This window comes from Ziziphus jujuba, chromosome 3, assembly GCF_031755915.1.
Source record: "Ziziphus jujuba cultivar Dongzao chromosome 3, ASM3175591v1".
Taxonomy (NCBI): domain Eukaryota; kingdom Viridiplantae; phylum Streptophyta; class Magnoliopsida; order Rosales; family Rhamnaceae; genus Ziziphus; species Ziziphus jujuba.
In genome coordinates, this window is record NC_083381.1 from 4,978,380 (window position 1) to 5,082,895 (window position 104,516).

Consider the following 104,516-nt stretch of genomic DNA (forward strand, 5'->3'; position numbering starts at 1 on the left):
CTGTGGGAATTTCGAGTTGACCAGGGTACCGTGGCGAAGTGCACGATGCCACGAGTTCGTAGACTGGTAGCACGTCGAAAACGGAGCTACGGTTTGAAAGTTATGGACGAAACAAGTTGCGGACCAAACTGTCCAAGGGGTGCCGGAGTTGACTTTTTGTTTATGGGGAATTAAGCTTTGACTCATGCATGGTTGTGAAGTGCTCGTCGATACGAGTTCACAGACTAGCGGCACGCTCAAAACGGACATCCGGTTAAAAAGTTATGGACGTTTGAAGTTTACCGGATACCGTATTATTTTAATGTTTTTGGGTCGGTGAACAGTGAAATGCCACGTGTCAGCTTCTGATTGATCCACGTGGCATGAACAGTGTCACACAGGGTTTTTATTTGTTAAAACACTCGGGGAAGAGAGAGAAGAGAGAGAGGAGAGAGAAAGAGAGAGAGGAGAGAGAGAGAGAGTCACCGGCCGCCGGTCATTTTCACGTTTTCCGGCCTAGATACTGTACACGCGCCGGCCATCCAGATTGCCCACCTCATTTCCGGCAAAACCTCCAAATTTCACGGCGAACGGCCGCCGGACGCGCCCGGATCGGACGTCCGAAGTTTGGCGGCGATTTTTCCCCCTCCACCGCCGGCCACCGCGAATCGGCACTATTCCGGCCGATATACAGTACACGTGCCGTACACCCATCATCCTCTCCTCAAGTCCGGCCTACCCACCAAAAATCACGGCCATCGGACCACCGACGCGCCGGGATCGGAGCGTTTTCCGGCGAGGGGTCGGAAATCTTCAAACGGTGATTTCTCCGCCGTCCGACCTCCGTTTTGCTCACCGCCGGTCCTGTTGGATTGCTCTCCTCACGATCTACAAGACTGCAAAATTTCACAGCTAACGGCCACCGTACGCGCCGCTGCCGGCGACGGTTGCCGGTGACCGTGGCGGCCCGCCGGAAATTACTGTTCCGGCGAGTACCCGAAATTCCGGCCAGCTCCAGTCCGCTGTGTTCGACCTCCTGAACCTGAATCCGGCATCCGTTTCCGCCAATTTGCGACGGTTTGGGAGAATTGCGAAGCCGAAACCCGAAAAGCTTCCCGACGAAATTCAAACCCCGTCGGGTACGATCATCGAAAATTAAGACCGGATCTGTGATTAGCATCACTCGAGCTTCGATTCGGTATATAACTCGTAAATTCTAGATATCGTTTGTGTTTTGACCCCCCGGGTACCGGGTATTTTTTACCCGAATAAAATATTAATTTATTTAACTGTCTGTGAAATTTGTTCTAGGAGCACCGGTGAGTCGTAGAATTGATCCCGTAGTGGATCGTGGGTTAATTGCGTGCTCCAGGTGAGTGACCCACCTTCAAATTAATTTTGGGAATTTAATTGGTGAATATATAATGTGTGATTTAAATATTTGGAATTTAATTTCTATGTGCCAAATATTTATTTGATTTATTGTGGAATTATTTGTGAATTTATCGGATTTAAGAAAATGTGTATTTGACCAATTTATGCCATGTGAAATTATTTTATGGTTTTGAGGATTTTGAAATTGGTGTGGTTTTAATGGTAAATTGGGCACGATTTGATTTTCAAATATTTCAAGGAAAATATTGGGTTATGTTGGTGATTTCAATTTTTATAAAATATGCCATGAAATATTATGAGATTTGATTATGATATTTCGAGAAATTATTTATGCTATTGGGAAAATGTGGATATTTGAATTGATGGATTTGGGAGTTGGTGGATTTGAAAATCATGGAATTTATGGCATTGATTATAAAGAAATTGTGGAGAATTTCCCGGTTCAAGCGGATGGATTATGCCCGCTATGCTTATAAAAAATGTGAAATTTGTTTTATGATTTAAATTTATGGATTTTATGATTTTTAGATGCACCGTGCACGTACTGGTGTTCTGATTATGTGATATGATATATGTGATATGGATATTGTGCACACGGATATGATTAGCGTGCAGGTGGGTGTGAGTAGCGCGTAGGTGATATTATGAGGGTGTCCTGTGGATGCCATCGGAGAGGGTGGCCACCCCCCTTTGGCCGGGACACCAGGTTAGCAGCGGCGCTGTGGGACGCCACGCGACCGTATGCCGGTTTCTCTCTATAACCTCCTGTCTGGCAGTACCTCGGGACGCTGGGTACTCTGGCGCCACTGGTATATAGTGGGTGCATCAAATGATTTTCAGAACTGTGTTTTAAAAATAAAATGTTTGGAAACTGTATTGGAATTAAAAATATAATTATTACTGTTCGGATATTTATTTGATGTCTTGGTTTTCAAGGAATATGAATAAAGGGTTTTGGGAAAATGTTTTAAAAGGGGAACCTTTCCAACTGAGAGAATTGTAAGGGTTTTGAGAGAAATTATTATTTCCAAATAATTATTATTTATACTTATTACTGTGATATTATATGGTATAGTAGTAGGGTCGCTCACTGAGATGATTAGCATCTCAAACTCTTAAATTCCGTTCCTCTAGGTTCCAGGTTGTCGGTGTTCATTCGGAGCGGACTTGATCTTCATCGCTGTTTTACTTCGTGAAATACCCTGTTCTTCTTTATTGCAGTTGTATTATTTCTTTCATTCTTGTTGTATTCATTATGCACTGGATTACTGTATTTATTTTGAAGTGCTGAAATTTGTGGAACCAATTTGTAGTATTGTGGGAGGAATAAGGGGATATTTTTGAAGTGTGTTTTCAGTGCAGGTAAATTTATGGTAAGTAAATCCCTTAGGGGAGGTGCTGCCGGATTTTCCGTTGGAAGGTTCGGTGGTATTTCCCTGGGATCAGAGCTTGTCTAGGGTTCCGGGGAGGAATTCTGGACGGGACCTGACATCATAGGTCCTACAATAACCCACAACTGGTCTAGTTGGTCAAATTTGGTTAAAATTTTAAAATTTGAAGCATTTATTGGAATGGGGTGTTACAAATATAAACTATCATAATCAAAATTAAGCTCAAACTCATCCTATATTTCGATACCAACACTTAAAGTCAAGAAAATAAGCAAAAATTCAATCTCAACATTGTATAGGGTGTAGCAAAACACTATTAAGCAAAAGAATGATACATTTTGGTAAACACAAATTAGAAACTCAATCAAAGATTTTATAAGATCTAAATGCAAACTAGAAAAATAAAAAATTATGCAAATATGGTGACTATATGCAGCAAACACACTACTAATGCAAGCCTAGACTTCTTTTTTTTTTATGCTTTTCAAGACAACAAAGTGCTGTAAAAAAAATTAAACCTAACAAAACAAGATTCAAACCACCCAACACAAATATTGCAACTAAGCTGAACCTAGACCACTGATTAAGCAAACAAAAATCAAAAGCCTATGCATTTTAGAAACTAGTTTGCGGCCAAGACTCCAAATCAAACAAAAATTGAAATTTTTGACAACCTAACTTCTTTGAATATGCAGCAGCACTAACAAGATTTAGATACAAATCAAAACTCTAAACTAAACTCAAATATTCATGCAAACCTAAGATTGAAATACAAACACACTATAGTTTGCAGAAACAACTTGAAATACAAGAAAATTTGCAACTTTGATCTCCAAACACATATAAGGTGTGACAAGTATGAACTATGCAAGGGAAAATTTAATTTTTACAAAAACAAATATGCAAACCTAATTCTATATGAAGCTAAACAACAATTCTGCAACTAGAATGATAAAATTCCAAAATTTTGTTCAAATTTCTAGCAATTATTATGATAAATAACTAAATTGAAAACTCAATCAATCAAATTCAAAATATGCAGCAACTAAATTTAAATATGAAGAATTGAAACTAAAAACAACAAATTTCCAAACTCACTCGGAATTGAAGCTCAATATCCAAAATCATAAACCAAAAACCGAAATCCTTTGACTTCACAAACTTTGAATGGCAAAGAGAGAAGAAATTATGAAAATTGAAAACTTTTAGCTTGTTGATCAATGTAGTGGATGGCAATAGAGTTATATAAAGCAAATTTGGAAACTAAAATATTAACCTAACTACTCTCTTAATCCTAATGTGAGATCCCACATCGGTTGGAAAGGGGAACGAAACACTCCATATAAGTGGGTGTGGATACTTTTTCCTTGAGAGGCCTTTTAAAACCTTGAGGGCTGGGTTGTAAGAGGATTCCCCAGGCCCAAAGAAGACAATATCTCATTCGAATGGTTTGGGCTATCATAGATGGTATTAGAGCCGAACCCGGATTGGTGTGCCAGCGAGGACGCTGGGCTCCAAGGGGGGAAGATTGTGAGATCCCACATGGGTTGGAAAGGGGAATGAAACACTCTATATAAGTGGGTGTGGATACCTTTTCCTTGAGAGGCCTTTTAAAACCTTAAGAGCTGGGTTGTAAGAGGATTCTCCAGCCCCAAAGAGGACAATATCTCATAAGGGTGGTCTGGGCTGTCACACCTAAGATGACTAATGAACGAAACACTCCATATAAATGGGTGTGGATACCTTTCCCTTAAGAGGCCTTTTAAAAATTTGAAGGCTGGGTTATAAGAGGATTCCCCAGGCCCAAAGAGGACAATATCTCATGTGGGTGGTCTGGGCTGTCACACCTAAGATGACTAATGATGCAAAAACAAAAATTAAAAATATTAAAAATACCCCCCCCCCCCCAAAAAAAAAAAAACCTAATATTTTTTATAGTAATATCAAATTAAAATAAAAATTTTGCAACAAAATTTCCAAGTCCAAATTCCACAATACCAAACCAAAAATAACTTAAAGCCTAAAATTTAGGGGGGGGGGGGGGGGAATTAGGTGCAGAACTAATTATGCTTTAAAATAAAGAAAATGATTTTATTTATCTTTTTTTTAGAAGAAAGAGTGAATTTAGCAACACTAGAAAAATTAATGGAGAAAAATTTCAACACCAATTTTTCAAGCCCACCCAAAAATAAGAAGAGAAGGAGAAAATTGAAAATAAAAATTCAAAAGAAAGCAAAGTAACCTACTAGAAAAAATTAGAATCAACTTTCAAACAAGGTGATCAAGCTAATTTGAGAAATAAACCCTAACATGCAATCTAATTCAATTTCAAGGCAAGAAAAGAGAAAATAGCTAATGTAATAATTGAATCCAAGACAAAATAATAAAAAGCATGTAACTTTCTTGGCAACGATGCCAAAAACTTGTTGTAATATTTTCATTTGCAAGTATACTAATAATTAAAATGGCTAGGGAGTCAAATATCAAACTCACAGGGAAGTCAGATTGAGTTAATTTGCCTTTTTGTTGTTTAGATTCAATGTTATATTAGATTGATCATTGTTGTAAGAACCAATTAAATATCACCTAAAAATCAAACAAAACAAATATCATTAAAAACTAAATCAAAGAGAATGAAAAAGTACCAATTGAATAGTATAACTGAAAGCTATGCTTATGAAAAAAATCAAAAATACTAGGTAAATAAAAAATACAAAGATGTAAGAAGTGAAGAGATTAAAAAAACATTGTAAACTGTCGGAGGTTTTGCTATAACTCTCGCCCTAATTCTGCTTCAATACCCTTCATCTTCTTCTAGACTTCTTAAACATCAATTAAACTTCTTCAATAGTGAGGAATGCTGAAAATGGTGTAAGAAAGAGAAAAAATGGTGGCTGGTTGGCTTATGCTTCCCTTGGGATGAGAAATATGTGTGTGTGTGTGTGAAATAAACTTCTCAAAGAAGCCACGAAAGAAGGAGTTTAAGCATTAAGCTTTAGGAATATAAATATATGTATATATATATATATACACACACATATATATATATATATTACTAAAACTTTTAACATACAGCTTAGGGTTTTCCGACACTTGACAAGTTGTTTCCTGATATAGAAAACTCCCAAAAGTGGTCATTTTCCTCGGTTTAGAGTGATGATTTATGTCAGATAGCATTCTAAAAGAGGGGGATATACAAGGTTGAAAATAAAGGTGAGTTTGGAAAAAATTTAATGGTTTGAAATGGAAGGTTTTTTTAAATGTGCCCAGTGAGGGACGTTTGTTAAGAGGGAGAGAGGAAAAAAAAAAAAAAAAAAGCAGTAACAATAGTTGTATAGAAAAATACCCCTACAAGTAAACCTTACAGGCCCGATGCAACTTGATTTTAACGTAAAATATATAACCCTTTAAATAAAGCTAGGATTTCTTCCCTTCTCCTAACTTAATCAATAATAAAAATAAAATAATCTCTAATGATATCTTCAGCTCCTACAAATTCGAAAGGCCAACAAATATCCTAAAAATAAATAATTACAAAAAAATAAAATATGATAATATCCTTTACTTGGCTACCAAGAAACTATGTTGCTAAGCTTTAAACCTTAATTATGGCCTGTTTGGTAAAAGGAAAAATAATTGAAGGAAACTGATTCTTGAGAATTAGTTTCTTGGCATTCAATTTCCCTGATAATGATTTTCTTGGAATTTTTTTTATATTGTTTGGTTAACTATATAAATTCTAATACAATCCTTATTTTTTTCCTTTAACATTGTTTGGATAATACGAGAAAAACAAGAAGGAAAATAATATAAATTATTAAAATACCCTCATAGTTATGTATATATAAATCATATTATTCTTCTTATTGTAATTATATTTTAAAGTATATAATTTCTTTCAACTAAAATATATAAATAATATTTTTATAATTAATCTTAATTACAACCCATAATATGACACCTCATAAATTATATTTCAAAATAAAAAATAATAACAAAATACCCTAATATCAAAAAAAATATATATATATATATATATATATTGCTGTAAATTATATGATGCCAACAATATGAATAATTAAAATAAAGTAAAAATTATAAAATAAAATGAATCCATGATTAAATCATTAAAGCATATACAAATTTGACGCAAAAAAAAAAAATATATATATATATATATATATGAGTCAACTTAATCAATCTTATAAATTAAAATTGTCTAAGCTATTGAATTTTAAAAATAAGAAAAAAAAAACATAAGACATTAATAGCCTATGGAGTTGCCAATATTTGGGCAATCATATCGAAACGCAGCTTTTCTGAACAAGTTAAGAACATGTTGACATAAGATGGATCCTTTATAATAACTCTTATTGCATCCAATTTCTGTTGAAGAGTTAATTCTTCCATAATATGTACAATTGTAGCCACCTTTGCTAAAGGATTTGAATCTTGGTTGAAAGACATAGTAACAACTTTAATATAATCTTTTGAGATTTCTTGAAAAGGCCTTTTCACTTACACTTGAAGACATCTCTTGAGAGGATTATGCTTTGTCTTTTGCATATATATCAACTAATGAATTATAGTGCACAAAAGGTTTTACAAACAAACATTTCACTGCCGGATGAGACTACAATGTATAAATCAAAAGAAAATCAAAAATTAATACATAAAATTTTAAACTATTAAATAAATAAAAATAATAATGAAATTAACTTTTACCATTTGCCATTGATCAAACACAGCTTTCTCACAAACTACCCATTTGTTTGTGTCACACCAAATAAATCCACTACCTTGTGTTAACATCTCATGAATAGCCATACATTGTGTCTTGAGAGTTTTGACACGTGTTCTGATATATGGGTCTGCCTTAATTTGATAATCTGACAATTTTGTATTCAGCATTTTTTCAAGCTCAATAAGATAACCATTCTTAAATCCAGCGTCAGCTTTCCATTTCCCATTTAAACTTAACTCAACCAAGCACTCCACAAGTGTAGCATCCTGATGAGCATTCCAAGCGAAATAGGTCTTGGCCCTTTTAGATCGCATACATGAATTGGGAGTTGAACCATTTGCATCCATCCTAAATAAATACAAATATGACAAAAAATATTTAAATATAGAATCAAAAAAATAATATCATTTAAAATACTATATGTTGCTAATAAGTAATACATAGCAAATGTTTCAAACATAAGGTAAATATATGCTAGTAAGTCATGCCCCGCCACTCATTCCACATTTATGTTGCTAAATTTGTCCTAAATGTTTGACTTGAATATGATGCATCTATAAATTTGATACTCTCACCTTATTTTGTACCCACTCTCTTTCTAAATCATCTAATTGAGACTCATAAGGATCAACTGACATCTCTTGCCTAATAAAATTATGTAAAAGAGCACAAGCCATAATAATCCTATTTTGAGTCTTCACTGGATAAAAACTCAGGCTTTTAAGAATTTTCCAATGCATCTTCAATAACCCAAAGCATCTTTCAATGACATTTCGAGCACTTGAATGCTTCATGTCAAAAAATTCCTCCTTGGCGGTAGGTTGATAACCATCTTTCCAATCATTTAGATGGTATCTTTGTCCTCTATATAGAGCAAGAAATCCTTCACTATTTGGATATCCAGCATCAACAAGATAATAATAACCTATAAAAAATATCTAAATTCTATTAGCAAAACAATATATATATATATATATATATTCGAAGTACTATTAAATATTTTACTAAAGAAATATACGATGTGGGACTTTTAAACCATTTCTCCTACTAATTGCTTCTCTAAGTATCTTAGAATTTCCAGCGGAACCTTCCCAGCCTAGTTGTATATATATGAATTCCATGTCATGAGAGCACACTCCAAGGACATTTGTAGCAATTTCACTTTTGCTAGTACAATACCTAGCTTTGTCGACATCAGACACATGTATTTTGATATATGTTTCTACAAGTAAAAAAACAAAATAGCTTAAATATGCTTTTTCCTTCATAATTTAATAAATAATAATAATAATAATAAGTTAATGAATGTATACCTTGAACCACTTCCATTTGTTGTCAGTTGAGTTTTTAGTCACTGCTTCAGGTTTTTCAAGTAATTGTTTGTGTAGTCGTATGATGTCATCTAATATACTATTAAAGTGTCTACTAATTGTCTCACCCGAATGCGTAAATCTATTTTTTATTCCTCTATTTTTGCCATGATTAGCAAGTATGTATAAAAACATTGCAACAATCTCATCTACACTTACATTTTTAGTATCACGAATCTTTCTAGTTGTTCTAAGCATATAAAATAATTTTGAAAAGTATGTCTATCCATGTGAAGCTGCTCTTTACATGCCAAATCATCCTCGTCCACCATTTTATATAAATTGTTAACACGAGAAGGATGCCATAACGAGGATGATTGCCTAAAATGCTTAATATTATAGGTTTCAAGTAGTACAATCATAATATTACAAAGTATTATAATAAGTTCAAATAAAAATCTAAGACCCTCTACCATTAAATTTTTTTTTTTTCACTTCATTGCCATCAATCTTGTCATGTTTAAAATGTACTATCATAACACAAAAAATATGTTTAGTTGTACATATAATTCTAGCAAAGATAAGAAAATAAAAATAAAACAAATAAGAAAAAAAAGAAGAAAAATAAAAACCAAACGTAAAAGATCATGCCTACATGCCATTCAATAACCAATAAAAAATTATTCTTTATTTATTTATTTATTTGGAAAGTGGGAAAGGAAAAGGGATGGAGGAGATGGATTCACGCTGGAATCTTCTTCAGCTCCGTTTAATGATTAATACAATTTTTTTTTTTTTTCATTTTGTTCAGAGAGAGGGGAAGAGAAGGGAGCGAAAGAGTGGGGGTTCACATTAAATATCAACTAACTGTACATACTTCTTCTTTCTATCACGAATATATTAAATTTTCTTTTTTTTTTTTTTTTTTTTTTAGAGAGCAGGGAAAATGGGAAGGAGGCGGAAGAGTGGGGAAAAAGGAGGGAATGCTGTTTACGATCTTCTACCATGGACATATTATTTGCTATGATCACTGACAGTGATATTGAGTCTAATAGTATCATCATTATATAAAAAATATTAAAATATAAAAAAATAATTAATTTACCTCAAAGTGATGCTGAGTATACCAGCGATATTGAGTCTAACGAAATCTATTTGCAGTGATGAAGATGAAAAAGAAAGAAAAACAATGGTAGGTTTTCTTTTTTTTTAAAAAAAAAAAAGAACGACAGATTTAAAAGAAGAAAATAAGACGTACAAGTAATTATACAAATTTATGCATTAAAATTAAAGGATAAAATTGTATTTAAAAAAATACATAAAATCAAATTCCCAGAGAATTTTAGAATCACAACTCTTTGGAAGAATCCACTTTTCATCTCAGTTTCCCATATTGTGAGATTTATTTGCTTCTGGTGCCAACAAATTCTTTTTTTGAAAAACTATCCAAACAAAAAAAAAATTCACTTTTTTAGAGAATTTTAAATTCTCACTAACTTTATCATTACCCAAACACCCCATTAGGGTTTGGGTTTTGAAAGGGTAATTAAATGAATTTGGGCTTGAACTTTTAGAATGCATATATTGAGCCTACAACCTCCTAAATTATGCAAGACAAAAGGCTAGACCCATTGGATCCTTCTATTAAGACATCAATCAAATATAGCAACTTCAAATGAATATTGGCATTGATTCCTTCATTATTTGGTGTAAAATTTTATAAAAATGTTTCTCAATGCCTTAAAAAGTTTCACCAAAAAGAATCACTATAAAATTTCACTTGTAGGTTAAGATATGATCAAAATAGTAACTATTGCGTAGAAAGTCAGCATCTCCATATAGTAAAATACAGTAGAGATTAAATCTTCAAATTTTCAAAATAAATAACTAAGCTTCTGAAAATTATGTCTTAGAAAGAAAATTAGCAACTTATGTCAGGACCCGTCCGGAATTCCTTCCCCGGAACCCTAGACAAGCCCTGATCCCAGGGAAACCCTACCGGACCCTCCAATGGAAAATCCGACAGAACCTCCCCTAAGGGTAGGACTAACCAAAAATTTACCTGCACTGAAAACACACTTCTATAAAAGTCCCCTTATTCCTCCCACAAACTACAAATTAGTTCCACAAATTGCAGCACTTCAAAATAAAACAACAGCAGCAACCCAGTGCATAAAGAATAACTACACGTCCAATACAGTATACAGAGTATTATACAACAAATGTGGAATTTATAAAAATAACAGATAAAGAATAATACAAGATGGAGAGGAAAAGGGAAGAAAAACTTTTAAACCTTCGGCAACGAACTGAGACGTTGGGCTCGCCCCGGATAATCAACGTCTCCAACCTGGACCTAGGGGAACGGAATTTAAGAGTGTGAGATGCTAATCATCTCAGTGAGTGACCCTATCTACTATACAATATAATACCACGGTAATAAGTAGATAAATAATAATAAATTGGAAATAATAATTTCTCTCAAAACCCTTACAATTCTCTCAGTTGGAAAAGTTCCCCTTTTAAAACCTTTTCACAAAACCCTTTATTCATATTCCCTGAAAACCAAGACATCAAATAATTACCAGAAACAGTAATAATAAATTTTAATTCCAATACAGCTTTAAAACATTTTATTTTTAAAATACAGTTCTGAAAATCAGTTGATGCACCCACTATATACCAGTGGCGCCAACAGTACCCAGCGTCCCGAGGTACCTCCAGACAGGAGGTTATAGAAAGAAACCGGCATACGGTCGCGTGGCGTCCCACTGCGCCGCTGCTAACCTGGTGTCCCGGCCATGGGGGGTGGCCTACCCTCATCCGATGGCAACCACAGGACAACCTCATAATATCAACCGTGCGCTACTCATACCCACCTGTGCGCTAATCACAACCGCGCGCTACTCACACCCACCTGCGCGCTAATCACAACCGTGTGCACACTAACCACATCACATATAAACAGAACACCAGTACGTGCACGGTGCATCTAAAAATCATAAAATCCACAAATTTAAATTATATAACAAATTCCACATTTTTGCATAAACACAGCGGGTATAGTCCATCCGCTTGAACCGGGAGATTCTCCACAATTTCTTTATAATCAATACCATAAATTCCATGATTTTCAAATCCACCAACTCCCAAATCCACCAATTCAAATATCCACATTTTTCCAAGCATAAATAATTTCTCGAAATATCATAATCAAATCTCATAATATTCCATGGGCATATTTTATAAAAATTGAAATCACCAACATAACCAGATATTTTCCTTAAAATATTTGAAAATCAAATCGTGCCCAATTTACCATTAAAACCACACCAATTTCAAAATCCTCAAAACCACAAAATAATTTCACATGGCATAAATTTGTAAAATGCGCATTTTCTTAAATCCAATAAATTCATAAATAATTCCACAATAAATCCAATAAATATTTGGCACATAGAAATTAAATTCCAAATATTTAAATCACACATAATATATTCACTAATTAAATTCCCAAAATTAATTTGAAGGTGGGTCACTCACCTGGAGCACGCAATTAACCCATGATCCACCACGGGATCAATTTCACGACTCACCAGTGCTCCTAGAACAAAATTCACAGACAGTCAAATAAATTAATATTTTATTCGGGTAAATAATACCCGGTACCCGGGGGGTCAAACACAAACTTTAACCAAAATGGTCGAATAATATACCGAATCAAAGCTCGTGGAATGAGGATTACCAATCCGGTCTCCATCGACCCCAATTCCGCCGGAGGTGGCCGAAATTTGGTCGGGAAGCTTCGGCCGATTTTGATCTTGAGGGATCTTTCAAACGGTGGGGATTTTGGGCAATCTAACCTCGGAAATGGACTCAGAGGGGTCGAAAATAGTGGGATAGAGGTATGGGATGGGCTGGGTTGCTCGGAAACGGCGAGAATCGCCGGAAAAATTTCACCTCGCCGCCGTGACTTCGTCGGCCCGATCTGGACGCGTCCGGCGGCGGCTGGTCGGGAAATTTGGTGGCCGAGGTCGCGAGGTGGTGGGCTTGGACGGTGGCTGGTGCGTGTACAGTATGGGTGGTCGGAAAAAGTGTAGCAAGGAGAGAGAGAGGGACGGCCGGTGGGAGAAAAAAAACAACTGTGCGTGTTTTGGTGCTCGGGGAAGAAGAAGGAAAAAAAAGGAAAAAAGAAAAGAAGAAGAAAAAAAAAAAAGAAAAGAAATGGTGTTTTCCCACGTGGGAAAAAGAAAAGAAAAAGAAAAAGAAAAAGAAAAAAGAAATAGAAATAAAATAAAAATGATTAAATAATATTAATAATAATATTATTATTTAAAATAATAATAAAACAATTTGATTTTTACACATGGTTGACATGTGGCATTTCACCATGGTGACACATGGTCACCTTCATTAAGTCACACGTGGCACATCGTTACGCATGTAAAAATAATAATAAAATAATACAGTATTTGAAAAACTTTACAGATCCATAACTTTCAAACCACATGTCCAAATCGGACGTGCCGCTAGTCTACGGACTCGTATCGACGAGCACTTCACAACCATGCATGAGTCAAAGCTCAACCTTGCATGAATAAAAAGTCAACTCCGGCACCCCTTGGACAGTTTGGACCTCAACTTGTTTTGCTCATAACTTTCCAACCGTAGCTCCGTTTTCAACGTGCTACCAGTCTACGAACTCATGCCAATGTGTACTTCGTAATAGTACCTCAGTCAACTTAGAATTCCAACCGGATCAAAAAGTCAACTTTTGACCCCTTCGGTCAACGGTCAACGGTCAACCTCGGTCAACGTGCAAAAATTTCCGACATGGTTCGGGATGGGGTGTTACAACTTAGCTCCATTAATGCTCTATAAAATGTAGCTCTCCATATTTGTTCTAAAAAGAATCCAAAATAGTCTCAAACTAGCAATTTTTAGTCTTTTTACCTAAATATAGTAAAATAATGAAATCAACATATAATTATTCTAATTAAGCACAAATTATTAAGAAAATAGCAAATATTGAGCATTAATAAGTTCTATAAAGTAGTAATATGAAACACTTCATCACTTTACTTTTGAACCATCACTGTTCCATATTTAGGTGATGTGAGATTGAACATTAGATCGCTTTTACCAATAAATAGCCTACTAGTGCCCTACATCCACCCTCACATATTTTGGTAGTCTAACACTGATTCACCCACAATGGTCATCACAATCCACCTCTTTAGGGCCCAACATCCTCACTAGCACACTTCTAACTAGATATAGCCTCTAATACTATCTGTAACGCCTCATTCCCTCTAGCTTCCCACAATCTTGCTCCATTAATATTGTCCCCAATTTAACCACTGTACTTCAGATGATCGTGGAATTTTTATTCAAACTTTCTAGGAAGATCTTAGGATTATTTCCATTGGAGCATGCTTAATCCAAAGTTTTCTCGACCCCTAAAGCCAATCGCTTTTAAAAGACCTCCACTATTAAGAGAGTGATTATATTTACTTTTGAACTATCACCATTCCACACCTGACTAATATGAGATTGGACATTATATAGCATTTGTCAGTAAGGTAGTCTACCAGTGCCCTACATCCACTCACACTTATGCTAACAGCTTCATATTGATCCACCCACACTGATCGTCAAATTTTCACCTTTGAGTGTATACATATTGTTACACGTGGGACACTACAAGAGAAAACTAATTAGTGATGTTCCTTTTATCATCAATTTTAAGCAAATTGTCATAGAATATATAATTAGGAACATATGCTTAAAAATATCACTTCTTTAAGACATAACTTAACATAAATCACATTATTATTGAAAAAAAGGAAAAAAAAAAAACTTAACATAAATCACATATATTTAGTCACATCCTTTTAAAGGTGTTATTAAAATGTATTTTAGTTACACTTGCTTGTATTGTCAATAAACTACTTTTATATATGGAAAATAAGGGTAACATTTCATTTGAATGTCACTAATGAATTGGGAATATTAAATGAACTTTTTATAATTGTAAAATAATCCATGACATCCATAATAACCTAAATACTTTATTTAAAATTTAATTAAAGAAATAAATAAATAGTCTTTCGTATTTGTGATATCATTTTAATTGTGACATTAGTTATGAGTGACACTAAATATTTTGAAAGAATATATATTAAATATCATACCTATTTAACTAAAAACAAGTAAGGTAGGTGATATATGTTAGCAAATTAATAAATAAAAACTAAGTTAGAAGTTCTGCTTTGGGGGGAAAAAAGTTTAGGATTATACTTAAAACTTCCGCTTTTTATTATTTTAAAAATTTTATTGGATACATTTTAGTTTCTTTTGATTTTTTTTATTGTTTTAAGTCGGCGTAAAAATAAAGTTTTATATATATATATATATATTGTATACAAAGAGAGAACATCAATTAAAGTTGTTAGTTACCGTTCAAAAAAAAAAATTTTAAATTGTTAGTTTTTTCCCCTAAAATTCTTTCCTATTTAAATTAAATAATATGGTAAAATTTTAACTATTAGATATGTATGCATGATATATCATGATTTGATTGACACATAAAATAAATGAAATCCCCTATTTTCGGGTCCATTTTGATTGAAATGGAAGGGAGGTTGATTGGGAGGGATTTTTTTTTTTTTTTCCGCTTTTTTATTAGATTTAGAGGGAAAAAAAAAATTCCCAAATTTCGCAGGAAGCTCTCTCTTATAGCCTTGGTTTTTTTTTTTTTTTTGGCCTTTTTATTGTCTTGATTTCTAATGTTATTTATTGGCGGTTACTATTAAAGTTTGATGGATTTACATTGGCTAAAAAGGGGATTTTTTTTTTTTTTTTTTTGGTTTGTTACTTGCATGTTTTTTAAGAGCAATAAGAGATGGAATCAATAGTAGAGATTATTTTTGTGGAATTGGTGTTGTTGTTTGGGATTCTTTGAATTGAGAAATCAAAGAAAAAGGCTATTAGATTGGGTTTTTTTTTTTTTGCTCTCTATCGGAACTATTGCAGATATAGGGGGGGGGGGGGGGGGGGGGGGGGGGGGGAGGGGAACTTGATTTTGCAGAATAGGATCTTTTATATGTAGATAATTTTATCATTCATTTTTTAGTATATTATTTTTATGTTTTTCGTTTTCACCACTTCAATTTTAAAAGAGAAATAATTTTTCAATAAATAATGAGATAAGTACAAATAAAAATTTAGCACTAGATTAAATTCATAAAAAAATAATAAATATTATTATAATTAAAATTCGAAATTCACAAATGGATAATGACATTATTTATTTTAATTAATTTAACTAAACACACACACACACACACACACACACACACACACACAAAAAAAGTGATTTAAATCAATGTTTTAAAATGTCAAAGCGTTTTGCGTGGCGTTTTACTACTTATGATGCCAGGTGTAAGCCCCAGCGCAATGAGTCATAAGCCTTTTTTTGAAATTGTAAAAGTTGTTTAATTTTTTATTTAAAAAATATAAGATTATATTTAAAAGCTAAACGTAAAGAAGAATTTATTTCCATGTTAATCACTAATGCAGGTGAAGAAAAATATTTTTCTGGTTCATAAGTCTTTAATGACAAATTTCTAATGGCATCAACATTGGAATATCTACATCTTCAAGCCAAGAACTGTTTTGTGGAAGGAATGGACTTTCTTTTTCCGCAATCCATTCATCATTTGAGTTAATTTCCCACAGCAATATGGGATCAACATTTTTTGTTTTGTTTTGAAACTTCTTTCTCTCAGTCTAGTGTTGCACCTCAAGTACACCAAATAAAAATGTGCCTTTTTTTTTGTTTTTTTTTTTTTTTTTTCTGTAGAGGGTCTTTGATCATTTATAAGAAAGAATGACAAAAAGTTTAAAACAAGAGGAAGTAGCTAGGGCTCTCATTTTCCCATGAACGGTTTAAAGTTTAACACAAGAGGAAGTAGCTAGGGCTCTCATTTTCCCAAGAACGGTTTAAAGTTTAACACAAGAGGAAGTAGCTAGGGCTCTCATTTTCCCAAGAACGGTTTTGCAGTCCTCCCTTTGAATAAATACAGCGATCAGCTATATTCTATGTAAAATGATGTTCTAGATTCAAGAAAGCTCATTTTGTTTAAAGGTCAGTTGAGGGCTTTTTATTAAAAGAGAAAACCATGTTTGAAGATTAAAGGTATCTCACGTATGATTCCCAAATGGGAAAGAGAGGAAAGTCCATGGAAAAGCTCCATGCCTACTAGATTAAACAAAGGAAGACCAAGAGAACCAAGCTAGATGCTCGGTCTATTTAAAGAGGCGCTATTCTCATCCAAGGGGAACAACTTTATTCATATCCCCATATCTGCTCCTTCTCCAATCTTCCCTAATTTATTAGCTGAATTTAATAGGTTTTTGACTCCAAATGACCAAAATTCGTTCTTGTTTACATCCTTTTTCCAAACATTCAAGCCATAGACACCATAAATACTCTTTCTCTAGTCATCTAGATGCTATGCAAAACTTGTCATGGTTTTCGCTCTCACTTTCTTTGCTTTATTATGAGCTTCCACTTTCTTATTATTAAGATCTATATTATAAAAATACTCTGTATTTAGTTGTTCGGATTGCAGGATTGCTGTTTGTTGCATCTGTGACCGGGTACACCATGAAGATGATTCATAAGATATTTTGAGTGTTCTAACTTAGCTCACGCAAAAGAACCAGGGGGATATCCAAGCTAAGATTGAAAAAAGTTGTGTTTTACATACTGGGCCCTTATCGGATTAGCAGCTACATAAGCCTTATTCAACCAGTGTTTTTAACAAAATCACAATATCAGAAACATATCCATAGCCATCATCATGCCATCACTTCTAACTCTGACCTTTGTTGACGAAACTAAATCCAAATGTCAGACCAATCTGTCTCCAGGCAGTGATCAACTCTGTAGCCACAGAACAACCTATCTATCTCTTAAAGTGATCAATTTAGGGCCACAAGACAAGCTTGTCTCTGGTCCTTATATTAGTCGGGCTAAGTTTAGAGATCAAAAGCCATTTCATAAATCATTATCATATCCATAAAAATCCATATGTCACATGTCTCCATCATATATAAAAGGTTCAAAACAGTTTTCAAGAAGGCTGATGCACTTTTCCAAAGTCAGTTTAGAAATCACTTTTCATAAAACAGTTCATCTGCTATGCTCAAATGCATGTACATGCATGATACTATATGCATATATAAATCCTATGCCTTTATATACATCTAAAATACAAATGAATAATCATTTCCAAAATGATAATGACAAATAAATGCAAACTGCAAATCAAAAAGTGTATATCAAAAACCACAATCAAACATATTCACATACAATACCAAATGTCATTCTCCTGAATGCATGAATGCAATACATATAACCATATACATATATTCTGAAAAATAACAGGCTTTAGAAAAGTCTTACTCACAGTATATTCCTAGCAACCTTAATCCAACTACAGTTTGGCGTTCCGTTCTCATTCAAATGCTTTTTTTTTTCTTTTTTTTTTCTCTTTTTTTGGTCTTTAGCCAAAAACCACAACTTAATTAATATCCAAACCAAGAATTTAAATCAATCTATTCAACAATCTCAATCACCGTCAAACAAAATCATCAGCCACTATTACAAAACTAATCTCTTCAATTCACCAAGTCCACAATTTAAACCAACAATTCCAGCTCATCAACATATTCCGTTAAGTTCCACATTATCCAATAATTTATCTCATCATCAAGTACCAAATAGTAAAACCACATAACGCCTAAGTTCAAAATAAGCTCATGCTCAAGAACTAATTATCAAAATCCGATTACAAAACATAACAAAATTAATTTATAAATCCATTTGTCTTCCAAATAACAAGAAAACTATTTCTTAACCTCAAATTTCATTTCGAAAGGTCTTCCAATAATTTAAGAAATCACCTTAACCTTATTAAAAATAAAATAATTTCAAATTCCAAAAGTCTTTCAAGTAATTTAAGGAAATCAACACTTAACCTCAAGATATATTAAGGATGTGTTTGGTATGATGTATTAGGGGGTATTAGGGTGGATTGTGTTAGGTAATACCATGTTTAGTAGACCATCCGGTTGATGGTTTTTGTATTTTTTTTTCTCACTCTCATCTTAAATTTTTTCCTTCTTTCTATCTGTCAATTACAAGGAAAAAGCAAAACTAGGCTTGATTTGACTTCTTCCAACCTCTACAATCAATTACAAGTAAGTCTTCTCAATTTTTCTTTCTTTCTTTATGGTTGACTGCTGATTTGCTAATCTGTGTGTTTGCTTGTTTTTGTTTTCATGTTTGTATGTTTCTTTTCCTTTCATGGCCGACTGGGTTGCAACCAATGTTTTTTTTATTTTTTTATTTATTTCATAACTATGAAAATTAAGCTTTTTCTTTCATATCTATACTTGAAGATATAGTAGCATCTGGATTTTAATGTGATAATGGATCTTTCAAACCTAAAACAATGGTCCGTGTTGAGAAGGTTTTGGAAGCACGATTTCCTAATTCGGGGATAAAAGTTAATCCTCATATCAATCCAAGATTGAGACATTGGAAAAAACAATATGGAATTGTTTTTGACATGCTTAATACAAGTGAATTTGCGTGGGATGATGTGCTCAAATTAGTTGAGGTGGATAGCGATGAGGCATGGGATAATTATATTAAGATTTAGCTTAAGGCTATAGATAAATTTATTTGATATAATATTTAGAGTATAACAATGTAATTAAATTTAGTTTCTTATGTTGTAGCATAACAAGAATGCTAAAGGATGGAGAGGAAAACAATTCCCTATATTTGATAGATTGGCCAATATCTTTAGAAAAGATAGAGCAACTTGAGGGCAACTGAAACTCCCATTGATATGGTTGAAAAGGTAAATAGAGAAGATGATGACATAAATGCTATTGACATGGAAGAGAGCTCTTCTACTTCAGTGTAAAATAGGTCAACTGCTACTTTAACCCATAAAAGAAAAAAGAGAACAAATTGTAACTATGCAGAGGACGTTCTATTGGCTTCATTTCAGCAAATGTTTGACAAATCCATTGATCAATTGAAGGTGATAGCAAATACCCTCTTGAAAGGTCATGAAAATCGATCTAATATTTCAAATGAATTAAAAGATATGGGATTATCTATTGAGGATCAACCGGATGTGTTTGGTATTATAGTACAGAAACTTCATTATCTTACTATGTTTAGGTCCACTCATGGTCCAGTTAGGTAGATGTTTGTGAGGAGGTTACTTAGCCAATTGAGAGGAGGTTCATTAAGCTTGGATGACTAATTTTGTTGTATTACTTTGTAGTTGTATTCTATGAACTTTATTTAGTTGTTGTTTAGATTGTGTGAACCTTATTTGTAACACCCCGTCCCGAACCATGTCGGAATTTTTGCACGTTGATCGAGGTTGACTGTTGACCGTTGACCGAAGGGATCAAAAGTTGACTTTTTGATCCGGTTGGAATTCTAGGTTGACTGAGGTACCGTTACGAAGTACACGTTGGCACAAGTTCTTAGACTGGTAGCACGTTGAAAACGGAGCTACGGTTTGAAAGTTATTAGCAAAACAAGTTGAGGTCCAAACTGTCCAAGGGTTGCCGGAGTTGAATTTTTATTCATGCAAGGTTGAGCATTGACTCATGCATGGTTGTGAAGTGCTCGTCGATACGAGTCCGTAGACTAGCGGCACGTCCGATTTGGACATGTGGTTTGAAAGTTATGGACCTGTAGAGTTTTTCAAACACCGTATTATTTTAATATTATTTTTAAACGCGTAACGATGTGCCACGTGTGACTCAATGAAGGTGGCCATGTGTCAACATGGTGAAATGCCACATGTCAACCATGTTTAAAATCAAATTATTTTTATTATTATTTTAAATAATAATATTTTTATTTAATTAATTTGAATTTATTTGTTTTATTTTCCCTTTTCTTTTTCTTTTTCTTTTTCTTTTTCTTTTCTTTTCCCCACGTGGGAAAACACCATTTCTTTTTCTTTTTTTTCCTTTTTTTTTCCTTCCCTTCTTCCCCGAGCCCGTGAGACAAAATGCAGAAAATTTTTTCTCCCTTTCTCTCTCCTTTGACTCTCTCCCTCTCTCTGTTTGACCGGCGTTTCGCCGGATTTCAGTCGCCGGAATGCTACACGCGCCTGCCACCGGTGTATCCCGCCACCTCACGACCTCGGCCACCAAATTTCCCGGCCAGCAGCCGCCGGATGCGCCCAGATCGGGCCGGCGAAGTCGCGGCGGCGAGGTGAAATTTTTCAGGCGATTCTCGCCGTTTCCGACCAACCCAGCCCGTCCCATACCCCTATCCCACTATTTTTGACCCCTCTGAGTCCATTTCCGGGGTTATATTGCCCACAATCCCCACCGTTTGAAAGATCCCTCAAGATCAAAATCGGCCGAAGCTTCCCGGCCAAATTCCGGCCACCTCCGGCGGAATTGGGGTCGATGGAGACCGGATTTGTGATCCTCGTCCCACAAGCTTCGATTCGGTATATCATTCGCCTATTTTGGTTAAAGTTTGTGTTTGACCCCCCGGTACCGGGTATTATTTATCCGATTAAAATATTAATTTATTTGACTGTCTGTGAATTTTGTTCTAGGAGCACCGGTGAGTCGTAGAATTGATCCCGTAGTGGATCGTGGGTTAATTGCGTGCTCCAGGTGAGTGACCCGCCTTTAAAAATATTTTTGGGGTAATTAATTGTATTTATGTGGTATTAATTTGATATCTGTAATTTGTGCTCATGTGGTGTATTTTAAATATAATCGGGAAAAATATTATTTTATATATATATTTACCCATTGGTAATAAATGGAAATTTTGGGGTCATTAAGAAATTCCCGATTATTATTTTATTGTGATTAAATGGTATTTATTACACGTGAGCAAATATTTTCAGTAATTAATTGCGTCTGGATTTTATATCATTTTTGGGCAATCAATTATATTTAATTGGTATTTAAATTATGCTCATGTGGTACAAATTGGTTATGGTTTTATTGTGGTTTAATTTATTATGCATGAGCAAGGTGTATTTCGGTAGTATTTGTACGTGGTTTTCAGTATTAATTTTCCGGGCATAATTGGGTTAAATATTTTATGAAAATATTGGTTTAAATTTTATAAATTATGCTCGCGGTATTTTTATGGTTGCATCTCGTAATTCGAGAAAATTGTGGTTTGTTGGTTATCAATGTTTCGTACCGGGTTATTGAATAAAAATATGTGGGATGGTAAGTGTGAGAATTTAATGTATTTCCCACGATGGTTTTTGGAAAAACGGTACGGTTGGTTAATATTGTTTATTTTTAGACGCACTCATACAGTATTGGTGTTCTGGTATATGGTATATGGACACGTGGTAGCGCGCGGTTATTATGTGGTTTAGCGCGTGGTTATTACTTCACCCGTGAGTTGCCATTGGACCGTGGGCAGGCAAAGTTATTGTTGTGCACAGCCGCCCCCCTCCTTGGCCGGGTTGATGGTTTTAGCAGCGGTACTGTCGGGACGTCGAAGTGACCGTTGCAGGTTTCTCTCTTTAACCCCCCGCCAGTCGGTGCTCAGGATGCTGGGTATCGGAGGGCATCACCGGTATATGGTGTGGTGCGTCGGTGTAAATTGCAATTAATGTTTTAAACCCCAAAGGTGTTATAAAATTATTTATTATAATTTATTGCAGTTTATTTATATTTGGGGTATTTATTTGTTTATTTATTGTTTATTAATTTGTTTGGTTCCTTGGTTTTTGGGAAGTACGTACAAGGGTTTTGTGAAAATGTTTTAAAAGGGAAACTTTTCCAACTGAGAGAATTGTAAGGGTTTTGAGAGAAATTATTATTTTCCCATTTAATTATTATCTATCTACTATATTACCGTGGTATTATATTGTATAGTAGATAGGGTCACTCACTGAGATGATTAGCATCTCACACTCTTAACTTCTGTTCCCCTAGGTCCAGGTTGGAGACGTTGATTGTCCGAGGCGAGCCCAACGTCTCAATTCGTTTGCCGAAAGTTCAAGAAGTTTTTCTTCCCTTTTTCCTCTCCATCTTGTATTATTTCTTTATCTGTCATTTTATAAATTCCACAGTTATCTGTTTAATGCTCTGTATACTGTATTGGACGTGTAGTTTTTATTTATGCACTGGGTTGCTACTGTTGTTTTATTTTGAAGTGTTGAAATTTGTGGAATCAATTTGTAGTATTGTGGGAGGAATAAGGGGATGAATTTTTGAAGTATGTTTTCAGTGCAGGTAGTTTGTGGTTAGTCTATCCCTTAGGGGAGGTTCTGCCGGATTTTCCGTTGGAGGGTCCGGTAGGGTTTCCCTGGGATCAGGGCTTGTCTAGGGTTCCGGGAAAAGAATTCTGGACGGGTCCTGACATATTTGTTAGAGCGTTTTCGATTTTGGTATTGACTATGTTAACTTTTATTTGATTATATGTGATTTTGTGTTATGATCCAATTCATATGTTTGAAAAATTATGTAGAATATTATTATGTTGTGTTGTTATAACTATATATATATATATATATATTAAATTGATTTATATTGTAACATATAATTTTATTTTTTCTATATTTATAGATTGCATATGGCACATGGAACTGTTTATGTTGTTTTTAAAGGTTGAAGGACAGGAATTTATCACTCACGGCCTGAATGTCAAGAATAAGTTAATGGATTCAAAGGAAATATATATAAATCATATTCTTTACTTGAAGAAGCTCAGAACGAATATATATTATACCTTCAACATCAAACAGAGACTCCTTCAAACATATGCTTAAATGAGAATGATCAATCCACCCAATTTATGAAAATACTTCGAGTGGATGGAAAATATTTCTTATTGGGTGCATTGTAGGAGCAATAGTCATGAATATAGTTTCAAAAATATTAAACTAATGATTTGTTGTTTGATATGTAATATGTATTGGATATATTAGTTATTAAATATGAGGAACACCTTTTGTGTTTATTTAATTACCAATTCAGTAATTTTTTATTTTTTTAAAGTTTTATTTTATTTTTTCTAAAATAGAAATAATATGGAAAGAGAAATATAAGATATTTTTGTAACGTTTATTTTTTTAATAGCAATAATTTAAGAAATAATAAATAATAAAAAATAATACAGTACAATACCAAGACATACCAAACATTATATTATTTTATACAATCCAGCACCAAACATAGCATAAGTATGATATAGTACATTTCAATACAATCCAATACAATACAATACAACTCATACCAATATAATCCAATACTACATACCAAACGAATCCTAAGTTCCCAATATCTTCCAATATTCATTAAATTCAACCTTTTAGAACACATTAATTCATTATATTTCAAATAGTGTCCCAAAAATTTAGAAATTTAACTTAACATTGATATATATATATATATATATAAGAGAATTCAACTCCTTTACAAATTTGACAAACCCAAAACCATATAAACAAATCCTTTTAATATTATCAAAAACCGTTTGCCAACTTAACCCCAAATTCAATTCCATTTCCAATAATTCCAAAATAAAAAACTTAGCCTCAAAATATTTGTTTTCAATAATTTAAAATTTATATAAAATATATTAATTCCAATAATTAAAACAACCTTAACCTCATAATATACATAAATAAATTAAGTTCAAATTTCATAAATATGCTTAACCTCAAAAGTAGTAAATCCAGGTCCATATACAAAATAAAATTAAATTAAAAGTTACAAAACCACTTCTTCCTAAATTCCAATCAAGATTAGACTTAACAATTTATTTGTATATATACTTCCAAAAATTTAGAACATTCATATTTAACCTCAACTTTTAATGGAAACAAGACCCCTTTGTAAACCAAGTAAATTCCATTGAATCCAAAAATTAAACTTTGAGAAATTCCAACATAAATCTCAACCTCAAAACTTACATGCATGTAAGAATCCAAACTTTATAAATGAAAATTAACTCTTAAATCTTTAAAAAAAAAAAAAATCCAATCATCATTTCATTTAACAAACCTGAAAACCTTACTCATCAACAAAACCAAGTTTTCAACATTCCACTTTATATCCAAAAAAAAACCAGTTAAAAACCATTCTCAATAATTAACCATCAATCTTAAAAATCCACTTACAAAATTAACGAGCCAAAATAAAAGATCATCAGCATCAAACCCACAGCACCAATGAATTTTAACCACCAAAATTCAATGCAAACTCCAACAATAATAACAAATCAAATTTCCAACTCCAATCATATCAAAAATCGATAAATTAACCTCTAAAATTTCAAGATCTTAATATCCAAGTCATGCATATGAAAATCAAAGCACCAAACCATTTCGAAAATCCCAAAATCTAATATGAAAACAACATGCAAGGCCAAATTAATAAGGATCCAAGTACAACTCATCATGCAACAACAAAGTCTCAAGAATCCATTATCATTAACTTGATCTCTAAAGATCCTTGACATGCAACACCAAAATTCATTTTAAAACTCAAATTCCAATAATAAGGATTAAAACCAAGTTAAAATTCAAGACAAATATAAGAAAATTTTGATAAGAAATTTAGATCAAGCTCTTAGGTTGAAGGCATGGAAAGATCCGAGCCAAAATTTTCAACCCGAAACCGAAAAGATTAAGGAAAAAAAAAAAAAAAGAAACCCAAGATTTAAATACCCAACACTTTTGTGAATTCCCAAACAAAGATCCAAATAAATTGAAAGAAAACCTTAAAATTATTGGAGAATTAAGGGATGCTCTTGGTTTCGCAGGGAAGAACACCTAAAGAAACTTTGTTAAAAAAAGAAAGAAAAAAAAAAGATATTGTTACCCACGATTTAAAACACAAGTAGGAGAAAAGAAAATAAAATCTTAGAGAGAGAGCGTTTTTGTATTGTAGAAAAAGAAGAAAATGGAAGAAAACAAAAATCAAGAGTGGGGAGGAGCTCTCTCTCTCTCACCACCCCCCCCCCTCTCTCTCCTCCTCCTCCTCCTCCTCCTCCTCCCTCCTCTTCTTCTCCCTCTCCCTCTCCCTTTCTTGGGTGGAGCAGGAAAAAATAGGAAAAATGATCCCAAGGTGATAGTGGTGGCCTTTTATAGATTACCTGCATGAAGGACAAAAATATAATTTTCTTTAAAAAAATTTGAAGGTTAAGGTCCAAAATACTCCTGAAATTATGAATGAAAAAGAGGATTATGAACCAAAATCAGTTCAGAAGTATAGATGCAGCAGTGATTGGCCAAAATAGAAAGATACAATTCAAGTATAACTTAATTCCCTTACTGAATGTGAAGTTTCTGGACTTGTATTACAAACATCCAAAAATATTAAACCCGTAGATAGGATTTAATTCAAAAGTAAAATGCAAGAAATGAAATTGTGAGATACAAAGCTAGACTTGTAGCTCAAAGTTTCTCACAAGGATCTAGTACCAATTATGAGAAAACATATTCTCATGTGGTAGATGCGATGACACTCAGATATTTAATTAGCTTAGCAGCATCTGAAAGCCTAGATATGCGCATATCATGGATATCATAACTGCATAGTTTTATAGACCACTCAATAGTGATATTTACATGAGAATCCCTAAACAATTTAAAATGCGAGAATCAAAATTCTAGGAGACACATTCTATTAAGTTACAAAGATCTATGTATGGATTGAAACAATATGAACATATGTGGTATAATCATCTTAATGAATATCTTTAAAAAAAAAAAAGATATGTGAATGATCCTAGTTGTCCATGTGTTTTTATTAAGAAGTCTGAATATGGATTCATTATTATTGCTGTTTATGTAGATAATTTAAATATCATTGGAAGTCGTGATGAACTTTTAAAAGCAATGACATACTTAATAAAGAATTCAAGATGAAAAATCTTGGTAGGATAAAATTTTGTCTCAGATTACAGATCGAGCACTTATTAGATAGGATATTAATCCACTAATTAACTTACACAGAAAAGGTTCTTAAACAATTTAGTAATGATAAATCTTATCCATTGAGTACTCCAATGGTTGTTAGGTCATTTGATATGATGAAAGATCATTTTCATCCACGAGAAGTTAATGAAAAGATTTTAGGTCCTGAAGTATCATATTTAAGTGTTATAAAAGCAATAATATGTCTTGCAAATAACAATTGACCTGGTATCACCTTTTCTGTTAATTTATTAGCAAGATATAGTTTGTCACCTACATGATGATATTGGAATAGTGTGAAACAATTTTTTTGTCATCTTCAAAGAACAGTTGAGATAGGCTTATCTTATCCCAAAAGATCGAAAATAGTATTTATTGATTTTGTAAGTACAGGATCTTTGTCCGATCCACATGAGGTCATTTCTAAACTGGATAATTATTTTTGTATAATGATAGAGCAATCTCATGGCATTCAACAAGGCAAACATCAGTGACTACTTCTCATAGTCATGCTGAACTTAGCACTCAATGAAGCAAGTAGAGGATATGTATGGCTAAGGTCTATAATTCAATATATTAAAGGGACGTGTGAGTTATCTATTAATAAAAGACCAACTATTATATAAGGATAATCATGTATGTATTACTCAAGCGAAAAAAGGCTACATCACAAGTGACTGAATCAAACATTTTCCCTAGAAACTTTTCTTCCCACGTGAGCTTGTTAAAAGTAAAGTCATTAACATTCATCTTATTCGTTTAAGTGATAATCTTCCAGATTATTCATAAAAGCACTTCCAACTTTAACAACACTAAATAGAAATACGTCAATTATTATATTTGAAGAAAAGATGTGGCTTTTCTTTTTTCTTTTTTTTTCCCCTTATCATATTTTTATCCCACAGGATTTTCCTCATAAGGTTTTTAATTATGCACTATTAATATGTATGTTTAACTATCCAATAAGGAGGGTTATAATATTACCAATATCATGAAAATATTAAATATGAATGTTTTACTTCTTGAGATAAGATAGTTATTTCTCGAAACAAGGGAGTGTTATAATATAGATAGTTTTCTAATTATCTCTTATTTATCTTAGTTATTTATCTCCGTTTTATTGTAATTATCTATGTAAGAGTTTAAAATAAGACCCTCCTCCACCATTGTGAATCACACTGGAGAATAGAATCTCTCTCTTATTTATTCTTTCTCTTTTCTTCATTCTCTATTCACATATTCTTTTTTATATTTTATAACATACAAAAATTATTCTCATTTTTAATAAAATGATAAAAGGGTATTATTATTTATAAAATAACAAAAACATTTTAATAATGTAAGTTGAAAAACCCAATTTAAAAACTCACATTCTATTCCAAACATCCCATAAATTTTTTAATTATTATTGTTATTGTTTTGAGTAAGAAGTGTATCAAGGGATTTATTATTAGGCGGTTTAATATATAGGACAAATCTTATAATGACTTTTATAATGACTTTTATATATATACTCTTATTATTAGGCCCTTTTTTTTTTTCTTTGTTTTTTGGCAGTTATATATGGCTGTTTTCTTTTTCTAGCTCTTTTATTAATTTAGCAGGATAGGTAGTTTTCTGTTTTTTTTTTTTTTTTCATGAAATATTTTTTTCTGTCCTGTTGGAGTTGGACTATTTGATATATATATATATATATATATATTTTCCTGTACCTTGTTAGCCTAAGCTTTTGCTTTTCTAAGAAATAAGGGGATTTCCTACGAAAACATTGTCCCCATGATTTGGAGTCTGAAATTTTGGTTTTCTAAAGATAGAATTAGGGATAGAGGGTGGTATGATTAACGCATGAGGGATTTAGTTTCTCGCACATTGAAGGAACTTTTCTCAGTCATGGTGTCATTAACTATTCTGAGGACTGGAATTTGGGACCTTTCTCCGCCGACATATCAAAATACAACAATATTAACAATTAAAAAAATGAAAGATTACTCCCATTCTCATCTATGATTGTTGTCTTTATATCTTTGATCAATAACTTGGAAAGTTAGTCTTCCTTCCATTGAAGCTTTTTTCTCTCCTGTTGGAGTTAGACTTAATACCTTATTGGCTATTTTGTTTTACCCTCCTCTCTTGTAATGCTTGCTTGTCCCTTAAAATGTTGCATTCTTTAATTTGTATGTATGTATTCCACATGGATAGCCCTTAGGCAAGTATGAACCTATATTTTAATGTTTGACCAATATGGCATTCTCTTTTGATTACAAGATGGGCCGCCAAATGCATTGCAAGTCTTACTCACTAAGTTTTGAGCTGCAGAAATATCCTACTAGTATAAGATTTTTCTGGTTTTTGCATTGGACTCTAAGCTGTCTTGCCCTGTAGCTGTGCGGTCGTTTCTATTTTATTGATAAGATAGAATCAAGTTGGCCAAAATTATTTTATGTTTTAATAATTGGTTAAGATAAGGTGATAAATATTGATACTTGGTACTGGTAGGATATATTGTGACAAAAGATTTAGGACATTGGTTTGCTTCATAGCCTATGTATTTTCAGAGTAATTATTATGCATTCTCTTTGGGCGTCTTAGAGAGAAATGTTAGTTTTTTTGGCAACCTTCCCGGCTAAGAATGTTTCCGAGAAATGTTAGCCTTTTTGGCAACCTTCCCGCAACCTTCCCGGTTAAGAATGTTTCCTCAAATAGGAAAAACAGATCATTCTGTTTTATTGATTGTTTGAAATGTTATATATATATATATATATATTGATTGGATTCTTGATATCTACATATTTTGTTTCATATGTATAAGGATATATGTATTAAATAATCTGCTTGTTTCATATTTGCATATACGATATAATAATTTATTTTTAATCCATGTTAGATTTATATATGATATGATTGTAATTAAATACAATTCTACTCATGGTTTCTTGCTTAAATTTTTTTTTTCTTCATTTAAATACATATATATGAATTAATATAATATATTTTCTTTATGCTTTTTTTTTCTTAATTGGTATGTATATATATATATATATTATGTACTTTAGAATCCTATCACATTTATTTTTTAATTAATACTTATCCCATTTATTATTTTACGTGATTTTACATTGATTCTTTTATTGAAATTTGTTATTATTATTATTTAAATGCAGCTCATATTTATATATATATATATATATATATATATTAATTTTGTACTTAATATACTTGGTCTGCTTATATGTTTATTAAATTACACAGATTTAATAATTATTGTATTTCTTCTTATATATTTTTATTGCTTTCAAATTGACCATGAATATGTTTCTTTTTATTATGATTGTATTTATGAATATTATATAATACCATAATATATATTTGTTGGAAACAGAATTTTTTATTCATGTACATTGATTTAAAGTTGGGTGAGTTAATATTTGCTTACTTTGTAATTGCATTATTATGCATTTGTGATTAAACTGCTTTAATGACTACAAATGAGCATAATATCGGAGTGTATATGTTATTTAAGTTTGCTATTAATTTTTAGGTTTTTACAATCATATTATTAATGTTATATATATTTATATAAATTTTAATTTTTTATAATGATTGCATCTTGATATGCTATATATACTTTTAATATCTTATCAGTGCAGTATGTTGTAAATATCTATCCTTTGTTAAGATTATTCAATTAATATTTTCGATGATATGTAGCAATACATGAGTAAGATAGTTAAAATTGCATAAATTACCAAATTATCTTTTATCTTCTACTTGTTCTATGGCACATATAGATTTGTTATATATATATATATATAGAAGTTATGGAATTTTCGAATATTGTTCTTAATCATATTACTGATGGATATGTTCTAAAGTAATATATATGATTTTTTCTTTTTTCTTTTTTTGTTTTTGCATGAACTTCTTTACATGTATAAAACAACTACCATTTTATCCATGCAATATTATATATTAAATTTTATGAGTTTTAATATTATGAGTGATATATATTTTTTTATGGTAGTGCTTATGATGTCGAATATTTTGAAATTAGAATTTATTACACTTCATATCTCTGAAAATAATTACTTATCTTGAACCCTTGATGTTGAAATATATTTGGATGCTATGGGTCTTGAGAATACAATTAAGGAAGAAAACACCGCATCCCCGCAAGATCGAACAAAAGTTATGAGTTTCCTTCACCATCATTTAGATAAAGAATTGAAAAGTGAATATTTCGATGTTAAGGATCCAAATGTCCTATGGAATAATTTGAAAGGGAAATTTGACCATCAAAATATTGTAATTTTACCATAAGCTCGCTGTGAATGGATAAATTTAAGATTACAAGATTTTAAATCTGTTGTTGAATATAATTTTATTATTTACTCCTGCAGTATGAATATATAGAATGAAGTTTTAACAAATATGCTAAACTAATATCATTATTCTTGTTGCTGAATGGAAAAATGAATTGTTGATGAAAAGTTAACAATCTCACCCAACTAGATCAACTAGGTTCCCTGAAGTGAATGCAACCTCATCCCATAATGGAGAATGTGGGTGAGGTAAAGGTGGTGGGCATGGCCGAAGAAGAAGGAATTCTCATAGTTCTGGCGGTTATAATTATCCTTCAAATTTTATGAAAAATGATACTTTCTTATACGAACCTAGGATGACCTGCTCTTAAATTTGTATTATATTAGTCTGGATCTCATTATGTTCAAGTTCTAATGGTCACCTCAACCCCTAACTAACCTATGATTAGAACCTTGGTATATCAAAGACGCCATAATAGGTGATGGAAGTCCTATTGATAAGTCAAACTAAAACACTCACTCTCTAATGGTGTTTTAGGTGTTCAAAAGAATAAAGAGAAATTCAATCTCACAAATAGTTTTCTGTATAAAATTCAAGCTTAATTCTTATTGAAAAATAAGCCTTTAAATAGGCTACAAAATCACAAAATAAACTCTAAAAAAAAAAGGGAAAACCATCCATACAAAATGGTTTCCTATGGTGGCCAAAATTCTCACTTCTTTTCTAATCTAATTTGGATTAATTAATTATTTTATTTTGAATTAGGAATTAATTACTTTAAAATGAAAATAATAAAATAATAAATTTTCTAAACTTATTTCTCCAAAAAATAAATAAATAAATAAAAATAATGGTAATTTTCTTTAAAAAAAAAAGTAGAATCAAATTAGGAAACTAAAATACTAGCTTTTTGACTAAGTTGACTTTGACCAATCTTTGATTATTTTGAGCTTCAAATTAGATTCTATATGTTTTTTAGGATGCCAAATAAGCTTATTATGAAGTCCCAAATGTTGCCCTTGCTTGGAAGAAAAAGAAAAAGCCAACTCAATACAATACAGTAAAAACCGGTCAAATTTACTAACTGTCTGTACAACCCCTTTTTGGGCGATTTTGAAGCTTCTTTGACTTGATTCCATGTCCTCTTAGACATATGTATTGAATTCATAAAACATTGGAACCACTTCATGCTTCCCGCACTCCAAAAATATACCAAAACCGCTATCCGGGTTCGTATCGGCTTCCACCACTTGTATGCTCAGAACATGTCTTGGATTTTCGAATATGGACAAGCCGTTTTGAGAATGAATTACCTCCTGGATAAAGGCAGCAATTTTGACCTTAAATATTTTAGTTTGAGCCCTAGTGATCGGTTCAGTCTTAATCTATATCGAGTCAACACCCCAGCGGGTTATCGGCTGTGCAGGTTCAGGCGGAATCACATCATTCCCCTCCTCTTGGAAAAGAGTTGTCCTCAAATCTAGATCATCATCTGCAGCAAAAGGAGATAAAATAGCAACATTAAATGTGGCACTAACACTATATTCACCTATTATATCAAGTTTGTAGGTATTCTCGTTAATCCGCTCCAAAACTTGAAAAGGTCCATCCACACGCGGTATGAGCTTTGTCTTTCTTTGTTTAGGAAACCTCTCCTTTCGTCAGTGCAACCAACCAATTCTCTTAGGTCAAACACTATCTCAACAAAATCTAGAAATACATGCTTATTATGGAAAAAAAATTATACTTTTTAAAGTTAGTGAATAATCTCTTCCAAATTTTTAAATTTCCACAAAGTAAAGCTCACAACAATGCAAATAAAGTTCTATACAACAAAAGCATCTTTAAATAATTATTTTTATAACTCATGACCAGCAATGGTTTTTTACTCAAGATAGCTTTATTATCATCCCCAAAACTCAAATAAAAATTTTTCTTTTTCCTTTCTTTTCTTTGTTTTCCTTTCTCACTCACATATTCACTGAATTTTGCATCACTCTCGGCTTTTGCTCCAAGTTTCTCATTCTTGGCTTTGTTTAATTTTTTCCACTCAACCTAGGTTTTAAAAGACTTACTCTGGACAACAAGCTCACATTTCCCCTCTTGAATGGATGGTGGAACCATTGGTTCCATACTAGTCTTCTCTTTGAGCCTCTCGACTTTCTTTCTTTGTTACATTTGTAGTTGGTCTCTAAAAACCTCCTTCGGGGTCAATGGCTCTAGCTTGACCTTCTTACCTTTAAATCTAAAAATAATACAATTCTCTCAACCATAATGAGTAACATCTTTATCAAATTGCCATGATCTACCTAATAGAATATGTCTGGTATGTATAGGTATAACATCACATAAAACAACATCCATATATTTATCTATGCTAAATTTTACTTTGACTTGTTTATTCACTTCATCTGACCATTATCATTAAGCCATTGTAACCTATAAAGTTCTGGATGTTTAATTGTTGTCAAACCTAATTTATCTACCACAAGATTACTAATTATATTAGTACAACTTCCACTATCAATAATTATACTACAAATCTTACCTTAGATTTCACATCGGGTGTGCAAGATGTTCTCTCTTTGAATTTCATCCTCATCTTTGTAAGCAGCCAGCACTCTCCTAGGAACCAAGCTTAATTCAGCATGGGAAGCATTCAAAGTTTTGGCCTCACCTTCAAGCTCTTCCTCCTCCTTTTGCTCGGTTTCATCATCATTTTCCTCACTTTCCGATTCTAACTCACCATTACCCTTCAACACCATGATCTTTCTATTCGGACATTGGCTAGCTATGTGTCCTCGTCCCTGACACTTAAAACAAAAAATTTCTCTTGTCTAGAAGGTTTAGGATCAGATTTTACCTCATTCTTTGGTGCTTGTATAGATTCGGTTTTGGACTCCCTTTTTGGCCGATTGAACTTTCTTCACCAAGTTTCGATTTTGACTTTGAATCATAAATGAGATTGCTTCTCCAAGCACTTGGAATTGATCTTTCGCTATTGTAAACACCCCCAAACCATAAGCCTACGCCCCTCCTTTTGAATTGATGCTCTAATTTAATAGCCACATGCAACATCTCCTCCAATTCCACATATTGTGGCAATTCTAGTTGGTTGGCTATCTCACGATTCAAGCCATCAAGAAATCTTGTCATGGTTGTTTTTCTATACTCATTCATGTTTAACCTCATCATGAGCATCTCTATTTCCTTGTATAATCCTCCACGGACCTACTTCCTTGAGATAAAGAGCAACCTATGATAATGTGATGGTACGAACCGCTTCCTCATGGCTCGTTTCATTTGTCGCCATGTAGTGATCAAGTCATCACCAACTCTCCAACTCTTCTTTGGGTATTTTACTCATTGATCCACCATTGCAGTGCATAATGACCAAATTCCATTGCTGCCAACTTCACCTTCTTGGTCTCCGAATAGTTGTGGCAATAAAAAATCATCTCTATTCTCTCATCTCATTCCAAATATGCTTCCGGATCACTTTTACCCATGAATGGTGGAATATTTATCTTGATGTTGCTAAGATCATCATCTACACCCTCTCTCCTATGCCTCCTATGGCCTAGCCTCTCTTAGACAGCAAGTGTTCATCCATTCCTTCTTCAAAGTCATCTCCGAAATTTTTCTCCTCAAACTCCTCTCTTGGTCGCCCATGGCCTCCTCGATCTCGACCTCGACCTCCAAGGAATTCTTGCCTCAAATTTGCCCCACCATGAGATATTTCTATTCTATCCATCCTTTGATTTATGTGGTCTAATTGAGCATTCATCCACTGTAGTTGCTCCAAGACAGCCTTCATGTCCGTTTGCTCACCACTTTCCGAAGCTCGGGAACCGCCATGGAATCCTACGGACTCTTCTTCGTTAATTCTTAAAGGTAGATTTACTCTTCTCACCCTTGAATCTGCCATGTTAGTATAAATAATGCAAAATAAAATAAATTCTTATCAAATATCACTTCCTCACGTGTTTCACTCAATCAAGGTCTCGACACTCGTGTTTTCACACTAGTTTCGACTTTTTTCCTCTTTTATGCTCACACAAGCTTGCCTTTTCCACTCAATGAATTATCTTAAAGTTATAATTAAAGCACCCACAAAATAGCAATTAGATCACAAGTAATTAAACTTATCAACAAAATAGTAGCAAAAAGTAAGCAATACCGAATGAATTAACAAATCCTAGTTTTCGGCTTTTCTAGGCAAAATAAGGCAAATCAATGAGAAATTTTGGAATTTTTAAGAACTGGACCAGATGGTATAAGATTAAGGATTCAAGAATAAAATTTAGGAAAAAGAATTTCAAACATGAACAAGAATCAATTCGAACAAAAATTAAGAATAGTGTTGGTTGTTATTCTTGTAATTCAAGTTTTGTTCAAATCCTTTAACTAATTTTAATTCAATAATTTAAGCACCCAAAATTCCAAATATCTAGCAGCAAAAATAATTTTTGAGCAACTCTAAATATGTAACAAATAGTAAACAATGCGGCAGTTCAAAGAAATTTCCAGCAAACACCAAATTCAACAAATCGATTTTTTTTTTATTTGGCTTTTTCTTCTTTTTTTTTTTCACTCACAGAACATAAAACAACTGCAGTAGCAAAGAGTAACACCAAAAATCCACCAAACCCGTGACCTCCAACAAAAACAAAGTGCAGTTTTTTTGTTTTTTTTTTTTTGAATATATGAATGCAAATATTTAAGACTAAAACAATAAAGAAAAATCAATAAAAACCAAAATTAACAAGAATAATAATGAAAGACAACCAACAAACTAGGAAACAAAAATACAATAAAACTAGGAAATCCTAATTCAACTAGAAATGAATTTTATTTTTTTTAAAATGCAGAACATGTATGGGATGGATGTAACCTTAACCTAATGCTAAAATTGCAGAATAAAACAAAAAACAAATAAAGCAAATAAAGATAGATCAAACCTGAACAAAATTTGGCTCTGATACCTAACGATATGAACCTAGGACAATCTACTCCTAAACCCGTATTATATTAGCCTGTATCTAATTATGTTCAAGTTCTAATGGTCACCTCAACCCCTAACCAACCTGTGATTAGAAACCTTAGTATATCGAAGATGCCACAATAGGTTATGGAAGTCCTATTGATAAGTCAAACTGAAACACTCACTCTTTAATGGTGTTTTAAGTGTTCAAAAGAATAAAGAGAAATTCAATCTCACAAATAGCTTTCTATATAAAATTCAAGCTTAATTCTTATTGAAAAATAAGCCTTTAAATAGATTACAAAGTCACAAAATAAACCCTAAAAACAAAAGGGAAAACCGGCCATACAAAGTGGTTTCATATGGTGGTCGAAATTCTCACTACTTTTCTAACCTAATTTAGATTAATTAATTTCATTATTTTGAATTAGGAATTAATTAATTTACAATGAAAATAATAAAATAATAAATTTCCTAAACTTATTTCTCCAACAAATAAATAAATAAAAACAAAAAAGTAATGGTAATTTTCTAAAACAAAAGTAGAATCAAATTAGGAAACTAAAATACTAGATTTTTAACTAAGTTGGCTTTGATCAATTTTTGACCACTTTGAGCTCCAAATCAGCTTCTATATGTTTTTTAGGATGCCAAATAAGCTTATTATGAAGTTCCACACGTTGCCCTTGCTTGAGAGAAAAAGAACAAGCCAACTCAGCACAATACAGTAAAGCCAACACAAAATACAGTAAAAACCGGTCAAATTTACTAATTGTACGTACAACCCCTTTTTGCACGACTTTGAAGCTGCTTCAACTTGATTCCATGTCCACTTAGATATATGTATTGAATCCATAAAACATAGGAACCACTTCATGCTTCTCGGACTCCAAAAATGTACCAAAATCGCTATCTGGGTCCGTATCGGCTTCCACCATTTGTATGCTCAGAACATGTCTTGGATCTTCGAGTATGGACAGGCATTCTTGAGAATGAATTACCTCCTGGATAAAGACAGTAAGTTTAACCTTAAATCTCTTAGTTTGAGCCCTAGTGATTAGTCCGGTCTTCATCTGTATTGGGTCAACACCCTAGCGGGTTGTCAGTTGTGCAGGTTCGAGCGGAATTACATCACTTTCCATCAGGAGCAAAAGAAAGGTGCAAATAAAAAAGAATAATAAAAACATCTATTTTATATGTGGCTCTCAAGGACATTAGATATGCACTTATCATACCCTTAGGCACTTTGTTGATCTTTACAAAGCTTTTAAAGATACCAGAAAGATAAAAGAGATAAATGTGGTTGAATTATTTGGATCTCTCAATCACTTAGCTAATTCAGCAAATACTACTTCAAATGATCCTTTAAACAACTCATTTGGATATTGCAAACTTTAATGAAAATTTTGATTAGCTATTAGGATTGATTATTTATTTTTGGGATTTTTCTTGAATAATTTTTGTTAATTTTATTGAACTATTATTTATTGTTATTTGGTTATGAGAACATTTTTTTATTAGTTACTAAATATATGTTTCATTTTTTTAGGTACATGGAATGTACTAATCATGTTGTTAACTGCAAACTGATCAAGGTTATATATGTTTGGTTGATTGTGCGACAATACATATTATCCTAGGAGATAAAATATATTTTTCCCAATTAAATTTATCATAGGCAAATGTCAATACTATATTAGATTCTGCAAACCTAATTAAAGGCTCCAGAAGAACAAATATTATTTTGCCTAAAGAAACAAAATTTCTCATTAATAATGGATTATACTCCACAAGATTCATAAAAAATCTATTAGTTTTAGAGATATATGTCATAAGGGATATCATCTTGTGACAACATATGAGAATAATGATGGGTATTTATGCATTACATCAACAATATCACAGGAAAAATATATATTAGAGAGATTGCCAACATTCCCATTAGGCTTGTATTGTACATACATTAATATGATTGAATCACATGACATAATAAACCAAAAGCTTTTTTTATCTAAAAGCATTCATGATTTGGCATGACTAGTTAAGACATCTAGGATTAACAGTGATGCGTAGAGTTATAGAAAATTCTTATGGACATCTATTAAGAGAACAAAAGATCTTTCAATCAAATGAATTTTCTTATGTTGCTTGTTCTATGGGCAAACTGATCACTAGACCATCACCAGCTAAAATTCAATTGGAATCCCCAGTATTTCTTAAAAGACTATAAGGGGATATATGTGGCCCCATTCATCTATCATGTGGACCATCTATATATTTTATGGTATTAATAGATGTATCTAGTGTGTTTTTTGTCAACTCATAATGTAGCATGTGCTAGATTTCTTACACAAATAGTCAAAATGCGAGCACAATTTTCTAATTATACAATCAAAACAATATGATTCAACAATGATAGTAAATTTACATCCCAAGTCTTTAATGACTATTGCATATCAATTAGCACTCATATAGAACATTTTGTTGCCTATGTTCACACCAAAATGATCTAGTAGAATTCCTTATTAAATGCCTTCAATTAATCACTAAACTATTTTTGGTGAAAACAAAACTTCCTAATTCTGCATGGGGATATGTAATTTTGCATGTAACAACACTAATACTCATAAAGCCCATAGCTTATCGTAAATATTCTACACTACAATTGACTTTTGGTAAAAAGCCAAACATTTCCCATTTTCGGACATTTAGATACTCAATATATGTTCTTATTACTTTGGTACAATGCACAAAGATGGACCCTCAAAGATGGTCAAATATCAATATTGATTATGAATCCCTATCTATCATAAAATACCTTAAACCTTTAACCGGTAATATTTTTACAGCTCAATTTGCTGATTGTCACTTTGAAGAAATAGTTTTCCTAGTATTATGGGGAGTAGGGAAAGAGCTAGAAAAAGAGATTACTTGGAATACATCATCTTTCTCTTCTTTTAATTCACAAACAAATCAATGTGAAGTCAAATTTCAAAAAGTTAAACATTTATAAGATTTGTCTAATCAATTACCAGATGCATTCATTGATACAAAGAGGGTGACTAAATCGTATATACCAACTACAAATGCTCCCTGCAAAGATTGATATTCCTATTGAACAAATCACCAATTAGTTTACGATACACATGAAGCGGGGTAGACCTATTGGTTCCAAAGATAAAACTCCTTATAAAATAAAAGGAGCTAATATACTTGATGAAAATATAGAGGATATATATGCCCCGAAAGAGGCCCAAAATGTAATTAATGAAAAACCCATAGAAGAAGATCAAGTATCTGAAAATATCGGAAAAAAAAATTGACCTTATTAAGTTACATTGCTACTTGGGGAATTATGTAATTGTAATGATAGAATCATCGATGACATATTTTCATATTCTATAGCCATTGAAATTATGAATGAAAAAAAAGGATCATGAACCAAAATTAGTTCATGAGTATAGATGCAGAAGTGATGGGTCAAAATGGAAAGATACAATTCAAGCAGAACTTAATTCCCTTACTAAATGTGAAGTTTTTGGACTTGTAGTATGGACAACTAAAAGTGTTAAACCTGTAGATAGGTTTTGATTCAAAAGTGAAATGAGAAAAATAAAATTGTGAGATATAAAGCTAGATTTGTAGTTCAAAGTTTCTCACAAAGATCTGGTATTGATTATAAGGAGACATATTCTCTTGTGATGGATGCAATAACACCCAAATATTTAATTAGTTTAGTAGCATTTGAAATACTAGATATGCATTTGATGGATGTTGTAACTATATAGTTATATGGACCAATTGATTGTGATATTTACATGGAAATCCCTAAAAGATTTAAAATGCAAGAATCAAAATCCCAGGAGAGACATTCTATTAAGTTATAAAGATTTTAGTATGGATTGAAACGGTTGGGGCATATGGGTATAATCATCTTAATGAACATCTTTTATGAAAAAGATATATGAATGATCCTATTTGTCCATGTATTTTCATTTTGAAGTTTTAATTTGGATTCATTATTATTGTTATTTATGTAGATAATTTAAATATCATTGGAAATCCTAATGAATTTTTAAAAGCAATGACATACTTAATGAAAGAATTCAAGATGAAAAATATTTGTAGGATAAAATTTTGTCTCGGATTACAAATTGACCACTTATCTGTTGGGTTATTTATCCACCAATCAACTTACACAAAGAAGGTTCTTAAACTATTTAGCAATGATAAATCTTATCCATTGAGTACCCCAATGGTTGTTAGGTCACTTTATATAATAAAATATTCTTGTCATCCACAAGAAGGTAATGAAAAGATTTTAAATCCTGAAGTACCATGTTTAAGTGTTATAGAAGCATTAATGTATCTTGTAAATAACACTTGATATAGCTTTTTCTATTAAGTTATTAGCAAGATACAGTTTGTCACCTACATGATGATATTAGAATGATGTGGACAAATTTTTTGTTATCTTCAGTGAACAGTTAAGATGGGTTTATTTTATCTTAAAAGATCAAAAACAATACTCATTGGTTTTGTAGATGTAGAATATTTATCTGATCCATATTAGGGTCTTTTTTAGATCGAATACCTCTTTTTGTATAATAATATGGCAATTTCATGGCATTCAACAAAGTAAACATCAGTGACTACTTATTCTAATCATGCTGAATGTATAGCAATTAATGAAGCAAGTGGAAAATGTGTATGGTCAAGGTCTGTAATTCAACATATCAAAAGGACATGTGAGTTATCCATCAATAAATGGTAAATCATATTATATGAGGATAATCTTGTATGTATAACTCAGTTGAAAAGATGATACATCAAAAGCGACAGAATAAAAAATTTTACCCAAAAACTTTTCTTCCCACATAAGCTTGTTAAAAGGAAAGTCATTGACATTCATCCTATTCGTTTAAGTAATAATCTTGCAAATTTATTCAAAAAAAACTTCCAACTTCAATATTCAGAAGTTTGTACACAGAATAGGAATGTGTCAATTACAATATTTGAAGAAAAGTTAATTTATTTTCTTGAAAGGAGCATGGGTGGCTCTACTCTTCTTTCTTTTCTTTCTTTTTTTTTTTTTTTTCCCTTATCATGGTTTTGTTCCTTTGGATTTTCCTAATAAAGTTTTTAACACGGCAGTATTAACACGTATATTTAAGCATCTAGTAGGGATTATTGTAATATTATCAACATCATGAAAATATCAAATACATATGTTTATTTCTTGAGATAAGTCATAAGATAGTTACAATTTGTATATTATTTCTTATTTATCTTAGTTATGTATCTCCATTTTATTATAATTATCTATGTCATTGAAGGGTTTACAAATAGGACATTCATCCACCATTGTGAATCACACTAAAGAATAGAATAACTCTCCTTTATTCTTTCTCTTTTCTTCATCCTCTTTTCACATATTCTTTTTATATTTTATAACATACAAAAATTATCATCTTTTTTAATAAAATGATAGAAGGGTATAATTTATAAAATAACAACAACATCTTGATAATGTAAGTTGAGGCACCCAATTTAAAAACAGCACACTCCATTCCAAACATCTCATAATTTTTTTAATTATTATTATTATTATTATTATTATTATTTTGAGTAAGAAGTGTAGCAAGGGATTTATTTTTACGTGGTTTAAATATAGGACAGATGTTATGAAAAATTCTATTGTTAATTGATTTTACTTGATAAGGTTTAGAATGTTGATAAAACCTAGAAATTAGGATTGAAAAGAAAATTGAATGTTAACTTTTAAGTTTAAAATGTTATAAGTTAAACCCTCAAATTTTGAATTTGTTTTAATTTGATCCTATTAGAAATTTTTTACTGGGATTCATTACATCTCATTCTACTAAGGACAAACTTGGTATAGAAAATGATTATTTTGCATAAAATCGGAACATATATATAATGAAATTCTAATATACAAACGTTCGCATTTTCTTATGGTGCAAACTTTCTCAAAAATAACGGTTTTTTAAGAAACCATTATTTTTATATATGGTATTATATAATATTGATGATGGTTTTTTCAAAAAACCATCATCTTGAAAAAAGTCTGCACCATAATAATATGCAAACGTCCGTATCATAAATGACCTCTTTCTCTCTCTACATATATATATATATCCATACGAATTTCCAAAAAAAAAAAAAAAAAGAGAGAGAGAAGTGATTCCTATTAATATATTTAGTTATTATATTGAATTAAATTCAATGTTTCACATTTATAAATATATTTTTCTTCAAAAAAATATCAAAGTTAATTGAAAGTCAGATTTTATTATGATTTATGCATTTTTAGTATAAAATAATCAATATAAATTTAAATATATTTTAAATATGATAAAAAAAAATACAATGATAGCATAATAAAATTAATTTTACGGAATTGTATATAATTAGTTTGAAATTGCAAAAATAATTTCTCATATAAATTGTTGCAAGATTTTCAATTTGAACATGTTTCAATTTCGACCCTGTAATTTTAAAGATTCATATTTTATAACTTCTAATTTAGCATTATATCATCCACATTTTGTCAAAAATTCTAATTGAAACAAAATAAAAGAAATTAAAATTCAAGGATGAAAATTGCAACATTTTGAATTTGAATATCCAAAACGCTCTTTTCCAAATTGGAGATGTTTTGTGATGGTAGTTTTATCAAAGAGCGCACATAGAAATTGACTGCAAACCCATAATAAGCCCATGACAACTAACCAGCGTCCAAGCCACCAGAATTCAAAGAGGCAGACTTTATTTATTTATTTATTTCTTTTTGCCTTTTCCACACCACCAAGTGAGATGGTAGAATTAACAAAAATAATAATAAAAATAAATAAATGATATGGTAGTTATTTACCAAGGAAAAAAACAAAGTAACATGATAGTTTTTATACAGGCCAGGCTTGAAAAAAGAAAAAAAAAAGAAAAGGGGGAAAAACCTAACCAATTGAAAGCTGACACCTGTTATTTGAATTTTGAGAAACAATTTTTTAAAAAAAAATAAAATCATCAAATTTATTTCTTAAATTTTAAACAATATTTTTAGTAGTAATTTATCTATGCATATAAAAAAGCTATATTGTCAACTATTCGGATTTAAATATAATGGAGATCTAATTACAAAATTATTAACATACAAAACAATGTCTTTCTCACCAAGCTATCCAAAAAAAGAACTTAAAATGCTGATTATGTTAGATTTGGTGTTGGTAATAATAATTTTATTTTTCTTTCACCCTCGTTTTACACGTTATTTATTTATAATTGTATTAAAATTCTAATTTTTTTTTTAAAAAAAAAGAAAAAATAGCGAGAAAAATAGCCCACCGTTTGAGAGAGCAGTAAACACGTGCTTCAACCCACCTACCACTACCACTTTCACCACTCTCCACGGACCTAACCCGAATATGCGTGCCTTTGTCCTCCTTTCCTTTTTCTTATTTTTATTTTACCAAAAATAAATAAATAAATAAAAAGGGCCTCTGGAAGAAAGTAAAAGAAAAACAGCAACGCGAACCCAAAAACAGCAGCCAAAAACAGCGGTCAGTAAAAAGCAGAGACTCAGCACTAGAAATTGGGATTTTAGGAAACGAAAAAGCTGTGGTCACCAAAGCTTCGTCTTCTACTTTTCTTTCTGTTCAATACAGTAAACCAAACTCCTTCTCTCTGTTTTGCTTTCTTTGTCTGTCTTTGTTTTCTGCTTACTGAGATCTATCTTAAAACTGCAATAGACTTTGTTTGTTGATCGATCTTTGTTGTTTTTGTTTTGTGGGTTTTGTTTTTTTTCGGTTTGGTTTTTTAGGATTTTTTTTTTAAGTAAATATGGCCAACATAGACATAGAAGGAATCTTGAAGGAGATCCCAAACGATGGTCGTGTTCCAAAGACCAAGATTGTCTGCACACTGGGTCCTGCTTCTCGTTCCGTCTCCATGATTGAGAAGCTTCTCAGGGCTGGTATGAACGTTGCCCGTTTCAACTTCTCTCATGGAACCCATGAGTATCACCAGGAGACTCTGAACAACCTCCGCCTTGCTATGCAGAATACTCAGATCCTCTGCGCCGTCATGCTTGATACCAAGGTCGATTTTCCTCTTCTTTTTCCTTTTTATTATTATTATTATTTTTTTTTTTTTTGGGGTTCAAAACTGTTTTTGTGAATGAGGGTTGATTTGGAGTTTCGAGTTTTGGCTTTTTAGAGTTAGAATTTGGTTTATAAAACATCCCTAAAATACTTTTTTTTTATTTTTTTATTGTATTTGGCGGTTATGTATTGCTGTTTTCTTTTTCTAGCTCTTTTATTAATTTAGTAGGATAGGATTTTTTTTTTTTTTCCATGAAATCTTTTTTTCTGTCTTGTTGCACTTGGACTATTTGATTAATATATATATTTGCCTGTGCCTTGTTAGCGTAAGCTTTTGCTTTTCTAAGAAAGAAGGGAATCTCCTAAGAAAACATTGTCCCCATGATTTGGAGTTTGAAATATTGGTTTTGTAAAGATTGAATTAGGGATAGAGGGTGGTATGATTAATGCCTGAGGGATTTAATTTCTCTCACATTGAAGGAACTTTTCTCAGTCATGGTGTCATTAACTATTTTCAGGACTGGAATTTGGGACCTTTCTCCGCCAATATTTCAACATAAAACAATATTAACAATGATAAAAATGAAAGATTACTCCCGTTCTCTTCTATGTTGTTTACTTTATATCTTTGATTAATTACTTGGAAAGTTAGTCTTTCTTCCATTGAAGCTTTTTTTCTCTCCTGTTGGAGTTAAGACTTAATACCTTATTGGCTATTTTGTTTTACCCTCCTCTCTTGTAATGCTTGCTTGTCTCTTAAAAGTGTTGCATTCTTCAATTTGTATGTATCTATTCCACATGGATAGACCTTAGGCAAGTGTGAGCCTATATTTTAATGTTTGAGCAAAATGGCATTCTCTTTTGATTACAAGTTGGGCCACCAAATGCATTGCAGGTCTTACTCACTAAGTTTTGAGCTGCAGAAATATCCTACCGATCTAAGATTTTTCTGGTTTTTGCGTTGGACTCTAAGCTGTCTTGCCCTGTAGCTGTACGGTCGTTTCTATTGTATTGATAAGATAGGATCAAGTTGGCCAAAATTATTTTATGTTTTAATAATTGGTTAAGATAAGGTGATAAATATTGATACTTGATACTGGTAGGATATATTGTGAAAAAAGATTTAGGACATTGGTTTGCTTCATCGCCTATGTATTTTCAGAGTAATTATTATGCATTCTCTTTGGGCTTCTTAGAGAGATGTTTTAAGTCTTTTTGGCAACCTTCCCGGCTAAGAATGTATCCTAGAAATGTTGGTCTTTTTGGCTACCTTCCCGGTTAAGAATGTTTCCTCAAGTAGGAAAAACAGATCATTCTGCTATCTCCATCTAGCACTTTCTTGGTGAATGGCAATAAGCAGCCTCTAAAACTACGGTCTAGATTTATAAACACTCAAAGGTTCTTAAGTTACTTTGTCCCATGTGTCCCAACAAGGAAAAGCTAACAGCACCTTTGCTGATGATTATTGTAAAGAAAGACTTTGCTGTAAGGTGAAGTCTTAGTATGAATCGTAGATCTTCATTTCACTTATGAAACTTGAGAGTTTTTTTCATTTTCTTGTGCTTTTCTTTTCATTTTCTTTTAAATGGAAAAATTATCATTTGGCATGAATTGTCCATTCTATTCTCGCTGTAGCAATTTATGAATTTACAAAAGGCAAATAGGATATAGGAAATAGAAAGGTAACTAAGTTTAATTCCATTTGTTGAAATTAAACACAATTCTACAATTGTTATGTACATTTATGGAGTAACTAATACGTAATATGGTACTTCATGTCTATAGGCTGATAGGTTGCATATCATTTGACTTGCAGGGTTGATAATGCTATATAGACTAAGGAAAAAACAAATATATATATATATATATATGATACAAAAATGTTTGTACAAATTTATTGCTCTGTCTTGTGCTTTCAGGATACACCGAAAAGTTTGCTGTCCAAAAGCATTGAATTTTATTTCCTGAAATTCTACTTGCTGAGTAGTTTAATATTTTAATCCATGGGTTTGCATTATTTTTTATCTTTGCAGGGACCTGAGATTCGAACTGGTTTCCTCAAGGATGGAAAACCTATTCAACTTAAGGAGGGTCAGGAAATTACAATTTCTACTAATTACGACATCAAGGGGGACCAGGAGACAATTGCCATGAGCTACAAAAAGCTAGCTGTGGACTTGAGGCCTGGAAATATCATTTTATGTTCAGATGGTACCATTACCATGACTGTCTTGTCTTGTGATCCAAAAGCTGGGACTGTGAGGTGCCGTTGTGAGAACACTTCAATGCTGGGTGAAAGAAAAAATGTTAATCTCCCTGGTGTCGTTGTAGATCTACCAACACTGACCGAGAAAGATAAAGAAGATATCCTTAAATGGGGTGTTCCCAACAAAATTGATATGATTGCTCTTTCATTTGTACGGAAGGGATCAGATCTTGTTAACGTTCGTAAGGTTCTTGGGCCCCATGCGAAGTACATACAGCTAATGTCCAAGGTATGCTGTTTCCCTCTAGTATGCTGTATGATAGGTGTCCAGGTGTCTTAATTTATGCATGTTTGATTTGAATTTATACCATATGTTGAACTAAAAACCTAGTCTTTAAGGTATCCAATCACGAGTTGCTGTTTAGTAAGTTAAGTAAAGCTTCCTTTTACTCTGATGTGGCATCTAATTATTGTCCATAGCTGCTCTCTCTCGCTCTCTCTATCCCTATTTGTGCTATTCACATTCATGTGCATGGATGTTTATTTGTCGTATGTTCTGTAACTTGGTGATGATTGATTGTAGATGCTTTTCATGCTTGAATGTATTCCTTAAAAATTAGTGTTTCTTATTATTGGATTTCATACCATATTCAACTTTTGTTAGTCAACTAGTGATTTTATGTTTCCTGTGCTTTTTTCCCAAGGTTGAGAACCAGGAGGGAGTTATCAACTTTGACGAGATCTTGCGTGAGACTGATGCATTCATGGTTGCTCGTGGTGATCTTGGTATGGAGATCCCAGTTGAAAAGATCTTCCTGGCACAGAAAATGATGATATACAAGTGTAATCTTGTGGGCAAGCCTGTTGTCACTGCCACTCAAATGCTTGAATCTATGATCAAATCTCCTCGGCCAACACGTGCAGAAGCTACTGACGTAGCTAATGCCGTTCTTGATGGAACTGATTGTGTCATGCTTAGTGGTGAGAGTGCAGCGGGAGCCTATCCAGAAATTGCTGTGAAGATCATGGCTCGTATATGTATTGAGGCTGAATCTTCTCTCGACTATGGTGCTATCTTTAAGGAAATGATAAGATCAACCCCGCTTCCAATGAGCCCACTGGAAAGTCTTGCATCATCTGCTGTACGAACAGCTAACAAGGCCAGAGCAAAACTCATCGTCGTATTGACACGTGGAGGGACCACAGCCAAATTGGTGGCCAAGTATAGGCCGGCGGTTCCAATCCTATCTGTGGTTGTTCCTGTATTGACTACAGACTCTTTCGATTGGACCTGCAGCGATGAGACTCCAGCAAGGCATAGCCTGATCTACAGGGGTTTGCTTCCTCTACTGGCTGAAGGATCTGCCAAAGCCACTGATGCAGAATCCACAGAGGTGATTTTGGAAGCTGCTCTCAAATCAGCGTCTGAGAGGGGACTGTGCAAGCCTGGTGATGCAGTTGTGGCACTCCATCGCATTGGAAGTGCTTCGGTTATTAAGATCTGCATAGTGAAATGATTTTGCTTTCAGTGCACCTTATCTATGTAATTTTATTTAGGCTGCCGAGGACCATGATATTCCAGTCATTTGCCAATTTTTAATGGAGGTTTTTTTGTTTTGGAGAGGGTATGTATACCTCAAGATTACTGTCCTGTATTTTCCATAAGATAATGCTTTGATGATAGAATCTTAATTTGGCAAACGGTTTTGGTGTAGAAATAAGACTTGGAACCTTTTAGTTATTATTTTTAGGTCATTTTTGTGGTGAAGTTACGCTCATCTACAGTTTTTGACAGAAGATGCTGATCTTTTGGTTTGTTGATTGCAAAAAGTTATTTTTTATTCTCATCTTTTAAAGCATAGGCGGACCCACATGGTGCCATGCCCCACTCCCCTTCAGATTTATTTTACCTTGAAATATTTTAAATTCTGTTTTTTATATATTTATTAGTTTACCCCTTAAAACTTAGTTGTGCCACTCTCGCGCAGCCTAACTTGTACTTACGTTCAATATTAATTATTCAATATAATTGAAATATATTTGGAAAGATAATAATTTACTATTTTTAATACATTAGTTGTCACTACAATTATTCAATAAAATTTAGTTAATAAGCCAAAATTTAATTAAACAAAAATACACTTACTCCATATTTATTATTTATTTTATTATATAGAAATTGAGTGTCCAAATATTTGAATTTAATCACACATTTCTTCCGGTTATTTTTTTTAGAAAATAAAGTTACTTTAGTTAATTAATTCCTAAAAAAAAATTAATTTCGTTTCTTCTTCAATGAGTTATGTGTTTATTTTATTTTACAAATTTGTATTGAATTATTATGAATGGCAAATCAGATTTGTCAACAGCATTGAAATCATATTTTTCCCTACAAAATTTTGAAAGGGAAAAAATAAAGCTATTCAATCCTAGTTGTTTTTGTGACTATTTTAATTCATTAGACTATGATATAGCAAAAAAATGTTTGTTTCTCATCAATTACATGCAATCATTTTTTTATTTTTCCAAAAGTATCTTTTCCAATATAATTTATTGAATATCTACCAAAAAATTATAATTTATTATAAAACACATTAATATTTATGATTATAAAAAAGTTTTTGCTGAAATTACTTTTAGGCTTATTATTTATTTATTAATCATTTTAAGATACAATGATATAATCTACTATTTTTAGTTTTAAATATTTTTAAGTTAATATTCTATTAATATTTTCATATTTTATTCATATTTTCTTGAAAATATTTTATTTGCTTTGTTACTATTACTTTTTTTGCTAATCATAATTTCAATACATTATTATAATAATAACTTTATTATTTACTTTTGTTATTATATTTACTCTTTTTAAGTTTCTTTTTTTTTTTTTTTTTTTTTTTTCAAGGACTGAGAGAAAGGAGTTTCTATTGTCTTCGGAAACCAAAAAAAAAAAAAGTCATTATAGATGGCTTGTTGAAAGCAAAGTATAAATATACACACACAATTAAAAATGGGCTTTAGGAAGTATAATTCTTTATGAAGTTTAAAGGTGTCCGTGACAGAATAAGAGGTTTCCAAAACTAAAGTAGAAATATGGAAAAGTTAAAGGACATAGGTGCAAAAGAAAAAATTTTAGTGGTTTATTGGGGACTCTACGTTATACCTGGCAATTCGGGTTCGTGGGTCGTGTTCGTGTCAACCCGTTTAATAATCGTGTCAAAAATGCCTAACCCGAACACGACCCATTTATTAATCGTGTCAGGTATCCAAAACACTAACCCGACCTGTTTATAAACAGGTCAACACGACACGACCCGTTTAACACAATTATTTTAACGGGTCGTGTTGATCTATTAATCCGTTAACCTGAAATTGACCTATTAACCCGAAAATTAACCTATTAACCCGTTAACCCGAAAATTGACCTATTAACCCGAAAACTAATCGATTAACCCGTTAACCCGAAAATTAACCTATTAACCCGAAAACTAACCTATTTATTAAAATAACTTATTTAAAATGCCAAAAATTATAATTCACAATACATAAGTCTTAATATGTGCTAAAAAAGACAAATTCAATACACCAACATAAAATTTAATGTCCTAATAATAGTAAAACACCAATACAAAATAAAATAAATGGTATCAAATTGTTATCATAATACATATAAAACCAAAGGAAAAAGGACATAACTATCATTATGCTCCAAATTTATTTATCGATGTCCAGATTCCAAACCAAATATGTCGATTTTTGGTGCTCAACAATCCAGCCTGGGATCATAATATCAAAATAAATAAATAAAAAATCAATTAAATATAATACAAAAGTTAAAATGTTAAAATAAAATAAAATAAATAAAATAAATTTTAACATTGATATTACCTTATGCTTGAGTATTAGCATAATTAGAGCATTGACTTGAAGATTCTTCTTTATTGATATCACAGCTCAAAACATCTTCAGTAAGATCCTCAAGTTGTGCTTCAAATTTTTCTTGCATTCCATAAATTAGTGAAACAAAAAAATCATTAATAAAATAAATTAGTGAAACAAAAAAATTATTAATATATGCAAATGAAATAAAGAAAACATTAATAAAAATAATTACCTCTTTGCCCAAATAACCAATCTCTTGTACAAACTATCGCTTCAACAGTGCTAGGCTTTAATGAACTACGAAATTGATCTAATACTCGTCCACCAATGCTAAAAGCAGATTCAGAAGCAACGGTGGATATAGGGATACTCAATAGATCACGAGCCATTGAAGCAACTTCAGGATAACGAAACTGATTTGCTTTCCAATAATCAAGCACATTCAATTCAATTTCAGTAGCCATCCTTGGCTCCTCTAAATAAAGCTCCAATTGTGATTTTTGTGTATTGGCACCTAACTCTTCAATTTCACAAATATTAAATTCCTACAGTGTTAGAAAATAAAAATTTCAATAAGATTATTTTTCAAAAAATTATAAATAATCACTAATTAACACAAATACAAACAATTAAAATTAATAAAAAATTTAAGAGTTATTTACTTTCAAAATGGAACTAGCTGTCTTTCTAAAAGAAATGACATCTTCTCCAACACCACAAGATGTGTTACTCTTTTCTTTCCCCAAAGAATGTGTAGAAGATGTCAAAGATCTTTTTTGAACATACTCCTTAAATATTGAAAATAATTTGCTCTTCACACGTATAAACTCACTAGAACCACTTGCTCCATAAATTTTTCTATAACACCAATCTACAAATTGAAGCTTATATCGAGGATCCACAACCACTGCAATGGCTAATATCAAACTAAATTCTGACCAATACTTCTCAAATTTTTTAAGCATTTGATTAGCCATGGTTCTCAAGTAATCATCCTCACTTTCAATATTTTCCTTCAATGTAACATAACAAAAGAAAACCGAGGAAAAGTACAAATTTGAAATAGGATATTTAGTGCCCGAAAATATGCAAGTGATATCATAAAACAAACCCAAGAATTTACTTATCTTTTCAATCTTCTCCCACTCATGACTAGAAGGACAACTTTTATAATTTGAATCAGTTAGCTCCAAATGACAAAAGGCACGTCGATAGTACAATGCACTTTCAAGCATTAAATATGTAGAGTTCCATCTAGTAGGCACATCTTGCCTCAAACCTCTCTTAGAGTCCATTGACAACAATTTAACACATTCTAAAAACTTCTGTTTTCTTACTTGTGACCCTCTTACATATTTAATACTTTCCCGAATCTTATGAACAACATTATCAATATCTTTCAACCCATCTTGTACTACCAAATTAATGATATGAGCACAACATCTAAGATGAAAAAAATCACCATCACAAACTACAGCCCCCTTTAATTGCAATTGAGTAACTAACATATCAACAGAGACATCATTGGCAGAAGCATTATCCAAAGTTAAAGAAAATAATTTTGTCTCAATTCCCCATTCACACAACAAAGAGTATAGTTTTTCTGTCAATGCTATATCGGTATGTGGAGGTGGCATATAACAGAAATTTAACACTCTCTTTTGCAAGATCCACTCTTTGTCAATGAAATGGCAAGTAAGACATATATATCCATCAGTAGTTGCAGAAGTCCATAAATCAGAAGTCAAACAAATTCTACCAGGAGTTGCATCCAACATGCATTTTATCCTACATTTTTCCTTCAAATGCATTTTAAGAACATCCGACTTAGCAGTATTTCTAGAAACAAGTTGTATATCAGGATGTAAATATTGAAATATGGTTCTAATTCCCTCATACTCAACAAATTGGAAAGGCAAATCATGCATGATTATGGCCGAAGTTACCAATTCTCGAAAATGCTCAAAGTTAAATTTAGATGCATTCAATGAGATAGTCCCTCTATCTTGAGATATCAATAATTGACCAATATCACGAGTGTCTCTTTTCACACAATTTTTCAAATGACGCACCAAATTTCCCGTTCCATATTTACTATCACAAAGATAAATGGTACCACAATCTTTACATTTACATTTTTGCTTACCATCAACATCCAAAGGAAGCACATCAAAGTAAGACCAAACCTTTGAAGTGAGTTTTCTCTTGCGTTTCACTTTATGCCCACTTGTGACTCCCTCCATAGGACTTGCAACATCTTCTAAATTAATAGGCATTTCAAAGCTACTTGATTCAAGATTTATTTGAAGTCCATCCATGTTTATCTACATGTTTTCAAACCAAAAAAAATTATATATTAAAATAAAATATTATAACAACCTTATAATAAACATGTATATAATTTTTTGTTTCCAAATCACAAAGCAAAATATATTCACACATATGCACATATATAATTTTTTCATTTCCCAAGCTATAAGAGGTACAAGATGGCTAAAGAAAAAAGAATATAAAAATGGCAGAATAACCTCCAATTGTTTAATGGCAGAATCGAAAACCATGTCAATCTGTTTACAAAAATAAGGTTAATTTTCATAAATATGTAGTCCCTTTAATATAAAAATATTATATATTTATGTGGAAATTTTATGGAACATGTCTTTGTGTCATCTCTCTCTCTCTCTTTCATGCGTGGATTGATAAAACTTCACATGCATCCTAGTCAATTTCTGTCTGAGAATTTTAAAGTAAACAACCTAAAATAAGTTATCTCTTCTTCTCTTTAATTATTTTATTGCAAAGCCACCTTTTAGCATTTATATAGAATATATGGGTCTATGTCTGTATACAATGGATACTAATTAAATATTGGGGAACCATCTTTTTTCTCATTTTTAAATTATATATTTAATATAGCAAAATATCTGATGCAAATTCAACCTACCCAAATGAAGTCAAAAGCTCCCAATCTTTTTTAAATTATATTGTAAATTGCGACCTACAATGCTTGCATTTTCGTACGTCGCTTCCTATATATTGTCGGTAATGATTCATCACTTCTTATGTAACTTTAATGTAGACTTAATTATTAATTAAATGTACCCACCAATCTTAGCAAAGAGTGAGAGTTTCGCAGAAAAAAAAAAAAGCTCAAGAGACACAGGATAGAGGAGATGTAGAAATGAAAAGGAAACAAAGACTTACTTGGAGATGGGGCTGGCTGATGAGGCAGAGAGAAGAAGCAGAGGTAGAGGAAGGAGGCTTTGATGGCTGATGGAGATTGGAAATGGAGCTGGCTGGTGTGATCTATGGTGGCTGCGGCGTTGTGTGCTGGAGAATAAGATGCAAAATTGAAAAATAGGGCTTGACTCTCGACTTTTGAGTTAGATCTGAATTTTTTTTTTTTTATTAAAAATATATTTTTTGTTTTTAAAAAATTAATAATAAAAAATTATTTGTATAAAATTTTTAATTTCTAATATTTTTTAATTATTAAATATTATATTAGTAATAAAATATTAATTTAATATTAAATTTAAATGGGTTGTAATAGGTGTATAATCGTGTCGGGTTGAAACTGACCCGTTTAATAAATGGATCGTAACGGGTCAATTTCGAGTTAAACAGGTCAACCCGAAAATGACACGATTAATAATCGTGTTAAACGGGTTGATCCGATTATGACCCGAACCCATTTATAATAAACCCAAACCCATTTATTCCGTGTCGTTTTCTCGTGTCACCGTGTGTCATGACCTAAATTGCCAGGTCTACTCTACGTGACAGACACACAGAAAAAGAGTTTCCAAAGCCAAAAAATAATAATAATAATAATAATACCGACTTCTTCAATCCCACCAAGCCCAAAACCCAAAAAAGAGGCCGAGTTTCTACACAACTCGAATCGTTAACTCACTTCCAGTCTCAGAGCTAAACCAACTCACTACCATGGCCGACAACGCCGACTCTCCTCCGTCTCCTTCACCTCCGCCGCCGCTCACCATCGATGGTTCCGACCGCGACGCGGTGCTCGCCAAATCCGACTACCTCAGTCGGCGGGAGGTTCTGGAGCGCCGTTCCCGCCATTGCAAGCAGCTGGCTAAGCTTTATCGGGAGCACTATTGGGTTATAATGGACATGGTCAAGCTCAAGCACAGGGATTATTACTGGACCTACGGCAAGAGTCCCTTCAAGGACGACAACCCCAATTCCAATTCCGCCAATTCCAACGAAGATAATGGTAATGGCAAGTTAGGCTTAGGGTTGGATGGTGGGGATGAAATCAAGAGGTGCCAAGTTGCTGGGTGTAAGTCAAAGGCCATGGCTTTGACCAGGTTCTGTCATGTTCATATACTCTCTGATCCCAAGCAGAAGCTCTATAAGGGTTGCACCTATGTTCTTAAGAGGTTTGGCTCTCTCTCTCTCTCTCTTTTTTTTTTTTTTTTTTTTCCCCTTTGCCTGTTTGGTTGCTAAGAAATGTGGAAGAAAAGGGTGGAAATAAAATTCCTTTCGTTTAAACAAATTTTTTTTTTTTGGCGGGGGGAAATTTACTATCTTTCTGTTATTACTTTTCTCTAGGTTTTGTTTGAACTGCTACATAAAATTAGGAGCAATTTGTGGAAATCATATAATTTTTGGCCTAATCTCTACAATAAAATCTTGACCATGTTGAAAGTTTGCTTTTTTTATGCGTTTTGTGTTGGTTCCTTGCAATTTGGTCTAAAAAGTAGTTTAGGAATTTGGTTGAAATGGGTGAGGGGAGTGCTTAAGAATTAGAACTGGGAAATAACTGGTTGGGATGGAAAGTAGTATCTTTTCAAGGATTTGAGGATTAGTGGGCTTTTAATGAAAGTTGAATATTACCAGCTAATGATGCAGAAAAACGTCCTTCAGTCATTCCCTTATATTGCATATTTGACAAAAACGTCCTTCAGTCATTACCTTAGAGCATCTTAAATCTGAATATAATAACATCCTGGTTTCATATAGAAATAATTCCCTCACTCCTGTGATGCTGTAGTAGTTTTCCCGCTTTAATACTAGTTACTCAAGTTCAGTTGGTTTGTTTATTTCTCCAAAGATATTCTTGTGTGGTTTAAAACTTGTGCTGTTGAACTTGGATGTGAAGATGTAGAAATTATGAGTATCTTAATGTAGTTTGTAGTTATGAAGTTGAAATATTGCTCATCTTTCAATAGTGTGTCAATCTTTCTTACTCTAATTTTCTATTTCCATCTAATTTTGAAATTTGGTTGTGAGTTTGGATAAACTTTCCTCATTACAGTTATTTGAGAGACACTCTATCTCATATCATGTATTGCTTTTGTTCATTTCATCGTAGCCTGCTTATTTCACATCAGGATCTATATTAACTCTAACTCTAGCCATTCTGAATGCTTGCCTAACATCAATTTTGTTAAATTCATAACAAAGTTTGATGAGAAATTTTGTGATGACCAGAATAAAAGTCTGCGATTATAGAACGGAAAGCATTTTGTAAATCACAGATATGTTGAATCACATCATAATTTGTTTCCAGGGAAATGTTGGATGGGAGCTTAATAGGAGATCATGTTAAACATGTACTTTGATGACTAGGATATTGGAATGGTTAGAAAATATGGAGATGTAAGTTTTATTATGTATGTATCTATGCCCATGTATATGTATGTATGAGAATGAAGGTTTTAAGCTCAATTATTTACTAGAAGAGATCCTTTCCCTTCAACACTTTTCTTGGAAGTCGTTAAACCAAGAAGCTAACTCATCTGGCCATCTGCAGTGTTATTAGTACAGCGAAATCCAAGAGCTATAAGGTGCTCCTACAAAAACTGATGTCTAGTGTCAGTCCATTTCATCGACCCTTCAAATAGGATGGTGTTGACTCTTTCTCAATAGTAGTCAAGAATTCCCCTGTTATAAGACAATAATTGCAAGATAATCTTAACAGAAGAAAACTACAATATTTATTTTTATTGTTGGAAACTCCAGAAGACTGTTCCTTCTCGTAGGCAAAGAGATGTAGTTACAATGAGTCAGCAAACTTGTTTCTTGTTTGTTCCATTTAATCAATTGTTCATCCATAGATGCCATTAACCTAATGGTATGCTGGAATAAAATTTTTGGAAAGTGCTTTTCATGGAAAGTTAAAATGCTGTTTTATACATTCTTTATTGCAATATGGAGTTTGATAAACCAACTCGGCATCATGAAATTTGTGTTTTCTAATGCCATTTGTAAAATTAAACACCGAGTTTAATTTGTGATTGTTCCATTGTAGATACGTAGTCCTTATATAAGTTTTATACATTCTACCAGACTGACTTGGCAGTTTATGTTTGTCTTGATGCTGGGCAGCATGCCAAGCTAGACTTTGAATTATTAGAGAAGATTTTGTAAGTTAGAGAACTCAATTTATCTGACCTTGAGATAAAACTGATTTATCTTGTAGTTTATTTTTGTCTACATGGTGCATTGTTTATTCTTCTTCTTCTTCCTTTTCTCTTTCAAATTTATATGTAGAGAAATCATCTACTAGGCACCATTGGTTAGCTTATGCTTCACACCATCATAGTTTTTTTACCAGTAAGAAACCACATATTACATTTAACTTGACGATAGGGGCCAAGCATAAGCTGCACGGTGGAGCCCAACAGATGATGTATATATATGTATCTTTTGTTTTTGTTTCAAAGGGGACGATGTGTTGGTGTCGGTGTGCTCATGTGCATGCATATTTGTGCACATGTGAAGCCATTTGGTCATCAAATGTTGTACTTTTGTTGCATGAAAGTGGCTGATTTGTTCACTATATTTAACATTAGTAATTATGTCATATACTAGTATTTAAGCTACTAAAACATTTCGTTCTTATATCCAGTATGCAGACAGGGCCTCTCCTCTGTAATAAACCAATACTAAGATCCACAGTTCCTTCTTTGTGCCCCACTCATTATCAGAAAGGTGAAAAATATCTGGTACGAGACCTGAAAAAGGCTGGTCTTAATGTCTCTTCAGTAAGCAAGCTTGCTCCAAAGTTCCATATCATAGTTGCTGAATACATCTCCCAAATCCAAACCAAAAGGCGAGCTGCACAAAAGGCTATTGTAGGTAAAGTGGAGCCGATGTAGTAAGATGAAACAAGTTAAGGGCCAGCCACCTGATGTTTTTCATATTGTTAGAGGTTTTGAGTAGTTGGTGGACGAAGACTAAGATTTCGATACAACAACATGGAAACTCATACTCGGTGCATACTCAAGAATGAACAAAAGTTTCTCTGTTTATTCATGATTCCTTAACTCAATTCCATAATATGATGAGCTTTGCCAGTTTTATCAGCAAGGTTGATAGATGTATATTTGATTATTCTATCACCCATGTCTTGCGATTTTCATTTTTTGTAATTAAACTACAATTTCCCCAAAAAAAAAAAAGCAGACGAACTGATTCTGGGTTGTCATACCACTAGTTGATGGAAGATATATGTAGCTGATATAGATGGTTCATATTGATTGATATAAACTCGGTTATGAGAACTCTTTGTAGGATTTTCTTTTTTCCTTTTTGCACGTCATTTTCCTTTTATTTAGGGATTATTAACTGAATTGTATGAATATGTAGAGTGTCTGTGTAAACCTAGGTGATAAAATTTAACAAGGATGTAGAAGCAGGTGTTACTATTATGGCATTTTGATGCTTTTCCAAAACTAGTTTATGTAACTGTTTAAATTTTTGAATATTTGTGGAAAATTCTGTTAAAAGTTCTGATAATTTTTTTATTTGCTAAATAAATTATTAAAATAGAATGCAAAGAAAAAAAACCTGAATCTTAGTGATTATCCAGAGTTGGGATATTAGAAAATGAAACATCTTGCAAAAAAGGGTACATTTTACACTTTATATCCATTAAATTTATAGGTTTTTTTTAGTATATATTTTTATGTTTAAATTTCGAGGTATGAATATAAGTGTTGTGTTGCTTCAAAAAGAGGATTTTATGCTTGAGCATACTAGGATTTTATGCTTGAGCATACTTTTGATTTTTTATTATATATATAAAAAAGAAAAAAGAAGAAGATATAATATTATGATTAGTCGTTGCTTCATTGTCTATGCCCCACGTACAAACAATGTTGCATGGACAACTTTTTCTTATTAGATAGGGTAAGAATAACAAATTAGTAATGAGTTCCATTAGAAGCAAACAAAATAATAATAGTGACCGAGGTTTTGGAACACATCTATCATCAATTGGTCTCTTTGAAAAAGAATAAAGGCAAAAGCAAAAAAGATTAAAAACAAAAAACAAAATTATAAATGGACCATCCAAAAAATGAAAAATAGGTTAGGTTTCTTCACTTTAATTGAATTGTTTTATATTTATTTCCTCGAACACTCTACACGTGGATATTAAAAAATTATATACTTCAATATTACTAATTATTTTTTGGTCGACCGTGGACTAAAAAGAAAAGACAACAGTATCTTATGAGTAATTGACAAAAAAAAGGACCAAAATGAAAAATTGACAAAAATAAGTAAATTTTGACCCGGAACTGCCAAATTCTACTTTTTGTTTTTTTTCCCCAGCTAAAACCAAATACTAATTCTAGATTCATTTTTTGACCATCCTATATATATATATATATTTATATACAATAATTATTTAGCTATTTAATTATTTTTTATTTTTTATTTTTAATACTAAAACCTAATAAAGGAAAATGAACAATTGAATAAAAACTAAATTCATTATATAACTATAAATATTCGAATAGCTATTTGACAGATTTTACCACTGGATGACACATCATTTTGTATCCAAAAAGTTATTTGGTGAAATTAATAGCTTATATTTTAGTAATAAAAGCCATTATATTATATTTATGCATTTAACTTGTATGGAATAAAACCTTCTATCGATAGAATATTCTCCAAAACTATATATATAATGGATAATGTAAAAAAAAAAAAAAAAAAAAAAAAAAAAAAAAAAAAAAACAATTTCACCCATGAAACATGTATTATTGTTTCTCCCCAAAAAACTGCAAGACCCCATGATTCATGAATTCCAAGTCAACCTCTTCGTATAATTATTACCCCAAAAAAGAAAAACTCTTCATATAATTTATAATTGTACTTATCCCACTATATATTATTAAAATATATAATTTTGTAACACAAATTTGGGATTCTTCGTTTTTTAAAGGAAAAAAAAAAATAGACTTTACTAATTTTCCTTATATTATGTATGTCTAATTGTCTTCATCTTTCAACACCATTTTGGAAATATACACCAAGAAATTTCTATTGTTTATCTTATTATGTCACTCCTAAAGTCTTAATTGCCCACCAAAAAGATACTTTTCCTTGGGGGACTGAAAACAGTGAAGGAAGGGCAAATTTGGTATCAGACAAGGATTTCCTTACCAGACCGGAATATACACTCACACAGTCCTTTATCTCTCCAATAATACATCCTACTTTTTTTTTCTTTTTCTTTTTTTTTTTTTTTCTCCAACTTTATGCTTACCAAAATAATAATAATAATACATCCAACTTTATATTCGACAAATACTACATGTCCATTTTACCCAAAAAATAAATAAATACATATATATATATATATATAGACACACACTACATGTCCCATAATCCACAGTCCATGTAATAATATAAATATTGTAAGAAATTACTCTGCCACTGCTCTGATTTGGTTTTGGATACCACAAAAATAGTGAGTTCTTTTTGAGCAGCAGCAGCAGAGAAAGTAGTGAAGATGAAGACACTGAGTGTAATGTTTGTGATACTATGTTTAATGGTAATGGGTGTCTCTGCAAGAGATGTGCAAGACCAACAGCTGAGAAGAAATCTGCTTGCTAATGGTCTTGGTAAAACTCCTCCAATGGGGTAAGCACTCTCAATCTTCTTAGTTTGTTCAGTGTAATGGTGTAATGGATTATCTTTTTGAATTCCATCAATGGGTTTTCTTGCTTATCTGTTTGATCTGAATTAGTTTATAACCAGATGAAATTTCTTTTGCTTCCATATTTTCATGTCTTTCATATTCAAATTAATTGCTATGCCTGGAAGACCATTTTATAGTGTTAATACTCCTCTGTGACAACTGTTCTGCAATTCTTTTCCTCTCTCTCTCTCTCACTCTCTGTCTCTCTCCCCTTTCAAGAACTTGTGGGGTCGGCAATTTATTGTTAGTAATATTTTTCTTTTCTCTCGAGGATAGGTGGAATAGTTGGAATCATTTCAGCTGCAACATTAATGAGAAAATGATCAGAGAAACTGGTAAGTTAGTTCCCAATATTTCATATACATGCTTCACCTTTTAATGTATTTTTCCCATTTAAATGTTCAAGGTTTACTGATTTTTTTCAAGTTGAATTGTATTCCGTCTATACTTATAAATGAGATCCATTGCTTATTTTGTATTTTCACAAGTTAACATGATTTTCTCTTTCCCTTGTTTTGACAGCTGATGCTTTGGTTTCCACTGGTCTTTCCAAACTTGGATATACCTATGTTAATATAGGTTTGTTTGTGCTTCTCATTTTTTTGTTTCTCAACCATTATTGTGAACAACGTAGCTTACATCAACTTCATTCTTTACCATTTGTAAATAGATGATTGCTGGGCCGAAATACATCGTGATGCGAAGGTAAAAATTTTTATGTAAATAATAGCGAGAAGATTTTAGTTGCAAACAATATTTTAGGGTTAAATATTATTGAAAGAATTTCAATGCCAGGGTAATCTTATTCCAAAGAAGTCAACATTTCCATCTGGTATTAAAGCTCTTGCAGACTATGTCCATAGCAAAGGTCTCAAGTTAGGAATATATTCTGATGCAGGGTAAGATGACCCTAGTATAACTTAACAGAAACATAAGCACCTCATGCTTTTTAAACAAAGGCTAATACATCAACCTCTACTTTGCAGGTATTTTACTTGTAGCAAAACCATGCCTGGTTCACTTGGTCATGAAGAACAAGATGCCAAAACCTTTGCTTCATGGGTGTGAAATCCTCTGAGCATTCCCGATTTGCTACTTAATTTCTTACTTGTATCTGCGATAACGTCTGCCCTATCTTGACTATATATGCATTTCTTGGCAGGGTATTGATTATTTGAAGTATGATAACTGCAACAATGATGGCTCAAAACCAACTGTAAGGTAATGTAAAATTTATCATAATACCATTTCTATTGTAAATGATTTTCTTTATATTCTGTTTGGAAATGTTTCCAGGTAAAATTTTTCTAATATACTCAAATGATTAATATCCCATATGCAAATGCTTCTTGTTTTCGTGTTCATGTAGGTACCCTGTAATGACCCGAGCTCTTATGAAAGCAGGTCGCCCTATCTTTTTCTCCCTATGTGAATGGTAATTCTATTTGTCATCATGATTCATGAGCTATGGATGTTGCTATGTTTTCTGTTGTCATGCTTCTACTTCTTTTATACTGGGTTTAACTTTCTTTTTCTCTCGCTTTGTTATATAATAGGGGGGATCTGCATCCTGCTTTATGGGGTGCTAAGTTAGGAAATAGCTGGAGAACTACAAATGACATTTCTGATAATTGGGACAGGTAAATTCTTTAAACTTTCACTACATTCTCAACTGTTGATCTGAAACATTAGTCCCATAAGATTAATTTTGCATTTGCTTTGGCAGTATGCTGTCTAGAGCTGATATGAATGAGATATACGCAGAGTTTGCAAGGCCAGGTGGTTGGAATGGTTAGTATGCATTCTTTACTATGAAAATATTATACCAATATTGCTTTGCTCGGATAGTGATGGTAGTTGTGAAGTAGAGCATTGAAAAAATGATTTAGATTCTATTTAGGTGACTAGAGGGTCAGGTGGAATTGCAGAAGGAAGGTTGTGGATAAGTCAGATTTTGGGGGATGTTTAGACTGGAGAGAAAGCAATATCATCCATGTTTCCGAGATATTATCTATTGTCCAAACAAAGTTTCACCTGTTTAATTAACTTCTAGCTTGTGGAAAGATGAATTTTTTGACTTGCTGCAAAGGAAATCCAGTGTAAGCATGTTTTTGAGCCTTTTGGAGGATTATATGGATGGACTGGATAATTTTTTGACCATCTGTTTTTACATATTGAGATAGCAGCTCAACTTTTGTTTCATTTGTACTTCTCGATATTGCTATGGTCTAGTGATTGGTCACTTCAAGGGATTTGGTGGGAGTAGAAAAGAGAAATTCTATGGAACTAAGTGATAATGGTTTTGATTATACAGAAGCTCTATTTTCTATCAAAAAAAGTTACCATGTTCCATTTTTTCACATTTGCTAAAGAAAGATGTTAACGGAATTTGTTTCTGAGTTTTGACAGATCCCGACATGCTTGAAGTGGGAAATGGAGGGATGACTAAAAATGAATACATAGTGCATTTTAGTCTGTGGGCCATTTCCAAGGTACTCCAGACAGTACCCTTTTGCATCTTGGCTCAGCTTCACTTGGAAGCATATATTGTTCCCCATTAGTTTGCTTTACATGTTCATGATTATGCAGGCTCCTCTTCTTCTTGGTTGTGATGTGAGAAACGTGACAAAAGACACAATGGAGATTATTACCAACAAAGAGGTCATTGCTGTTAACCAAGGTAAAATCACATCTAACCCTCAACAGACAACTATTTTTTTTTTTTTTTTGTTTAAATGATTGGGTGAAATAGTTTGAGTTAAAGGTTTCCTAAATGTTGGGTTATGCTGATTGCTTATAACAGACTCACTTGGTGTCCAAGCCAAAAAGGTTAGAATGGAAGGGGATCTTGAGGTAATTTTTCCCATTAATTATTTTATTATTGTTATCATTATTATTATTATTATTATTATTTTTTACAAATGGAGGTGATAGTAAATCAAAAGAAAACAAACTCCCCTCTCTCTTTTTGCAACAGATTTGGGCAGGACGTCTTTCAGGGTACAGAGTTGCTGTTGTTCTACTGAATCGTGGCCCTTGGCGGAACTCGATTACAGCTGAATGGGATGACATTGGAATTCCCCCTAAAAGTCTTGTGGAAGCCAGAGATGTTTGGGAGGTATGTACAAAATGATCTAGTAACAGTTCATTGCCATTGGCTTCTTCTTGTAATAATCCTGTCCAAGTTCATCTTGTAATGTATGGCTCTATTGTGCAGCACAAGACTTTGAAGACAAAATTTGTCGGAAACTTAACGGCAACTGTGGATCAACATTCATGCAAAATGTATGTGTTGAAGCCAGTTTCTTGATCAGTATGACCAAAAGTGCGGTCTCTTCTTCCATTTGTGCTCGTTTTCGATGCTTGGTCACCTGATGTCACTGCAGTGACATTTTAACAATTTGTTTTGTCTGGTGAACATGCTGCAAAAAACCTGTATGAAATTTTATAATAATGTTGCGGGTCAAAAAAGCTTTTCTTTTTATATGTTGCAGCATAAGAGAGTAAGTTACTTATATTTTGGTAGTGCCACAAGCTACAGGTCCTTTATTCTGTGTTTGACATTATGGTAATTTTACTGTGGGTGAGAGAGAATTTGAAAATCTTAGACAAGGATCTAAATATTGACCACATTAAAATAAGAGAAGGTAAAAAAATAATAATAATAATTGAAGGTGGAAATGATAGAAAACCTTCGTATTAAGAAATGGAACAATGTCGTTCACCAAAAAAATTGAACATTGTCATGTCTATTACCAGATATGACAACATGGCATACACAAAGCGTGGAATATCATAATTTTTTTATGCTGAAAACAATCTATAGTTATAAGCATCAATGCCTGTTGTCAAAATGCTTATCAAGTTATTAAGATAGAAGCTTTTTTTAAAACAATTTTTAATTGCGTTATCCAGATTGCCATTGATTTATAAACAAACAGATCTGAACAATTTAATTCAATTAAATACATTACTTTGTATGATATGGACAATGTGTATACCAGAAGCTCATCATCATTTGAAAACGGCAGAGAAAAAAAATGAAAACCCGGATGATAAACTTACAAGTTACAACTATGATATGGAAGAGATGCAAGAATTATGTTCGTGTTAAGTGGGGGTCAATCTTTTCATTGACATTTGACGCTCTTTACTTATGGCTAATACAGGATCATCTTGTTCTTAAGAAGCAAATCTCTGCAAAAACATACCATACAGTAAAATCATTGTGACTGCAAGACAGTCAAAATGTAACCATTCTTCATCAACTGCTTATATCAAATGGAATATTTGTAATATTTATTTGCATTTTAGGAGTCCTCTCAACAAGCATACGGTAAACTAAGATTAACCAAAATAGGTTTACACTTAAATAGGTACAGAACCATAAATTATATTTTCCTTCTCTTTTAAGTTGAAGTTGTATATTTTAGAGAACCAAACCATATGTCATGCTTTTTTATTTAAGCCAAAGTTGAAAGTGGATTTCACATGGATAATCATATGCCAATATATCACTAGGCACACATGTACAAAAAGTAGAAAATCATAAAATTATATTCCAAAACCTGCTACTGATAAATTCTTCAAGGTCAGCGGATTATAATAATAATATAATTAATTAATTAATTTAAAACCACAAAGGGTAATACTTTCTCCCAAGATAACAGACTCTAATTCCATAGTTTCTCCAGGTGCTCTGTCCTGTGTTTCCAGCCACTTCCATTCTAATCCTTTTTTCTCACAGTAATTCTGGAAAATGCATGGTGAAAAATATTACAAACTACTTGCACTCGCTTTTTATTATCATTTTTGTTGTTGTTTTCGGATCCCCAAATCTCCTTTGTTGTCGGAATTGGAGAGTATATAAAGGATTCTTAGTGGATGTTATTTTTGAAAACATAGCTTCTTAATCACTCAACTTGCTCTTTGAACTGAGATTTTGAAACATTTATCACGAAAGAATCCTTGATGAAGGAATAAAATAAAACTCACTAAGATTGTTGCCGTCGTTTTTTATTTTTTATTTTTAATAACATTTTCAATTTAAGATACTTTATTAAACCAACTGAGTAGAAAACTAAAAAAAACCTTTTCCAATTCTCATCTATCAACCTACTTTTCCTTATTATATGTGATAGCTTTTTCTAGGTTGGATAAGCTTTAATAATTTTGATAACAAAATATTGTTTTCATGATATTACAAGGACTTATTATCTACATAATAATGTTTCATGTAATAAATTGAAAAATATAATAATAATAATAATAATAACAACATTTCAAACGTTTAATTCAACTAATCCACACATTTGTTCTCCAATTTATCTTCACGTCATGCATCTTTGAATTATTTTTCTTTTTTACTGTTTAGTCTTTAACTTATCAAAAATCATGAGGAGGCTTCCAGCAAATGTTTCTAGCAATCTCTACTCTCGGTCTTTTGCTCTCCCTAACAATATAAATATCAATAATATCAATAATGTTAGGCTATTAAAATTAGTTACCAAATAATGTGGCAAAGTATTATTGGTTTCATTTTCTATAAATTTGGAACATATAGGTTTTTGTACACCATGAATAAAAGTCCTCACCATTTTGGTAAATTTATTTGGTGTATAAATTTTATGACCCTAGCCACATTTTATGAATATATAATGTGTCTGTCTAAACTAAACCCCTTTTGTAAACCCTTTGAAATCCACATTGGTTGATAAGAGTTGCTCTTCCAAAAATAAAGTCAAACTCCAAAACACTAAATTTCATGTTTTAAAGAAGTATTATAACTTATAGGAACAATATCACAAGAGGCCCCTAAATTTATATTGATAGTAACATTTAAATCCTCAAATTATTTTTTGGATAAATTAGTTCATGAACTTGTTAATTTGTTACAAAATTAGTTCCAACTAATTTTTCGTCCAAAATTCTGTTATCATGAGTATTAAAGTGAAACTTTTATATAGTTTAGGAACTACATGTGTGATAAACACTAAAAAAGACTTAAATAATACTTTTAAATATATTTTTCAATAAAATAAATATATTATTAAGCAAGGTTAATACACATGATATGACACTCACATCCAAATGTGGGATAAATCATTTTAAATGATAAGTAAAAAAATAAATATATCTAAAAATTAATTTTTTGCATAGAAAATCATGAAAATAAATTTGTGAAAGTACACTTTATCCTTTGAAATATTTTCAAAAAAGATAAAAATTTTAAAACGTGTAAAAATTATTTTTAAAAGTGTTATTCTTAAAATTGAAGCCATTTATTTAAGAAAAATTACACTTTAGTAATTTCTAAAATCATTTAATTTGATTTGGAGGCTCTAAAATTGATTTTCTCACATTGATATGTATCCCTATCATCAAAATATTTACACATTGATCCAGTTAGATCAAAATTGATGGAAACAGTTAAATAGAGATCATGTTCTAACACATGACCACTGAAACTGATTTTTTAATTTATTTTCAGAATTTTATTTAAATTTTCTCATTTAAAACAATTCAAAAAATTCAAAGTCTAAAAAAACCACATTTAATATCAAATGATTAAAAAGAATTTGAGAGCTCAAAAAACACTAGATATTAAAACTAATCTGAAAATCCCAAAAAATATCAAATAGTAAAAAAATTTTAAAAGCATGATAAAAATACTAACTGATAAAAAAAATCTGAGAGTTCCAAAAAAAAAAAACCAGACAATTAAAAAATATCTGAGTGTCGAACAAAAATACTAGATCCTAAAAAAAAAAATTCTGAGAGCCCAAAAAATACCATATGCTAAAAAAAAATCCAAGAGCCCGAAAAAAAAGCAGATGGTTAAAAAAAATTGAAAGCACGATAAAAATCCAAAATGGGAAAAAAAAATTTTGAGAGCTTGAAAAAATATTAGATGGTTAAAAAAAAATTAGGAGTGCTAGAAAAAAATAACAGATATTCCGAAAGTCCAAAAAATTAGTAGATATAAAAATAAATCCAAGAGTCCAAAACAATATCAAATATTCAAAAACAATTCTAATAGCTCACTTAGAACATCAGATGTTTTTCAGGCTTTTAGAATTTATTGTGAACATTAGGTATTTTTGTTTCGAGCTCTAGGAGGGTTTTTTTACCATCTGGAAATTTTTTTTTGGCATTCAGAATTTTTTTAACCATCTGAAAATTTTTAGGCTCTCGAAATTTTTATAACTATTTGGTATTATTTTGGATTTTCGAAATCGTTTTACCATCTAGTATTGTTTTGAGCTTTTGAAAATTTTTTACCATTTGGTATTTTTTTTTAGGCTTTTGAAATTTTTTGGGCTCTCAAAATATTTTTTAAATATTTGATATCTTTTAGGTTTTTGGAATTCTTTTGAACATTTGGTCTTTTTTTCAAGCTCTCGAATTTCTTTTACCATGTAGTATTTTCTTAGGCTCTTCAATTTTATTTTATTTTTTTATTTTTACCATCTGTTATTTGTTTGGGCTCTTGGAATTTTTTTATCATCTAGTATTTTTTGGGCTTTTTGAATTTTTTTTTTACCAGTTGGTATTTTATCCTGCACTTGAAATTTTTATTTACCATTTGCTATTTTTATCATATCTTAAAAAAAATTTACCATCTGGTATTTGTTTTTGCTCTTAGATTTTTTTATATTCTTTTAAATGAAAAAATTGGAGGAAAATCTGAAAAATAAATTAAAAAAATTAAATTGGGATTCACATAAGCCGCACATGACCTCTATTTGACGGTTTTCATCAATTTTAACCCAATTAAACTAATATGTAAAGATTTTGAAAATAGGAAGTATCAAGGAAATTGATTTTCAAGCTTTTAAAATAAAATTAAGTGATTTTAGATGGTACTAATAAAATGTAATTATCCCTTCTTCTCATATATTTCATTAGTTATTGTAAAAAATATATATATATATATATTTGAATCATTAAAAATCATATGTGCCAGTAATTAAAAAATGTAAGAGAAAAATACTTTTTAAAAAAGACTTTTTCAAAAATAATTTTAAATTTGAAAAATCTTTCTGACTCATAATTTAAAATTTAAAAATATTTTTTTACAAAGATTATAATTTTTTTTTTCAAAGAGGTCAAAAGATAAAATTCATTTTCATGATTTTCTATAAAAAAATATATATTTTTTAAGATTTTTAAATAATTTTAAGTAAAAATATTTATTTTATTTAAAAGTATTACTTAGGCTTTTTAGTGTTGGTTGCATATGTAGTCCCTAAAATATATGAAAATTTTCATTTTGGTCTTTCATGATAGCGAAGTTTTAGATAGAAAGTATAGCAAATTAGCAAGTTCAATGATCAATTTATCGAAAGGTTAAAACAGTTTGATGATTTTAGAGACTTCATGTGATAATATCTCTCAACTTATATGCAAGAAAATGTTGCTTCAGGCTGTTGCTAATTCATATATACTAGGATTGATCTACTAAATGCAAGAAAAAGTTTTTTCTGCAGCAATTAATACTTTTCTTCAAAAATGAAACTTAAAATTTTTTCTCTTCTTCTTGTTTTCCCCAGTTGATGAAGCATACTTCAAAGATTTTGTTAATAGAGCTTCATTCAAGTAGAGAAGGTAATTACAAACACAACCCCTTAAGCATAATTTAGCGGATCATTATATTGATCTGAGAAATGATATTAGATCTCTCACCAAAAAGCTGAAATTAGAAATTGAGGGAAATCTTGTATTTTGAGTTTCAGTCACACTAAGTTCTTCCTTCGGTGCTTCCTCTGCAGATGAGCCAAGATTCTCAGCTGTCTTCTTTAAACATAACCAAAAGGAAAATATCATTTATAAAGAATAATTAAATAATTAAATAATTAAAAAAATAAAAGAGGAAGACTAGAAAGATAAATATAATTTGTCCTTTAGACATCCGGATGATAATGATTTTTTGTGATAACATAGTTCAATAAAATCTGAAAATAAAATCCCTCTACCAATTTAAAAATAAAAAATAATAATAATAAATATTATTTCATGGCGAATGGACGTTGATCTTACAGCACCCATATTATATATAAGAAGTTGCATGAAAAGATAAATATAATTTGGAGATCGATGTATCAAGGAAAAAAAGTAACGATATATATTATTTTAACCATAAAAACTTCAATTTGTTTCGATGTATTCCACTAGATAAAACAGAAAAGATATATAAAACTATATATATTTATAATTAATTTAATAATTTTTTTTAAGGGCCATTTTTATCTATTTTGTATCTGTTTAACGAAGGAGATTTAAAGTTACTGAAATACTAGAGTCATAGTAGGACAAAATGAATCATAATTCGTATAAATTTTAAAATACATTTTTAAATTTTAACATGCGTTAAATTTGCTTGCTATATTATTTCTAATATTAAAATATCCTGATAATAGAAATACTATATATATATATATGTATTGTCATGATTTATATACACCATTAAATTCAAACTTTCAATAAGTAAGAGAATATTTGTTAAATATCTTTATATCTACAACCTGCTCCGATATATATATACATATATCTTCATGAAGATATACAAATGTTAATTTAAACAAATATAAACTTTAAATGGATTTGCGTGAAAAAAAATATATATATTATTTTATTTTATTCGTAGGGGTTTAATGAAATATACCATTTTTTAATAATAGAAAAATCTTAGATAAGATTCATTTCCATGATTTTGTTGTTATTATTTGTTCTTATCCTACTGATTTATTAATAGATCCTAGATATTCATTTTGCTAGTATTCTGTAACTACCGGCTTCTATATATTTTGACAATGGACTGATTTGGTCACTTTGGATAAGTTACTGTTCCTCACTGTCAGGGTCAAAGTTGGTATTTGAGTCTTCCAAGTTAAATCTATATATATATAGAACTATGATTAACAGGGTAACTTATTAATATAGTTTTTGTAAAATTAGTGGCGTGTACATTGAGAAGTATTAGTAAAAATGAAGAGATGGTGTGGTTATTGGAGTGGGCAAATTATGATGGTGATATTCTTATGCCTAGTCATATTTGATGGAGTTTCTGCATCAACTGGAAGGATATTGATGAATGATGTTGATATACAGAGCCATAGAAGAAACCTGCTTGCCAATGGTATTGGTATTACTCCTCCCATGGGGTAAGTTTATGCCATATACTATAATCTATTATATGATAATATTGTTATCCATCTCCTAAAATTATTTAAGGTAAACCAGTATATATTTTTGCATTTCAAATTCATTACAATATATGTTATACTTCTAACTGACTGATATGTAAGTTCATCTATAGCACTACTTTTGGTTTTCATTCTCCTATACTTCTATTTCAATCCTTGAAAAACTTGTGGGGTTCAGAATTTTCTAATATAGTAATGTGTGTGTGTGTGTGTGTGTGTGTGTGTGTGTAATATTATATTTTTTTTGTGGAGGATAGATGGAATAGTTGGAACCATTTCAGCTGCAACATTGATGAGCAAATGATCAAAGAAACTGGTAAGTAGTTACTTTCTTTTCCCTTTCAAAACGATTAAACTATTACTGATTTTACAAATTAAATTGTATTATTCTTATACATATATAGCATAGTAATAAATAAAAGGGAAATTGATTTGGTTTGACATTTCTCTGTTTTCTTTCCTTTTTGGTTATTTTGGTTTGACAGCTGATGCTATGGTTTCCACTGGTCTTTCCAAACTTGGATATACCTATGTTAATATTGGTATGTGCTTCTCACTTTTTTTTTTTTTTTTCTTTTTACATAAATTTCTTAACCATTATTGTGAACAAATATAGCTAAGCTGAAAGAAACTTCATTTTTTGCCATTTTATTTAGATGATTGTTGGGCTGAAATACATCGTGACACCGAGGTAAAAAAATTTTTATCTAAATAACAACTATACTATATAATTTAATTTAGTTGCAAACAAAATTTTAGGCGTAAATATTAATTATTGAAGAAATTTGAAATCCAGGGTAACCTAATTCCAAGAAGGTCAACATTTCCATCTGGGATGAAAGCTCTTGCAGATTATGTCCATAGCAAAGGTCTTAAATTGGGAATCTATTCGGATGCAGGGTAACATTGACTTTTTGACTCTACTATACCCTTCACAATTCACCCAGCTTCTTTTTTAAAATAAATAAATAAATAAAACAAAACATAAAAAACAAAAATTCATTAATGTACAAATCTATTTATCTCTACTTAATTGGCAGGTATTATACTTGTAGTACAACCATGCCTGGTTCACTTGGTCATGAAATACAAGATGCCAAAACCTTTGCTGAATGGGTATGATGAAATTTCTGGTGATCAAATTCATTATTAATTCGAAAATAAAAAATGTTTATATGTTAATCTGCTGCCAAATTTTGACCATATATATATGCCATTTCCTTTGCAGGGTATTGATTATTTGAAGTATGATAATTGTCACAATGATGGCACAAGACCAACTGTTAGGTAATTAATGTAAAAAATTAAAAATGCCTAACATATAATATGTAGTACCATTTTTCGTTTATCAATGTTTGAAATATTTTTCTTCTTAATATTGTTGTAGATACCCTGCAATGACCCGAGCTATTATGAGAACGGGTCGCCCAATCTTTCTCTCTCTATGTGAATGGTAATGCTATTTGTCATCAAGAGCTATTGAACCGTGTTGAATTGTGCTTTAGAGAGATGAATTTAACTTCCATTTTTCTTTGTTTTATTGTTGTATTAGGGGTGATATGCACCCTGCTAAATGGGGTGCTAAGTTAGGAAATAGCTGGAGAACTACCCGCGACATTTCCGATACATGGGAAACGTAAGATGAATTTCTCTCCCTTTTTCTTTTCCCTTTTTTTTTTTTTCCCCCTAAGAACCAAGCATAGGCCTAAGCTTTAAGTTTGAAACATTGATCCCAGAAAATTAATTAGCTTTGCTTTTTTTTTTTTTTTTATTCTTTTTCAGTATGTTGTCTAGAGCTGATATGAATGAGATGTATGCAGACTATGCAAGGCCAGGGGGTTGGAATGGTTGGTATCAAGTTTCTATTATTGTATTATTTTTTTTTCTAAATCAATAGCATTGGTTTTTTTAAAGTATGTTTTAGATTGTTTCTCTCGGTGGCAAAAGCTATTAATTTTATCAAATAATAATAATGGCTGTTTGATACAGATCCTGACATGCTTGAAGTGGGAAATGGAGGGATGAGTAAAAATGAATACATAGTGCATTTTAGCTTATGGGCCATTTCCAAGGCTCCTCTTCTCATTGGTTGTGATGTGAGAAATATGTCACAAGACACAATGGATATCATTTTTAACAAAGAAGTCATTGCTATTAACCAAGGTATATTTATAATACTAATTGCATCTACTTTTTACTATTTGGTTGAAAAATATAGTAAATTTCAATTAAAGCTTTGTTTTTTTCTATGACAGATTCACTTGGTGTCCAAGCTAAAAAGGTCAGAGCTGAAGGGGATATTGAGGTAAAGTTTCCTAAAAAATTTATTATTATTATATTATTACTCAATCATTATTTAAGAAAATAGTGACAACTTTGATAACAATAATGCATTTTGTAACAGATTTGGGCAGGACCTCTTTCAGGCTACAGAGTAGCTGTAGTTCTACTTAACCGAGGGGATTGGCATCGTTCTGTTACAGCTGAATGGGAAGACATTGGAATTCCCTCTGAAACTCATGTGGAAGTTAGAGATGTTTGGGAGGTGATATAAAACATTTTTATTGTTCTACATTTTGTTTTTGGTTTTCATTTTATTTTATTTATTTATTTATTTATTTATTTCTAACAATCTACTCTACGTTATATATGTTTTGTTGTGCAGCACAAGACATTGAAGAAAGAATTTCTTGGAAACTTAACAGCCACTTTGTATCAACGTTCATGCAAAATGTATGTGTTCAAGCCAAAGCCAATTTCCAATGAAGTATGATCACCAAATTATCTTTTACATTTGCAAAACATGATTAATTTTGGTTTAATAATATAATTTGGAAGACTATTTCTTTCATCTGCTTAGTTTCAACTTATTATCTTTAGTTGTCTTTCTTTCTTTCTTTTTTTTTCTTTTTCTTTTTTTTTTTTTTTTTTTTGTATCAAGGTACAAGTAATTTGTTAATTTATTTGTTTTAACATTTGTCACAGCTACTTTTATTTTATTAAGAGCAAAGTATTTGATACTATTAATTTTGTTTCTATTGAGAATTAATTCCTTGAAATTGTAAGATAATGGCTATTACAAAACTAAACCCCCAGCTTCTTCTTTGTATAAAATCATATTGATTACAAAATAATAAATTACTAAATTGCCTTTGATTTCCATAGATATATATATATATTCCAAAATATTTCTATAAAAGTTGAGATTCAAAACAAATTATAAGCAAACAAAGAATGTATATTATGTATATATTCAAATTATTCATTTCTCATGATCTTCATCCATGAATTTGGCCATCCTAATTAAGAAAGTAGGTAGCTGATCATGACGCAAAAATTAATTAAGACCATCAAATGAAAATTACATGTAGAACATATAAAATAATAAATTTTATTTTCTTCTGATAAATTGAAAGCATGTAATTGATGAAAGATAATACAAAAAAAGATACATATTCCATCTTACATGCTGTATTTACATATCTCGTTCATAAGTTCATTAGTAAAATTAACACAACTAATTAATTAAGCTAGTTAGTTATATCCCAAATCAAATTTTTTTTTAGCTCTAAATGTTGTTGATAACATATGATTAATGATAATTAATCATAAGCTAAAAATTCTGTCTTCTATCCATGTACCAAGGTATTTGACCAAGATTTTTGACAAAACATCCTAATAGTTAATTGTATCTTATCTAACTGCGATAAAACCCTTATTAAAGTATTGTTCCCTTATTAGAGTACCTTTTCATTTTTGTATACCTATTTAACCGCTAGGGTAGTTTTTCAAAAAAACTTGGTCAAATATATTGGTACAAGGAACGGACTCGAACAGACCCCCCAAGTTGATTAGAAGTCTCTAATCAATGAAATTAAACATAATATCAAAAGTACCTACGAGACATGAAGAAGTTAAAATCATGATGTTGGAATTTATGTTGCTTCAACCAAGAATTTGCAGCATTGAGGTAAGAGCCAACCCTCTCTTCGTCCGATATATTGCTGTTTATCCAAAGCTCCCCAAACATCTTATAAGTTGCCACTCCAAATGGAGAAAAACTTGTTCCACTGCCTTCTTCTTCTTTCATTGTAAACTTTTCTCCTTCATCACATAATTCCATTAAACTAGTGCATTTAAAGTACTTCTCATCTTCCTTTGCCATGCTACTGGGACCTAATTCAACAACAACATCCAATCCTTAAATCAACAACTCTGCTATCAGGTATCCTCAATTGGAACTGGTTTTTAAAACAAGGGTCTCAATTATAAAATATTGAAACCTTTTTCCCCCACTAAGGAGACAGTGATACCACTCAACTTATATATATATATATATATAGATATATATATATATATATATAGAGAGAGAGAGAGAGAGAGAGCATACATATATAGAAATTTTCAAGTCTCAACTTTCAATTGCTTCAAGGGTTGAGAACTAAAGATATATTTTTGATTTATATGAATCTGGATAAGGTATAAAGCTTTAGCATTTTACTAGACTAAATTCCAAATACATCTTTAAAGTTTAACGCTTGAAGCAATTTAAAAACTGTTAATAAGCTGATGGTAAAAGTCATCAGGAAGTCATGATCAGAAAATGATTGTATGCTTTTATATATTAATTAAAAAAAAAAAACTGATAACCCACCTTGTAAGGAAGAAAAAGTGTGATATGTAAGAAAACATGCAGATAATCCCTTCACGTTCTTTGTTAATGGAATCTGATAAATGGGGTACCTAGGAAGCATTGAAGACCAATTTGAGAAAAGTTTTTAATATATGCAACAAAACTTTATATCAACAACTCCAGTCATGCAACAAAATACTGATCAAGCAGTACTTAATCGAGACAACAATATTTTAGTTAATCTTCCACTGGCATGCAAAATGAAATTTATGTTTCCTAACTGAGCAAGTTTAGAAGCTGCAAATTCAGAGTTTATAAGAAATAATCCCACATACATACCAAGCTATAGCCATCCAACTATAAGGAGAAAGATCTCTGCTTTGAAACTTGAGTAAACCAGGATAGTTCTCAGCTAATTCATTGATCTGATTAAGCACATATAAAACAACAAAAGCATATATAATCAAATGATAATATACATTGTAGCTTCTTAATCTTTAATTAATTAATTTAAATGGTCTAAACTATAAATTAGGAATGCATAATATCAATATACCTTTTCAGTAAGAGGAAGTCTATCATGAGGACTGGATGTCTCATTGTACTGGCAATACAGATGGCCAAAGTGATCAACTGTATTTCGATCATGATTGTGATGATCATGATGATCGTGTTCATGTTCGTGGTCATGAAGACGGTCATGAATAAAATCATCTGAAGTAGAAGTGATGTCTGAGTTCCTACTTGAGTAGTTACTCAAAGACACTGAAATTTGATCATCGCTACTACTCTCACTGTCATCGGTACTCCATGACTCGCTACTCTCCTGTTTTGCCAACACCCTCCTTGCATCAAAATCAGTTTGTGATTGCCATTATCAGTACGAATTGAGAGCTTTCTTGAACAATAATTGAACTAACTTGAACAGTTTGAGAAGAAAATTAACAAGAAGCAAGCAAAAATGAGCCTGAAGTGGTATAAAGATGTATATATATATATATATATATCTAATTAATTATTTATTATAGTAAGGATTCTTTCATTTTGACCGTTCTAATGGAAAATTATCAAGGCATCTCTTTCAGTTCTTGAATTGTTTCCAAATTTAAAATTTAAAAATGCATTTTTGATTGAAATGAAAATATATTATATTATTTTCTTGAAGTTTTAATGTCATTAGATTCATATAGCCAAAGCTTACATTTTAAATTTTAAAATCAATCCCAAGAGTTAATAATAAAAATTTAATGGTTTTATCATTAAAATATTGTAATAGAAAAATGACTACATGTTATATATACCTGGAAGTGGAACAAATGAATGGCTTTTTGGTATAAAATTGGAGAGCTGATAAGGATGGAGAATAATACTGTAAGACACTGTCACCATTATTCAAGAGAATTGGAACCCCAACACCAAACAAACTCCATTCAACGTACAATTTCCAAAGCTCATTTAAGGAGAAGTCCTGATCAGCGACACCCACTCTCTGATCTTCATCATCATCATCATCATCATTTAGCACTTCTGTACTACTTGTCTACAGAATCAATCGATGTATACATATGCATAAGATTTTGATCATTCAAATAAACAAACAACAAATTATATAGTTATCCTTTGAATTTAGCTAGCTGAAGCTTTTATATATATATATATATATAGCCACAGCAGAAAATTCCATTTATAACATTTATTCTATCTAAAACCCATTTGCCTATTTACTATACTACTCCAAAATAAATTAATAAAAATAAAAACCACCCAATATTTGCCTATTTTGATATATGGTTATATAATTAGTTATGAAAAGGGGAAAAGGTAATTAAGCTGACAATGGTTAATTTTTATGCAAAATGTACCATGTATATACTGATACGTACACTGATAGAAATATTTTTGGATATGTATTAGACCCTTTTTTGCTAAGAAAATCAAAAAAGGGCTAAAATCAGAATGCTATCTAACTCTTATAGCTAATTAATTAATCAAAACATAAAAGACTTTGTCATCAGCATATCAGCAAATGGATAAGTTTAAGAAAAAAAAATCAAGAAGAAATGGAAATTAAAGAAAGGGGAGAGTGGAACCTTTGAGGGAACATGAATGGTGGGAGTGACAGATTGAAGAAAACATTGGAAGTTTGAATATGTATATGAATTGGATAGAAGAGGAATGTCCCAGGGAGAGAATCTCATAATTTTATCTTCTGCTTCAATCTAAAATCCCAAATCTCTCTCTCTTTCTCTCTCTCTCTCTCTCCCTCCCCAAAAGGGTCTCTCTGAACCACCATAAACAAAATTAAGCAAAGCAGCTGTTATTGGGTAGAGGGTGGTGGTGGGGCTTTTTCTTTTTCCTTTTTTCTTCTGAGCATAGAATAGATATATTGGTCATGGATGTATAGCAGGATTGGCAGGGATTTGGTAATTAATTAAATTACAAAATTAGAAAAATGTAATTTAAAAAAGAAAATGTAAAACAACTCCTTTTTTCCTCTTGCTCCCATTTTTCCCACTTAATAATTGCTAATCTTCTATAAGCACTTAATTCAAGCATAAAAGCCAGATATGTTTTTCCTTTATTGCATGCAAAACATTTGGCTTCCTTATTTGTTTTTCCTTTGGAAATATTAATATAATTTATACAATATGGCATTCAATAAGAAGAAAATGGAGCAAAATTAATTAAGAACAAAACAAAACTTCCAAGTACTTATGTATATTGTTGACCTAGAAAAAATAATTTAAAAATAAAAAACAAAAGTATATATATATATATATATAAGTATATATTTTTTTAATATATGAGGAGGCTTGAAATGTATATAGCTGTAGATGTAGTGAATATAAACCTCCACGTTGGCGATTTTGACTGGGTTTGTCATGCAGTGTGAGGTAAATAAAAAATCCGTGGGTGGGGTGGCAGCTTTTTTTCTTAGCATCCAAACAAAAACCAAACCAGAATTCTGAACCTGAAACTGAAGAAGTCGCAGATTGTATTAGAGATTTGGAGAGACCTCCAGACAGAGACTAAAAGTTTAATAATATTAATGACTAGTAACGCAAATCTGTCGTTATAACCTCCTTTTAGATTTCAGTCCCTCAAAGCCTTTAATTCTTTCATCGCTAATCGGTAAAATTTTCAATTTTTTCTCTCTCACATGAAAAAAATGGTTACTTTTCTTTCTCAACATTAATTATGCACATTAAGTCAATTCGTTTGGTCAATTCTTCTCTAAATGTGAGTGTTCTTTGACTTCAAAAAATAAAAAATAAAAAATGAGTATTGATTTTTTTTTTTTTTTATATCTTTTATCAATTTCATATTGTATATAAAGTTCTGCTATAATGGCAGACGTCTAACCACCTATTAGCACTTCTTTGCACCTGCATGCCCTAAAAGGCGATCAACTTCCATGATATAGGCGTCAAGGTCCACCATATGTTATTTGGATAATACATCTCATGAATTGTAATTGGATGACAAATATATATGATTTTACTATATGCATATTCTTTGAAATATTTACATACATATTTTTTAAAAAAAATATGTAATGTTTTCACATACTTATTTTTAAAAAAATACGTGTATAAATTATTAAATGCACACATTATGAAATAGAATAGATATTTATTGTAATACACACATACACGCATATATATATATATATATATATGATTTTACCATAGAGGATTCGCATGCATACCATAAGACATTAGCCAATCTCTCACTAACAAGAATCGGACTATTTCACATAAATTACATATAATTATTGATCCACAAGCACAATAATATGGGTATGCAAGACCATTATAATAGTACAGTACATATTATATACATACTACATTCTAATTGAAAATTTTTATTCTATATTTATATTATGGATTTAAGTTCAATTTATGTCATCAAAGATAATATATCTAATAAATTACATGTAATCAGACGTTTAGTAGAATATTATTGTATATATATTTATACAAATTCTTCAACTACATACACCAACTAATTAAACCGTCAAATACCCTAGTAGTGCAGTACGCCAACCTCTACGTGCTTCGAATCAATTCTTTTGCCAGTGTAAGACTTTTGATATCTACTACTAGAACTTTTATCTCCTACCTATCATTAGACCATTTATATTGCCTATCATCGAACCATTTATTATGGATGCTAACATATACATGCAGGGCGCTAACCTGCATACAGTGACACAAGCATAAGCTGACCAACCACAGGCAGAAGATGATTTTTCTCTATCGTAGTTTTAAACAAGAGACGTACAAGTAATTACAATACCATTCCTCTTCCTCTTCCAGGATTGGTTCAGTTTGCTACCATTGATTCTATTTTACCCCTTTCAAATTGCCGTATATATCAATATATTCTTCAAGATGATTGAAAAAATATTGTATATTTGCACATATTAGAAAATATTTATTGATTTTACTTAAATATCTAGGGCTGATATGGTAATAATTTAAAAATAAAGAAATCTCTAATTTTTATAATATTTTATCAAACCAAAAAAAATAAAATCTCTTATATTAAGGGTTCATATGCTTCTCTTCTTACTTATTTAATAGTACTGTACAGTGACAAAAAATTTGGTGAAAACATAAAAGCAAAATGAGATAAGGAAAACAAGTAGGACTATTGCATATTTTTGTGGTTTTGAAGAATTTATACTGAAATAACGAAATATGTAAACATCATCTCGATCATGTTATGCCATATGCGTTTAACCACTTACTATTAAAATTTGCAGCTGATGGAAAAGAGACCATCAAAATCTATAAACCACCCATGATCAAACCCAAAGGCGCACCCTTTGGGATAAATTTAAATCCAACTTTGCAAGGCAAAAGGTTTCAAACCACAAGGCTTTCCCATATTCGATAATGCTCAAGTCTCGGAGCCTAAATTTTTAGTCGTCATAATTATAAAAAACAATTGGAGTGTCTTTTATATGAAATAATTTGTGCATGTTCTCTTATCCCCCATCACAGCCAAGAAAAATTGAGTTGGTCCAATCAAACAAACACATGATAGAAGAAAATATGCAAGAAAGACAGATCATACTAAAAAGCCAATGCTAGCTCATCTCTTTTACAGAGATTCAAAAAATAATTGAATCAACATCAACGGGCACTGAAAGGTTACAAATAGTCATATTGATTATGGGGTTAGAGTTGTTTTTGAATCAAGTGGTAGACTCTTCAAACAGAGGTCAGAGTGCGTTTGTCCATTAGCCTTTTTCTTGGGGGTTTTTTTTTTTTTTTTTTTTCAGTAAAGGAAGTAGAATTAGCTTTTCTAGTTAAATGCCTCCACTTAGCCATGAAGAATTTGAATTTACAAGAAAGGGCAGGACCTGAGCCGGGGGCAGACATAGACACAGAGACTCCAAAGTCAAAACCATCTGGTGTTGTTGCATAGAAGAGAGGTTTACAACTTACAAAATGCATAAACTCCCTCTTTCTTTAGCAACCAACGGAAATTCTTGTAAGCCAGGAAATAATTTCAAGTTCCATTCTCATGAAACTTCCTGAAGAGCCAGATTTAACTCTTGTGCAGACTTTGCAATTGATCCCCCCCTTCTATGAATAAAATAGAAAACAAAGAAGAAATCAGCATCAACCAGAAGGAACGAAATTGCAAAACAAGGGAGACTGTAAAACTAAAAAGGAAACCTGGTAAGGTTAGGCAGGCATCGTTTCACTTTTTCAAGCTCCATAAAGCAAACGTTGCAACGCTCCAGTCTATGAAATCCATTGGAAGAAAAACAGCAAGGAATTCGGTTTTTGTTAATGACTATTGTCAAAAAAGTGGAAGAAAAAAAATGTAAATGACATCAAGAAAAAGCACACCTCTGCTCTGCTTCAATATCCACACCAACAGATGATGATGCTGATATTGTTGAATAGATCATGGAACCAAATATTCTAACGAGCTTGAGCAAAATTTCCAGAGCAATGTCTAAATGCCTATATATATGGTCAGGCTGTTAAAAACTGATCACTCAATGAGAGACTTGCAGATGTAACTATGATCAGCCATTATTTCATTTCCATTATTACAAACTACTGAGGCATAAATTCATCTGATTGTGAAAAGCTGACAATGGCTCATTCCAACAAGCCTGTGAACCTCTCATGGTAAGAACAAGAGAAAATTACAAGCAGCTTAGATTTACTGGATGTCCAAAAATTATTTGCACAGAAAAAACAAATTTGACCCAAAATCAAAAGAGCTACAGGGTTGTACCTCAGTATGACTTGCAATACTGTATTGTTATTTCTCAAAAAAAACAAAAAAAAAACAAAAAAAGTTGGATATAGATGCTATTCTTACGCTAACATAAGTTTTAAAAGAAACAGGCCCAACTATGTATGGTAAGTTAAACAAGACCAGTAAAATAACTGTGGCTTGACAAAGAGATTCATTTTCCTAAATAATTAAAGCTGATTGGATGAAAAGAGAAATAACAATTTACATAAACTTAAGACATTGCAGATCACATATCAAAAATACATCAAACAGCAAGAAAACGATGGTAAATCTTTACCTATCCATGTTACTTTCTAGAAGGCCTGTGAGCACTGGCAGAAGAGAAGTGCATATGTCCAGCGTGACAATGTCAATTTTTTCCGTCATAATACTAACTACATCAGCAACGACCTAGAAGTAACAATATCAACATTAAATAACAGCTCCACAAAGAACTAAACTAAAAAGGGATTTGGTCCACAATCAAGAATTTTCAAAAAGGAAAAGTCAAAGGAAAAAAGGAACTTTTACAATCCAAAACTATACTTACAGCATGATCACCCATCTTTTCCATCGCAACAATGACCCCTTTAACATCATTCCTTTCCCAATATCTATAAATTATCTGCAAAGAATCATGAAAATGTTCAGCTATTACATCCCCTGATAATAACATTATAGTATTAGACTGTCAACCTGACAGTCTAATCAAAGAACAGAATATAATACGAAGGAAATTCTATAAAGGATGAGAAGATACAATGATTAAACAGTGGCTCACATGAGTCTCTTAATTGTAGCTAAAACTTCAATAAAAATCACCTGCAACTTGGCTGATCGAGACTGCAAAGAGCTGATAAATTGGTTATGTTGTTCCATGACATCTGCCATAGCATCCTCATCACTGGCAGATACAGTTTCCTTTTCAGTTGACAGAGGATATCCTCTCTGCTTATACTTCTAATAGCACAGGAAAATGCAAATGCAAGAAAAATATTATATAAAATGTCCCAACAAATAATACTAAATAAATAAACAAAAAATCAAACTATAAGTGTCATGAATATAGCAAACTATACTCCTTTTTTACAATTTGTCATAAAATCATTGTTTATACTATCATGGCAGTAAGTGTTGATTTGGACGATCTTTATACTAACTGATCAGAAACTCTACTAGAACAATATGCTTTCTTGAATGTGGAAAATTCATTGCTTTTTTAGGATCTGAAAAACTTAATGTTGGACATAGAGATCCCAAAATTTAAGCTTCTACTGAAAGCCACTAAATGGATTTATGTTGCACCTTTATTTCTTTTAAAGAAAATTTTCAGTTCTACGATATTATCCTTATAAGTTTTGAAACAAATCCAAAAGTGCATAGAAATAACGTGTTTTCGACTGCTAACCTAACCATCAACAGCCATTTAATGAAAATTATTAGGAAACAATCTATTGCTAGAACACTCACAAAACTCTACCTTTAATAGTTATAACAAATGGAGGCTAATTTCATGTGCTATAATATCATACCATGAGAAAGCAAAGAGTTTGAAAAATAAGCACTAAATTTGCAATTGGGTTTAAACAATGTTGAGTCATTCATTCTTCACAAAATGATTGATAGTCATGTGCCCACCAAAACCATAGATGGTCTCTGACATAAAATGTGATACTTGCCCAATTATAAAGGACTAAAAGATATAAGACAAGGGCAGAAGAAAATTGACGAGGGGTCATGCTACATTCAGAGGAAGCACATTTATCATACCATGAGAAAGGGAACAGTTTGGAAATAAGTACTAAATTTGCAATTGTGTTTAAACAATTTTGAATTTTATTCTTGAAAAATTGACTAACAGTCTTGAGTCCACCAAAAGGTCTCCAACATAAAATGTGATACTTGCCCAATTGTAGAGAAATAAAAAAAATGAGAGAATGGCAGAAGATAGTTGAAGAGGGGTCGTACTGCATTCGGAGGAAGCACATTTGTTGCAGATACTGTTGCATCGGAAACACTGGACGTAGGTCCCTCAAAATTAGAATATCTTTCTCTTTTCTCCCAATTCACAGCAATTGTGCGCGTCCTTCCTAAGTTTTTCATAACCCAAAAATTCTATAATTTATACTTCTGTAAATTACTCAGGCATCAATTTTTTTTTTAAAAGGAAAAAAAAAAAAAAAAAAAGGCTATGCCTATACCTCCTCTTTGAGCTTCAATAGGGTATGCATCTCTATTCACCTTGTGCCCCCGAGTTTCATCTGATACAAAAACTTGATTTTAAGCCTTCACAATGCAATAGTCAGTCTTAAAGTATATTTATGTGTTCATACACAAATATCCAAGCACATGCACACTAGAAGGCATTCATCCATACAGAAATTACAAGTAAATAAATAATTTAAAGTTGGGGCAGCAGAGCAGAACAGCAAAAGGCACCAGATAATATCAATACTAATGCAAAAAGATGTATGTGTTCCCTTAATGTGATTAGTGAATGCCAATTGCATTTTAAATTTTAGGGTCCCATCACCCTTGAGGTAATACCTCTTTTCTTGAGACTCCATTTTTGTCCAGGTAAAACCATGTTTCCCCAAAATTTACTCTCCCAAGAATCATTGTCATTGACAACCTTTAGTACAAGCTGAGAACATGGCAGGGAATATGGGATTGAAATGTAATAAAATATTGTTCTCTAAAACCTAGGGAAAGGATCATAAATAAGGTACAGATTATTTTGTTTCACTTCCATACTTTTAATGGCCTGGTTGTTTCACTTTCACACAACACAAGTTCATGAATGGTCACCAATCTATCTCATGAAGGATGGAAATATTTATGGTCATGGTGCATGGTATAACAAAAAGTGCCAAACCGATATTCAGACCTCAACAAAGCAAACACACCCAGACACATGATAGACAAACCAGAAAAAACCAAAAATAGTCCAAGCCACAACATGTCATTGAGCATATACTAATTATAAATAAGCAATCAGACAAGATTAAATACATAACCAACCAGAGGAAAAGCATAACTATTTTGAAATTTTATGGATAGAAGATCCAAAGGAAATGATACTTCCAAAAAATTAAATACATACAAATTTCAGGCTCGCAGTTAGCAGTTGGCTCCATCATTGAACTTGTTTCTTGCTTTCCAGATAAATTACATCTTTCATCTTTTGCAGTAGTAGATATTCCATGTGTTGAGCTTGTAACTGCAGGAAAAAAATTTCTATCTGCAACACTGCTGAATTCAGCAACTTTAGGAGTGGGTTCAGAAACTACAGGAACAGTAGGCTTATCCACTTCTTCTCTGCTATTTGGAAACCTTCGGAACTCAGTTGCCTTTGACTGCAAAGATAGTGGCATTGTTCTTGCAACCAGACCACCCTCCTTTCTGGACTCAGCTGCAAGATCCGATCTTATACTAGTTCTGGGCACAATAACAGGAATGATATCTGATTTGTTAAAAGTTGGAACATTAGCCACTGAATGGGCCTTTGCAGAATTCCTCTTTAGGGTTGTGGTGCTAGGTAGTGCCATTGAACTGGCTGGAATAGTCTTTGGGGTGGAATTAACATTAATCCTTTGAGGAGTACCAGGTGCACTTCCCATGGCTTCACCCAGAGTAAGAAAAGATTAATAAGAAAATCTAAGCATCATTTAAATAGATAGTTAAAAACGATAAACAAACCAATGAAAAGCATAACAGTGACTTAAATACAGCATCCATGACCATGATATACGTCTTGTGAGGGTGCGTTTTATAACAAATATCTAAGAATCTTAAACGAAAAATGGATAATTACAATAATCACCCCTATATTTTGGGATATTAAGCCTTTTTTTCCTTCCAGAAGTACAACATATTGTAAAATAGTTCATTATCCTAGGATTTGTATTAGATCTTGAAGAAATTGGCAACCTGGCATCTACAAAGACAGTCTACATGGAGAATACTTATGTGAATTAAAGAATTTATTTACAACAACTGTTTCTCAAATAAGCATAATATATCATTTTCTTCATTTCTTTTCATTTTTATTCCAACAAATATTTAATTTTAGGATATATGTCCATGTAGACTGTGTACATGTATAAGGTGATCAATTTCGACTAAATGGAAAAGAGAACCTAACAGAGGTCCTATTAAGACTGTCATATTCCATCAGTGACATTGATTTTTGAAAAAATAAAAATAAAAAGTTTAGGAACTGCATTACGACAAAACCAGGAGTGCATATGCAACTTAGTAATTATTTCAAAAAACAATATTCAACCAAAAAAAATACCATGAGCAAGAATGGTAACATACTAAAAAATTAATAATCATTTACTTACATGTCAAAACTTTTGGTTCCTTTACAGCATCTGAATTTTGAGAAACAGACAATCTTCCAAGAGATTTTGTCTCCTTAGCTAAAGGATCTGTACTTTGAGAAACAGAGAATCTTCCCAAATTAGACTTGGCATTGTTTTCATTCACTAGTGACAGATTCCCACTGGGAGAAGATTTAGATTCGGAACGCCCATTTAATCTGCTTGTGTTACTGATTGTAGAGGGCTCTGTTCGCTGTTTAAGAGGTAAAGAGTTGCAAGCAGCATATCAGCAGCTTAATACTAAGACTAACCATGATTAGAACTATGAAACAAGAAAATCCAGCAAATCTGAAGCATAGGTTTGAGAAATACCGTGATATCAACAACCCATACTCCAACACAACTCTGATTGAATGAGCAGCCCAAAAGCTTTCCTTCATGAACATTAAGATCTGATAATCTAGACCATCCCACATCCACAGCATCATGACATCTAATTGGCTCCCATGAGAAAACCTATAAAACACTAAAGAATGAACAGACATAATTTCATTAGACCAATCAGTAAGAACTAGCATTGGAGCTCACCTTCAAACTTTCATGCAGTCCACAGAGTAGGGTCCTCCCATCGGGATTGAAAGTCAAACAACGCACTCCAGTGGTCTGAAATAGACAACTATAATCAGACTGATTCTCTTCATAATAAGAAAATTATACTTCATGCGTTGGAAACATGGAATTCTAACTTTATTAGTTTCAAGCAAAGAAAGTAGTACTGCCTAGGATGTAAAAGTACCTCAGGTCCAGCTGAACCAATTAGCTCAAAGGTTTCAAGGTCCCAAAACTTAACTGTCCTATCCGCTGAACCTGGGAAAGAAAATGAACAAAAATATAAATATTTTCACTCAAAAACAGTAAATAAGGAGATATGTAGATCTTTTAACTGTTTTAATTAATGACAGCAATGAGTATTGACAACATACATCATGGGACAAACAACAACAGTGATGACACAGACAGCATTTTAATCGCAGGAAGTTAAAATGAAATATGCATTTAATGGAATAGAATAACTACCAGTCGCCAGAAGAAACTCATGGGGATGAAAATCAATGCACTGAATCTGGCCCTCATGACACTTGAAATCATGAAGAAGCTTCCCGGCAGTGAGATCCCACAACTGTTAAATGGTGCACCATGTAAGTCCCATTCAGTATAAAGCAAGTACATATTTCAAATTAATTAGATTATTTATGACACTCGTGCACTTTCACAATTACGCACATCTATGCACCAAAACCAGCCTTCTTCATTGATGAAATAGCACGACAAATATCCAGTAGTAATTCTTATTCTTTGTGCACATCTAGGTAGCCATCAACATCCAAGCCATTCTTTTCCTCTTTCTCAAATTAGGAGGAGGATTCTATTTAATAAAAGACTAACACAAGACTTGTAATGGGTTGTTTCTTTTCATATATATAAAAAGGCAGCTGACACTGTGTTACAAGTTTAGCTTGATATTCATAATTGAGCTCACTTCCTAATAGCTTAAACTTTTTGGAATCAACAATAACTTAACATTGTATTAAAATCTTGTTTTCTAATAGTTCTTATGTTGAAATCATGTTAATCCTCATTTTTGTTAATTTTCATACTGCAAGTGGAAGGCCCACTTTCTATCCTGTTATACGATGGACTTCCAAGCAAAGGAAGTGACATCTTGCTTCCTAACAGCTTAAATCTTTGGGATTGATGGTAACTTAACAAACAAAAAAGTACAAAAAGCCAGCACATGCAATATCCTTGATGCATTTCAGACTCTAGAGACCACCAATCAAGTTTCCATCGGAATGCCCCTACAGGCACCTGACCATCACCACGCAATAATCCTGACACAGGGCATATTGGGAACTTATCCATGTTTTGCTGATCCCATGGGCTTTAATATATGGGAACTTGAGGTTTAAAGCTATGGAGTTGTAATTCGTTTCAAGAATGGAAAAATTAAAGAGATCCAATTTACAAATATCTGAAATAAATTCTTGTCGGAACTCCTAATAGAAAATAAAATTCTGTTCTGAAGCCTGTAAGAAGAGTTGCTAGAGCTTAAAGTTTGTTAAAATGATAAAATCTGCTATAAACCTCCAAAATCATATTAAACTTGCTGGCAGATGATGTCATACATGGAGAAAATACTGAAATTACAAAGTTTATGGAAACTAGGCCCTTCATTTTTGCTAAATCAACTCCATGTGTGTCTAGATACACACATTCACAACATACATGCACTTAAAAGTGTTTCCAGACAAAAAAAGTATTACTAGTTCCTTCACTTGAGACAACTATATGTAGGAAAATTCCTACAAGTTCAAAGACTAAATTGTGTTTAAATTAATTACACATGCAGTCTATAGTAGTGCCAAATTGAAATAAAGGGATAACTATACTTTAGAACATGTCTCAATTTAGTCCCTAAACCTTTTTTCAAATAAATGTTACCCTAAACTAAAACATACTTTCAAATTGGTCCATGTATTAATTTTTTTTATTGAAGTTTTACAAAGTTGACCATATAGCTTTTAAAAGATAGCCTACATAAACAATAGATATCTAAATCAGATATTTTTTTGAAAGAAAATTGATAAAAATAAATAAAGAAAGAAAGAACGAAAATAAGAACAATAATTAACAAGAAGAATGCAATTCCAACCTTCACAGTGTTGTCTTCTCCACCAGATACAACCCAACGGCCATCTGGGGTAAATCTGATGGCATTGACTCCTCGAGTGTGGCCCTTGTACGTGTGGATACACCCCTTCTTTCTTATATCCCATATCTTGAGATTTGTGTCTAGAGAACCCGATGCAAAGAACTCACCAAAGGGATGGAAGTCCACAGATATACAATTGGATCTGTGACCAGTAAGCGTACGAACGACTGCAAACAAAATGGCAATGCAAGAGAAAACCTCCAACTATCAAATTGAGAATATAACAATAAACACAATCACCCAACATAATGCAACGCACACAAGGTTCGTATTTAGATTTTTTTGCAGTTCTGGAATATTTTGTGAACTGAAAGCATACTTTTTGCCTCTTCTAAATCCCAAAGCTTGATTGTACCACTTGCAGCTCCTGCAGCAACTAAGACCTCCGAAGAATCAAAGCTGACTGAATCAATGCCACTTGTATGTCCCGACAAACTCTAGCAACATAACTCGGTTATTAGTGTTAAAAAACTAACAAATTCAGAACCAGGAAATATAAATCTTACACATGAAAAATGTTCTCTTTCATTTGTCATTACAAACTTTTGGCATACTTGAATTTTAACCTATGTGGAGCATGCTGCTTGAACTAAAACACAAATGGGAACCCATCAGACCACTGCTAGTCAAACTACAGTCTTTTTTTGTTTGTTTGTTTTTCTTGCTTATTTATTGTACCAAATATTGTGTGGGTTTGGAAATGAAATGCACAATGAGCAGATAGAAACCACTAAAAAATGAGAAAAATATCAATGAGAAAACAAAGGAAAAGAAAGAGCATACGAGAATGGAATTGGGTTTGCCAATGGCCCAAAGATTGACCTTGTGATCCTCTCCACCGGTGACAAGCACTCTCGAAGACTTCCTGCCAATCTTGAGGCAGTTGACAGCGGCACTATGCGCTACAAATTCCTCTGGAGGCACACACTGGTTAAGGCTAACCGTTACACGGATCAACCAAAATGTACCGCATTTTCATAGTCATAAATATTAATAAAACATTTTTTCAAAAAATAAATAAATAAATAAATAGAGAAGAATAAAGGAGGAGGAAAAGGATACGGAGCTTGTAAGCGCGCTTTGTAGTCATTGAGAGAAACCCACAAAGAAAAAAACCCTAGCAATTGAGAATGTAATAGACAGGAATAACAAATCCCTCTAGGAAAAAAACAACAATGGCGGTGGTGGGCAGTCATAGAAAAACGCAAACACCGAGTCCCATATTTCAAAATCCGATTTTGATGCAGTTTGGGTGCAGATCTGGAAAGGAAACCCAAAATGCGTATATCGCTTTGCTTCTGAAAAAAAAAGAGGGAAAAAAACAAATTCTAAATTAGAGAATAGATCAAGAAAAAATAGACAAAAACAAAGAAAAGCAAAGCAACGCAAAGCCCTTGTCGCTGTTTCTTGCTCTTGACATTGAAGTTGCTTGCCTTGGATTTTCTCAGTGACTTGTTCTTACCTCACACTCTAAAAAGATATAAATCTATATATATATATATATATATTATTTTTTGGATACAAAATATTATGAAAAGAAGTTAATCTGAGATTTACCACTACATGAGATTGGCCGAGCCTCTTAGGCTCACTGAAGCATCAGCAGCAGAAGAAGAAAAGAAGGAATTGGAGAAGACAGTTCTGCTCTCAGGTGAAGTGGTTTGGAGGAAGCAGACACACCAAAAAAAAACCAAAAACCCCAACAATAATAAAATATATATTTTTAAAATATATAATAAGAAGAAAAAATATGGAAATGCTCTCAGATTCAAATAAAGAAACAACAACCAAGTAAAAGAAAGAAGTCTGAATTTGCAGAGAATGAAAATGAAATCAAATCTCCCTCCTCATAACACCTTTTATGCTTATTTTTTAAAATTCTTATTTATTTATTTTTTATTCTTACCTTCCTTACATTTTGACTATTAGTAACAGTGTTAAAATCAGCAACGTTTTAGTTAATGTTTTAATTTTACTATTTTATCCATACTTTTATTTAAAAAATATATAAAATTTAAAAAATAATAATAACAATAATAAAAATGAGGTGAGGTGGTGCGAGTGAGCCTTTTCTCCCTCCTACCCCAAATCAAAATCAAAACTTGAATGGACCACTCACCCCCACCATACCCCACTCACTATTTACTTGCCTTCTCATTAACTCTCTCCCTCCATCCGTACCTTCTTTTTTTTTTTTTTTCCATTTTAAATTTTGACCATCTCTTACTTTTGTTTTGTTAACTTAAATAATCCTCTTCTACTCTCCATTACACTACTTTTTTTTTTTCTGTTCCCCTCTGTGTATGTGTGTGTGTGTGTGTGTTTTTTTTAATAACTTTCTTTGTTCAAATATGTGGGATTTTTTTTAATAACTTTCTTTGTTCAAATATGTGGGAGCCACACTCTCATTACAATCATATAAAAAGTAAAAACTTCAAAAACAGAGTTGTAGCTTTCCAATTCAAAATCTTACATTTTATATGGAATTAGGAATGTATGACAACTATATCTCCTCTTATTCCATCTTATGAAATCTTTAACCCTACTACACCAACTCATCACTTCCCCATTTTATATGGTTCAGATCCTAGCAGAGTAGGATTGCTATAGGCTATAGTAATTCAGGTTTTTCAATTTTATTAGACTATGTCAAATACTTCTCCCCTTGAAAAAGACTGATTTCTTTTTCCTAATTTTAAAATTTATAATGTTATTTTCGTATGTAATTAGATCTTTAAGCTACCTTGAGTTATGACAACTTTGAAATTCATGATGTTATTTTTGTTATGTAATGAGATTTTTAAGCTACCTTTAGTTACGAAAACTAAATGGATTTGACATTATGACAATCACTACAAAAGTTACATACAATAAGTTATTTGAGATACTATATTATTATTTTATATATATATATATATATATTACATTATGTACCTTTAACTAAATTATCAACCAAAAAAATAATATATATATATATAAAAGAAAAGTTAAAATTTGAAAAACATATGCATTAATAAAGTAGCCGATTACACTTGATTTCATTGAGAAGTTTGAATAATGGAAATTGGAGAGTAAAAAAAAAGGATTGCGTTGCTTGCTTCACGTAAAGTTTTTGAAGGGGATATAAGTATTAGATCTAATTGAAACAAATTTTTTTAGATTATCACTTTGTCATTGCGATATCTAAAAGACACTCTTAAAGCATTTCCGTAACCCAGTTTTCTGAAAAATGTCGTAGTAACTTGCTTATTTTTCTTTCAACTTTAGCAAACTATCTTTTACTATTTTGTAAAGATATTTATTTATCAGTTTGTGTGGACCCAATGAACTGGTATATAGCAATGTTGACGCTGGCTTTTGTTTGTATGGTATTGTATATAATATAAGTGAATGATAATTGAAACTTTTATTTGTTTATTTATTTTTGTATTATGTACATCGAGAGGCTCTCTCTAGTCTCTAATTATGTGATAATGTGTTCCATCAGCTGTAGCATATATATCCGGCATTTGATGGCCCATATCTATTAGTTGAAATTGGAAACGATTCGAACCTTGATTTGGTTGGTTGGAGTTTCATCCATGGCCATGGCCATGGCCTTGGGATTGGAGGTTGGAAATTGGAAGGGAAATGTAGTATCGGCCCACCCAGGAAAACTACATCATACCTACAAATATGGTCGGTTATATATATTGTTCTCAAAAATTAAAAAAATTATGAGAATAACACTACTAAACACAAACCAACTTGAGTAATGCTAAAACTAATTTATCAAAATATCTACTAAGATGACATTGTAAAGTAACATATTTTTATTTTATTGATTGCAATTTTAATATATCCTAAATATGAAATAGTGAAGATTTGAGTTATGTTTGATAGATTGGATTAGGTGATGGAATGAAATGAGTATTTCTTATTTTTGTGTTAGCTAAAAATTTTAATAAAATTTATCTATTTTTTAGGATTAGTTATTCTTTATATTTAAGCAATTATCATTTCTTTCAAAAACCATGAAAATGCATATTGAGTACGATTTCTCATGAGATATATGCTATGCGGCGGAAATTATATGTCATCATATACCCATTCAACGGAACAAACTTGTTGCAATCAAGGAGTTTAATTCAAAATCCACTCCTTGGACATCTGACTTTTTTTTTTTTTTTTTTTTTTTGGATAAAACCTTGGACATCTGACTTGATCATTGGAGACCACCGCACTTTCAATAGATAAAGAAAAATCACTTTAACAATACGGTTTTATAACTTTGAAATTAATTGCTTTTTGTTTTGATTATACAATGCTGAATTTCCAATTTTTAATGTAAAATAGTTTTTAATTTATATTATATATAAAAGTTAGATGTTCTGTATAAAAATCTAGTTATATGTCATCATATAAATACTTAAAGTTTTCTTTTAAAAACATAAAAAATTAATGAAATAAATATTTGATTATGAATATTTAATATAAAAATCAATTGATATTTTATATATTGGATTTTATTCATTTTTTATAAAATTTATTGTGAAAATAATAGAATAAATATTTGATTACGTATATTTCATATAGAAAATTAACTGATATTGTATATTTACAACATATATGTACATATATATATATATATATATTTAGATATATCATATTTTCCATAACAATCACTCTGATAAAATTATTTATAGTTATTTAGATAAAAATAATAAAGATATACATAATTTTGCTTAAATAATTTACATAATTAATATGATTTTACTTTACTGATGGAAAAAATTTGAAATATTTTTTTTCTTTCAAGGTATTTAAGAATATTTAATTTATTTGTTTTCTGCAAATTAATATAATCGTCTAATTTTTATCAGATTTATTTTGCATCATTTTTATTATTTTATTATCATATTTTCTTTATTTTTCTAAATTAAATTTAGAATCACATGATGACACAATTAAAAGAGACATCCAAACTGTTTGATTTTTGCAAAACTACTAAATAATATCAATAAAAATTATAAGATTAATAACAAATTTAGGATTTGGTTTTTAGTCTTTCATCATAAAAAAATACAATTAATTAATTTAATTTGATTTGAATATGATTAATTATCATAGATTATTTTTGAAGTCATTTATTGTGGTTACACATATCATATGTCGCATGAAATCTATACTAGTATCCATTACAACATATTTGGATAGCAATGAAGTTAATCAAAATTTAATTTTTTTGGGAAAGTAATAACTTTATTTTGTTTGGATATTTAGTATGAGATGGAAAAATATGAATATAAAAAATTAGATTCCCACAAATATGGGAAAGTTATTCTCACTCATAAAAATGTCATTTTGGGAATAACAGACAAAATAGTTTTAACATTTTTTTAAAATACATATTTACTCTTAATTTATTATATAATATTAAATTTAATTACTTACAAATCCTAACTTTCTATCACTCATCAATTATGCTAAGAGAAAAATTAATTCTCAAAAAATTAAATTCTGATAATCAATCTCTCTTAATTTTGATACTTTCCAAATGAAAACCTAAATTCTTTAATTGTCAGTACTTCCAATGTAAAAAAAAAAAAAATAAATAAAAAAATGTAAAGCTTTAATCAACATCAATGGAGATTTTTTAATTGTATTTTTAAATAGCTTTTTTTTAAAAAGATTCAAAAGAAAAAATTAAATGTTGTTTTCCAATTCTTTATCCAATAATTATTTATTAATAAAATAGAAATTTTTGTTGTTTTTCAATTTTTGACTTATAGCCTGATCATTTTTTTCACCAAAACCCCATCTTCGTTTCCAAAATGGATTCTTTGTTCAAGTTGGTCTTTTCTACGCCATCTTTGTCGTCCACGGTGATTAACAAGCTCTAGCGTGCAGTGAGCCACTTTTAGAAGGAAGGTTAGTGTCCAGTTGGAAATCAAATCCAACTGGATCGATGTGCAAAGATATCAAAATTGAGGGTTTAAGGCAGTGGCTTTTAAAAGAGAAATCAGAAGGCTAAAATTGTACAATCCTCGAACTAGAGGATGGTAAAGTGCAATACTCCCAACAAAAGGAGATTTATAGATCTAAATTCGAACGACAATTACCAATTCATCCAATGGATAATCATCGCATAGACATCGTTATCTAAATCAGGAATCGTGATAGACTGACAACATGCATAAAATATTTGACCCAAAATTAAACATGACTCCCAACATTAGGCCAAGAATGTTAGTCACCAACCAAAATGCCAGGTTTATTAGAAGCCAAGCCAAGTTTGAATGTGAATTATTTTTCTCTTCAATTTTTATACTTGGAAAGCAAATCAATGACTCGTGATGATCACCCATCCTTGCAGCTATAAAATGGGTAGGAATGGCTTGATCATTCAGGAATGCAAATAGTTACTCTTATGCCCTTTTTTTCACGACCAGCTTAATTTTTCACTAGACCAGCAGCCCATTGAGTATGGGGAATATATATATATATATATATAGAGGGGAATTCTACGATGCAGACGGTCCGCATGTGGACCGCATCCAAAACCGACGGCTTTAATGTGTACAGTATACAGCAAAGTACGAATGTGTGTGTGTATATATATATGTATATATGTATGTATGTATATGTATGTATGTATAATCTTGTTGTTAAGTAATTTTCAGAAATAATCATCAATTTGTCCACTAACACAGAAGAAATTTTCATCCCTCTCACTGTTGCTATGCAAAAAAATGGCCACATTCTAGCCGCCATCCGTTGGAAAGCTAACGGTAGGAAACTAACTTATGCACTCTCCGAAATGTCACTGGGATGCAATGAACAGAACTGCAGTTGGCCAGTTCCTCTCTCACTACAAGCTTCTAGACTGTGCGTTCAGTTTCAGTTAAATATTTCCACAGCCATTTCCACTTCGTTCTCAACCAGATAGTTTCGCGAAGCAAAATTATCTAATTATTATACCGCAATATATTGACCCTTAGTTGCTTGGAGAAATTCAAGCATCTACAGCACTTTTCCAAATAGTGGAAAGTAAATAAACAGCCACAAAACAGTAGTATGGGAGAGTTTGGACGGGTGCTGTAGACCAAACAAATTTAAGTGCAAAACTGCTTGTCAGTTAAGCTAAGAGTCATCAGGCCAACGCAAAGATTGACTAGAGAGGAGGCAACACCCCTTAAAACCCATTATAAATGACCATATTCAATTGAAGATAGGATGCAAATTTCCTACCAGATGGAGTACTCTGGCTTTTTGCCATTACTCGAACAATAACCAATTTTCAAGCACTAATCACTACCAAGTCTATAACTTGGATACTAGATAGCTTATAGCATAATACTCAGAGTTATTTGGTTCAAACCAAAGACAAGTCCAAATTGAAGATGTAGTAGAAGGCCATTTAGTAGTTAAGCACACAACTGCTCAACTAACACACTAGACTAATCCATGACCATAGGGAATAAAACTTAAGCTTCTAGAAATGAGGATAATATATATCTCAACCAATCATGACACAGCAATCAAACTGAGAGCAAACCCCAATTCATGGTGTGCCTAACCCATGTAATTTGCCTCATATACAATACAATACAGACTTGAAGGTTAGGTTGGACACCCACTATAGACGTGCAACAAGCAAAATAGAAATAAGACAATGAAATACCAAAAAAACAATATATATATATATATATCTACGCACTTTAGCACAAACAATTTTGAACATATTTGAGCCTAATATCAACCATTAGGATTATTATGGTATTTACTAACTATTTGCAGATAAAAGGATTGAATTCTCATAATCAAATGAGTAAGCTGCATATGAGCAATCTCATCCCTCTTTCAAAGTGCAAAAAAGTGAGCCTAAAATCAACCCAATCAACCATCAACCCAATCAAGCACCAACCCTTTTGAACATATTGGTGATTGTTCGCAAGTTATATAGCCCCAAACCAAGCACAACAATTTTAGACATATTTAAGCCTAAAATCAATTACAATCTACATGCAAATAAAGGATTGGATTCTCATAATATCAATTGGAAAAGCAGCAGAGAATCAATCAAGGAAATAATCAGACTCACAACCCCATTTCTAGTAATAAACACTAGAGCAAATTCCAAAAATCCAAAGTTGTAAAATTTACATTACATACAACATCACTCCTCAAGGCTGTGAAAATTTTATTTCATTTTTTTTTTTTTTTTCAAATTTTGGAGGGGATATAGAGATAGAGACATAGAGATTATAGAGATAAGAGGATTTGCCTGGTGAAATTAGTTGCGGTTGAAATTTTATTATATACTAAATATACTCGAATTCATCTTCCTTGAGATGGGCAAAGAACTTGACCGGTCCACGACCTTCAACTTCGATGAAAAACTCCACTTTGTAAGGCAAATTGGCGGAGATTCGCTTGCCTTTCCAAACCCCAACGTAATGCTTCAGCACACCTTCTTTCCCTGAGAGATCTACCTCCGGAACTCTCGGAACATGGTGGACCTTCAGCGGGACCTTCACTCTAACCTTAGCTCCGATCTTGGCTCCTCCATCGCCAGCGTCTTCGGTGGTGGAGGACGGCGGCGACGGCGTCGACAAATCGGAGGAGGTGTTGGAGTCGGACTTGATAGCCACCTCGCAGCGAATACGAGGCGTTCTTCTGGTGGTGGTGGTCGACAATAAAGAATTGCGAGGCAAAAACGACACCGTTAAGGAGGAGAAAGAAGAACAAGAAGAAGAAGACGTTGACGACGTAGAAGGAGTTGGCGGTGAGTTTGTGACGCCGAAACCGAAAGTGCTACGACTGAAGGATGACGTGGCGGTGGTTGCTGCGGCTGTTGCCGAGCTCAGTAACCCAACCGTTGCTCTACTCATTCTTCTTTAATATGAAGAAGAAAAAAAGAAAATGCGGCTTTTGGTTTTTTTTTGGATCCTTTTTCCTTTCTTCTTGAGCGAACTTTCTTCGTTGCTTTTCCCTAACCGGTTTATCTTTAACAAAAATGAGAGGATGGAATATTAATTAATTTCTTAATTAAGAAAAAATAAAATATAGATAAATATATATTCTATGCAATACTCAGATGGTGACAAGTGTCTATCTGCCCTTCACATGTTTTAAATTCCCCCCAAATCCAAAACCCAATAGAAAATATCCATGAAATGGGAAAAACAAGATAATTTTTTTTTACACTATATTTTTCAAGTAAAATTTATGCTACATAATTATAGAAATTAAATTTTTGTTTAAAGTTGATAGACTTGTATTTCCTAAAGGATTATAGCCTAAAAAGAGAAACGCATTTGTATATCATGCTCTTTCTTTTAGGAACAAACCTGTAGTTTTTTTACTATTAAATTTCGCTTAAATCCTCCTATTATTCTAAAAAAAAAAAAAGGAATTTATAGAGATTGGTTCTAAACATACTAATAGAATTGTTGGCACTGTTACATTTTGGGTTAATTTTATTCATCTTTTTCTAAGTTTGATTTAATCCTTTTGTTAAATTATAAAAAGTTATTATTTTTTGATCTATTATTTTGTTCACCTTTTAAAGTAATATTATATATGCCTTTTTAATGGTGTTAACTATAATTTTAAAAATGTAAAAAATTAAATTGTAATTAATATAAATTTCAAAAAATCCAAATGTGATATTCCCTTACATTTTACATATTATTCATAATTTTATTTTTGCTCCATAATCTAAAATAAAATATATAGCAATTTTACAAACTAATAAAAAATGGATTCGGTATGTGAAACGTGGAATTCAATCTTCAATCGCAAGTATTAATTGGACCTTTGTACGTTCAATATGGAATTCCAGCTTGTGTTTATTGAATTAAATAAACTAATCTGATTTTCATATACAAGATATTTCATTAGAATATTTGTGACACTTTATACGAATTGTAAACAACCAGGTATAGCTGATAAAAGTAAAATTTTAATTTATAAAACTTTATATAATAGATCTTTTTAAAAAATAGCTTTTATTAAAAAACTAATCATTTTTGTCCAAAAAAAAGCTTTGCCAAATAGACACCAAGCCTCTATTTAGTAGGATTTTTTTTTTTTTTTTTTTTGGCTTAAAAGCTCTGCTTGAAGATTAAAAGTTCTTTTATTAAAAAATAATTATGTTTGCCTTATTGACAAAAAAATGAACAAAAAAATAAACTTTTTTAAACTGTTTTAGAAAAGTCTAAATTTTAAACTTCTCCAAAAAAACTCTTTTTTTATTATTTTATATGAAAATTTAATGAATATTTAATACAGCTTAACGAGCATTTAATGCAGTTGTTTTTATTTACAACCAAACACTTATTAGCTTTTTAATAAAAATTCTTTTTCAAAAAACTCTATTATACAAATTTCTACTTTCATCAGCTATACCAAACAGATCATAAATGTGTGTGTGTGTTTGTATATATATATATATATATTTAATTCTTCTGGTATTTGTATACCGATCATTTCATAAATTTCCATGTTTCAAGTTACAAAATCCGCACTAAACATATTATTTAATGGTAGTAATGATATTTTGTTAATGAGTATATTTGGAATATAAACTATATTTATATATATATATATATATATATATTATTCATGTTGTAGTGTGGTTAGTATACCCTAAAAATTTAATTTTTATTTATTAAAGCCATTTGAGTTAAATCAAATGTATAAATGAATGTTATCTTAGTTTTAAGGAACTATACTTCACCTATTATGCTGCCAATAAAAATCTAAAACTACAAAGAAATCATCCCAATCTATGATTCTCAATTATATTAGTCTAATCATATAAATTTCTTGGATGATTATTTAAGAACATAATAAAATAATATAAAATAAAAAGTTCTATACGCATAACTAAAATTTTACCAAATTCACCTAATTAAATTACAAGATCAGGCAAATATAATTGAAGAAAGGGACATACGTAGATTTGAGTGGTTTTGAGGTAATTAATCCTACTTTAATGGAATATATCACTTTGAGATTTATCTATATTTCAACCAGATCTCATTAATGTTATAAACATTCACTTACACTTCTATAGAAAGTTTGAATGATGTTAGTTCAGAGAATTTGAATGTGACGGTGAAAAAGATAGATGATTATGTGACACCAACCAAGAACTAAGTTATGATTTTTGAAACTAATGGGATCCAATTGAATTTAAATAGAAGCTAAGGGGAGTAAATGAGTTTTTTTTGTTTTTTTCTATTTTAAAATATTACTCGTGGGGCAACGCAACCAAAATAATAGGAGAATAATCTAGTCCATTTTTATTGTTCAAAAGATATACTTTTTTTTTTTTTTTGGGGAAAGAAAATGCAACTTTTTTTTTTTGGGAATATTGCATTTATATTTTTTTATATTTAAGATAAATATAAAAATATATTTTATATTTCTAGTAAATCATTTACATGGGGGCAATCTAAATTGCCTTTGTATCTGAGAAAAATTAAATTACTTTTAAATATTTTATTCCTCTTTTTCCTTTTGCTAAAATTAAATTTTTTTGTGATTTTGCAAAACTTTAATTTGAAGATTTGAAAATTTTATTTATCTATACTTTTAACTAATTATTTAAACTATGTGATAGTTTTTCAGTTAAAAAAAAAAAAAACTATGCCATCATTTTAATATAAACTTTTTTTAACTAAATGATAATTTGTCAAATATATTTGACTAAATATATTTAATATATTATAATTTATCAAATATATTTAACTAAATATATTATAAATTTTCAAACATATTTAACCAAATATATTTGTCAAACATATAACTTACTTAAAAAAAAAAACTTATATAATTAAAATTATAATAGAATTTTTATTAAAAAAGAAAAAAAATATCACAAAATTTAAGTTAAATTTAATTAGCAATATAAAAAAACTTTTCAGCCTTCAAATTAATTGTTGTACAAAAAAAAAAAAAAAAGAAAAAAAAGAATAAAGTTTTTAAAAGGCAATTGAATTTTATTAAGAGTAAAAGGGTAATTTAGATTCCCTTCAAAAAGTGTGGACTATACAAATTGTTAGCTAAACAATATTTTATACACATAAAATTTAATTTTTATTTCCTAAACTAAAAATATATATTTATTTTATCCTTAATAAAATAAAATAAGTTCAAATATACTACATCTTTAATTCCCTTAAAAAAAAAATGCTCCTTATTTACTACTTAAAAAAATAAAAATAACCTCAAAATTTATAAACAACCAATACCCAACAATTCAACAAATATTCAACCCAAAAATTAAAATAAAAACAAAAAACCAATCTTCAAAGGGAAAAAGAAAAATCAAACACCAAATACCCAAAACCTATGCAAATTTATGCAAATGGTTTTCTTCTTTCACTAGTTGTTGATTTACTAAAAAAAATTATAAAAAAAAAAAGATAATTTCATTTTTATGACTCTGCTTGCTGGTCATTGGATATATATATATATATATATATAAAGGATAGAAAACGATAAACAAATCAAAGGAAAGGCAGATTTATGCATACATCGACCTACATTTAATATATATATATATATATATACTTCTCTTCTTTCAATGCACACACATGCTTATTTCTTGCTCTTTTCTTTCCATCTCTGTTTTTTCTTCTCCGTTCTACCTGTATCTGCAGCTCATTCATGGCCAACAAAGCCAACAGATCCCATTGTGTTTACTCTCTCTTTCAATTATGTTTGCAAATAGAAATGACAATTTAGATCATGATACAAGGTAACATGATTCAAAAACAACACGAAATTAATGAATTTTAATTTATTATAAAATGAATTCGGATTAAATTTGGAACAATCCGTTTAATATTTGTATTAAACGTATCAATTTAGAGTTAACTTTTTTAATTCGAATTGATTCAAATTAATCCGTTTACCTAAACGTATCAATTTTGGATTGACCCATTCAATCTGAAATTGATTCAAATTGATCTATTTAATTAAAATGTCAATGAATGTATGGATACAATTATAACCTATTTAAATTATAACTTTAACATATTAAATTTACTATTAATAAAATTTAACTAATATTTTTTATTACTAAATTACAAAATTACAAAATTATTGTATTATTAATTTTCTTTTATTAATTAAAAAATAAAGAATAAAAATTATTAAAATAATATTTATTTACTTAAATATAATACATTTAATACATATACGGATTTATAGATATCGAAAAAATAAAAGTTAATATGCCGACTATTGGAAATGTACAAAATAAAAAACATGATTATTAATAAAAAAATTACATTATTTTTAAAGAAATAGTATTAGGTTTATTATACGTATTTATATATATATATTTAAATATTATATGAGATTGTTATATTGTCATATCATATGTTATATTAGTATAGATTTATAACTATAATTATATGATTTTACTTATATATTTTAATTTAGAATTAATTAATGACTAAATTATTTTTATTTTATATGAAATAATTAATTTAAATAAGTTAATTTATTTAATTGGTTAAATTTCATGTAAATAAATCAATTTTGTGTAAATGAGTTAATTTCGTATAAACAGATCAATTTCGTATAAATAGATCAATTTCATATAATCGAATTATATTCGTCCAAATTAATCCATTTAATAAACAAGTTATACTGATTATGTCAGATTATATGCTTATTAAATGAATTGTATTCAGATTCTATATGTTTATTGAATGAATTGTATTCGGATTAAAAATTTCTGACACGGTTAATAAATTAGTCATGTTCAAATTGAGCAATTTCAATACCATTAATAAACGGATTGACATGAACACGATATATCGACACGAATTGTCACCCCTACTTACAACAATCAAATCTTGAGTTATTATAAAATAAATGAAATAAATAAGAATTTTAAAAAGCAGGGAACGGGAATATACTGATACTCCTAACATTTTCCAATTCCAACATTTTTATCCCATACTATCCAATGAATAACACAGAGAATATTGGTATAAATGTCTTTTATATTAGGAAAAATGCAAGTTGAATCATTTTTCATTTTTTCTCCCCTTAAAAATGGATATTTGTTAAAAAATTCTAGATCGTAGACTGGGTATAATTTTATACAAAAGTTTTAGAGTTAGTGGAAGTCCTTTTTTTTTTGCAAAGCATGAAGAAGTGAAGAAGATGAACAAAGTAAAACGATGTATAAGCGGTGAGAAGAAATGGGGATAAATATAATTTTTTGCTCTTTCAAAAAATAGACAACTCCTTGCGCCCTTGGACGATTATCTGGTCAAACCATGTCGGTACAACCATCGCAAACAAATTTTTCTCTTAATCAGTGTATGATTTTTTTATTTTTTGTATTTTGTTTTAAGTATTTTAAAGTTTTCTGAACCCTTTATTCATTGACATTTTTAAAATATAAAAATATTATTAAAATATAGTGCTATTAACAATTTTTATAGTGCGAATAAAATCATTATTTTTTTTAGGTTGGTTCTATTTATATAATAAATTTTAATACTTATATTATATTTTTAATTATTTTTTAATATTTCAAAAATATATTTTGTTAAAAAATCATAAATATCCTTAAGCGTATAAACATAATGAAAATAAATTATTACATATACTACAATAGAGCTTTAAGGAGGAAAAAAAAAAAAAACCTTTAAATGGATACAATAGAGTTTAGCAATCAGAAAGAAGAAATTGACAAAATAATTGGAAAATCATTCTTTTCTATCCTAAAAATGAAAAAATTAGCTTTCTTTTCATATTTATTTGATTTCTCCATATGTTTTTTATTTGGTTGTTTATTTTTATTTAATTTTTATTCTATTTGTTCTTCCAATAAATTATTTCGTTGTATACACTCTGAAATTATTTTGTACGTGAACCTCTTTTTTTTTTTTTTTTTTAATAATTTACAATAATTTCCCCCACCCTGTGTCTAGAACCCATTACATTCATATCATATATGTGAGTATTTTTTACCTACCAAGCTAACATCACTTGATTATTCTGTGTATATACTTTGAACAGTTTAATCACGTCTGAATTCTGTATACAAGAGAAAATAATTACTTGAATGATTTATAAATTTGTTTGATATACATAGTTTGAACAAATTGATTGTGTCTGGATTATGTATACCATATTACTTTTAGTCATATCCGGGTCATATAATCCATATGAAAACATAAAAATACATGAAGTCATACAGTACATATAATCCAGATGGAATGAAAGCATATGATATATATAACCTACCTAGATGAAAAGTATTTGTTTAGGTTATATATACCAAACTACATGGTTATATATACCTGGATTATGTAACTCGTACAAAAATACATCTATTTAGGTTATTTATCAGATTAAAAGAATAATAGGAAAAAGTTAAAACAATAACGAAAAAAAATAAAGAAAATAAAGAAATATTTTTTGTAGATGAACTAATCTAAAAGAGATTGTTGAAGATAAAAAACACAAAACCAGTTTGAACAGCTTTTTTCCACTTTGATTTATTGTTGTTTTTGTAGAAAAATGGAAGAAGAAGTAAATGAAAGCATAAGAAGTCAAGAAAGTGACCAATGAGGAACAAAAGAACAAACTAATGAGTAAATGTGATTGTAAGTTCAGATATTCTTGGCTTTGTGCATATAAAAAAAATATATCAAGTGATGGGGATTTGAAGATTTGGAAAATAAGACTGTAGTGTAATATATAGATTTAATTTAAAAGAGAATTAGGGATAATAAAATATGGGATATACATTTAGTTATATTTAAAGGTAAATTAGATATAAATACTTGGTTTAAATAGTAAAAATTAAAATAAAATTAGTTTTGAGTAAAATTAAATATGAGTATTAAAATTTATAGTATGAATAAAACAACCTAATAAAATTTGAGAGATATTTTTATATTTATTTTAAATCTCAAAAGTGTAAATAATTTTTTTTTTTTTTTTTTTTGGGTGGCACGATATTTATAGTTATC

The 104,516-nt window shown here is 31.2% G+C and overlaps 6 protein-coding genes across 13 annotated transcripts; 3 read left to right on the forward strand and 3 right to left on the reverse strand.

The window, feature by feature from the left end:
- Nucleotides 1–43,645: 43,645 nt before the first annotated feature.
- LOC107421991 (pyruvate kinase, cytosolic isozyme) lies at nucleotides 43,646–48,213 on the forward strand. Its single transcript, XM_048477455.2, has 4 exons — nucleotides 43,646–43,827; nucleotides 43,984–44,261; nucleotides 46,297–46,758; nucleotides 47,174–48,213. Exons 2-4 carry the CDS (start codon nucleotides 44,004–44,006, stop codon nucleotides 47,984–47,986), a joined length of 1,533 nt encoding a protein of 510 aa, XP_048333412.1. The 5' UTR covers nucleotides 43,646–43,827; nucleotides 43,984–44,003; the 3' UTR covers nucleotides 47,987–48,213.
- Nucleotides 48,214–54,155: 5,942 nt separating this feature from the next.
- LOC107421975 (uncharacterized) lies at nucleotides 54,156–57,898 on the forward strand. The gene is made up of 2 exons (XM_048478181.2): nucleotides 54,156–54,757; nucleotides 57,232–57,898. The coding sequence occupies exons 1-2, from the start codon at nucleotides 54,300–54,302 to the stop codon at nucleotides 57,479–57,481; spliced, it is 708 nt and encodes a 235-aa protein (XP_048334138.2). The 5' UTR covers nucleotides 54,156–54,299; the 3' UTR covers nucleotides 57,482–57,898.
- Nucleotides 57,899–59,971: 2,073 nt separating this feature from the next.
- On the forward strand, nucleotides 59,972–73,397 carry LOC107421976 (alpha-galactosidase 1). Of its 3 annotated transcripts, none has more exons than XM_048476703.2 (15): nucleotides 59,972–60,260; nucleotides 60,595–60,653; nucleotides 60,841–60,897; nucleotides 60,989–61,023; nucleotides 61,114–61,217; nucleotides 61,305–61,380; nucleotides 61,481–61,539; nucleotides 61,688–61,753; nucleotides 61,875–61,958; nucleotides 62,045–62,109; nucleotides 62,728–62,810; nucleotides 62,908–62,998; nucleotides 63,122–63,171; nucleotides 72,928–73,068; nucleotides 73,189–73,363. In XM_048476703.2, the coding sequence occupies exons 1-15, from the start codon at nucleotides 60,130–60,132 to the stop codon at nucleotides 73,294–73,296; spliced, it is 1,209 nt and encodes a 402-aa protein (XP_048332660.2). In that variant the 5' UTR covers nucleotides 59,972–60,129; the 3' UTR covers nucleotides 73,297–73,363. The 3 variants fall into 3 exon arrangements, with proteins under 3 accessions (XP_048332660.2, XP_015886835.4, XP_048332658.2); XM_016031349.4 differs by lacking the exons at nucleotides 72,928–73,068; nucleotides 73,189–73,363 and adding exons at nucleotides 63,296–63,436; nucleotides 63,536–63,804 and having other exon boundaries at nucleotides 59,991–60,260; XM_048476701.2 differs by lacking the exons at nucleotides 59,972–60,260; nucleotides 60,595–60,653; nucleotides 60,841–60,897; ... (8 more) ...; nucleotides 62,908–62,998; nucleotides 63,122–63,171 and adding exons at nucleotides 70,232–70,481; nucleotides 70,781–70,839; nucleotides 71,009–71,065; ... (7 more) ...; nucleotides 72,513–72,686; nucleotides 72,779–72,828 and having other exon boundaries at nucleotides 73,189–73,397.
- Nucleotides 73,398–73,970: 573 nt separating this feature from the next.
- Nucleotides 73,971–77,723, reverse strand: LOC107421979 (uncharacterized). Of its 2 annotated transcripts, none has more exons than XM_048478027.2 (6): nucleotides 77,247–77,723; nucleotides 76,458–76,696; nucleotides 75,713–75,998; nucleotides 75,496–75,581; nucleotides 75,178–75,266; nucleotides 73,971–74,699 (listed from the first exon to the last, which is right to left on the reverse strand). In XM_048478027.2, exons 1-6 carry the CDS (start codon nucleotides 77,352–77,354, stop codon nucleotides 74,410–74,412), a joined length of 1,098 nt encoding a protein of 365 aa, XP_048333984.2. In that variant the 5' UTR covers nucleotides 77,355–77,723; the 3' UTR covers nucleotides 73,971–74,409. The 2 variants fall into 2 exon arrangements, with proteins under 2 accessions (XP_048333984.2, XP_048333983.2); XM_048478026.2 differs by having other exon boundaries at nucleotides 75,713–76,001; nucleotides 77,247–77,722.
- Nucleotides 77,724–80,420: 2,697 nt separating this feature from the next.
- Nucleotides 80,421–90,352, reverse strand: LOC107421987 (katanin p80 WD40 repeat-containing subunit B1 homolog KTN80.4). 5 transcript variants are annotated; one of them, XM_016031364.4, is made up of 19 exons: nucleotides 90,079–90,352; nucleotides 89,584–89,819; nucleotides 89,305–89,435; nucleotides 88,841–88,958; nucleotides 88,462–88,688; nucleotides 86,826–86,928; nucleotides 86,545–86,615; nucleotides 86,337–86,411; nucleotides 86,121–86,264; nucleotides 85,770–86,001; nucleotides 84,527–85,045; nucleotides 83,625–83,684; nucleotides 83,392–83,513; nucleotides 82,246–82,380; nucleotides 81,974–82,048; nucleotides 81,722–81,834; nucleotides 81,024–81,140; nucleotides 80,847–80,915; nucleotides 80,421–80,750 (listed from the first exon to the last, which is right to left on the reverse strand). In XM_016031364.4, the coding sequence occupies exons 2-19, from the start codon at nucleotides 89,609–89,611 to the stop codon at nucleotides 80,690–80,692; spliced, it is 2,400 nt and encodes a 799-aa protein (XP_015886850.2). In that variant the 5' UTR covers nucleotides 89,612–89,819; nucleotides 90,079–90,352; the 3' UTR covers nucleotides 80,421–80,689. The 5 variants fall into 5 exon arrangements, with proteins under 5 accessions (XP_015886850.2, XP_015886849.2, XP_015886848.2 ...); XM_016031363.4 differs by having other exon boundaries at nucleotides 80,421–80,753; nucleotides 90,079–90,351; XM_016031362.4 differs by having other exon boundaries at nucleotides 82,246–82,383; nucleotides 90,079–90,351.
- Nucleotides 90,353–96,593: 6,241 nt separating this feature from the next.
- LOC125423599 (ferredoxin-thioredoxin reductase subunit A1, chloroplastic) lies at nucleotides 96,594–97,515 on the reverse strand. Its single transcript, XM_048478244.2, has one exon. It carries the CDS (start codon nucleotides 97,392–97,394, stop codon nucleotides 96,825–96,827), a length of 570 nt encoding a protein of 189 aa, XP_048334201.1. The 5' UTR covers nucleotides 97,395–97,515; the 3' UTR covers nucleotides 96,594–96,824.
- Between the last annotated feature and the right edge of the window lie 7,001 nt (nucleotides 97,516–104,516).

What these genes read in the sequence shown, in the direction of transcription:
- LOC107421991 (XM_048477455.2), top strand. Translation starts at nt 44,004, where the DNA reads ATGGCCAACATAGACATAGAAGGAATCTTGAAGGAGATCCCAAACGAT. An exon ending in CCGTCATGCTTGATACCAAG is followed by an intron (nt 44,262 to 46,296) that starts GTCGATTTTCCT and finishes TTATCTTTGCAG; the next exon opens with GGACCTGAGATTCGAACTGG. An exon ending in ACATACAGCTAATGTCCAAG is followed by an intron (nt 46,759 to 47,173) that starts GTATGCTGTTTC and finishes TTTTTTCCCAAG; the next exon opens with GTTGAGAACCAGGAGGGAGT.
- LOC107421987 (XM_016031361.4), bottom strand. Translation starts at nt 89,611, where the DNA reads ATGACTACAAAGCGCGCTTACAAGCTCC. An exon ending in GCAAACCCAATTCCATTCTC is followed by an intron (nt 88,959 to 89,304) that starts GTATGCTCTTTC and finishes TTATGTTGCTAG; the next exon opens with AGTTTGTCGGGACATACAAG. An exon ending in GATATTGAAGCAGAGCAGAG is followed by an intron (nt 80,916 to 81,023) that starts GTGTGCTTTTTC and finishes TGGATTTCATAG; the next exon opens with ACTGGAGCGTTGCAACGTTT.
- LOC107421975 (XM_048478181.2), top strand. Translation starts at nt 54,300, where the DNA reads ATGGCCGACAACGCCGACTCTCCTCCGTCTCCTTCACCTCCGCCGCCG. An exon ending in TGCACCTATGTTCTTAAGAG is followed by an intron (nt 54,758 to 57,231) that starts GTTTGGCTCTCT and finishes TCTTATATCCAG; the next exon opens with TATGCAGACAGGGCCTCTCC.
- LOC107421979 (XM_048478026.2), bottom strand. Translation starts at nt 77,354, where the DNA reads ATGAGATTCTCTCCCTGGGACATTCCTCTTCTATCCAATTCATATACA. An exon ending in GACTTCCTCTTACTGAAAAG is followed by an intron (nt 75,582 to 75,712) that starts GTATATTGATAT and finishes GTGCTTAATCAG; the next exon opens with ATCAATGAATTAGCTGAGAA. An exon ending in CACTTTTTCTTCCTTACAAG is followed by an intron (nt 74,700 to 75,177) that starts GTGGGTTATCAG and finishes TTGTTGAATTAG; the next exon opens with GTCCCAGTAGCATGGCAAAG.
- LOC125423599 (XM_048478244.2), bottom strand. Translation starts at nt 97,394, where the DNA reads ATGAGTAGAGCAACGGTTGGGTTACTGAGCTCGGCAACAGCCGCAGCA.
- LOC107421976 (XM_048476701.2), top strand. Translation starts at nt 70,306, where the DNA reads ATGAAGAGATGGTGTGGTTATTGGAGTGGGCAAATTATGATGGTGATA. An exon ending in TTTCTCTCTCTATGTGAATG is followed by an intron (nt 71,977 to 72,075) that starts GTAATGCTATTT and finishes TTGTTGTATTAG; the next exon opens with GGGTGATATGCACCCTGCTA. An exon ending in AGTCATTGCTATTAACCAAG is followed by an intron (nt 72,687 to 72,778) that starts GTATATTTATAA and finishes TTTCTATGACAG; the next exon opens with ATTCACTTGGTGTCCAAGCT.